The sequence below is a fragment of the Budorcas taxicolor genome, chromosome 8 (assembly GCF_023091745.1).
Source record: "Budorcas taxicolor isolate Tak-1 chromosome 8, Takin1.1, whole genome shotgun sequence".
NCBI lineage: Eukaryota > Metazoa > Chordata > Mammalia > Artiodactyla > Bovidae > Budorcas > Budorcas taxicolor.
The window spans coordinates 98,845,839-98,990,017 of record NC_068917.1 but is presented as its reverse complement, the minus strand read 5'-3'; the positions used below and the strand labels follow the sequence as shown (position 1 = coordinate 98,990,017).

General features: G+C 40.0%; 1 protein-coding gene, 1 non-coding gene and 2 pseudogenes across 2 annotated transcripts; 2 read left to right on the top strand and 2 right to left on the bottom strand.

Moving 5' to 3' along the window:
• The first annotated feature begins 41,352 nt into the window (after positions 1–41,352).
• LOC128052883 (U6 spliceosomal RNA) lies at positions 41,353–41,457 on the top strand. Its single transcript, XR_008199848.1, has one exon. It is a non-coding gene; the product is annotated as a U6 spliceosomal RNA (small nuclear RNA).
• A 15,593-nt stretch (positions 41,458–57,050) lies between these two features.
• On the bottom strand, positions 57,051–122,387 carry TMEM38B (transmembrane protein 38B). The gene is made up of 6 exons (XM_052644574.1): positions 122,218–122,387; positions 100,375–100,531; positions 82,134–82,318; positions 81,031–81,118; positions 75,829–75,946; positions 57,051–57,549 (listed from the first exon to the last, which is right to left on the bottom strand). The coding sequence occupies exons 1-6, from the start codon at positions 122,327–122,329 to the stop codon at positions 57,334–57,336; spliced, it is 876 nt and encodes a 291-aa protein (XP_052500534.1). The 5' UTR covers positions 122,330–122,387; the 3' UTR covers positions 57,051–57,333.
• LOC128052135 (calmodulin-1-like) lies at positions 88,297–88,979 on the bottom strand (annotated as a pseudogene).
• LOC128052134 (60S ribosomal protein L10-like) lies at positions 104,819–105,463 on the top strand (annotated as a pseudogene).
• Positions 122,388–144,179: the final 21,792 nt, after the last annotated feature.

Here is a 144,179-nt window from a genome sequence, read left to right as displayed (position 1 = left end):
AGTAACAGGCTAATGTCTATGAAGGATGAAGGCCTCTCAGAGGAGGTAAGTTTTGAGTGAAATCTGAAATGAAATAAGTCATGCAGAAGTCTGGAAAAGAATGTTCCAACCTGAGAGAATAGTCAGTGCAAAGGTCCAAAGCTGGATATGCTTGGCATGTTCAGAGCTATCTTAGTGGCAGAATGTTGGGACATTCAGAACCCTCAGACAGGATATCTGACCTAGGTCTTACAGGATGAATTTTTGTTGTTGTTGTTTAGTCACTAAGTCGTGTCTGCCTCTTTTGTGACCCCATGGACTGTAGCCCCACCAGGCTCCTCTGTCCATGGCATTTCCCAGGCAAGAATACTGGAGTGGGTTGCCATTTCCTTCTCCAGGGGATCTTCCTGATCCAGGGATCAAACCTGCACGTCCTGCATTGGCAGGCAGATTCTTTCCCACTGAGCCACCTGGGAACCTGAATAGGAGTCTGCCAGACCTAAAAGGGGCAGTGTGTTTCAAACAGAAGGCACAGCAAGGGCAATGCCAGTGTGGGGACAAGATTAAACTGCACAGTGCTTTATACAGTATAAAGGGCTCCAGTCACACCAGTTGCATACAAGAAGGCATACAGAAGAGGAAGCAGTGGTACTAGAACAAATGGTAAAGAAAGCTGAAGACTCTGGGATATAACCTTGTCAGGGAAAATAAACTCATGAGATTAAAAGAAATCAGTGACAAACACTGGCATTAGTAATACAGATGTAGCCTTCATCTGACAAGTCCTCTTGGTGCTCTAGAAGCACTGGAGAAAGTTGCAGAAACTGTACATACTTGATCAAAATCACTCTTGCTGGTTCTGCTGCCACTGCTCCTACTGCTACTTAGAAAAGTTACAGGAAAACTCAGGGGAAATCATAATAGGAGATGAAGCATCACATTAGAAATTAGCCTGATTAGATGTGTATTAGTCCAGGCTCTCCAGAGACACAGGACCAACAGGAGAGAGAAAGAGACGGAGAGACAGATAATGAGGAATTAGCTCTTGTGATTATGGAGGCTGAGAAGCCCCATGACCTGCCACCTGCAAGCTAAAGACCAACCTAGGAAAACCAATGGTGTAAGTTTCAATCCAATTCCTAAGGTCTGAAAACCAAAAGCACTGATGGCACAAGTCCCAGCCTGTGGGCAAACCACTGATGTCCCAGCTCAAGTAGCCAGGCAGAGAGAGAGAAATCCCCCCTTGCTCTGCCTCTTTGTTCTGTTCAGGTCCTCAATGGATTTGGATGATGTCCATCCAAATTTGGGAGGGCAATCTGCTTGAGTCCCCTGATGCAAATGCTCACCAGATCCAAAAATGCTCTCAGATACACTCAGAAATTAATGTCTGAGTATCCCATGGTCTAGTTCAACTGACACATGAGATTAGTCATCACAAGATGCCAGTTCCCAAAGAAAGACATGAACGAGTCAACCCATTCTTCAGAACCAAAATTGACAGTCCTGGGCTCAAGAAAACCAGAGGACTGGTGTTGACCGCCCCCCTCCCCTCCGCATGGACCTATCTCTCCAGACTAGGAAAAATTCACAAGTGATTATCTTTCTGGAAGCAACAGAACATGGTAGTAAAGAATATAAGGCGGGGAACCTTCCTGGTGGTCCAGTGGGTTGGACACCACACTCCCAGTACCGGGGATCTGGGCTCAATCCCTGGTCAGGGAACTAGGTCCCACATGCTGCAGTGAAGACCCATCACAGCCCAATAAATAAATACAAATATTGTTTAAAAAATATATAAGGTGGATCTAGTCTCATCTCATATCTGCCATTACTACGTGTGTGTCCTTGGACAATCACTTCCCTCTCTTAGCCTGCTTCCTCATCTGTAAATTGAAAATGATAAGTATAATACTATCTTTCTCAAAAAGCTGTGGTGAGAATTCAAAGATAACACACGTAAAACACTCCATAAATGTTAGTTATTATGGACACATTTAAATATTATTCTTAAGAATCCTATTACAGTTAGAAAAGGGTTGGTAGAAAGCTTGAGAAGAAAATGTATAATGAGGGTTAAACTGCAGATATTCAAATTGTGACCAGAAGGAGGAAGGAAGAAAGAATTCAACTTTATTAAGCACTAACTGTGTGACAGACACTCTTAGACCCTTTAAATCGGAGTCTCATTCACTTCTCACAACCATCTCTGAAGAGTGAATTAGCCACTTACTGTCTTCATTTTTCACAGACCAAATTTCAGGAAAGTTCAGTAACTTGTTCAAGGTCATAAAACTCCTAAATGCCATTTTTTTCTGACTGTTCAAATCTGTTCTCTTTCTATTACAGCAAATACGTTTCTGCATGTTACCAACATCCATGCTGTTATTCTAAATTCTAAGGTTAATCATTAATCTCTCAAAAAAGCACATCCAAATTCAACTCTTCTGGCTCAAGAGCAATTCATTTCAAGATAACTGTGATTTTTGATGATGAGGTTTTCAAGAAAGTCACAGCTCTTACTAGCAGTGTAACTTGGGGGTGAATTTGCTAAATTCTCAGAGCCTTTATTTGCTCACCTGAAAAATGGTGATCATATATTTGAAAAGTTGCTATGTAAATTAAATGAGATTATATATGAGAAAGCACTCAGCGCAGTGCCCATGTCTTTAATCTGAGTCTTCAAATTAGTCCTACTGAAATAGTTGGAAAATCCTTTTCAGTCAGAAACCACTAAAATGATCACCTCACTGCTAACAGCCTTGATTACTTTTGTAGCTATAAAAAATTATTTCCTTGAACAAATTCTTTTGGGGAATTAAGAAAGCAAGGGATACAGTCTATTATGCAGAGTGAAGTAAGTCAGAAAAAGAAAAACAAATATCATATATTAATGCATACATATGGAATCTAGAAAGATAGTACTGATGAACCTATTAGCAGGGCAGCAATGGAGACATAGAGATAGAAAAAAAACTTATGGATATGGGTGGCAGGGAGGAGGAAAGAGAGGGTGGGCCGAATGGAGAAAGTAGCATGGAAACATATATTACCATATGTAAAATAGACAGCCATTAGGAACTTGCTATAGGACTCAAGGAACTCAAATTGGAGCTCTGTAACAACCTAGAGGGGCTGAGGGGAGAGGTGGGAGGAAGGTTCAAGAGGGAGGGGACCTAGGTATACCTGTGGCTGAATCATGTTAATGTATGGAAGAGACCAACAGAATATTGTAAAGCAATTATCCTTCAATTAAAATTAAATAATTTTTTTAAAATAACAACAACAACAAAAGCAAGGGAGTTCACCTTTCCATTCCCAAGTTAGATTCTTTACCACTAGTGCCACCTGGGAAGCCCAAAACAGAAAGACAATAGAAACTAAACTAACTTCATAACTCAATATTATAAAGCTTTTATTTTTATAAACCGGGGAGTGTGTTTCACTTTTGCTGTATATGAGTATGTAGGGGATATGCAAAAAAAAAAAAAACACATACTGGATTTGTTAAAATAATATATATGTTGAGTTTGTTAGCTTTTAAAACTAAGATTTAGGAATAAGGCAGGAATACTAAGACAAGTATAAAAAATATCTCCCAGATGTACAAAATCAGTGCTTTCCAGAGTTGCCTGATGCTAAGAATTAGCTGATTCATGCCCTCAATGTTGGGGGGGGGGCAGGAAATGTGTGCTTTCGAGAGCACCCCAGGTTATTCCTGAAACCCAGCGAATTGGGAAAATACTATTCAAACCCAACTTGCAAATTTCAAGATGTTTCACCTCCCCATGAGTCCACTAATTTTGGCCTCAAGTATTTTTGGCAATGCAACTACCAAATCATTAAATAATTCCCTAATGTGACTGACAATTAACTTTTAATAAAGAAAAGTACTGCTATAATTAATTTCAGAAAAGAAAGTACAATATGAAAACTGTCTGTCTCCCTGAGCAGTAAAGAAAGTCTTCTGACCACGCTGGAAGGAAGAAGCCCACTTCCAGCAGAGAAAGTGATCCAGTGCATCTCTCTGACCAGGTGATTTCAATCAGGTCCTACCCGCCACCCCAGGCAGGTGGTTTACATGTTAGTAACGCCTGTCATCCAGCCAGAAAGAAGGTATCACAAGAACAAGGCAGAAGAAGATGACTGAATGGGAAGAAATTATGAACAACTGAACTAAACAAAGTTAACCAACATTTACATAATGTCCTAGGATTTACAGAACCTTTTTATACAAACACCTTTTCATGTAACCTTTAGAACAATTCTGCAAGGTAAATGATCCTGACTCTACAGTCAAGGAGATCAAGGCTCAAGCTAATTATCAAATGGTCCCTGGGCACAGGTTTTTCAGATTCTAGATTCCAGGTTTTTCTACACTTGGAGCTGCTTTGACGGACAATACTGGGTTAGAGGGAAAGGGTTTCTTCGAAGCAATGCAATAAAGAGGGAAACTGTCATGACTCAGGCAGAATAAAATAAAGAGAAGAAAAGGATAAGGACTCTTAAGCAGCAAACAAGAGAGAAGGCATTAGAGAATTCAGAACAGGGAAGAGACCAGTGACTGCAATCAACCTCATAAATCTTGAAAGCTGTGCGAGGGGTAAAGCTTGTCAAGGCAGACCCAACACTGAAAGGTCCTTACCACGATGGAGAATAGTCCATTATTCCTCACCAGGTGCCAGCCCCAAGAGCACAGGAGTGCAGCAGACTTACAGGGTCAGCAAAGGTTCACCACACTGAACGTGGTGCCCTGGGCCTGAAGGCCATAAATCAGAAACAGACGTGCAGGGCTGTCGGGCTGGAGGGTGGGTGTGAGGTCGGATGTCCCCTCCAGGGTCTCCCCTCCAGCCCTCTAGCCTCTGTCCTGATCCAGACCTCCTCATCTCTGCCCTGATCTCTTATGCAGTCACCCTGCCTCCAGCCTCACGAACTGTCTGCAAAGCACTATTTCAAATTGCAGCCTGAGGACCCAACCTGATTCCTCTAGTAAAAGATATCCAGTAACTCACACGATGCCTGAGATATGTCTCAGGGTCACATTAATAACTCCAGCACTAGGGACTTCCCTGGTGGTCCACTGGCTAAGGTACTGTGCTGCAGGTGGGCCCAGGTTCAACCCCTAGTCAGGAAAATAGATTCCACATGTTGTAACTCGAGTTCGCATGCCGCAACTAAAAGATTCCATGTACACAACTAAGACCTGGTGCAGCCAAATAAATAAATAAAATATTAACGATAATAACTCTAGCACTGCAGTCAGGCTGCCTAGGTTCAAATCTCAGGTCCGCTCCCACTGGCTGCAGATCCTTAAGGGTTTACTTATCCTCTCTGAGCTTCCTCTGTGAAAAGGGGGTAATGGTGATGCCAGTAGTACCTGCCTCCCAGCCGGCAACGAAGCACTCTGCACAATGCCTGGCCAGTGGCGTCTGCTCAGGTAGTGGTGGCTGTGATTACTGCCTGTGAAAATAGCACTCCCGGGAAGGTACAACTGGATCGTTCGTCCAGCGCATCCTTTGCTAGGAACTGTCCCAGTTTAGGATGAACTCCTGGCCATCACAAAATGATTCTGGGCCTCCATCTACTAGTAGCTCATTCATTCAGCAGTCTTTAAGGGTCTACTAGGAGCCTGAAACTATTGTCAGTGCTGGTAAACCTATTTTTTACATTTTATCATTCTATGCAAATTGTATATATTTAAAGTCTGCAACATGATGTTTTGATATACACGTTATGAAATGACTAGTACTACAGTCAGGCTAATTAACACATCTATTACTTCACAGTTACCTTTTTTTAATGTAGTAAGAACATCTAAGATCTGTAACATTAATATCATAATACAGTGTTATAACCATAATCCCACCATGCTGCACCTTAGACCTCTATAACTTACTCATCCTGCAAAACTGAGATTCTGTACACTTTGACTAGCATTTCCTCTTCCCCCGACGCTTCCCCTGCTCTGGTTCTATGAGTTTGATTCCACATAAAAGTGAGACCATGTGGCATTTCTCTTTCAGTGCTTATTTCATTTAGCATAATGTCTTGTAGGCTCATCAGTGTTGCTGGAAATAGCAAGATTCCTTCTTTTTTAAGGTTGAATAGTATTCCGTTGTGTGTGTGGGTTGTATTTATCACAATTTCATTATCCATTCATCTATCAGCAGACAATTATGTTGCTTCCACAGCTTGATGACTGGGAATGACACTGCAGAGAAGTCAAGATGGTGGTTATCCCCTCAAGATTCTGATTTTTTTCTTCATGCTCTCGGTGCCCTGGCCTTTCTCCCACAGGAGCAACTGCTGAAGAACATGGCTGTTAATCTTCAGTATGAGAGCAACAGGAAGAAGAGCAGCCTGGTTCCTCAGTGCAAAGACTCGGATTCACAACCAGGACAAACACCAATAACTATAATGCCCAACGCTTAAAAAACAAGGCTTCACTTCTAATAAAATGGCAACCCACTCCAGTATTCTTGCCTGGAGAATCCCATGGACAGAGCAGCCTGGTAGGCTACAGTCCATGGGGTCGCAAAGAGTTGGACACAACTGAGCGACTTCACTTCTAATAAATTATTGGCTGCATCTCTTATCACATACCCTCAACCTACATGTCTCACTCTGACCTCCTCTACTGGATTCCCAGCACCTGAGTTTTTTATAACATCACACAGCCCGATTTCCCAAACCAGACTGCTGCCCGAATTATCTGGAATGCTTGCTAAAAGCAAGATCACCGGGCCTGTCCCCTGGAAATTCTAATTCTAGGAAGCAGCCTAGCAATCTGTATTTCTAAGCAGAGTTTCAGGTAACTCTTAGTTTGAGAAACACTGAAGAACTCTGATATAACACGTAAGGCCATGACAAGTAATTTCGGAAATTTTCTTAGCTAGAAAACAATCCTATGCAATTAACACCATTGCCTTAGGGCAGCGGTCCCCAACCTTTTTGCGCCAGGGACCGGTTTCGCTGAAGACAAGTTTTCCCCAGACAGGACTGGAGAATGACTCAAAGGGTAATGCGATGTATGGGGAAAGACGCGGAGCGGCAGAGGAAGCTTCTCGCTCACCCCTGCTGGCATCCTCCCCTACAGCCTGGCCCCTAACAGGCCTCGGGGCGGGACCGGCCCACGACCCGGTTGGGGATCCCTGCCTTGTAGTTCTTGTTGTTAAACGGCTGATATTTGTGCATTACGCAGCAGCGACTTCGATGGACTCTTAAACAATCACTAGGGGGGTGAAGTGGAAATTGGAAACAAAGAAGGTAAGTGACTTACTTGTCCAGGAGAAAATGATGAAGTTAGGCTTTCAGACGCCAGAGTCAGCCACACTCTTGCTGCTGCTGCCAAGTCGCTTCAGTCGTGTCCGACTCTGTGTGACCCCATAGACGGCAGCCCACCAGGCTCCCCTGTCCCTGCCTGTTCTTTATTCTGCACTCCTTCGTTCAGTGGTGTGCTGGTGGAGACTATGACTACAGAGGCCGCGAAGGTTCTCCTCTCCGCGGACACACAGTCCACCTGGGCGCGGGCGGGGCTGGGCGGGAGGAGGGGGCAGCCGGAGGCGAAGATGCGGCTCGGAAGGCAAATCGGTTCACTCACTGTAACGGACTGTAACACTGCGGGCTAAGCTGGAGGGGCTCCAACTACACTGGGTGGCTTGGAAATTATTAAAGGTCAAAGAACGCAAGCAACCAGCCAGCCAAGGTGCTGGTGACCTCTGACCCGAACCTTGGCCTCTGTCCAGTCTACTCTCCTGCTGGGTGGGAGTCTGTGTCCTTCCTGCTGCTGCTCCCACCTCCTGAAGGCCCCCTTCCCCAGTCACCACGTCCCTGATTGTTAACACCCCCCGGCTGGATACCTGCACCTCCAGGAAGCCCTTACTTGCATTTCCCTTGGAGTCTCTTACTTTGAACCCGTCATACTAATCCTCTCCTCCACTTGTACGAGGTGTCGCATGAGGGTGGCCAGGAGGCCAGGATACAACCCTGTAGCTCAGGCCTGCGGGGTCACGGAACCGGCAGCACGTGCTCCGCTACACCCTGGGCGAGGCGCCCAGAGCTGTGGCTTTCTTGCTCCAGGTTGCATTCTCCTTCTCTCTCGCTCACTCTCACTTGCCATCCCTTTTCCTACCTCCTCCTCTCTCCTCACCCTGTCCCCTCCCCTCCTGACTCAAAATTTCTTCCAGTGGGCTTTCGCTTAAGCGCACTAAATCTCAACATGCACTCTCTCCATCTCTCCTCTTCCCTCCCCAAGCTCACCACCATCACGGGCTTAGGCAGGCGCTGAGGCCAGTCCTCCGATGTCTGGTCTTCGGAAGGCACATGCGCAGCCAGTCGCCACGACCGGCTTTTGTCCAGGGCCGGTTTCCTCTTTATTGCATGTTTGTGGCCCACAGCAGGTAGCAGGCATCACTTTAATCCACTTCACAATTCAATTCCGGCTCGCCAACTGGGTTCTCTCCAGATCCTGTGCCTCAAAATGTGCCGACAGAGTCTCAGGATGGCGGCAGGAAGTCCCCAAGACAGCAACAGCCGTGGTTCCAGAAGTCTCCTGCGGAGTGACGGGGCTCTCAGTTCATGAATCCAATGGGTTCAAGATCAGATTCCCTCCAGGCCTGGCCTGTTCCTGTCTGGTACATTTTCTCAAATTAAACAGTCCACACCATATCTCTTGTGAGATGGGAATATCGCTAGTATCTCAGAATTTTCTTTGAAGCTCGAAGGTCACAAGTGGCCACAAATGGGTCACGGGGCCCTCTGTTCATCACCCACCTTCAGCCTAGACATGCTTAGGAGAGTCAGAGGAAGGGTTTTGTGGACAAGTGTTGCCCATCCGGCAGGAAGTATGTGACATCCCCGTCCCCTCTCCATGAAGGAAGGAAATGACAAGGGTTCCGGTGTTCAGCCCACCTCAAGCCCCAGAGAACTGCCTGTGACTGCAGAGTAGAGATAGAACCCCCTACCCAGAAGGTGAAGCATGGGGGTAGGTTTACCACGGGTTAGGTGGACTCCACTGAGAGTACTGGGCTGGAGCCAGACAGGAGGATGGCCCGCAGGCTGAAGACATGCGAGCAGGAAGAGCCCGGATCGGTTCCCTCTGAGTCAGAACTGAGGGGAGGCTGTTAGCCCACCAGAGGCTGCATCACCCATGCCAGAAATACGCTGCACCCGACCCCGCGCCTGGGGGGACGGGGCTTCAGGGACTCACAGAATCTCTCCTTGAGCATTTGGGCATCGGCCACACTGAGAACATCAAGACCCAATTATGCCAGCAAGTGTCAAACAAGAATTACTACTTCCCTCTAATTCCTTCTCCCCAGAAGCAGGTGAATGGAGAGGAGAGGGCAGGAGTTGGAAGGCAGGGTAAAAAAACAGACCTCCCTTCCAAGGCAGGAGGCTGAGTCTGAGTCTGCCCTGAGCTGGGGACTGGAGGACAAAAAGAATTGGGTAAGAGAGTGAAATTTTAATTTAAATCAAACAGAACTTGTTAGTACTCTAAAAATGAGTCTATTCTGATACAAGAAATTGCCAGAAAAGCTCATATATCTGAGATTTTAACCCACAAATAGGAATTGGGTATTGATTTAAAGAGTCTTGGTTGGGAAAAAAAATTATTTTCAGATTTTACTCTACAACATTCAGCCCTTTCAACATATATATAAATTATACTTGCAGTTCGGTTGTGCTCAGATGTAAGGTATGCTGGAACCTTGCAGGAGACAGGGGTTAAATGTGGACTCTGAGCTGGGAGGAGAATCCAGAATATGAGACCAAAGAGAAGGGGTCTGGGGGAGCTAACCTGGCTCAGGACAGGCTGGTGTGGACCAGTATGTGACCCCCCCACCCAGCTCCTAAAGTCTGGTTCTCCACATTCCTGTCTGGTCCAGTCTGACTACACATGAAGATGCTGTAGCGATGGGAGTCCAAGGCTCAGGTATCAGAGGGGAAGGGGGTACCGGTGGGAATTAAGTATGGAACTTGGGCTCTAGTCAAATTCACTTCTAGTCAAGATCTTCCAACCAAAGGTGGGACTGAAGAATTAGAAAGAGCAACCAGTAAAGTATGAGGCAGAGAACTAAGGCAGAAACAAGTCCCATGGACAGAGGCTGTGTGCATGGACAGAGGCTAAGTGCTGGCTGTGTGCAAACCCAGTTCCATGAATTTGCTTCCAACAAAATGTCTGCACAATTGCCCTCTCTGTGCTCTCTGTTCAGCCCTTGACTGGGTTGAGAATCTCTTTTTCATAGCATTCTGGGCTTCACTCTAACTTAGCCTTTATATTACTATTGTGTAATTGTCCCCTTGCTTTTCTGTCTCCTTCGCAAGGCCTGGGGGAAAGTCTGTTTAAGAGGAGGGATCCAGCAAATCTTTCTTGAGTGGTTGAGTGAATGAAGGAAGGAAGGAAGGAAGAACTGCATAGGTACCTTGAACCAGCTCCTGGTGGTTCATAGGTCCAAAATTTGGTTACCACCAAACAGACTTTAGTAAATGGTTTAGGGGATGGGTCAAAGAAGAAACCAAGAGTGGTGGCTAGCTGCTGGAGCCTGGATCTAGGGTACAGGTGAATTCCTTGTGAGGACCATAGTGTTAAGGGAAAGGAGTACAGGAGCTTTCTTAATCATGATGAGCTCAGGACTTGAGGAAGGGAAATCCTATAGGTGGACGATGTCAGGGAACCCAGTGGGAAATTGTTGAGGAAGGCAGAGTTCAGGGAAGCAAGATGGCAGCTATAATACTGTGATCTTTCTAGTGTTTCACGAATGACCCTAAATTGTTTACAGCATAGGGGCCGTAACAACATTGTTGTTTAGTCGCTCAGTCATGTCTGACTCTTTGCGACCCTATGAACCACAGCACGCCAGGCTTCCTTGTCCTTCGCCATCTCCCGGAGTTTGCTCAAACTCATGTCCATTGAGTTGGTGATGCCATCCAACTATCTCATCCTCTGTCATCCCCTTCTCCTCCTGCTCTCAATCTTTCCCATCATCAGGGCCTTTTCCAATGAGTCAGCCCTTCACATCAGGTGGCCAAAGTATTGGAGTACATCTTCTGTATTAAATATTAGTAACACAAGGACAAGCATTCATCTGTGATGCCTAACACTGTGGCACTACGTCTTATAAGTGGAGGAATCACATCCAAGGGGCAATGATCCAGCTCCTACTGAATCTAGTTCCCACTGAATTACAGCTACAGAAGAATAATGTCATTTGGGAACATATGCTAAGAACACCTTCCCAATAAAATGCTTTAAATTAAAAGGCAGTGTTTAAATCAGAGTGAGCATATCAATATCAATGAGAGGCAACTGGTTCCAGCTGCCAGAGGGACACATCAAAATCCACATCACCATGCATATCCATTTCACCACGGAAAGGAAAGCCGGACAGACAAGGAGAGGATGGTCAGACATCACACCCAACATAATTTCAGATCTCTGAGCCCCATGCCAAGATTCTGCCAAACCTTATGGCATTCAAGAGAAGGGAGTTAGATAGAAAAGGCATATGGCTAGGGTGGGAGGGGGCTGGGGATAAACTGCACAAGGGACAGACTTGCTTTTCCAGAGGAGGTCTGCTTCAGCATCATACTGTTGAGACAAAAATATGCTGTTTGAAACCCCCTCCCAAATGTCCTCGGCATTGTTTTTTAACACCAGGAATTGTGTCCTGGGGTGGGGGAGCTGCATCCAGCCCACACCTTACATACGCACAAAGTGCAGACATGTGGACGGGAACACACGGGAATGCAATTCCCAGAAATCTAGACCTTCTTGGGTGCTGTCAGAGGCATCTGGCAGAAGTAACTTGATTACTTGATTCAAGACCCACACTGTATGTTTTGCAAGTATAATTTTTTTTTATTATTTCTTAAGGGGGTAAAAAAAAAAAAAGTACACACATAAAATTAAGGTTTGGCATATTTTTAGTGTTTTTGCCAACTGTTACATGGGGGAGGGGTGTTAGCTTCAGTTCTTTAAATTATGTATAAAAAAAAAAAAAAAACCCAAGTGGTCATAAGTAATTTGAAAAGAAACAAAAGAAAAGTAAGCTATCACAGAAAGCCAAAAGGCTACTGAGTGAGGAAAAGCTGCCATTGGAATTTCAGAAATGGATGAAAATGGTGCTCAGAGAGAACCGGGTCAAGCATAGAACACCCAAGCAACAGCCAGTCCTTCTGTATTTAACATGAGTCCAGGCCATAAATCTAACAATACTTAGACACGGTGCCCAAGGGCATTCCTTCGTTCAATCAGATATGTGACACTGAGCAAGTCACCCTCTCTCAAAATTAATTACGAGTTTGGAGGACCTATAACATGTCTGCTACTATGCTAAATTTCATCATCATGCACTTTTTAAAATCCTCATTACAACTGGAATGTACAATTGTTATTCCCAGCTTCCAAGTGAGGACACTGAAGGAAACACAGGTTTCATAACATTCCCAATGTCACACAGCGCCCTAACACATCAGGACTGGCTAGGGGATGGAATGTCAAGAGTTAGCAGGCAGTACCAAACCAGGAAACCAGCCAAGCGAGGAGAGGAACCAGGGAAGAACAGTAGCAAGGACATGTGATGTCCTGCCCAATCTGACCCCATTTTCTCTCATCCACCGAAGCTTCGGACCCTCAGAAGACCTGAAGGAGGACTCAGAAAACCTGAAGGAGGATTCAGAAAACCTGAAGGAGGATTCAAACACAAGTTGTGATGATGATGATGAAGACTGATGAGGATGGGGATAATGGTAGAGATCCATGATGAACAGTACAACAGTGATGATAAATAAAGTGGTACCATGTATCAAGCCCTTTCTATGTGCTAGGCATTGTTAGGGATTTTAAGTCCTTTATCTCCTCTTATTGTCCCTTACTATCACCTTGTAAGGGAGAAATGGTCATTGTCCTCCATGTTACAGATGAAGAGACTGAGGCTCAGAGGGAGATGAATTCCCTAAGGCATCACAGCTAGTAGGTAGTAAAGCTGAAACCTAGACACTCCGAAGGCCATGCTCTTAACCAGCACACTTACTTGATGGCCTTCCCATAGCTCAAGTTAGTCAGAAATCCACTATGGGTCTGCTAGCCTACACTGCACCCAGAGAGGAAGATGACCAAAGAATTGAGTTGGCCAGAAAGTTCGTTTGGGTTTTTCCACAACATAGTACAAAAAACCCGAATGAAGTTGTTGGCCAACCCAATAATTCCTAAGGCTCCATGTAGATATTAAATACTAGGATCATGACTTTGTCATTATCATTACCATTCAAAGTAGGTTTACCTTTTAAATTTTGGTTATTTTTGTTGATGGACAGAAGTTTTTATTTTATAGACTCAAACTTGAAACTCTTTAAATGATTATTTTTCTGTGACTTCAGTGCTTGGTAAGGTATTCTGCTGCAGAGGAAAAGATAACAACTCTATTTCACTTTTGTTCATTTTCTTACTATACATTCTTTAAACTCTTGAATCCATCTGGAATTCATTTTGAATATGGGAGGAATCAAATCTGAGATCCACTTGTCTAGCTAACCAGTGTTTCTGATAAAAGCCTTCTTGTTGCCTCTTCCCACAATTACTATCACAAGATAAGGCATTCTTCTCTCAAAGCTGAAGTTTTCCAAGTGCTTTTCCAATTATGTGAATTCCTACCAATACATCTGTGACTCTCAATCTTCCTAAATTATGTCAAGGTAATTCAATATCAAACCTTTTAACAGATTTAAAAAAAGGGACTGGAAGATAGAGCTGATATCTGATATCTTACAGCAGACATTTGATATCCCCACTCACAAATTTCAGTGTAAATGGCAAACAAACTTTAGTTAACACTCCATTAGCTGTTTATAGACTGATCCCAGGGAAGACAACTAAGACTGGCATTACCCCAGGGCATGTACGACATTTAGGAAACAGCTAATTAGTGTTCATTGTGGAAGGCCAGGCAGTGCTGTCTTGGAGATGGGATGCCCCATGTGGAGAAACAGTAAAGTCACATCTACAAAATAAATAATACTGAAGGTCAGAGGGAGAGAATATCTTTTTTTAAAAGTCCTCTTATGAAAGAGATTTACTCCAAATAGCAGGAGAAATGTTTGAAGTATTTATGTATACTCCCAGCAAGATTCAAGGATACATTGCATCTATGAAACTAAAACAAAGTGGCATGAAGAAGTAATGATCTGACACCAAGATAGACTGGATAGAGATAAAAATGAAACTGGAATTAAAGCCGTAATGGAAGCAAATAGATACTGCAGAAAATCAGATTACTGAAGTAGAAGAGCAAAGTAGAAAAATAAACATTTTTTAAATGTAAGAAGACATACAGGATATACTGAAATTCAAACTGCGATTGACCCTAATGTCTGCAGTATTCTAACCTTCATAACAGCTTTGTGCACAATCGTCAGATTCTTCGTGACCCCATGGACAATAGCCTGCCAGGCTCCTCTGTCCATGGAATTCTCCAGGCAAGAATCCTGGAGTAGGTAGCCATTCTCTTCTCCAGGGGATCTTCCCGATCCAGGGACCAAACCTGGGTCTGCTGTCCATTGCAGAGAAATTCTTTACTGTCTGAGCCACCAAGGAAGCCCCTTTATTGAGATATAATATACATACCATATAATTTACCAAATAAAGTGCACAACTCAATGCTTTTTAGTATATGTACAGAGATATGCAACCATAATCACAAAATATTTTAAAATATTTTCATCAACCCCAAAAGAAACCCCATACCTTCAGCTGAGTTCAGTTCAGTTGCTCAATCATGTCCAACTCTTTGCAACCCCATGAATCACAGCACGCCAGGCCTCTCTGTCCATCACCAACTCCTGGAATTCACTCAGACTCGCATCCATCAAGTCAGTGATGCCATCCAGCCATCTCATCCTGGGTCATCCCCTTCTTCTCCTGCCCCCAATCCCTCCCAGCATCAAAGTCTTTTCCAATGAGTCAACTCTTCACATGAGGTGGCCAAAGTACTGGAGTTTCAGCTTTAGCATCATTCCTTCCAAAGAAATCCCAGGGTTGATCTCCTTCAAAATGGACTGGTTGGATCTCCTTGCAGTCCAAGGGACTCTCAAGAGTCTTCTCTAACACCACAGTTCAAAAGCATCAATTCTTCGGTGCTCAGCCTTCTTCACAGTCCAACTTTCACATCCATACATGACTACTGGGAAAACCATAGCCTTGACTAGGTGGACCTTAGTGGGCAAAGTAATGTCTCTGCTTTTCAATATGCTATCTAGGTTGCTCATAACTTTCCTTCCAAGGAGTAAGCATCTTTTAATTTCATGGCTGCAGTCACCATCTGCAGTGATTTTGGAGCCCAAACAAATAAAGTCTGACACTGTTTCCACTGTTTCCCCATCTATTTCCCATGAAGTGATGGGACCAGATGCCATGATCTTCCTTTTCTGAATGTTGAGCTTTAAGCCAACTTTTTCACTCTCCTCTTTCACTTTCAGCAAGAGGCTTTTTAGCTCCTCTTCACTTTCTGCCATAAGGGTGGCGTCATCTGCATATCTGAGGTTATTGATATTTCTCCCGGCCATCTCCAGCTTGTGTTTCTTCCAGTCCAGCATTTCTCATGATGTTCTTTGCATATAAGTTAAATAAGCAGGGTGACAATATACAGCCTTGACGTACTCCTTTTCCTATTTGGAACCAGTCTGTTGTTCCATGTCCAGTTCTAACTGTTGCTTCCTGACCTGCATACAGATTTCTCAAGAGGCAGGTTAGGTGGTCTGGTATTCCCATCTCTTTCAGTATTTTCCACAGTTTATTGTGATCCACACAGTCAAAGGCTTTGCATAGTCAGTAAAGCAGAAATAGATGTTTTTCTGGAACGCTCTTGCTTTTTCCATGATCCAGCGGATGGTGGCAATTTGATCTCTGGTTCCTCTGCCTTTTGTAAAACCAGCTTGAACATCAGGAGGTTCACGGTTCACGTATTGCTGAAGAACCAGACATCTTGGAATGTGAAGTCAAGTGGGCCTTAGAAAGCATCACTACGAACAAAGCTAGTGGAGGTGATGGAATTCCAGCTGAGCTATTTCAAATCCTGAAAGATGATGCTGTGAAAGTGCTGCACTCAATATGCCAGCAAATTTGGAAAACTCAGCAGTGGCCACAGGACTGGAAAAGGTCAGTTTTCATTCCATCCCAAAGAAAGGCAATGCCAAAGAATGCTCAAACTACCGCACAATTGCACTCATCTCACACGCTAGTAAAGTAATGCTCAAAATTCTTCAAGCTAAGCTTCAGCAATCCCTAAACTCCTTATCCTCCATCAACCACTAGCATCAGTTCAGTTCAGTTCAGTTCAGTCGCTCAGTTGTGTCCAACTTTTTGCGACCCCATGAATCGCAGCACACCAGGCCTCCCTGTCCATCACCAACTCTCAGAGTTCACTCAGACTCACGTCCATCGAGTCAGTGATGCCATCCACCCATCTCATCCTCTGTCGTCCCCTTCTCCTCCTGACCCCAATCCCTCCCAGCATCAGAGTCTTTTCCAATGAGTCAACTCTTCGCATGAGGTGGCCAAAGTACTGGAGTTTCAGCTTTAGCATCATTCCTTCCAAAGAAATCCCAGGGTCGATCTCCTTCAAAATGGACTGGTTGGATCTCCTTGCAGTCCAAGGGACTCTCAAGAGTCTTCTCCAACACCACAGTTCAAAAGCATCAATTCTTCAGTGCTCAGCCTTGACAGTCCAACTCTCACATCCATACATGACTACTGGAAAAACCATAGCCTTCACTAGGCAGACCTTAGTTGGCAAAGTAATGTCTCTGCTTTTGAATATGCTATCTAGGCTGCTCATAACTTTGCTTCCAGGGAGTAAGCGTCTTTTAATTTCATGGCTGCAGTCACCATCTGCAGTGATTTTGGAGTCCAAAGAAATAAAGTCTGACACTGTTTCTACTGTTTCCCCATCTATTTGCCATGAAGTGATGGGACCGGATGCCATGATCTTCATTTTCTGAATGTCGAGCTTTAGGCCAACTTTTTCACTCTCCTCTTTCACTTTCATCAAGAGGCTCTTTAGTTTCTCTTCACTTTCTGCCATAAGGGTGGTGTCATCTGCATATCTGAGGTTATTGATATTTCTCCCGGCCATCTTGATTCCAGCTTGTGTTTCTTCCAGTCCAGCATTTCTCATGATGTTCTCTGCATATAAGTTAAATAAGCAGGGTGACAATAGACACCCTTGATGTACTCCTTTTCCTATTTGGAACCAGTCTGTTGTTCCATGTCCAGTTCTAACTGTTGCTTCCTGACCTGCAAACAGATTTCTCAAGAGGCACGTCAGGTGCTCTGGTATTCCCATCTCTCTCAGAATTTTCCAGTTTCTTGTGATCCACACAGTCAAAGGCTTTGGCATAGTCAGTAAAGCAGAAATAGATGTTTTTCTGGAACTCTCTTGCTTTTTCCATGATCCAGCAGATGTTGGCAATATGATCTCTGGTTCCTCTGCCTTTTGTAAAACCAGCTTGAACATCAGGAAGTTCACGGTTCACGTATTGCTGAAGTCTGGCTTGGAGAATTTTGAGCATTACTTTACTAGCGTGTGAGATGAGTGCCACTGTGCGGTAGTCTGAGCATTTCTTGGCATTGCCTTTCTTAGGGATTGGAATGAAAACTGACCTTTTCCAGTCCTGTGGCCACTGCTGAGTTTTCCAAATTTGCTGGCATATTGAGTGCAGCACTTTCACAGCATCATCTTTCAGGATTTGAAATAGCTCAGCTGGAATTCCATCACCTCCACTAGCTTTGTTTGTAGTGATGCTTCCTAAGGCCCACTTGACTTCACATTCCAGGATGTCTGGCTCTAGATGAGTGATCACACCATCGTGATTATCTTGGTCGTGAAGATCTTTTTTGTACAGTTCTTCCGTGTATTCTTGCCACCTCTTCTTAATATTTTCTGCTTCTGTTAGGTCCATACAATTTCTGTCCTTTATCGAGCCCATTTTTGCATGAAATGTTCCCTTGGTGTCTCTAATTTTCTTGAAGAGATCTCTAGTCTTTCCCATTCTGTTCCTTTCCTCTATTTCTTTGTATTGATCGCTGAAGAAGGCTTTCTTATCTCTTCTTGCTATTCTTTGAAACTCTGCATTTAGATGCTTATATCTTTCCTTTTCTCCTTTGCTTTTCGTTTCTCTTCTTTTCACAGCTATTTGTGAGGCCTCCCCAGACAGCCATTTTGCTTTTTTGCATTTCTTTTCCATATGGATGGTCTTGATCCCTGTCTCCTGTACAATGTCACCAACCTCCATCCATAGTTCATCAGGCACTCTATCTATCAGATCTAGACCCTTAAATCTATTTCTCACTTCCACTGTATAATCATAAGGGATTTGATTTAGGTCATACCTGAATGGTCTAGCAGTTTTCCCTACTTTCTTCAATTTAAGTCTGAATTTGACAATAAGAAGTTCATGATCTGAGCCACAGTCAGCTCCTGGTCTTGTTTTTGCTGACTGTATAGAGCTTCTCTATCTTTGGCTGCAAAGAATATAATCAATCTGATTTCGGTGTTGACCATCTGGTGATGTCCATGTGTAGAGTCTTCTCTTGTATTGTTGGAAGAGGGTGTTTGCTATGACCAGTGCATTTTCTTGGCAAAACTCTATTAGTCTTTGCCCTGCTTGATTCCGCATTCCAAGGCCAAATTTGCCTGTTACTCCAGGTGTTTCTTGACTTCCTACTTTTGCATTCCAGTCCCCTATAATGAAAAGGACATCTTTTTTGGTTGTTAGTTCTACAAGGTCTTGTAGGTCTTCATAGAACCGTTCAACTTCAGCTTCTTCAGCATTACTGGTTGGGGCATATACTTGGATTACTGTGATATTGAATGGTTTGCCTTGGAAACGAACAGAGATCATTCTGTCATTTTTGAGATTGCATCCAAGTACTGCATTTCGGACTCCTTTGTTGACCATGATGGCTACTCCCTTTCTTCTGAGGGATCCCTGCCTGCAGTAGTAGATATAATGGTCATTTGAGTTAAATTCACCAATTCCAGTCCATTTTAGTTTGCTGATTCCTAGAATGTCGACGTTCACTCTTGCCATCTCTTGTTTGACCACTTCCAATTTGCCTTGATTCATGGACCTGACATTCCAGGTTCCTATGCAATATTGCTCTTTACAACATTGGACCTTGTTTCTATCACCAGTCACATCCACAGCTGGGTATTGTTTTTGCTTTGGTTCCATCCCTTCATTCTCTCTGAAGTTATTTCTCCACTGATCTCCAGTAGCATATTGCGCACCTACTGACCTGGGGAGTTCCTCGTTCAGTATCCTATTATTTTGCCTTTTCATACTGTTGCCACTAGCATAGGCAACCAATAATACACTTTGTTTCCATAGATTTGCCTATTTGGATATTTTGTATAAATGGAATCATAAAATATGTTGTCATCTGTGGCTGGGTCCTTTCATACACTGTATTTTTCTCCTACACTGTATTTTTCAGATTCATTCCTTTCAATACTTATCAAAATCCAGTAATGGACAATTGGTTTGTTTTCAGCTTTTGGCTTATGTACTCATAATATATAATATTATATAATAATAATATATCACATACATACAATAATACATAATGCTGTTATGAATATTCATGCACAAGTTTGTTTTTTTGTCTGTCTTCAGCAGAATTACCTGGTCATCAGTTCAGTTCAGTTCAGTTCAGTCACTCAGTCGTGTTTGACTCTTTGCGACCCCATGAATCGCAGCATGCCAGGCCTCCCTGTCCATCACCATCTCCCGGAGTTCACTCAGACTCACGTCCATCGAGTCAGTGATGCCATCCACCCATCTCATCCTCTGTAGTCCCCTTCTCCTCCTGACCCCAATCCCTCCCAGTATCAAAGTCTTTTCCAATGAGTCAACTCTTCACATGAGGTGGCCAAAGTACTGGAGCTTCAGCTTTAGCATCATTCCTTCCAAAGAAATCCCAGGGCTGATCTCCTTCAGAATGGACTGGTTGGATCTCCTTGCAGTCCAAGGGACTCTCAAGAGTCTTCTCCAACACCACAGTTCAAAAGCATCAATTCTTCTGTGCTCAGCTTTCTTCACAGTCCAACTCTCACATCCATACATGACCACAGGAAAAACCATAGCCTTGACTAGGCGGACCTTTGTCGGCAAAGTAATGTCTCTGCTTTTGAATATGCTATCTAGGCTGCTCATAACTTTTCTTCCAAGGAGTAAGCGTCTTTTAATTTCATGGCTGCAGTCGCCATCTGCAGTGATTTTGGAGCCCAAAATAATAAAGTCTGACACTGTTTCCACTGTTTCCCCATCTATTTCCCATGAAGTGATGGGACCAGATGCCATGATCTTCCTTTTCTGAATGTTGAGCTTTAAGCCAACTTTTTCACTCTCCTCTTTCACTTTCATCAAGAGGCTTTTTAGCTCCTCTTCACTTTCTGCCATAAGGGTGGTGTCATCTGCATATCTGAGGTTATTGATATTTCTCCTGGCAATCTTGATTCCAGCTTGATCCAACCCAGCACTTCTCATGATGTTCTCTGCATACAAGTTACATAAGCAGGGTGACAATATACAGCCTTGACGTACTCCTTTTCCTATTTGGAACCAGTCTACATTTTCAGGAACAGACTGGCTTTCCAAGGCAACTGCACTATTTTACATAACTACTAGCAGTATATGAGTGTTCTAATTTCTTCACACCCTTGCTAACACTTGTTATTATCTGTCTTTTGAATTATAGCCATCCTGGTAGGAATATAGCAGTGTCTCATTGTGATTTTGATTTGCATTTCCTTTAATCAGCTAATAATGTTGAGCATCTTTTCCTATGCTTATTGGCCATTGGTATGTTCTTTGGAGAAATATCTATCCAGCTCCTTTGCCCATTTTTAATTGTGTTGTCTTTTTATTATTGAACTGTAAAAATTCTTTGTTCTAGATCTAAGTCCTTTAGCAGATTTATGTTTGACAAAAATTTTCTTCCACTCTGTGGATTATTTTTCACTTTACTGATGATGTCCTTTGAAAACTTTTGAAGCAAAGGTTTTTAACTTTGATGAAGTTCAATTTGCTATTTTTTCTTTGAGGCTTATGCTTCTGTTGCCATATATAGGAAACAATTTCTACACTGAGATCATGCAGATTTGGGCCTATTTTTTTTTTAAAGAATCTTATAGTAGCAGTGCTTACATTAAGGTTATTAATCCAGTTTGAGTTAATTTCCCTATATTGAATGCAATAGGGGTTTGGCTTCATTATTGTGCATTTGGATATCACACTGTCCCAGCACCACTTCTAGTCTTTTCAGTCACTCTGTTAACAGCCAGGAGAAACAGCTCAAAACCTCAACCCACACAGCTGTAGGAAGTTCAGTGCCATCACCGCTATTTGTAAGGATTCCTCCATAGAGAAATGTGTCACACTTCATCATCACTCCTAAACCTCTCTCTTCTGGGCTTTTTTCTATCACAGATGCTAAATGGCTCAGAAAGTAGATGCCCATGAACTGCACACATTGCAAAAGAAGTCCACAGTTTGCCTTCCAATTCACTTTCCTCCTGAGAAAAGGGATCCCAAGCAGGTCTCCCCCACAAGCATGGCCTGGCTGAAGTATATATGTCACATAAACAACCTTGCCACTCCCGCCATAGCTGATGGTACCAGGGAGCAGCTGCAAAGGTATGAGGAAAGCCAGATCTTCCTGACTCAGGGATCAAACCTGGTCTTCTGTATTGCAGGCAGATTTTTTACCGTCTGACCACAAGAGAAGCCCCATGAACTCTTAAGATGGCTTGATACAGACACTGCTTTAGAGGTATACACCATATGTGTGAGAGCAAACTGAACCCATCAAATCCTCTATTTTGGGAAGTGTAAATACTCCCACTAAAGTTGTGAGATTAATGGGACCTCTTGATCACAACAACCGATTGTGATCACAACAACCGATTGTGATCACAACAACCAAAGATGATTTTGGCTTAGACATCTTTTTTCAGGGATCCCACTGTGACACTATGGATATGATGTCTTATTGTAATAAAGTCCTGAAAGTAATCGTTTCCTCCATGGAATAAGCCCTATTTGGTTTTGTTATGTCATTCTCCATTCACTTTTTTTGGTAAGACTTCAGATTCTTAAGAATGATCTCCAGGTTTCCTTTTAATCCATCTCAGTTGAGAATATCTAGATTATGCTACTTTGTGACTGGCTTTAAACTCATCATGTTCCATATTCTAAAACAGTACAAGTAGTGAAGTGAAGTGAAGTCGCTCTGTCGTGTCCGACTCTTTGCGACCCCATGGACAGTAGCCTGCACCAGGCTCCATGCGATTTTCTAGGCAAGAGTACTAAAGTGGGTTGCCATTTCCTTCTCCAGGGAATCTTCCCGACCCAGGGATCAAACCCACAAATGATATGAAAATCTCCAATTCTTATCAACTGGGGAAGAATTATCCATAATTACCTCTAGCCTAGAGTATGTTTTCTTTTTTTTTTGAGATTTAATCATTTTATTTCTATTTTTTTCCTTGATTATCACGCCATTCAGGCTTTCTATTCCTTAGAATCAATTTTGATCATTTCCTCCCTCCCCAGGAAACCATCCATTGCTAAGTTACTCTGCTCCAGCTGTTCACATGATTGATTTTTAATTTGTTAATATTCTGTATATCTAGTATTATATTACTATTCTGAGCTACATTTTTATTTACATAATTTCTCCACGTCTGTTGTGATTAAAATTTCCAGAAGTTTGTCTCTTTAAAGAACCAGTTCTGACAAATCTACAAATTCCACAGTTTTCTACTTTTAAGTATATTTTTTATAACTGTCTTATTTATACTTTCTTTAAAGTTTTCATTCTTTTTCTAGCTTCTTGGTATAAAAAATTAATATATTTTTCCAAAATTTAATTATATATTTTTCTACCTCAATCTTTATAAATGGATTATTTATAAAGGTCTATAAAGGTACATTAATTTGTGGTTAAATCAAATACTCCAAGCATCCTTGAAAGGATGTTATTTGTTATAATATTAATATAATAATATGTATTACATAATAATGTTAATATTTAGATAATTTCATCCCTTTAAAAATTACTTCTGTTTAAGAATAACAATGTGTTGAAATGTGATATTTTCTTTCTTAATATTTCCAGTGCTTTTGTTATGTATATTTTGATGTTTCCTTAGCACATGCACTTTCATTACTATTGAATCTCCGTTCCCAGTTAGTGTTTCTCAGTGACTGGCAGCATCAGCCTCACCTGGGGATTTCTTAGAAATGCAAATCCTCATGACCCAGCCCAGACTTAATAAATCAGAAAGTCTGTGGGTGGGGCCCAGGGATCTGCTTATTAACAGACCCTCCAAGTGATTCCGAAGCAGCTTAACTCAAAGAACCACAGATCTATATCAGCTGTTCTAGCAGTATAATTCTAATGACTTGGTTAACAGTTACTATAAGCACTCTACTTTCTTTCTTGTTTCTGCTTTCCTGACATATTTTTACATTTTATTTTATTATTGAATATAGCAAACCACTGAATATTATTTTGTGATCAAATTTCAGAAATTTTAACTTCTTTAAACAGTAAAGTTTAAGCTTTTTCCATTTACTCTCATACTTATTATATTTGGTCTAAAGCCACTGGAGTTTCCTTGGTGGCTCAGTGGAATCTGCCTGCCAATACTGGAGACAAGGGCTCGATCCCTGGGTTTGGAGGATCCCCTGGAGAAGGAAATGATCATCTGCTCCAGTATTCTTGCCTGGGAAATTCCATGGACAGAGGAACCTGGCAGACCCACAGGGTCGCAAAAGAGTCAGACACGATTTAGCAACTCAACAACAACAACAATGCCATTTTATGCTTTCTGGTTTTTGTTTCTTTGATATTTCCTTTCTGTTCTAGTATTCTGTAGGTTAAACTTTATTTTACTCTTCTAAAACTTTTGAAAATCTAGTAGTGAGTTCCATGTAAAACTTTCAAAAGCACTCTCAAATCTATCTTTATTTACCAAATACAAAGACTGTCATTTTTACTGTATGCTGTTAAAGACAAGACAATCAGCAGCTGTATTTTTCCCTTGCCCTCCGTTCTTTCTTTTATTTTGAATTCAGATATTGTTTTCTCCTTTAGATATATAAAATATGTATAATTTCTTAATATATAGTCCTGTGCCTTCTGTGCAAATACATTTATCACTAAATTAATATATTCAATGCTTACCGCAGTGTAAAATATGTCTTAATGATCTGGAACACCTTGTCACTACTTTGTTAAGCAATATTATGTGGTGTTATGTCTCTCCAGGTACCAAACATACCTGACAGTGTCTTCCTATACCCTTCATATGAGAGCCACAGCATTTTCCAGTAAGTTCTACACACACTACGACATTGTTTTCTAACATTTACTGTTGCCAAGAATTCTAAAATCAATCTACTTTTTGCTCATTTGCCAGAACTGGGTTTTTTCTTTCTTATCAGGACGCTTGTACGATCACCTCTTTTTCTTTGAAATTCAATTTTCTTAATTTTTAAAGTATTTTAATCCACAAACCCTTTTTTCATATTTTCCTCTATGTCCTCTACTCCATTTGTTCTGGATTCTTTTCCTAGACTGCCTATTAATTATGAAGTTAATTTCTTCTTTCTGTTGCTTAGAGGTTTCCCTGGGGGCTCAGTGGTAAAGAATCCACCTGCCAATGCAGGAGATGCAGGTTCAATCCCTGGGTGGGGAAGAGCCCCTGGAGGAGGAAATGGCAAACCACTCTATTCTTGCCTAGGAAATCCCATGGAAAGAGGAGCCTCCTGGGCTACAGTCCATGGGGTCGCAAAGAGTCGAACATGATAGAAGCAACTAAAAGGCAACTCCTTTCTCTTGCTTATAGAGGTCATTTTGTTTGATATTGCTCTAATATCTTTGCCCCTTTCTTCTGCATTCAAAGAACATCTAAAATTTGTCTTCCACCTCACTTAATTCCTTCTTTTAATAGTATATGGTCTCCACTTTCTTGGTTCCTATATGAACTTTATTTTAGTTACTTTGTTTGTTTCTCTGAATGCATCCTTTTGTTTTCTTATCCTTTCCCTTCCATAACAGCTTGGTCAGTTAAATAGAAGCAAGTACCTTGTCTATCTTGTTAGGAATTATATTTTTTAATGTATTTTTGGTTTCTCATAGGAAATTTATCTCAGAATAAAGTGAATTTGCTTAGTCACCGTACATTACCATGCTTCGCTTGTGCTGAGAATTTTTCCATAAACCTTATATTGATTTTTTTTCTGTTCTCATCTTTATGAAAGAGATAACATACTTATCCAGGATTGAAGCATTACCAAGAAAGAGCTGCTTAGAGACTAGTCAGTATTTGGGTGATGAGTAGTAAAAGAGGGTGTCCCCTCAACTCCTTCATATCCTATATTCCAATCCACAGGAGAAAAAAGTAGCAATGGGTTATAAATGCAGAGATTCAGCAACCTGGAGATTAAACAGGGCCACTTGTGAAATCAATATCTATAACATCAAAGAGAGGAAAATACCTCATGCTATGCCCTCATTGGGTACATTCCTGGTCCTATAGTTTTCAGAGCCAGAAGGAAATTAAGGCCCAGAGAAGTCAAGCCATCTCCCCAGCTGTAACAGTCTAAACCTGAATCCAGGTGTCTGACCTCCAAACTCAACTTTTCTTCTTTTCCCTGAATTATCTCTGTCTTCTCTGAGATCAATTCTGTTATTGCATTATGATTTTTTGCTTCTTTTCTTCATGCGTCTGGTGATCAGTGGTTGTATTCATATTGCTGAATAAAGGACTAGGTTGATTAATGGTTGATGATGAGTGTGTGTTTGCTCTACCATTACCAGCATTCCCCTCCCTACCCCTTAGAGAGAGGCATGAACGTGGGCTCTTCCTCTGCAGGTGGAGTGTGTTCACTGGGAAGCATCTCTTTAAGGTGTGAGGGTGGGGAACAGGCAGCAACATCTCCAGCGCCCACTGGCCCCAATGTCTAGATAAAGAAAACTGATAAGATCTGTGGGGCCTGGCCACTTGCATGCAGATTTCCTGATTTCTTCAGAAAATATGCTTCTCTCTTCAGCCTTAGATGGAAAGGACACCCACTCTGCAGGTAGATTTAATGGGGGAAAGGAGGGAAGTTTAAAAAGTTAAACAAGCCAGCCATCCTACAGACTAGTTTTTTTTTAATCTCTGTTGTGGCCACTCCTCCAACTCCCAGGCTGTGTTCCTCCATACTGTTGACTTTGGCAAGTGGGCAGGCTCCCCTTCCCAAAGAAACCTGCCATCCCTCTGTTCCGCTGCTGTCTTTAGGGCAAGACTGAGCCCTGGCCCTCTCCATTCTGGCTAGCCCATGAATTTAAACTCAATCTGCTTTCTATTTTCTAGAAACCCTTCAAAATATTTGATGTTCTAACATGCCACACTACTTTCTCATTTTAGTGAATCATGTTGATGTTTTAAGGGTGAAAGGGGTTGAACGCCCGTGCTCAGTCTGCCTTCAGGAACTGAAACCTAGGCAGAGAATTTCCAACAATTAACCTAACAGAGAGCTGCAGAGAATATTAAGAACACACTATTTTGCTGTAAATTGGTGCAGCCACTATGGAAAACAGTATGGAAGGTCCTCAAAAAACCAAAAATGGATTTGTCATATAATCCAGCAATCCCACTCCTGGGCATATATCCAGAGAAAACCACAATTAAGAAAGATGCATGCACCTCTACGTTCATTGCAGCACTATTTACAATAGCCAAGACATGAAAGCAACCCACATGTCCACTGACAGATGAATGGATAAAGATGTGGTGTATAAAACAATGGAATACTACTCAGCCATAAAAAAGAATGGAATAATGCCATCTGCTGCAACATGGATTGACGTAGAGATTCTTATACTAAGTGAAATAAGTCAGAAAGAAAGGCAAATGCCATATGATATCAATTATGTGGAGTCTAAAATGACACAAATGAACTCATCTACAAAACAAACAGACTCACACAGAGATGAGACATGCTTGCCAAAGCAGTAGAGAGGTGGGGAAGGGACTGATCGAAAGTTTGGGACTAGCAGGTGCAAGCCATTACATATAGAATGAATAAACAACAAGGTATGACTGTATGGCACAGAGAAGCATATTCAATATCCTGTAGTAAACCATAATGGAAAAGAATATGAGAAAGAATGTATGCTGCTAAATCGCTTCAGTCATCTCTGACTCTGTGCAACCCCACAGACAGCAGCCCACCAGGCTCCGCTGTCCCTGGGATTCTCCAGGCAAGAACACTGGAATGGGTTGCCATTTCCTTTTCCAATGCATGAAAGTGAAAAGTGAAAGTGAAGTCGCTCAGTCGATACACATATATATATACATATGATTGAATCACTTTGCTGTACAGCTGAAATAAACATTGTAAATCAACTATGCTTTGATAAAAAATTTTTTATACACCCGTGGTGGATTCATGTCAATGTATGGCAAAACCAATACAGTATTGTATAGTAAAATAAAGTAAAAATAAAATTAAAAAAAAAAGAATATTATTTAAGGCACTTTAAGTGCCTTAAAATAATATATTTTTATTCTAAAATTTAAAATTTTATAATTATGTGTCATAATCCTGGATAGTCTATAAAATTTCTGTTTGTTCTATGAATTCTATAAATTTTATAATTTATATTTATGTTATATATTGATAATTTATATTTTATATAAACTATTTAAAATTCTGTATTTTTTAAACTACCCTATATTTTTTCATAATGATAAAAGAATGTTTTAAGAGTGTGTTGAGAAAATATCAGAATAGTGGCTTAAAACTCTGTCCCAAAATTCTATAACTATGTTGGTGACATGTTCATTAGATTTATTGTAGTGATCATTTCAAAATATACACAAATACTGAATCATTATGTTGTATACTTGAAACTACTATAATGTATGTCAATTACACCTCAATAAAAAAATAAATCTAAGTCAGAAGAAGACAAATACTATATATCACTTACATGTGGAATCTAAAATAATACAACAAACTACCAAATACAACAAAATAGAAGCAGACTCAAAGATGTAGAGAACAAATGAGTGCTCACCAGTGGGCAGAGGGGAAGGGGAAGGGGCAATAAAGGGGTGGGGGGACAGGGATGTTCAGTTCAGTTCAGTTCAGTAGCTCAGTCGTGTCCGACTCTCTGTGACCCCATGAATTGCAGCACACCAGGCCTCCCTGTCCATCACCAACTCTCGGAGTTCACTCAAACTCACGTCCATCGAGTCAGTGATGCCATCCAGCCATCTCATCCTGGGTCATCCCCTTTTCCTCCTGCCCCCAATCCCTCCCAGCATCAGAGTCTTTTCCAATGAGTCAACTCTTTGCATGAGGTGGCCAAAGTACTGGAGTTTCAGCTTTAGCATCATTCCTTCCAAAGAACACCCAGGGCTGATCTCCTTCAGAATGGACTGGTTGGATCTCCTTACAGTCCAAGGGACTCTCAAGAGTCTTCTCCAACACCACAGTTCAAAAGCATCAATTCTTTGGTGCTCAGCCTTCTTCACAGTCCAACTCTGACATCCATACATGACCACTGGAAAACCCATAGCCTTGACTAGACGGACCTTTGTTGGCAAAGTAATGTCTCTGCTTTTCAATACACTATCTAGGTTGGTCATAACTTTTCTTCCAAGGAGTAAGCGTCTTTTAATTTCATGGCTGCAGTCACCATCGGCCGTGATTTTGGAGCCCAAAATAATAAAGTCTGACACTGTTTCCACTGTTTCCCCATCCATTTCCCATGAAGTGATGGGACCAGATGCCATGATCTTCGTTTTCTGAATGTTGAGCTTTAAGTCAACTTTTTCACTCTCCTCTTTCACTTTCATCAAGAGGCTTTTTAGTTCCTCTTCACTTTCTGCCATAAGGGTGGTGTCATCTGCACATCTGAGGTTATTGATATTTCTCCCGGCCATCTTGATTCCAGCTTGTGCTTCTTCCAGCCGAGCGTTTCTCATGATGTTCTCTGTATATAAGTTAAATAAGCAGGGTGACAATAGACAGCCTTGACATACTCCTTTTCCTATTTGGAACCAGTCTGTTGTTCCATGTCCAGTTCTAACTGTTGCTTCCTGACCTGCATACAGATTTCTCAAGAGGCAGGTCAGGTGCTCTGGTATTCCCATCTCTTTCAGAATTTTCCACAGTTTCTTGTGATCCACACAGTCAAAGGCTTTGGCATAGTCAATAAAACAGAAATAGATGTTTTTCTGGAACTCTCTTGCTTTTTCCATGATCCAGCAGATGTTGGTAATTTGATCTCTGGTTCCTCTGCCTTTTCTAAAACCAGCTTGAACATCTGGAAGTTCACGGTTCACGTACTGCTGAAGCCTGGCTTGGAGAACTTTGAGCATTACTTTACTAGCGTGTGAGATGAGTGCAATTGTGTGGTAGTTTGAGCATTCTTTGGCATTGCCTTTCTTTGGGATTGGAATGAAAGCTGACCTTTTCCAGTCCTGCGGCCACTGCTGAGTTTTCCAAATTTGCTGGCATATTGAGTGCAGCACTTTCACAGCATCATCTTTCAGGATTTGAAATAGCTCAACTGGAATTCCATCACCTCCACTAGTTTTGTTCATAGTGCTGCTTTCTAAGGCCCACTGACTTCACATTCCAGGATGTCTGGATCTAGGTGAGTGATCATACCATCATGATCATCCGGGTTGTGAAGATCTTTTTTGTACAGTTCTGTGTATTCTTGCCACCTCTTCTTAATATCTTCTATGAAGACCTACAAGACCTTTTAGAACTAACGCCCAAAAAGGATGTCCTGTTCATTATAGGGGACTGGAATGCAAAAGTAGAAAGCCAAAAAACACCTGGAGTAACATGCAAATTTGGCCTTGGAGTACAGAATGAAGCAGGGCAAAGGCTAAGAGAGTTTTGCCAAGAGAACACACTGGTCATAGCAAACACCCTCTTCCAACAACACAAGAGAAGACTCTACACATGGACATCACCAGATGGTCAACACCAAAATCAGATTGATTGTATTCTTTGCAACCAAAGATGATGAAGCTCTATAAAGTCAACAAAAACAAGACCAGGAGCTGACTGTGGCTCAGATCATGAACTTCTTATTGCCAAATTCAGACTTAAATCAAAGCAAGTATGGAAAACCACTAGACCATTCAGGTATGACCTAAATCAAACCCCGTATGATTATATAGTGGAAGTGAGAAATAGATTTAAGGGTCTAGATCTGATAGATAGAGTGCCTGATGAACTTTGGACAGAGGTTCTTGACCTTGTACAGGAGACAGGGATCAAGACTATCCATATGGAAAAGAAATGCAAAAAAGCAACATGGCTGTCTGGGGAGGCCTTACAAATAGCTGTGAAAAGAAGAGAAGCGAAAAGCAAAGGAGAAAAGGAAAGATATAAGGATCTGAATGCAGAGTTTCAAAGAATAGCAAGAAGAGATAAGAAAGCCTTCCTCAGAGATCAATGCAAAGAAATGCAAAGAAATAGAGAAAAACAACAGAATGGGAAAGATCTCTTCAAGAAAATTAGAGATACCAAGGGAACATTTCATGCAAAGGGTCATTAGAGAATACAGTTAATAGATATAACCTATAATTTATGCAATAGCCTAAGATATTGACAGTTCAAGTTAGAAATGAAGCTATTTTCTCATAAAGAACCATTTGGTAAAAGTAAAATAAAAATAAAAATTTAATAATAATAATTTAAAAATGAAACTCTGTCCCATGAAGCCCTGAGGTTCAGCAAAGGTGGCTCAAGGATGAAAGAGGAGGTTGAGATAACAGACCCCCAGTGTCCCTGCCCTACTTCAGAAACAGTACCACTCTTCCTGCCACTTTCATCTATTTCATCTATATGAGATTTTGCATATGATTTTATCTGAAAAATGGTCATGATTGCCTAAAAAACTGTTTCAAACACATTGTACTAGAAGCTTTATATTTTTTATTTGGGGACACTGATTTGTAAATAGGCTTTTTTGTTTATTTAATAATCACTAAATTGGCTTCTTTTAACAAGCACAATTTATCTAATTCTAGCTTTTGGAATGTGTGTTCTCCTTGATTGCATCACAGGTTTCTCCTGCCACCTGGTGGCAACAGATGTCTATTGCAGGGGCAATGTCTAAATTTAGCGGGTATCTGCTGAAGTTGCAAATACAACCCACAAAGCTATTCTTAGAGATTTTTTAAAACATCCAATTACAAGTTACAAGACAATTCTACATCCATTGTATCATTTTTTCCTCCCACCAGATTTCACAGTGGGTATTCGTATTCTTTCCTATTTTCAGCAGAGAAAGAAGCAGCTCGAGGGCTAAGGAACTGACCTTAGATGATAGCCAGACAATAATGGGATTAGAACTCAGCCCCAAACTTGCAACAGCCATGAGAGTGATAGCTTCCTGACAATCTTTAAGGTCTTAAATCTAGGAAGATATTTGGGCTGGAGGTACAATATTGGTGGCCATCAGAATAGAAGAAATATTTGAAGGTTGATCAAAACTTGAAACCAAGAAAAATGACACAATGGGGTTCCAATAAACAAACCAAGATGGCCTGGCTTAGGGACAGCAGGTTAAAGAAAAGGAAGCTCATACTGCTGGCAGTCTGAAGTCACAATCTGAAGAATGGACATCTTTGTCTATTATGTGAAAATGCATAGTAAGAAGGAGGAGGAGGAAAGAGAGGAAGGGGCACAGGAGACTTAACAGCTCTACCCTCCACTCTACTCTCCACGGTCTGCTGCTGCTGAGTCGCTTCAGTCGTGTCCGACTCTGTGCGACCCCATAGACGGCAGCCCACCAGGCTCCCCCGTCCCTGGGATTCTCCAGGCAAGAACACTGGAGTGGGTTGCCATTTCCTTCTCCAATGCATGACAGTGAAAAGTGAAAGTGAGGTCGCTCAGTCGTGTCTGACTCTTCACGACCCCACGGACTGGAGCCTACCAGGCTCCTCCAGCCATGGGATTTTCCAGGCAAGAGTACTGGAGTGGGGTGCCATCGCCTTCTCCGACTCTCCACGGTCTAGGTCAAATTAAAAACTCTAGCCCGTATGTGTTATGAGAAACGCAGATGTGACAAAAAGTAACAATGAAGTATGACTGTTCACAGCCTCTTTCCCTCCTTACCTCTCTTTCCCTAAACAATTATTTCTTGCCAATTATTCAATCAGTGCCTGGACATTTTTATAAATAGTGGGATAATCAACAAGAGAGGGAATATAAGAGGGAGAGGATACCTCTTAAAAGGAAAAGGAGAATTAAAAGCAGAAAAGGAATGAAGAACAAATGGAAAGAATGTATCCAGACATGGGAGACCTTACAAGCTGGGTTTAGAGTTTGGGGTGGGAGAGAAGTGAAGCTTTGATAGTGTGTGTTGTATGAGAGATTAGTAAAGAGAGAATCTAGCTGGGCATAGCCTTAGACGGGTCACCAGGTAGGAGCAGTCACACAAGCAAGACAGCAAGTCACGAATCCAGGCAGATGGCCAGAGGTGCACAAAGGGCCACAGGTCAAAATTCCTGAGGAAGAGCCCAAGGCCAGTTGTGACTTTGAGGCGAAGTCTACGACAGAAACCAGCTCATCAGCAGAGATGGATCCTGAGCAATAGATGCCAAAGAGAAAGGGTCATATTCCACTGAACAAAGGAGAGAAGGAGATTGAAGAAACCTTCTGACATATTCAAGTGCAATAGGAGAGAACTCTGTCCAGGCTTAAGAGCACAGCTCTGCCATTTTCTAACTGGTGAACTTGGAGACTTCCTCCCCTCTCTGAGCTTCCACGCATCCTCTGGATAGTGAGATGTGGCTGGTGACCTCTGAGGGCTCTTTCGGCCCTGACCCTCAGCCTCAGCACCCCACTGGGCTGCAGGCACTCTAGCTGTCTCCTTCCCCCGGGACAGGTGAGACTGAGAGAAGCTGGTCCCCTTTGACTGCTGTTGCCAAGGGGAGGCCCACCACCAACCCCAGCCTAGCGGCTTTCTCATCACCACAGCCTTCTCCGTTGTCTCCCACCTGCCTTTGGTGCATGACCACCACAAGGCTCCAACACTGCCTCCCTCAGCATTCCCCATGCTCTGGGCCTCTGCCTTTGCTCTGTCCTCTCTCTACCCAAAACAGGAATGTCACCTGCCAAACACTGTTTCATGCCTCTAAATATTGTCTATGACAGGAAGGAGCATTGCTCTCTTCTCTGATTCCTAGACTCCTAGAACTCTGGAGTTGAATGAGTTTATGATCATTATTTGTCTTCCAGTTCAGGTGTAATCTGTCGGTATTCAATAAATATTTACTGATTCATTTATCAAGTGAGGTATTAAGTTAATAAACAAGTAGATGTGCAATGCTAACAAATGCACACACTTTTCACTATATTCACTGCCAACATCTCTATCATCTGAATTTTTCTAGTAATTCTTAACTGTTCTGCTTATATCTGCCTCCTTGTCCATCTTTCCTCCTTTTAAAACTTTAGACCTAATATTTATCAGAGCTCTCTGCTCTACTCAGAGCTCTCCTGAGAGAGTTAAAGGCATTTGCAAACTCCTGTATGATCAAGGAAATCCCTTGTACCACGCTTTGCCTCCATCACTCCACTCCAGCCACACTGACTTCCTTGGTGTCCTGCAAACATGCCCTAACTCTAACTCTTCCGGGACTCTGCCCCCAAATACCTGCCTGGATCACCCCCTCACAGCCTTCAACTCTTTGTTCTCATGACATTTTCTCATGGAGGGTTTCCCTGTCTACCATATAATTTTCAACATGGAATTCCCTACAGCTTCTCCAGCTTTACAATAGATGACATAATTTACATACTGTATTTACTGTCTATCTCTTCCAGTAATTTCCATGAGGAGGGGCTTGGGGTCTGTTTCATCCACTGCTATATCCACAGTAGCTTGGCACTCAACATTTGAAATCCCTGGTTCTCAAGTTGTTCGACTACAGCATGGTATCTCATTAAAGTAAGCTACTCCAGCAGCCAAAATAGTTTGAACCTTTCGTTGTGGTCTTTAAAAACTCTGGAGAAGATGGCAATCGTAATCCAAGTAAGATGTCTTAAAATTTTCCCTTCTACCCTAATTCTTAGATTCCAGAGCTGCTTCCTCCAACATCTTCACGTCTCTCTCTGAACCCTCCCCAGGTACCCTGTCCATCTGAGGTCTTTATTCTCCTTCCTCGTGGAACCATTCCACCTACATCCCCAGCAGGACTTCTGCTCCTCCCGCCTCAGAGCCACACTAGGATGGCTCCCTACTGAGGGAAGGGTCAAGTCCTCTAAGGAGCAAGGTTCTCTTTGTGCGCTCTTCCCAAGGTAACTGTAATAAAGAAATTTGGGGGTAATAAATTTGTCCATTTCTTAAAAATGCAACCTCAGAGAGCAAACAGGCCAGGGACTCCAAAATGACAATGTGAGGCACTTGTCATTAACTTACCTATGAGCAGTGGGGTAGAAGTTAGAGACTTCCCTCCCCTCTAGTCTGTTTTTTTCTGTAGAGTTTGGAGCCTGGGGGACTGGAGCAACTAGCTAGAAGAGAAACTGAGTCAAGCCCTGGCAGTCCTGTCATACTCAGGTGCTCAGCTCTCTGTTTGGGAAGTCTGGCTACCTAGAGAAGCATTTTCCAGGAAACAGCCAGGCCACAAAGTTCTCAGTTCCAGAGACCTGGTTATCTCAGTTGGTGGACAAGACTCTTGAGTTAAGAGAATAGGCACTTATTTGGAGAAAAACCCGAGAGTGATAGGACCCCAGAGCTTCTGTCCTTGAATCAGAGGAACTAAAGAACAGGGACCAGAATTACCACCTGAGCCATCACCAGAAGGGAGAGGGAAGAGCTGGGACCAAAGGTGAGCCAAGCACTCAGGAATTCCCTTGAGAGCAAATGTCGTGCAGGAAAGGAGACCGGGAGAGTTGTGATGGGATCACTTGGTCCCAATCAGGCCTGAAGGCCTTCACTCTAAGCATGTGAGCAAAGCTGCCCTTGGTCAAAATGGACACAAGGTCTGAAGCAAATGAAGCTACAGGTGGAGCTGTCAGAGGACATAGGGTGGTCAGAAAATTCATCTATTTATTCATCCCACAAATATTTATTGAGTGCCTACTATTGCCAGGTACTCTAGGGGCTGACATCCTAGTCAAGTGACAAATCTCTATTTGGGGGACTTCCCTGGGAGACACGGGTCCGATCCCTGGTCCAGGAAAATCCCAAGTGCCAAGGGGCAACTAACTTCATGCGTCACAACTACTGAAGCCCAGGCACCTAGAGCCCATGCTCCACAACACAAGAAGCTACCGCAGTGAGCAGCCCGCACGCCACAACTAGAGACCAGGGCCCACTCACCGCAGCTAGAGGAAGCCTGCACACAGCAACAAAGACCCAGCCAGTGCAGCAAGAAAAAAAAAAAAAACCTCTCTCTGGGACAAGTCAGAACTAGAGAACGTCCTCAGTTCCTTCTCAGTCTACGCCCTATGGTAACTCTGACAACAAACTGCAGGGAGTCCAGTCAGCTTGTGCTACATATTTATTTTAACCCCAGAAAAAGTTTAACAACCAAAATAAAATCATAGTGCCTTGAAAAATGAATGTCCATGACTGATTTTACTATTGTTATTTCCTAGAACTCTAGGCAGCCTACTCAGGATTCCAGGATTCCACAGAGCACAATTTAAAATCCTTTGTCCTCAGTCAGGCTGACCTTCCAAAAACCAGGTGGGCACACTCTTTATTCCCCCAGCAGCAGCAGCAGGGAGATATATCAAAGGAGAGTGAGCTAGGCTTCATTACGGGAGCTCTGAGGCTCGAACTGGGCCTCCCAGAGGGTCCATGTGGACTTATAAATAGATACAGTAAAAGAGTAAATAATGAATTTGTGCAATTGGAGGAAAAAGCTCTAAAGCAGTTCTGGCGATGTGGAGACAACAATTTAAAAAACAGTGCCTGTGCACGCATCTCACCCGGCAGATATAATGGCTTCATATACATTCATGAGCTTTGGTCTCCCAACTCTTCCTCTTTTTCAATCACAATCATAAAAGACAAAGAAAAAGTGAGAGGGGAGAGAAAGACAGATAAACTTTAAGGCTCCGAATTGCAAACACAACCTACAGTTTGTAAATTGCTTGGAGACCTTTGGAGGGAGGAGAATCAAGGAAATGAAAAGTAGAACATACAGGAATATTGCTGTTTAGGGGAAAGTCTCTGCTCTGGGCATAAAATCTTGTCTGGAGAATGGCTGAGAGGCACAGCCTGAACGCAAGATTGCCTTGTATAAAGGACGTGCCTTGTTCTTCACTCTGCATTCCTGTCTGCCTCCTGTGGCTGTCTCCAAGGTCATTTACTTGTGCAAGTACCAAGGCTCTATGGTTTTACTGATATGAAAAAACAAGGGCCCAGGAGGCCTGGCTCTGCTTGTCAGCTTCTGTTATCCCAACCCTCCCAAGTAAATCTTTTTTTAAAGTGAGATATAGTTGATTTAAGGATATTACATTAGTTTCAGGTGGAGCCCGGGTAGGGCAGTGGTAAGAATCCTCCTGTCAATGTAGGAGCCACAGGTTGGATCCCTGGGTCAGGAAGATCCCCTGGAAGAGGAAATGGCAACCCACTCCAGTAGTCTTGCCTGGAAAACTCCATGGACAGAGGAGCCTGGCCGGCTACAATTCATGGGGCTGCAAAGAGTTAGACTTGACTGAGCGACAGGACACACGGGCCAGGTCGCTCTTCTGAGAGGCCAACCTGCCACCAGGTCAGGGGGTCTCAGAGCTCGAACCATGGAGTCTGATTTCCCAAGTTTAAATCCTAGCTCAGCCACTTTTTGTTTAACCTGCACTTTCTTCCATAAAAGAGTTAAGGTTATCTGCAAAAAAAAAGGCTTTTCAGTTTCGTGCATTTATACCCGTCTCGCCTGGTGATTTGGGTAGGGGAATTTATTGTTTTTAGAAATAAACATGCACACACACACAGTGAGGAAGTCAGCTGCCAGTAACTTGAGGTCAAGTCATTGTTATGTGCTAGGGTCTTGTGTCCTCAAAGGCAAGTGCGCGGTCTAACTTCAGCGGGAAGGAATCGAGCAGTGCGGCCAAAAGGGATGAACGAAAGATCACAGGCCAGCTTCCGTTTCCACACCAGGCTGTGTGCTTAGACCAAAGGCAGCCGAGAGGCAAGCAGCCAGCTCAGCGGGGTCACAGGGCTCGGGTGCCCCTTCCCTGTGAGTGAGACTGACCCCAGGCCCTGGAAAGCTGTTAGGGGGCTCGGGGCTGCCAGAGGAGCAGCTCTTCAGAAGAGATGTGAGATGAAGGTCGTACCCATTTGTGTTGAGCCCTGGCCTCGCTGCAGCGCTGAGTAGCCTTGGCCCAGGGCCAGCTTGGATAATTACATTTCACCTGCCCAGACTCCCCCATGGCTTCCCCTGAGAGGCGTATTCCTCTTCCACGGCTGCCGTGATCCAAAACATAAATACTCTCTCAAAGGCAGTATTCTATGCCTGGGCAGCTGAGGTTTAGTTCCGTAAAAGGAAAATCCTCTTGTAACTACATACTTACTCTCATTCCTTCATTCCTTCGGCAAGTAGTTATTAAGCAGCTACTTAATAAGTGCTAAGCACAGTGCGGAGAGCCGGAGTGAGGAAATGAGTAAGACAATAATTTCTCTGGCCCTGAAGCAGCTCACAGCCTAGCAGGAAAACCATCAGGATGAATAGTGAATGTCTTTTAAAATGGAATCTACCTGGAGAACCAAAAAGAAAGATTCCAGATCTGCACAGAAGAGTTAAGGATGGTTTCCAGTGTCGGCGATGTGGGAACTGAGCTGTTAACTAGAACCTCAGTAAGCAGATGATGAATAAGAACATGCAGAGCAGCGGACAAGAGGATATGCAGAGCAAGAGGGTATGAAAGAGCTTGGAATTGACAGAACGAAAGACAAGAGTGACAGGAGTATACAGTAGGAGAAGGGTAAGAAGAGGAGCCGGCTGGAAACAGAGTCCCTGGTAAGAAGTGAAGAGCCTGGAAAATTACAATAAGGATGTGTTTGCAGCACTTGAAGATTTTAAGCCTTGGAGCAACCGGTCCATCCATGTTTATAAAGTCACTCTGCAGCAGTGTGGAGAGGACAGTGGGGAAACTAAAGAGCAAAGATCAGAAACATCAAAAATATGGCACTCTTCTCCTATACCCAATAAGAGGCAGTGGGAGAGAGGGGCAGGCAGATATGTGTTCAGGATGGGAAATCAACAGGTTCCTAGTGCCTGGTGGGATGAAAAGTGAGAGAGTAAAAGAACCTAGAAGAGTGGGCAGCTGGGTGGATGGTGGGACTATTAACCAAGACGCCACAGGGAGGAGGCGGGGCAGGGGGCATAAAGGGCTTGGGCGGGGCCACAGAAGGCAGCCACGAACGTAGGTCTGGGCTCATGAACTCACAAAAGTTCTCCACAAGCACCGCTGCATTTTATCAACAAATTTATCTCTGGAGGTTCTACACCTGGGTCCACAAACCTGAGCTACCAATCCCTGAGAGGGCATGTTAAAACACATATTTCTGGGGCCCATCCCAGAGTTTTAGAAGGTCTAGGGTTCCCTCCCCAATAATTATATTTCTAACAAATTCCCTGTGATGTTGATGCACCTGACCTGGATGTCATGCAAGAACCTCTACTCTAGACTTTCGTATGGGCTGTTTTACCCTGCTTGATCTGAGATTATCTCTGGGTGGGTGAAGATGATCAAAAATGTTCCTTTTTACCACCAGAATTTCAAGGATTCAGTTATAACCTTTAAGAACAAGTGTTTGTATTTAGTGGTGCTTAATCTCCCATTTTTTTCCTCAAATGACAGGGTTTTAAAACGTGTTAGCCAATAATAGGTAACATGTTTTTTTTTTTTTTGAAGGTCAGCTACATGCCAGGCATCATGCTAAACATTTTTCATACACTGTCTCATTTAGTCCCATGGAAGTGAATACCATTACAATTCCCATGTCTCAGGTGAGGAAAAGAGTAAGTGAAAGTCACTCTCTATGCAACCCCATGGACTATACAGTCGATGGAATTCTCCAGGCCAGAATACTGGAGTGGGTAGCCTTTCCCTTCTCCAGGGAATCTTTCCAACCCAGGGATTGAATCCAGGTCTCCCACATTGCAGGCGGATTCTTTACTAGCTGAGCCACCAGAGAAGCCCAAGAATACTGGAGTGGGTAGCCTATCCCTTCTCCAGAGGATCTTCCCGACCCAGGAATCGAACCAGGGTCGCCTGCATTGCAGGAGGATTCTTTACCATACTGATAGTAGTTAAAATCAACCCAAGATCAAGTTGTTATTAAATGGCAGATTTACTAGAGTCTATGCTCCAATACTATAGCTTACCGCATCCTTTAGCATCCCGTATTTTGTTCTATAAAATAGGTTAGCTATTTCACAGAACAAGACCAGAATTTTTCCACATCCTATTATGTCATTAACCTACAGTGCTTTCCTGAATCTGTTTGCAAAAATCTGCCAGCACATAGCTGGCAGACACGATGGAGTGTAACAATCATCTTTCAGCTTCTTAATAACCCTTGTGCATTGAACAATCAAGAAAATGGAAGGGTCAAGTGGAAGGCAACGCCCTGTAGGGCTATGATTGTGTTTGAGGATTTTCTGTGATGACGCCTGGGGGATATATGGGCATTCTCAGCATATTAAGAGTGTAAGAACCTCTCACAACATCTGTTCCAACAACATCTCTAGACAGTACATGCAGTATCATCCTTAAAAGACAATGTTCAGAAAGCCCTAAGCCATTGTTAAGATTTTTTTTGGCCACCTCCAAAGAGGAAAGCAAACAAAGCAAGCAATTCAAGTCCCAGCTCTCTATATGCAGCTCTATTGGTTATTTAGAATCGAGTAGTTATTTAGCCACTAGGTTACATGCCTAAACTGTGAGACAGAATGTGCCCTATGAGACTATACATCAGAAATCTGTGACCTAGGACTTCCCTGGTGATCCAGTGGTTGAGCCCACTGGCCAAGTGCAGGGGACACGGGTTTGATCCCTGCTCAGGGAAGAGTCCACATTCTATGGGGCAACCAACCCCATGCGCCACAACTACTGAACCCACATAGTCTAGAGCCCAAGCACCACAAGAGAGTAGCCCCTGCTCACCCCAACTAGAGATGGTCTGCGTACAGCAACAAAAACTCAGCCCCCACCCCCCAAAAAAATTGTGACCTGTACACCAGGGTTATTTTAATGTAAATTCCTAAAAGCTGGGGATTACGAGTATGGTTGCTTGAGGAAGCCACGTGGACCAGCCCCTCTTGTGAGGACATGAAACTCTTTAAAGGGCATATGTGAGTGCCCTTCTGGCAAAGACAGCACTAAAGAAAATTTCAGGAGGAGGACCCTCCCCAAACTGTCCCAGAACCAAGGCTGACCCACAGTCCGAGGCTCACCAGCAGGGTTCCTGGGATTCAGTTTCTTGTCACAGGCAAATTCCCAAGGTAAGCCTTCATATGTAAGCCTTCTCCCAAATCTGTCCATATTACTGGATTTCAGTCTCAGCACGAACCTGGACTTGACTCTCAGTCCCTGAGGCTCAGGTCTGGAAGTCTCACTCTACTTGATTCCAGGAGCCCTCCCACCCCGTTTACCAGGGCCTAGGCACCAGTATCCATAGCAGTCCCACCACCAAAAATAATCTCCACACCTGCTGCTGGCTAATATCTTACTTCAGACTGGGCAGAACAGCACTAACAGAATGCTGCCTCCTGTCTGAATTCCAGCAAAATCTTGGCTTTAGCTCCTGCTGCCTTGCTCCAGACACCACAACACTGCCTGTTGGACACAGCTGTGTCCAAGGCTGCTGCTGCTGCTGCTAAGTCACTTCAGTTGTGTCTGACTCTGTGCGACCCCATAGACGGCAGCCCACCAGGCTCCCCCGTCCCTGGGATTCTCCAGGCAAGAACACTGGAGTGGGTGGCCATTTCCTTCTCCAATGCATGAAAGCAAAGTCGCTCAGTCGTGTCTGACTCTTCGCGACCCCATGGACTGCAGCCGACCAGGCTCCTCCACCCATGGGATTTTCCAGGCAAAAGAACTGGAGTGAGGTGTCATTGCCTTCTCCAGTCCAAGGCTGCTAGTTCTAACCAAATTCATCTCCTCTTCTTGGGCTCATAGTCCAGTCTCTTAAGTTAGATGTGGCTGTATCACTTAGTTTTACCGAAGGGAAGTGAGTCATGGTATTTCAAGTTTAGCTCATAAAAACCTTGTATGTGCCTCTTTCCCCTTCCAGGACAACCTTGAAAGTCGTTTATTAAAAATGGCAAAGTTGTGCTCGCTTTAGCAGTACATAAACTAAAAACTGGACGGATACAGAGATGAGCATGGCCCCTGCAGAAGGATGGCACCCAAATTCGTGACGCCTTTCACTTAACCTATAATGGAATATAATCTGAGGAAAAAAAATAACTGAGTCACTTTGCTCCTAAAACACAATATTGTAAATCAACTATACTTCTTTTTTTTTTTTTTTTTTTTGACTGCAAAGCTTATCAGCCTGGCTCTCTGAATGCCTGTGCAAAGCATTGTTCTCCACCAACCTGAAATGTCTTGAACCCTTGTTGGAACTGAAAATCAACTTGAATGTATTTGAGCCATTATACATTCTGGAAACTTTGGTTACTGCAGTTGGTGTAACCAACTAATACAAGTGGATCAACTCCCAATTCACTAAATACTCTTTATAGAGAATCATCCACGAGGACCCTCCTTCTTGATGAGTTAACCTCCCTGGCCCTGCACTCAGTCTCTGCTTGCTGGCTTCTCTTACCACGCATGGCTGAGATCCCAGCTTCTTATCTGCCAATCCCATCTAAATAAGCATGGCAGTCTATGAACTCAGGGATGAAAAAGCTGGATTTAAGGCAAGGAGATGAGGATGCATACACACGCACAGCCCTGAGCCCGTTTCTCTCAATCTGCTCATCCAGGAGTGGCTTGCCTGGTACCCCTCAGTGAGGGAATGCAAGCCTGTAACTTTAGTTGTCACTCTGTGAAGAGATGACAGGATCCAACATAATTCCAGTCAACATATTACTCACTTCCTTTGCTTTTCTAGAGTAGTTTTTGTTGTTGTTGTGATAGATGTGGAAATTGCCTTCTCTAGGGTAATCAGGAACTTCTGAAACCAGATGAACTTCTGTTAACCCAGGTTATAAACACGGTTAGTGGTGTTCTGGATCCCTATCTGAAATATACTCTTCTGGCCATGCTTGAGAGGCTCAGAACTTGAACCAGCAGAGTGCAGAGACAAGACACAAGGGAGAAGCATGGGGAACACAGTTAAGACTAGTGAATTATCATGACCATGGGCCAATTGTTGCACTTTATTTGCCATGAAGGGAATCCCTTGATCAGAAGAAATGCTATGTGGAATACTATGATGTACAGAAGGCATTCTGTAAACCCAAGGATGATAGTTTTGGCAGAAGCATTGCATTCAGGGAAATCAAATCCATGTCCAAAGTGTCTGTTCCAGTAAGAGCAAAGTGCTGCCCCTTCCATGATGGAAGCAGTCCAATGCAATCAAACTGGTGCCATGATGTAGGCTTAGTACTGTTCTCTATGGCTGGCAGATTGGGCACTCAGCAGCAGCTACAGCCAGGATGGCTGTGGAGAGAAGTCTATGTTGTTGAAATCATATATAACCTCAATATAAATTGCAGATTGGCCTTTCCATTTTTTGAAAAAAAAAAAAATTATTGGAATTTTTATAGGGATTGCATTTGGGTCTGTAGAGTGCTTTGGGACATATTGTCATCTTAACATATTAAAAGTCTTCTAATGCATGAACATGGGTTATCTTTCCATTTATTTAGGTCTCCTTCCATTTCTTTCAGTGAGGTTTTGTATCTTCTTAAATTTGCTGAAATTATTTTGTGGCCTAACATATGGACTACGGTGGATAATGTTCCATATGCCTTTGAGAAGTATGTTCTGCTGCTGTTCAATGGAATATTCTGTATTTGTGTTAGGCCCATTTCGTCTATAATGTTGTCCAAACTCACTGATTTCTTATCGATTTACTATCTATACGATCTATGCATTGTTAAAAATAGAGGACTGAAGTTCCTACTATTATTATAGTATTTTTTACTCCCTCAGATCTGTATTTGCTTCATATACTTAAGTGCTCTCATGTTGGGTGCATATATGTTATACCCTCTTAATGAATTGAATATCCTCTTAATGAATTGATCCTTTTATCATTAGTTATTGACCTTGTTTCTTGTTACTGTTTTTGACTTACAGTCTATTTTGTCTGATGTAAATATAGTTAGCCCTGGTCTCTTAAGTTCTACTTACACGAAATATCTTTTTCTATGTTTCCACTTTCAGCATATGTGTATCCTTAAAGCTTAAGTGAATCTTTTACATGCAGCATATAGTTGGGTCTTATTTTCTTATCCATCTAGCCACTCTATGACTTTCCACTGAATAATTTAATCCACTTACAAGTTATTTTTTGATGACTTACTAATCAAGTGAGAACTTACTAATGACATCTTATTGTTTTCTGGATGTTTTTTAGTTCCCTTATTCCTTTCCTCTTCTCTTGCTGCTTTCCTTTGTGAACTGATAATTCTTCATTTTGATATGCTTTGATTCTCGAATCTTTACTGTTAGTTTATCTACTGTAGGTTCTGCTTTGTGGTTACTGTGACGCTTACATATGTTATAGATATACCAGTCTATTTTATACTGATAATGATTTATCTTCAATTATATACAAAACTTATGGGGTCACAAAGAGTCAGACACGACTGAGTGACTGAACTGAACTGATATACAAAACTACTCTTACTTTCCCTTTCATGTTTTCAATATCACAATTTACCTTTTTATATTATGTATTCATAAATTATTAGTTATTTTTAATACTTTTGTTCTTTAACATTTATACTAGAGTTAAGTGGTTAACACATCACTATATTACAGTATTAGGGTATTCTGATTTTGACTACATACTTACCTTTTCATGTATATTTTCACACTACTAATTAACATATTTTCACATTTTCTTCATATTTTCATGTTATTAATTAGCATCTTTTTATTTTGGCTTCAATAAGTTCTTTCAGCATCTCTTACAAGGCAGGTCACTGGTGAGCCACTCCCTTCAGCTTTTGTCTGGGAAAGTACTTATATTACGTTAGTTTTTGAGATACAACTTTGCCAGTCAGATATTATTGGCTGGCAGTTTTTTCTTTCAGTTGCACAGAGTTCCTTTCAGTGGTATGTATTTCACTTTGAATATATCATACTACTCTCACACAGTCTGCAAAGTTTCTGCTGTGAAATCTCCCAGTAGGCCTATAGGAGTTCCCTTGTAAGTACAACTTTCTTCCCTCTCGATGCTTTTAAGATTCTCTTGTTGTCTTTAATTTTTGACAGCTTTCTTATAACATAATGCGCCTTGGAGAATATCACTTTAGGTTGAGATTGTTTGGTGACCTACAAACTTCATGAATTTGAATATCCAAATTGTTCCCCAGATTTGGGACATTCTCTGCCATTATTTCTTTAAATAAACTTTCTTTCTTCCTCTACCTCTCTTCTTCTTCCAGGACTCCAGTAGTTCACAGATTGTTTCTTTTTAATTTTGGTCAATTTCTACTCTTAGCATAATAGTAGCTAGTCATTTCCCCACCCTAGCCCTCTCAGGCATTCATACATGTGTTCCAGGAACAACCTGCACACAAGTTGCAGGAGCCAGGGCTGGCAAAAAAGATTGTCTTCCAAATATCAGGAATCTATGCTTTGCTTGCTGATTGATGCTTTTGATCACAAAGGTGCAAAGTAGGCAGCCATTTTTGTTTCAGCCCTTCCCCCTGAATTAAATAACTTCTAGGGGATATGCAGGGCCAGTGCCTGTTTTCTTCTCTTCATTTTTCTCTTGCCCCCCTTTTAGGATCCAGACATTAAAGGCTAGGACATTCAAAAATAATTGCATCTATGGAAGAAATGTGAAAGTGACTGTGCATGCCCAGTAAAAGGCACAGGCTGAAAACAGACATGAGAAGACCTTATGTTTATACATCAGGCTAATTCCTAACATAAAAATAATCTGCAACAAACACAAGACAAAACAAAACAATAAACAAAAACAATTTCTTATAAACCACCAAACCCTAGGAAGGGAGAGAACCTGATTTGCATTTACAACATTATTAGATTCAAATGTCCAGCTGTCAACAAAATTCACAAAAGGCTCATTCAAAATAAGTAATCAGAAACTGTCACTGAAACAGACTCGTAAACCTGGTGGCAGATTTACGAGATAAAGACTTTTAAAAGGTCTTAAAGATGCTCAAAGAACTAAGAGAGGATGTGGAGAAGCCAAGACAACTATGTGTTAAAAAAAAAAAAAAGGAAATATCACTAGATGGAAAGCTAAAAAACAAAAAGAAATTCTGCAGCAGAAAAGTACAATTGAAATTTAATATTTACTTGAGAGAGGCAAAGATAAATTTGGATAGGCAGAAGAAATAATCAGCAAAACTGAAGATAGGACAATGAAAATTATTAGAGGAACAGAAAGAAAAAAGACTGAAAAGTGAACAGAGCCTTCCTGACTACCATCTAGCAGAACATTATCCACACTGTAGGAGTCTCACATGGAAAAGAGAGCAAGAAAGAAGAGACAGTATTTGAAGAAAAAAATGGCTGAAAACTTTCCAAATTTGATGAAAGACATAAACATTCAAGAAGCTCAATGAATTCCAAGTAAGATTAACTCAAAGAAACTCATACCAAGACACATTATAATCAAACTTTCAAAAGACAACCTTGAAAGCACCAAGAGAGAAGTGATTCATCATATATAAGGGATACTCAATAATACTGTCAGCAGATTTCTCATCAGAAATGTTGGGAGGCCAGAGGTAGACCAACATATTCTAAATGTTAAAAGAAAAAAACCTGATGACCAAAAATTTTACATCCAGCATAAATATCCTCTAAAAGTGAGTGAGAAATCAAGGCATTCTCAAATAAACAAAAATTGAGTTTGTTACCACTAAATCCTCCCTAAAAGAAATACTCAAGTGAGTTGCTATGTGAAATGAAAGGATACTCAACAGTAACTTGAGGTGATATAAAGAAATACAGAATTAATAAAGGCAAAGAGATGTACAATGATAAAACCTGATATTACTGTAATAATGGTTGACAACTCCACATTTTGTTTTCCACAATGTAAGAGACTGATATATCTTTTAAAAACAATTATTAGTTCAAAAGTAATACTGTAACTATGTAATACTAAGTAATACTGTAACTATGGTTTGTAACTCCACATTTGGTTTTCTACTTAAGAAGCTGATGCATTTATATTATTAGTTTATATTTGGGGGCACATAATGTATAAAGATGGGGCTTCCCTGGTGGCTCAGAGGTTAAACGTCTGCCTCCAATGCGGGAGACCCGGGTTCGATCCCTGGGTTGGGAAGATCCCCTGGAGAAGGAAATGGTAACCCACTCCAGTATTCTTGCCTAGAGAATCCCATGGACAGAGAAGCCTGGTAGGCTACAGTCCACGGGGTCGCAAAGAGTCAGACACGACTAAGCAACTTCACACAATGTATAAACATGTAATTTTATGACATCAACAATCAAAAGGGGTGGAAATAGAGCTATTAAAAGAGCAGAGTTTTTCTGTTGTTGAAGTTCAGATGGTATAAATTCAAATAAGAATGTGAGACCTTCAGAATGTTACATGGAATTTTCATGGCATCCAAAAGAAAATAGCTGTAAAATATATACAAAAGGAAAAGGGAAATGAACTTAAACATTTCACTACAAAAAATCAACTAAATGCTAAAGAAGACAGTAATGCAGGAAATAATGAATAAAAAGTTATATGGCATAGATGAAACAAATAGAAAGTGACAAGAGAAAGTCCTTCTGCATCACTAATTGCAGGCATATCTCATTTTATTACACTTGACACATATTGTACTTTTTTTAAATTGAAGTTTGTTGGTAACTCTGCATAGTACAAGTCTGTCAGTGTATTATATTCCCAGGAGCATATGCTCATACTTTGTGTCTCAATGTCACATTTCAGTAATTCTCACAATATTTCAAACTTTTTCATTTTTATTTGTCACGGTAATCTGTGATCAGTGATCTATGATGTTACTATTACAAAAAGATTAACTTTCCAAAAGATTCAGAAGACGGTTAGCATTGTTTAACAATAAAGTAGAAACAGATTAAACTCCCCAATCAAAAGACAGAGATTGGTAGAATGGATTTTAAAAATGATCCAACCATATGCACTCTACAATAGACTCACTTTAGACCCAAAGACAGAAAGGCTGAAAGTAAAAGGATGGCAAAAGGCATGCAATACAAATAATAACCGAAAGAGAGCATGACAAAATAACTTTAAATCAAGAAAAGTTGTAAGAGACAAAGAAGGGCATTATGTGTTAATAATTACACATTAAGGCAAGATCCAATAGAGCATGAAGATACAACAATCATTACTGTATTCACTATACTTATATAGCTAATAACAGGCCATCAAAATACATAAAGAAAAAATTGACAAAGTTGAAGGGAGAAATAGTTCTACAACAATAGCTGAAGACTGCAATACCCCATACTCATAATAATATTAACAGAACCACCAAAAAGAAGGTAAGAAAATAGAGGACTTCAACAGCACAATAAACCAACTAGATCTAACAGACATATACAGAATATTCCACCCAAGAAGAGCATATACATTCTTCTCAAGTGCACATGGGACACTTTCCAGGATAGAATATATCTTAAGTCACGAATTAAGTCACAAGAGAGGTAAATAGATAGTATGCAGTGTATCTTCTCCAATCACAATAGAATGAAATTTAAAAATCAGTAATAGGATTAAATTGGAATATCCACAAATTTGTGGAAATTAAACAGCACATTCTTAAACAATGGACCAAAGGTTAAATCACAAGAGAAATTAGAAAATACTTAGAGACAAATGAAACTAAAATACAGCATATCAGAACTTACAGAACACAGTGAAAGCCAGACAAAGGGAGAATTTTATAGCCCAAAATGCTTACATTCAAAACAAGGAAGATTTCAAATCCACAATCTAACTTTACAACCTAAAAAACTATAAATCTTAAGAACAAACTAAACCCAAGCTAGCAGAAGAAACAAAATCACAGAGTGTAGCAGCGATAGAGAACAGAAAAATAATAATAAAAAGTAATGAAAACAAATCAACAAACCTTTAGCTAGATGAACTGAGAAAAAAAAAAAAAAGAGAGAGAAGATTCAAATTACCAAAATCAGAAATGAAAAGGAATAAAGGAATTCTAAAGCAATAAAAAAGGACTGTAAGAGAGTACCATAAGCAACTGTATACCAACATACTGGATAACTTAGATGAACAAATTCCTAGAAACATAAAACCTGCAAAGACTAAATCACAAAGAAATGTAAAATCTGAGAAAATCTGTAACTAGTAAGGAGAAATTAAAAAAAAATCCCAACAAAGAAAGCCCCAGATCTAATGATTTCACTGGTGAATTCTATCAAACACATAAAAGAACTATTACTAATCCTTTCACACTTTTCCAAAAGATTAAAGATGAGGCAACACTTCCTAACTCATTGTATGAGAGGCCAGCATTATCCTGATACCAATGTTAAGCAACAACACTACAAGAAAAAACAAAACTATATACCAACATACCTTATGAACACTGATGCAAAAATCTTCAGCAAGACACTTCCAAACCAAATTCAACAACATACTAAAATGACCGTATACCATGACCAAGTGAGGTTTATTCTTGGAATGCAAGGATGGTTGAACATATGAAACTGATCAACGTAATATACTACATTAATCCCATGAAGGGAAAAAGGAAAAAAACCCCACATGATCACCTCAACAAATACAGAAAAAGCATTTGACAAAACTCAACACATTTTCATGATAAAAACACTGAATAAACTAGGAGTAGGAGGAAATTACCTCAACATAATAAAAGCTATATATGAAAAACATACAGAGAACATCATGCATGACAGTGAAAGACTAAGATTGTACACCAAAGATCAGGGGAAAAACAAAGTTGTTCACTTTTGCCACTTCTTTCAAACATAGCACTGGAAGTCCTAGCGAAAGCAATTAGGAAAGAAAAGGAAATAACAGGCATTCAAAATGGAAAGGAAGAAATAAAACTGCCTCTATCTGCTGATGGTGCTCTATGTAGAAAACTCTAAATATGGTAACAAAAAAGTTAAAAATAATGAATTCATCAAAAAGGCAGGCTAAAAAGTAAACACACAAAAATTAATAGCATTTCTAAACACTAAAAAAGGAACAATCTGAAAAGGAAATCATGAAAACAATTCCATTTACAATAGCATCAAAAAAGAAAAAAATGTTTAGGAATTAGCTTAACCAAGAAGGTGAGAGACTTACACAATAAAAACTATAATAATATTGCTGAAAGAAGTTAAAGAAGACATAAATAAATGGAAACACATCTCATGTTCATGGATTAGAAGTTTTAATAGTGTTGTCAATAATACCCATGATCTACAATAGAATTCCTGTCAATATCTTGATTTCTTTAGAAAAACTCATCCTAAAATTTATACGGAATCTCAAGCAAAACCAAATAGCCAAAACAATCTTGAAACAGAACATAGCTAGAATACTTACACATTTCAAAAACCTGCTCTTTTGTGATCCCAGGGACTGTAGTCCGACAGGCTCCTCTGTCCATGGGATTTTCCAGAAAAGAATACTGGAGTGGGTTGCCATTCCCTTCACCAGGGGATCTTCCCGACCCAGGGATTGAACCCAGGTCTCCTGCATTGGAGGCAGATTCTTTACCATCTGAGCCACCAGTTCAGCTCAGTTCAGTTGCTCAGTCACATCCGACTCCTTGCAGCCCCATGAACTGCAGCACGCCAGGCCTCCCTCTCCATCGCCAACTCCCAGAGTTCACCCAAACTCTTGTCTGAGTCAGTGATGCCATCCAGCCATCTCATCCTCTGTCGTCCCCTTCTCCTCCTGCCCCCAATCCCTCCCAGCATCAGGGTCTTTTCCAATGAGTCAACTCTTCGCATGAGGTGGCCAAAGTACTGGAGTTTCAGCTTTAGCATCATTCCTTCCAAAGAAATCCCAGGACTGATCTCCTTTAGAATGGACTGGTTGCATCTCCTTGCAGTCCAAGGGACTCTCAAGAGTCTTCTCCAACACCACACTTCAAAAGCATCAATTCTTCGGCACTCAGCTTTCTTCACAGTCCAACTTTCACATCCATACATGATCACTGGAAAAACCATAGCCTTGACTAGACGGACCTTTGTTGGTAAAGTAATGCCTCTGCTTTTGAATATGCTATCTAGGTTGGTCATAACTTTCCTTCCAAGGGAAGACCCCAAAACCTGCTACAAAGCTACAGTAATCAAGAGTGTTCATAGTAGCAGACATACAGACATATACACCCAACTAGATAGAATCGAGCCCCCAGAAATTAAACACATATATGGTCAAATTTTTGACAAGAGTGCAGAGACTGTTCAGTGGGGAAGGAACAGCCTTTCTAATAAATGGGACTGAGAGAACTGAATGAACACACACAGAAGAAAAAAGCTGGACCCTCCTAACACTGTATGCAAATATTAACTCAAAGTGGATCAAAGGCCTAAATATAACACCTAAAACTATAAAATTCTTAAAAGGAAAAATAGGATAGATCTTCATGACACTGGATTTGGCAATGATTTCTTTAATATGACACCAAAGGCAAAGGCAAAATAAAAAGTAGACAAATTGGACTTCATAAATATTTTTAAATGTGTACACCAGAATATTAAGAGTAAAAAGGTAACCCACAATATAGGATAAAATATTTGTAAGTCATATATCTGATAAAGGATTTATACAACCAATATATACAGAACTAAAACTCAGGGACAGGGGAAAAAAAAAAAGAAACGACCAAATTATAGCATGAACAAAGGGCTTGGATAAAGATTTCTTCAAAGATTTACAAATGGCCAGTAAGTTCAGGAAAAGATCCTCAAAGTCACTAATCATTTGGGAAAGGCAAATCAAAACTACAATGAGATACCACCTCACACTGATAAGGATGGCTACTATCAAAGAAAAAAAAAAAGTTTTGATTTGGGTATAAAAAACTAGAATATTTATGAACCTAAATGTCTAGAACCCCAAAGATTTGGTTCAGACAGGGGCTGCAACTTAAAGATTCTGGACAGTTTGATTTCAAGTCTTTTTTACACAGAACAACGTTAATAACACTGCTCAAGATAAGGAGTCAGGACCAAACCTGAAGCCTCTTGAACACATACCTAACTTTAGAGGGAGACAGAAGGATTTTAAAAGATTGTATTCAACTGAATTTAATTACCATAAAACTTATCATAATACCTACTTGCAATCAGAAAGAAGTATAATAATGTGAGCTTCTGAGGACTTGTATTCAACTAAGAACATGAAAGATAAGACATAAGGTGAATGCAGTAATTGGCATAGTAGTGCAGTAACAGCAATGAAAGAATTACTTAAGTGCGTGAGTCAGAAGGCCGTACAGAGCCAGTGAGCTCCTCCATAATACTATCATTATATCACCATAACATCATAACAGCAAAATAAAACACAGTAACAGTGCAATGAAGAGAAAAGACTTCTGAACAAATCTTACTGACCTGTGGTATTTAAATATTATACATAGGAAATGACTGCGGCACAGTATTCTGCACTCCAAACGGCAGAACTCTTCTTATATCCATAAATCAAATAGATGCCTCTCTGTGAAATAATGTTTTAAACACATTTTCATATACCTTATTTTCAAAACCCTCCTTTAAGGTAAGCCGACATGGCAAAGACAGTTATGTATCCTCTAACACAAACTGTTCTCTTCCTTAGTAATATAACCCCCAAAATACCAGCTGCTCAAAATGAAGACCATAACAAGCTAATGTTTCATTAATTTGTTACTCATATTTTTATAAAATAAAATCATTTTTCCTTAGGTTTAGACCTCATGCAATCTTCCCAGCTGTATACTTCAACATTTTTAAGTTGAATCATTTCCCAAGCATACTATTAGTCCTTTGAGTTTTTCCTGTCACTTACACAGGTTTTCATAATACCAAATGTCCTCTGCAAATTTAATCAAGATGTTATGTACTTCTTCTCACATCTCATTAAGATGTCAATGTAACAATGTTGCTTATCAGCCACTGTAGCCTATTCCTTTCACTTCATATTATCCTCAAGAAAGGTTTTAGTCTACAGTCTATTTTACTGAGACAGACTGAATTTTTACATCAAACTTCATATGGTTACACAAAATATTTCTAAAAATACAAATATTCATTATCAACTTTATTCTCTTTACTAATACATTCTAGAGGGATAAAAATACATCTAAAGTTACTTTATTCAGCAGGAGAGTCCCCTTTTCTCCCCCATACCAAACCACAATCCTACCATACGAATTGCTTATTTTTATCCCAATTAAATTACTAAACACAATAGTTTTCAACTTCAATTCAGTGTGCCATATAACTTTGTATTGTCATGGATTAATAGACAGCCATGTAAACAAAGCTGTACTGATTTTCAAACTAGATGCATTTGGATTGTGTATTTCAATATGGATCACTACCTTCCCAACTAATCCCATACCCAGACTGAGCTTAGAGGATTTTTATTGTCAGATTCTTATTCACCATCTCTTGTAAATACCAAAGTTGTGATAAACCAAGGACAAGCCTACACACAAACTCCCTAAAAGAGACATACCCTGGTAGCTCAGCTGGTAAAGAATCCGCCTGCAGTGCAGGAGACCTGGGTTCTATCCCTGAGCTAGGAAGATACCCTAGAGGAAGGCATGGCAACCCACTCCAGTATTCTTGCCTGGAAAATCCCCACGGACAAAGGAGCCTGACAGGCTGCAGTCCATGGGGTCGCAAAGAGTCGAACATGACTGAGCGACTAAGCACAACACAAAAAGTCTTGTGTATTCTTTAAATAAATACATTATAGGAATTTACACATTATAAATTCCTACAGAAAAAGTGACTGCATATATACCATGTACAGTGATTTTTGAGAAGCAGAACCAAAAATTAGGCCCAAATAATAGAATCATTACATAATAGCATAAAGTGTTCCTCTTTTAAGTGCTTTTCAGAACAAAAGCGAGGCACTCCTTTATTTGGCGTTCCTCAGATGGGCAAATGTATTTGACTTGTGTGCTCAGTTGCATCCAACTCTTTGAAGTCCCATGGACTGTAGCCCATGAGGCTCCTCTGCCAGGGAGTTTTCTAGACAAGAATACTGGAGTGGGGTGCCATTTCCTACTCCGGGGGATCTTCCCAACCCAAGGATGGAAACTGAATTTCTTGCATCTCCTGCATTGGCTGGCAGAATCTTTACCACTAGCGCCACCTGGGAAGCCCATATTTATAACTTAGAGGTAAGCAAAAGTTTCTTAAGACATAGAAAACAATAACTGTAAAACGGAATTCTGGGAAATTAGTTTTTTGAAATTTAAAATGTGTGCCCATTAAATGACATCATTATAAAAATGACATCATTATATAGGCAGTCCAGAGTCCCCACAAAAATATGTACAAAACACCTACTTAACAAAGAATGGATACCCAAGATACATGAAGAACAACTTAATAATAAAAAGATAAATTAAATAAAATATGGGCAAAACATCCAAAGGAACACTTTACAGAGCAAGATACACAAATGGCCAGTAAGTACACACAAAAAAGAGCTCTACATCACATTAATCATTAAGGGAATGAAAATTAAAACCCATAAAAACTATAAACCACTCATTGGAAATGAACAAAATTAAAATGCTTGACAACACTAATCCTGTGTAAGACTGTAGATCAACTGGAACGCTCATACATTGTTGTGAAGTGTAAAATGGTACAACTACTTTGGAAAAGACGTCTAGTAGTTGCCTTTTTTTTAACAAAACATAATTCTACTCCAAGGTATTTGTTCAACAAAAATAAAAATACATGTTCCCCAAAAGATTTGTACAAAAAAAAAGGTTCACAGTAGCTTATTCAGAACATCCCAAACTAGAAACAGCCTTGATGGGCATCAATAGGATAAACAAACTGTGACATAGTCATATAGCACAATGCTATAAATAATTAAAGAGGAATGTACTACTGATAAATCCAACAAGATGAATGAATTTCAAAAACATTATGCTGTTTGAAAGATGTGTTATGCCAAAGAGAATATACTGCATGATTTTATTTCTATTCAGTTGTGGGGAGGGGGCTTAACTAGAAATGAACTTCCTGAGGCACTGGTAATGACAGGAGTTTAGACTGTATCAGTTGCATGCATTTGCCAACTCTTTAAATATATGCTTTCATTGTATGTGAATTTTAACTTAAAAAGGAACAAACTGTAAAAACAAGAAAAATCCTATCAAAGAAATATGTCTGTTAAAAACAAGTGTGCAGTTGTACTAAACAAGAAAAATAAATTCAATAATTTGGGGGAAAAATACATAATCTCAGTTAACTAAGTGAAGAAACAGAATGACCCTTGCATTTAACACAGATGTCTGCCTGACTTATTCCCCCACTTCCTCTCCAGTAAAATACAACTTTAACAGAAAGGCCTTTCTAACTCCTACTTAACAAGTACCCCCAGCTCTCTCACTTTCTGTCCTTGGGTCCTGCTGAATATATATTCATAACCTTTAGTATTACCACAAGAACATATCTGTTTGCTTATTCTATGTCTCACCACCAGTAAAATATAAACAACAAGAAAGCAGAGGGGGGAGAGATGGTATTCTTGAACATGTTATTCCACTTCTGATGTATCACTCATTTGCGATCAACTTGTGATTTGTGGTAGATTTTAACAGAATGATGTACGCCTTAAAGGAATAGACAAAAAAAAAAAATACACCAAACAGGGAAAGCCTCTCCTCTTCTCTCCACATTTTGCTTTCTGCCTACAGGAAAGCTGGAATTTCCCTGAAATCCATTCACTCCACATTATCTGTGGAGTCCCTCTCCAGCCATTACACCCTCAGCAAGGAAGAGTGACTAATCTGATAAATCAAGAGTTTGATATTAATTTGGCCTTATTTTACTAGAGGGTGAGATCACTGAGTTAAGCCAGCCCATGTTCTTTCCAGTTTCTTGCCTCCTCTTATTTAAGAAAACCTACCAGATCTTAATTTTCTCAGTGCTACCTATCTGCCTGTGTGAAGCAGGTCCACAGGCTTCATTCATGCTATATGTTGGGTAAGGAATGTAACAATCTGCTTTGCAAATCCAGTCAAGTCTCTGCAGGCAGCATGAAGAGGGAGGTTTCAGGCCTAAGCCATGTCCTCCAGTAGAGCTCTTAAAAATCTTGAATTAAAGGTTATGGATACTTGCAAAGATTAATGAAGTTTGTATATCTCATGCAGAGAGTAACATCTAGATATATATCAAATCAACCAAAAGGCCACAGGAGCTATAAACTCCTATATCAAGAAAAATAGAAAAAAACATAATAATAATATACTACTCCATTGGTACTAAATAATTTATTGCAATAAGTTTATCTTTAATACAAGTGTAAAATAAGATTCCTGCCATTTCAATTACAGTTAAACCCAAACTTCAAAACTAAGCCAGTAATTAGCAACATTTTAATTCTGAAAAGTTTTTAACTATAAAACTATCAAATATAATATAGAACCCCTTAAATATTTAATGACTTTTGTCAGAATATTAAAAAATTAACTTCTGATAATTCCAAAGCTATCAAAGGTCCTCCCCCCTCAAAAAAAACCTTTCTTAGCAAGTAAAAGTATAGTACCTGCTAGTGTTTTTTTTTTTTTTAATTTTAAAAACCAAGACTTCCAAATTGAATATGATTTGAATATTTCTATGTCATCCAAAAATGCCTGATACATACTAACTCTATGCAGGCTCATGGTCTTAGCAGAAGAAATCATGTCAGTCACAGAGCTTTTAAAATTATAACTGGAATTTTAAACTATAAAATAAAGAAAGTTTAACATTATTTAATAACTTTTCTACTTATTATTATATCATTATAATTATTTTTGCCAATAAGGTACAAAATGTAACATCATCATTCTTTACTCAAGTAGACTACCACCATACAAGATTTTAGTTTGTTTCTTCTTAATTAGCCGGTTGTTGTCAAATGCCCCAGGACAATTCGCATTAGAGCTGAGTATTTACACGTAAGGGTAACTAGTTTTAATGTAAAATAAGATTAGTAATATATGAACATGTACATTAAAACATAACAAACATAGGTAAAACTAGTAAGAGACATTCAGCTAGAAAACTGAGAAGTATTCATAAGGAAGGAAACATTAGGGTAAATTTTTTCAATTTAAATAATCCTCAAGAATATACGAAATGCTCCAAAGAATTTCTCCCAGTTAAGACAAATGTGTTTTAAGGACAGAGAAAAAAATAAGCTCCTCAAAACTTACAAAGCAAAACATAGGCTTGGTAACTTATTAAAAACTATGCCCCTGATTTTCTTTTGAGAAAAAAGAAATAGTACAAGAAACACACTTAAAATTAAGACTAATAATGTTCTAGTCTCACTGAAAAATGCTAGGAGGAAACAATTAAATTTCAGATATTTCCATTTAATGTGGGAAAAAAATACAATGTTCATTTCTGAGATATAAACTAGTAATTTATTTTCATTCATAATATAAAGTGATTTAGTAAAGTTTACTCTTCCCAGTACTCAAAACTAAACAAGAACTGTTTTTCATATCTAGGAATTATAATGGTAATGTGAAATAAAAGTTTAATTTTGCTGAACTCAAGCTCAAATAGATTCAAATAAAAATTTATGAAAATATTTAAACAATAAGAATTTAATTTTTGTTATTTTGCAATGACAATAGGTTTACTTTTCCTAACATTTTTTAAAAATCCAGCCTTGTTTTATCCATATAAAACTTTTAAAAATCACAATAGAATCTTTTATATATAACTTAGAAAAACAATTTCACATGATATACTCATAACACTCAGGAAATTACAATCCAGGAAGGGACAGTCTCCCTGAAACAGAAAGTTCTTTCTTTTTGTCACCTCCAATCCTTATAATCTTTATTTACATCATTTACAAGAAATATTTATCACAATCTCACAGGTAGATAAGAAAAAGAAAATTTTTTGCTTTCTAAAGCTCATCGAGTGAATTTACTCAGTCTTCTTACTATGTTTCTTTTTAACTTTATCTGAAGCGTTAGCTACAGGTTTTGAGGTAGATGAACCAGTACCATTGAAAGATGATTTTGTTTCACTTTTCTTTTCAAATGGTGAAAACTGCTGCTGCCAGCCAAACAGCATCCGACTCAATGTATCTTCAAAACAAGCAAAAGGCATAAGAGCAGTCTCTGTAATCATCATGGTTATCTGAAAAAAAAAGTTCAATTTTGAATTTAAATACAAATGTTTTCTGTTCCCCAAAACTGAGAGGAGAAAGTGAAAAGAGGGAAAGAGTCAAAACACATTTTTTTATTGAGGGATAACTGACATATAACAATATACTAGTTTCAAGAATATAACACAGTGGTTCAATATTTATATATAAAGTGAAATCACCACCACAGCAAGTCTAGTTAACATTCCTCATCATGCAGTTACATAACAATTTTTTTATGTGATGAGAACTTTTAAGAGCTACTCTCTTAATGACTTTCAAATATTACAACAGTTACCATGCTATACATTACACACTTCATGACTTATTTGTTTATAACTGAAAGTTTGGCCCTTTTGACTCCCTTTAACCTATTTCACCAAGCCTCACCACCCCTACCCCCCACCTTTTGCCAACAACCAATGGCAATCCACTCCAGTACCATTGCCTGGAAAATCCCATGGACAGAGGAGCCTGGTAGGCTACAGTCCATGGGGGTCGCAAAGAGTCGGACACGACTGTGCAACTTCACTCACTCACTCAATCTGTTGTCTGTATCTATGAGCTTGGATTTTTTAAAATTTTAGATTCCACATGTAAATGAAATCATGGTGTATTGGTCTTTGTCTCATTTTTTCACCTGGCATAATGCCCACTTATGATGTTAGCTGTGGGCTTGCCATATGTAACCTCTATTATGCTGAGGTACATTCCCTCTATACCCAGTTTCTTATTGTAAGTGGATGTTGAATTATGTCAAATGCTTTTACTGCCTCTACTGAAATAATTATATGATTTTTATCCTTCATTTTGTTAATGTGATACATCGATTCATTTGCAGATGATGAACCATTCTTGCATCCCTGGAATTAATCCCACTTGATCACAGTGTATAATTTTTTTAATGTATTGTTCAACCTGGTCTGCTAATATTTTGTTGGTTTTTGCATCTATGCTCATCAGGGATATTGCCCTGTAATTTTCTTTTCTTGTGGCATCCTTGTCTGATTTTGGTTTCAGGGTACTGTTGACCTTGTAAAATGAGTTTGGACGCATTCCATCATTTTTTTTTTTTGGAAGAGTTTGAGAAGGATTGGTATTAATTGTTTTAAAGTCTGGTAGAATTCACCAGCAAAACTCTCTGGTCCTGGACTTTTGTGGGGAGATTTCTGATTTCTGATACAATCTCCTTACTCGTAATTGGTCTGTTCAGATTTCCTTTTTTTGTGTGATTCAGTCTCGGTAGGTCATATGTTTCTAGAAATATATCCATTTCTTCCAGCTTGTCCACTTTGTTGGCATGCAAGTGCACACAGTAGTTTTTTACAATCCCCTGTATTTTTGTGGTATCAGTTGTAATGTCCTCTTTTGTTTCTGAGTGAGTCCGTTTGAGTTCTCTCTTCTGCTTTCTTGGTGAGTCTAACTAAAAGTTTGTTCATCTTGTTTATCTTTTCAAAGAACTGTCTCTTACTCTGATCTCTTCTATTGTCCTCTTAGCTTGTATTTCATTTATTTCCACTGTATGTTACTTCCTTGCTTCCATCACCTTTGGGCTTCATCTGTTCTTCTTTTTCTACTTCCTTTAGGTATAGTTAGGTTATTTGAGATTTTTCTCATTTCTTGAGGTAGGCATTTATTACTATGAACTTTCCTCCTAAAACTGCTTTTGCTACATCCTGTAAGGTTCGTATGTTGTATTTCTACTTTTGTTTCAAGGTACTTAAAAAAAAAAATTTCTTCACTGATTTCTTCATTGACTCACTGGTTGTTCTATAGTATTATGTTTAATTCCCACATGTCTGTGATTTTTCCAGTTTTCTTCTTGTAAATGATTTCTAGTTTCATACTATTCTGGTAGAAAAAGATTATTGGTATGATTTTCATCTTTTTAAATTTATTGACTTGTTTTATGATCTAACGTATGATGAACCCTGGATAATATGCCATGTGTGCATGAGAATAAAATGTATTCTGTTGCTTTTGGATGGAATGTCCTATCTAATCTGTAGTCTATCTGAGCAATGTTAAGTCCTTTGAGGCAACATTTCCTTCTTGATTTTGACTAGTAATCTATCCATTATTGTAAGTGAAGAGACTGTAACAAGTCCCTTACTATCACTGTTTTGCTGTCTATTTCTCTTTACAAAGTGTCAGTTGCTCAGTTCTGTCCGACTGCAACCCCATGGACTGAAGCCCACCAGGCTCCTCTGTCCATGGAATTCTCCAGGCAAGAATACTGGAGTGGATAGCTATTTTTTTCTCCAGGGAATTTTCCTGACTCAGGGATCAAGCCCGGGTCTCCCATATTGCAGGCGGATTCTTTACTGTCTGAGCCACCAGGGAAGCCTCCTATTTCTCTTTAGGTCTGTTATTATTTGCTTTAAATATTTATGTAGACAGACATAAATATCTGCAACCAATGGATATGAATTTGAGTAAACCCTGGGAGATAGTGAAGGACATGGAAGTCTGGCATGCTGCAGTCCATGGGATCTCAAAAGAACTGGACAGACTTAGTGACGGAACGTCAACAAAATATTTGCAAATGTTATATATCGTGTTAGACTGACCCCTTTATCATTACTTACTACCCTTCTTTCTAATTAGTCTTTTTTTTAAAGTCTATTTTATCTGATTTAAGCAGAGCTACCCCAACCTTCTTTGGGCTTTCTTTAGCAGAAAATATATTTTTCCATCCCTTCACTTTCAGTCTGTTTCTCTCCTTACATCTGAAGTGAATCTCTTGCAGGCAGCACAGAAATGTGACCTTTTTTTTTATCCATTCAGTTATTGTATGTATTCTAAATAGAGAATTCAGTCAATTTACATTTAAAGTAATTAATAAGTATGTGAATGCTTGTGTGCTAAGGCTTCAGTTGTGTCCTACTCTTTGCAACCCTACTTATTGTCATTTAGTTAATTGTCTCTGTCTGTTTTGTAGTTCCTCTCTGGTATTTTCATTCCTTGCTCTCTTCTCTTACGGCTTGGTGACTTTCTTTAGAATGCTTACTTTCTCATCATCCTTTGTGTATTTATCATGATACTTTCATATAGCAACTTACATAAATAAGTCTACTTTAAGTTGACAACAACTTAAATGCATTTTAAAGCTTTATTTTGTTACTCTTCCCCTCAATGTTTTTTATGTTTTTGATATTATATTTTACATCTTTTTATCTTGTATGTATTCCCTCATTGTTGTAGTTATGGTTCTACTACTTTTATTTTTTAAGATTCATGCTAGCTTTACAAGTGATTAAGCTACTACCTTTCCTATATATTTATTATTTTTTACCAGTGAGATTCATATTTTCATGTTTTGTTCTTACTAATTAGCATCCTTTTCTTTCAGCTTAAAGAAGTCCCTTTAACATTTCTTGTAAGGCTAACACAGTGGTGATGTACTTCTTTAGCTTTTGCTTGTCTGGAAAAAATCTTTAACTCTCCCCTAATTTTTAATGTAACTCTGCCAGGTAGAGTCATCTAGACAGGAATTTTTTTCCCCTCAGTATATATCATGCTGCCCCCTTCTGGCCTGCAAAGTTTCTGCTGGAAAAAATCTGCTCATAGTCTTATGGGGGTTTACTTACACATAACACATTGTTTTTCTCTTGCTGCTTTTAAGAATCTCTCTTTTGCCTTAAACTGTTGACATTTTAATTATAATGTTCACTTCCCTGGTGGTCCACTGGAAGTGGTGGTCCACTGCAGAATCTGCCTGCAAATGCAGGGGACACAGTTTTCAATCCGTGGTCCAGGAAGATCCCACATGCAAGCTAAGAACAACCAAGATTGGTCCACAGGTGGTCCACAGAACAACTAAGCCCATGTGTCACAAAATACTGAAGCCAGCATGCTCTAGGGCCCGTGCTCCACAACAAGAGAAGCCATCTCAAAGAGAAGCCCACACACTGCAATCAAGAGCAGCCCACTCTCGCCACAACCAGAGAAGGCCTGCGCACAGCAATGAAGACCCAGTGCAACCATAAATCAAGTAATATTTTTAAAAAGAATCATTAATATATCTTGGTGTAGGTCTCTTTGGGGTCCTCTTGTGTGGAAATCTCTGGGCTTCCTGGTTCTGCATGTCTGTTTTCTTCCCCAAATTAGGGAAGTTTTCAGGCATTATTTCTTCAAATAATTTTTCTGCCCCTTCCTCTCTCCTATCTCCTTCTGGGAGCCCTGTTACGTGAATGTAAGTCCTTCCGAGATTGTTCCATAAACTCCCTAAGTCATCTTCACTCTTTTTGTTCTCCTTCCTTTCTGCAGCTCTCAGTGGGCGAGGCCTACTGCCTGGTCCTTAAGTTCACTGATCCTTTTTGCTTCCATCTGGTCTGCTGTTGTACCCCTGTAGTAAATGTCTTAGTTCAGTTATTATAGTCTTCAGCTCTGTAACTCTAGTACTTTCTTGAATTTCCTATTTTCTACATTGAAGTTCTGTGTTCAAAAATGCATTCTTAATTTAATCTTCAGGAGAAGCAAATTAAGCTCGATACTAGGGGGAAAAAAAATCTGTTCTCTATAACTTTACACTTAACTAACGGAAAAGAACACAACTCCTTAACAATAATAAAAGATACCACATTGTGAGTGCCAATGAGCAGCGTAAACAAACAAACAAAATACATTTAGTAACAAAAGGAAATAAGACAAAATATCATTTACAACCTACACCAAATGACCAATAATAGCTATTACTACTATGCACTTAACATGTGCTAGAGCTGTGTGATAATGTGTTTGTGTTACTTTATTCTCTTTAAATGTAATCCAAAAACTACTCTATCATTACTCTCATCATAAAGATGTAGAACTCAGGTTCTGACATGTTAAGTAACTTGTTCAAAGTCACAGAGCTAATAAGTGGTAAAGTAGTTTGGAACACTCAGATTTTGACTTCAATCACTAAATATCCTGCAGTCTACCACTATCTAAAGTATAGAATAGTGCCAGTAGGAGGGAATGTACTAAGTCTTTACTGAAGTGAAGTCACTCAGTCGTGTCCGACTCTTTGTGGTCCAGGCAAGAGTGTTGGAGTGGATTGCCATTTCCTTCTCCAGGGGAACTTCCCGACCCAGGAATTGAACCCGGGTCTCCGGCATTGCAGGCAGACGCTTTACCATCTGAGCCACCAGGGAGCCATCCAAAATTTCCCATATATAAACTGAGATAGTGGGAGGTAGAATGAAGAGAGGTACCAATATTATCTGGCAAAATATACAATGTTCAGAGATATTTAGATTTGCTCAAGAAATTATCCTGGTACCAAAATGAATCTGGGAGAACTTTACGATTCAGAAAGGTTCCCAAAAGTCTATGAATTTTCAAGAGTCAATTCCTCCAGCAGATCGCAGATAATGAATCAAACTAGGTATTTTTTTAAATACTAAAAATAAATATTTTTAAATATTCACAAGAGGTACCTACATAATCAGCTTTCTTAAGGACAATGGAATCAAGAGTAAATTTCTAGTATCTGCAATATAGTTTAGGTAGTGGGAAGCTGGAGACAAAGTAGGTGTCCATTACAAGAAGAATGTATCAGTAAAATAAACACCGTATAATTGTTAAAAGTAATAAATTATAAAGTCATATGGAAAAATTCTTGATATATTATTAGATGAAAATGCGACAAAGAACAAAAGCTCTAATGTACTATCATTGATATTAATTTAAAAATGCACACACATAGCATTGTGAATGTACTAAACGCCACTGAATTGTATAATTTTAAATAACTGAATCTGCTATGCCACTTTGACCTCAGTAAAAATAAACAAATAAAAAATGAACACTTTTACTGCATATACATAAACTACAGACCAATCATGACTAAAAAGCTTATATCAGACTAGTATCCCAACAGAATCAATATGAAAGACACAAATACATAAAACAACTGTTAAAAGGCACTGGAGTGTAACCAATACAGGTATAACCTGGTGGGATTATGATCCCTAAAAGGAAGGAAGTTCAACAAAATGAACTTCACATTTATCCTGGCATTTTCTTTAAAGGGGAGAACAACAGCTGGGAGGCCAAAGAGCTGAGCAGCCTGCTGCTTGATGCTAGGAAGACAGGCTGGAGTTCAAAATCAGGCCAGATGGAGCTCCCCAGGGGTACAACTCAGGCTTAAGCTGAGACCCCCAAAAGGATCCCATTCTAGAAAGGCAAATCTGAACTACAATAGCACTAACAAAGCCTAAAACCAACAGGCTTTGTGCATTAAACTTGGCTGCCAAAAGAATGCTGAGTGTAATCCCTGACCTCAAGGATCTTACAGACTAGTCAGACAGGTAAGCAAATCAGTAATAATACAATGGCAATGGAGTAAGTCCAATAATAGACACTTGGCCAGAAATGTTAAGAAATGAATTTGGAAGTCATTACGATACAAGTAAAAGATAAGGGCATAAATATGAATGTGATCACCTAGAGAGAATATAGAATGAGAAGAGTCCAAATACAATGTTAATATCTGAGTTTACGTCACTACTGGTTAAGATCCAAGAAGAATTTCTTTAGATAAAATTATTCTTTAGAATAAACAGTTACAATGACATGTACTACCATAATTATTCTGGTCATAGCTTGACTTCATGGACTGTCAACAAAATACAAAAGAATTCAGATCAAACAATGGTCCACTGTCTGGAAAACAGCAATGTATTTAAAATCCAGTAAAGAAGAGTGTCAGGAACTAAAGTAATTCCTGAGAATGTGAACTATAGTTAAGTATTTTTCAAAGTCAAGTTTTAATAGAATTTCCACTCCCAGTAGACTCATCACTCAGCTGAGGAATACTGTTGACATCAGAAATTACTGCTGAGATAGACTTATGAGGTTCATGGACAGATTTCTGTGAATTCAGCCTCTTCTTAGGGCTTGATTCAGCAAGGTGACACAAATATAATGGTGACAAATGAAATGAACCCTTATTCTTCTACAAATAAAACATAAAACTCTCCCTACTCAGCAAGTTATTAAAAGAAAAAGCATATTACCTAAATTAAATAGCATTTGACTTCACAGTCTCTAACTTTAAAAGGGAAGGAAATGAAAGAGTCTAAAAACTTTAAAGATACTCTGATATTTAAACACATTCTAAAACATAACTTAATTCCAAAGAAACTGTGTGAAGCTTTTCCACATTCTTTATATCTCATATTGTATCATTTCAAAATATGCCCAGAAAAATGTGATCTAAAATATAAGTTCCTCAAAGGCACAAATAGGACTCATATACTTTTATATCCTCTATAGTGCATAGCAATAAGAATAGAATACAATGAATAAACACAATTTCTACATCACATGAATAATTCAAGGTGAAGGTGAAAGTGAAGTCGCTCAGTAGTGTCCAACTCTTTGCGACCCCGTGGACTGTAACCTACTAGGCTTCTCCATCCATAGGATTCTCCAGGCAAGAATACTGGAGTGGATTGCCATTTCCTTCTCCAGGGGATCTTCCCAACCCAGGGATTGAACCCAGGTCTCCTGTATTGGAGGCAGACGCTTTAACCTCTGAGCCACCAGGGAAGCCAAGACTATTATAATACATCTGTATAAGCAAAATTAATCTTTCTCTCCACCCAGAACATACTTCTTCCTGTCTCCATCTGCCCAAATTCAAACATCTTTTGCAGTATAACTGCAAGGTGTCTATTCCATTAAACGTTCTCCAACACCCTCTAATGAAAATCACGTTGCCCTATAATAAGCTTCTAGAATATGGTACATTCAACCAGGTTTTCTGGTCACTCTATACTTCTTCTTTGGTGGTATCATTCACTCAGACACTAATAATTATTAACCTGAACGACTGTCAAATCTTCAGATCCTCATTTTTATAAATCTCTTCAGTAAGCTGGGCAAGCAAATTGTTCATATGGTAGTATTAGCCCTAGATAAATAAGTGACTATGCCAAAGTCTCTGACTGTGTGGGTCACAATAAACTGTGGAAAATTCTAAAAGAGATGGGAATATCAGACCACCTGATCTGCCTCTTGAGAAACCTATATGCAGGTCAGGAAGCAACAGTTAGAACTGGACATGGAACAACAGATTGGTTCCAAATAGGAAAAGGAGTATGTCAATGCTGTATACTGTCACCCTGCTTATTTAACTTATATGCAGAGTACATCATGAGAAATGCTGGGCTGAAAGAAGCACAAGCTGGAATCAAGACTGCCGGGAGAAATATCAATAACCTCTGATATCCAGATGACACCACCCTTATCGCAGAAAGTGAAGAGGAACTAAAAAGCCTCTTGATGAAAGTGAAAGAGGAGAGTGAAAAAGTTGGCTTAAAGCTCAACATTCAGAAAACTAAGATCAGGGCACCTGGTCCCATCACTTCATGAGAAATAGATGGGGAAATAGTGGAAACAGTGTCAGACTTTATTTTTGGGGGCTCCAAAATCACTGCAGATGGTGACTGCAGCTATGAAATTAAAAGATGCTTACTCCTTGGAAGGAAAGTTATGACCAACCTAGACAGCATATTAAAAAACAGAGACATTACTTTGCCAACAAAGGCCCATCTAGTCAAGGCTACGGTTTTTCCAATTGTCATGTATGGATATGAGAGTTGGACTGTGAAGAAAGCTGAGCACCGAAGAATTGATGCTTTTGAACTGTGGTGTTGGAGAAGACTCTTGAGAGTCCCTTGGTCTGCAAAGAGATCAGTCCTGGGTGTTCATTGGAAGGACTGATGTTGAAGCTGAAACTCCAATACTTCAGCTACCTCATGCAAAGAGTTGACTCATTGGAAAAGACCCTAATGCTGGGAGGGACTGGGGGCAGGAGGAGAAGGAGACCACAGAGGATGAGATGGCTCATGGCATCACCAACTCGATGGACATGAGTTTGGGTAAACTCCATCAGTTGGTGACGGACAGGGAGACCTGGTGTGCTGTGATTCATGGGGTCGCAGAGAGTCGGACACGACTGAGTGACTGAACTGAATTAAATAGAGAGAGACCACCTATGAAAGAACATTTTGGCCATTTATCAGTCAGTCAACAAATATATATTAAAAATCTACTATAGGCACCAGACACAATGCTAGGGATACAGTTATGAATAAAACAAACTTGGTCCCTATTCTCATGAAGTTTAAAAGCACAGTGCTTTGTATTTCTTTTTAGACAATAACATCTTGAAGAAAGAGTCTTTGTCTTAGTCAAAGTTTATGTGTCCATTTGTATCCCCCAAAGAGCTTAATACTATTGTCCCTCATTCATGTATTCAACAATACTATACTATCTCAATATTAAGTAATTAAGTGTTAGTCACACAGCCATGTCCAATTCTTTGTGACCCCATGGACTATAGCCCACCAGTCTTCTCTGTCCATGGAATTCTTCAGGCAAGAATACTGGAATGGGTTGCCATTTCCTTCACCAGGGGGTGTGACTGACCTGAAGAAACCTCTCAAAAGCATTGAGCATAACTGACCATCCCTTTAATACCATCTCCTGGTTTTCAGCAGCTTCTTTCCAATTTCTCACTCTGGATCTTCTTTCTCTAAATATTAGAAAATCTCATGACTCTGTCCTTTCTCCTGTCTCTAGCCTTTGTCCATATGTAATGTAATTGCCTTCCTAAGATAATTTATAAACCAAATATAATCTTAGTAAAAACACCGACAAATTCCATTACGGTATTAGACAAACTACCATTAAAAGTTCATATCAATATGCCAAAAAAGCTGGGGAAAAAAAAACTGAAAATAAACAAACATGCCAGAATATCCAGAAAAGATTGAAAAAGTGCCCGGTTCTCTTTGTAAATAGGATACGTAGAAATGATATCACCCTTATGGCAGAAAACAAAGAAGAACTAAAGAGCCTCTTGATGAAAGTGAAAGAGGAGAGTGAAAAAGTAGGCTTAAAGGTCAACATTCAGAAAACTAAGATCATGGCATTTGGCCCCATCACTTCATGGGAAATAAATGGGGGAACAGCAGAAACAGTGACAGACTTCATTTTTGGGGGCTCCAAGATCCCTGCAGATGGTGACTGCAGCCATGAAATTAAAAGACACTTACTCCTTGGAAGGAAAGTTATGACCAACCTAGATAGCATATTAAAAAGCAGAGACACTACTTTGCCAACAAAGGTCCATCTAGTCAAGTCTATGGTTTTTCCAGTAGTCATGTATGGATGTGAGAGTTGGACTATAAAGAAAGCTGAGCACAGAAGAATTGATGCTTTTGAACTATGGTGTTTGAGAAGACTCTTTGAGAGTCCCTTGGACTGCAAGGAGATCAAACCAGTCCATTCTAAAGGAGATCAGTCCTGGGTGTTCATTGGAAGGACTGCTGTTGAAGCTGAAACTCCAATACTTCGGCCACCTGATGCGAAGAGCTGACTCATTTGAAAAGACCCTGATTCTGGGAAAGATTGAGGGCAGGAGGAGAAGGGGACGACAGAAGATGAGATGGTTGGATGGCATCACTGACTCAATGGACATCAGTTTGGGTAGACTCCAGCAGTTGGTGATGGACAGGGAGGCCTGGTGGGCTGCGGTTCATAGGGTCGCAGAGAGTCAAACACGACTGAGCGACTGAACTGAACTGAATAATCTATAAGGGAAAAGAATCTGAAAAAGAATAATATATGTGTATGTGTATATATATATATAAATCACTCTGCTGTACATCTAAAAAATGAAGACAACACTGTAAGTCAATTATACGTCAATAAAACTTTAAAAAGCAAAAAACAAGAAAGCAAAGGCCAGATTTTTCAAACATACTGATGAAACTAATAACCTCTAGTTAGACCAATTTGAAACGAGAGATAAAGATACAAATGATCAATACCAGAAATCAAACTGGAGACATCACTATAGACATGAAAAGGATAACAAAGAACTACTATTAACAATTTCACATTAACAAAATCAAAAGTTTAAATGGCACTTCCTGTTAATGTATGGCAAAACCAATACAGTATTGTAAAGTAAAAAAAAAAAATTCTTTCTCAACAATTAATATTCTTAATACAAACATCCAATAAACACAATAAATATTTTCAAAATGTAAAAAAAAAGAAAAAAATGAGTGAAAAGTACAACTTACCAAAATGAACACAAATAAAATAGATAATGTAAACTGTCCTATATCAAATGCCTAAAATAATGCCAAATCTACCTAAACTCTTTCAGAGAGTAAAGAATTGAACATTTCTCAACCTATTTAATAAGCTTAGTCTTATGATGATACAAAACCATACAGATTACAAAGAAAATATATTTCATGAACACAATGGAAAAAAAAATACTTAAAAAATATTAACAAATTAAATCTGGCAATGCACAAAAAAGATACATCATGACAAAGTGGGGTTTATGACAGAAATGAAAGGTTTATACAACATTTAAAAAAATAAATCAGTATAATCCACTCTATTAACAGAACCAAACAGAAATTCTGGAGCTGAAGAACACACTAAACGAGACAGAAGAATGCATTAGAAAGCACTGGAAATAGAGCAAATCATGAGGAAGAGAGAATTAGCGAGCGTGAAGATAAAAACCTAGAAATGACAGAAGTAGAAGACGAAAGAGACTCATGGTATTTTAAAAGTAGGAAAATTCTATGAGAGAGATCTGACTCTTAGGAAGGGCAACATTAGGGTAATTGGTAATCCAGAAAGAAAAGAGAGGAAGAAGGGAGCAACTTATCTTTTTAAAAAAAATTAATAGTTGAGAACTTCCAAAAGTTGGACAAAGAGGTGAATATTTAAATCCATGAAAAAAAATCCAACTACCTCAATGCTAAAACACCTTCTCAAAGACATGTTATATTAAAATTGTCAAAAGTCAGTCAAAGAAAGAATTTTTTAAAAAGAATAGTAACCTACAAAGGAACCCTCATTAGGCTATCAGTAGATTTCTCAGCAGAAACTATAGTCCAGGAGGAAGTAAACTGACATTCTCAAAATACTGAAAAGTAAAAACTGTCAGCCAAGAATACTCTGTCTAGCAAAGTTATTTGGTTTTGTTTGTTCCCAGGGAAAAACTTGGGAGAGTTGAACACTAGAGCTGCTTTACAAGAAATTTAAGAAATAAAAAGGTAAAAGCACACAATATTTTCAGTAAGGTAAGAAACAGAATCAGAAAATTGCAACTCAATACCAAAATACTTTTTTTTAATTTAATATAGCATTGAGGTTAAAGGGCAGAGGGAGAAGAAAAATAACTACAGCTATTACAATATGGTAACAAATTCACAACATAAAATGGAAATCTGAGATGACAAAAACACAATAGGAGAAGAAAAAAGAATAGAACTTACGTAAGTAAATGAAGATAAAATGCTATCCATGGAAAAGGATTATTTTACCTATGACGTGGTATTATCTATGATTTCATGTTAACCACAAAACATAAATCTAGAGCAAGACATGAAACAGAGAAAAAGAATAAACTGAGAAGAACATCACAGAAAACCACCAAACAAAATGGCAGACAGAAACACAGGGAAAAGAAACAATGGAGATATAGAGCAATCAGAAAACAAAAGATACAACAGCAGCACTAAGTCCTCATCCATCCACAATCACCCGAAACATAAGTGAATTGAATTTACCAACCAAAAGACAAAGCAGCCGGATGAATCAAATAAGACCCAACTATATGTGCTCCAGAAGACTTAGCTCAACTCTAAAGACAAATGTAGGCTTCAGGTGAAGGAATGAAAGATGATACTTCAGAAACAGCAGCCAAAAGAAAAACAAGTGTAGCCATACTCATATCAGACAAAACAGACTTCAAGTCAAAAAATTTAACGAGACAAAGATGGACAGTATTTGATGATAAAGATGACAATGCATCAAGAAGACATTAGCAGTTATTAATATTATATATGCACCTAACATAGGAACACCAAAATATATAAAGCAATTAACAGACCTAAAGGGAGAAACTGATAGCAACACAATAATAGTAGGGGACTCTAATACACCACTTACATCACTGGATAGATCCTCTAGACAGAAAGTCAATAAGGAAACAGCAGCCTTAAATGAAACATTAAATCAGATAGATTTGATAGATTTGCATAAAGCAGTGCATCCAAACACAGCAGAATTCATATTCTTCTCAACTGCATGCCGAATTTTCTCAGGGATAGACCATATGTTGGGACACAAGTCTCAGTAAATTTAAGAAGGCTGAAATCAGATCAAGAATCTTTTTCAATCATAATGGTATAAAACTAGAAATCAGCTACCAGAAGAAAATGGACTGAGTCACAAATATGTGGAGACTAAACAACAAGTTATTTAACAACTATGGGTCAATGAAGAAATCAAAGGAGAAATCAAAAACTACCTGAAGATAAATGAACATAAATATGCAATACACCAAAATCTATGGGATGATACAGAAGTGGTACTAAGAATGAGGTTTATAGCACTAAAGGCCTACTTCAATGAACAAGAAAAATCTCAAATATACAATCTAATCTTACACCAAAAGAAACTTGAAAAAGAACATGAAGTAGAAAGAAGGAAATAATAAAGATCAGAATGGAAACAAAACAGACACTCAAAAGACAATAGAAAAGATCAAACTAAGAGCTGTTTCTTTGAAAAGATAGGCAAAGCTGACAAAGTAGGAAGGAAAAATGAGTAAAGGAGATCAACTGTATGGTGACAGATGCAAAATATATTTTTTTAATTAAAAAAAATTTTTTTGGCTATCCTGCACAGCTGGTAAGCTCTTAGTTCCCCCACCAGGGATTGAACTCAGGCCCCAGCAGTGGAAGCACAGAGTCCTAACCACTGAACCACCAGGAATTCCCTAAAGTAAACTTCTGATGGTGAGCATACAGCTGTAGAATCACAATGTGCACATGAAACTTGTGTGTTATAAACCAAAATTACTTCAATTAAAGATAAATTTTTTAAAAAGTTAAACATAAGCTTTCCATATGACCTAATAATTCTACTATCTACCCGAGAGAAATGAAAAAATATCTCCACACAAAGTAAACATGTTCATAGCAGCTTTATTCATAACTTAGTCAAATAATCAAAAGTTGGAAATAATCCAAGATCCATTAACAGGTAATTCAGTTCAGTTCAGTCACACAGTCGTGTCTGACTCTTTGCGAACCCATGGACTGCAGCATGCCAGGCATCCCTGTCCATCACCAACTCCTGGAGTTTACTCAAACTCAGGTCCATTGAGTCAATGATGCCATCCAACCATTTCACCCTCTATCATCCCCTTCTCCTCCCACCTTCCATCTTTCCCAGCATCAGGGTCTTTCCAAATGAGTCAGCTCTTCACATCAGGTGGCCAGGAGTTTCAGCTTCAGCATCAGTCCTTTCAATGAACATTCAAGACTGATTTCCTTTAGGATGGACCACTGATCTCCTTGCTGTCCAAGGACTCTCAAGAGTCTTCTCCAACACCACAGTTCAAAAGCATCAATTCTTCTGCGCTCAGCTTTCTTCACAGTCCAACTCTCACATTCATACATGACTACTGGAAAAATCATAGCCTTGACTAGATGGACCTTTGTTGGCAAAGTAATGTCTCTGCTTTTTAATTTGCTGTCTAGGTTGGTCATAGAGTAAGTGTCTTTTAATTTCATGGCTGCAGTCACCATCTGCAGTGATTTTGCAGCCCCAAAAAATAGTCTGTCATTGTTTCCACTGTTTCCCCATCTATTTGCCATGAAGTATGGGACCAGATGCCCTGATCTTAGTTTTCTGAATGTTGAGTTTTAAGCCAATTTTTTTACTCTCCTTAGATGAACAACTTGTGGAATATAATGCTACTTTGCAATAAAAAGGAATATGCAACAACATGGGTAAATCTCAAAAACCTTCTGCTGAGCAAAAGAAGCCAGACACCAAAGATGCATACTGTATGATTTCATCATCAGTGGTGGTTGGGATTTACTTGAGTAGGGCACAAGCAACTATTCAAGTAATGGAAACATTCCATATCTTGGTTGTGGTGGTGGTTACAAAGGTATACAAATTTACTGAAATTCTAGAATGAGTGTATTTTATTATGCAAATTATACTACAGTAAAGTTGATTTTTTTTTTATTTTTAAAGGAGCTCATTCCTAAGTTTTTTGTAAATTATTCTTTGCTAAAACATTTTTTAAGAGATCCTGATAAAGCTGGGCTCTGTACTGTATACCTTGCAAGACTCATATAGGTTACAACCAGAAATGGAGTAAACTAGTAAATTACTAATTTACAAGGTACATAAATCTCCAACTTCATCAGATATTGCCAAACTGTTCTCCCAAGTTGTTTTTGTTTCGACTCTAAATCCCTTTAAAGTAGTTCATACTCTTCGTCTTTACTTCCTCTTATTCACCTAGTCTAGTAAAAATATTTTTCTATTCTCTAACGGTCCATTCAAACTACTTTTACCAAGGTTACCAAATACCTCTTATTTTCAAAATTCAACAGCCTCTTTTCAGTTTTAATCATTCTTGACCACTCCAGTCTCCTTTTGCTTTATTTCACAATTACACTATTTCACATGATGTCTTACACAGAGAAACCAAAAGATATTTCATGCTTCTGAAACTTTTCTCAAGTTGTCTCTGGTGGGAGAAAGTAAACTTGGCCAAAATAACCAAGTGAAGTGAAAGTTGCTCAGTTGTCTCCAACTCTTTGCAACCCCACAAATATACAGTCCATGGAATTCTCCAGACCAGAATACTGGAGTAGGTAGCCTTTCCCTTCTCCAGGGGATCTTCCCAACCCACGGATCAAACCCAGGTCTCCTGCATTGCAGGCGGATTATTTACCAGCTGAGCCACAATGGAAGCCCAAGAATACTGGAGTGGGTAGCCTACCCCTTCTCCAGCAGATCGTCCCAATCCAGGAATTGAACCAGGGTCTCCTGCATTGAAGAGGATTCTTTACCAACTGAGCTATCAGGGAATCCCAATAGCCAAATATATCCCAATATACAAATATCCCAATAGCCAAAAAAACAATCAAAGACAAGCCAAATATGTCATTTTTTATCTTAAAAATGTATGTGAATTTTGAATTCTGTAATATATTCATATTCAACTTTAAAACACTTAAATTAACATTGAGACTAATCAATGATACATATTTATAGTATGACTGTACATAATGTCAAAATATATCCCCTGGGTTATGTATAATTCTAGTCTGAGAAACATAAATGACTTACTCAAAATTGTGAAGCCTAGATTTTAACATATGTCTGTCTAGTTCCAAAGCCCATGTGCCTTCCCCATACCAAGAGTCTCAGTTGGCACAAGTTTCTTTCCTCTGAGACTTGAGTTTTAACAATCACAAAGGACTTTTGAAAGTGGGAAAAGTAGAACTAAGTTCTCCTTGAAAGAAACTGGGACCCCCCCCCCCCACCAACGAGGAAAGAACATTCAAAGAATGTTCAGCTTGTTTGAGCTAGGGAAGAAAGGAAAGGAGGATTAAAAGGAGGGAGGGAAAGAACTGAAGAAAAAAAAAAACAAGAGGAGAAGAAAGGATAAATTAAACATACTTCTCTCTGAAAGGAAAAAAATTAATAGATGGGACAGGGAAAATGTAACTACGTACCTGAAACATAACGAACAAGTATATATGTCAATAAAAGTAGACTCCCTATGCCTTCACAATAAAGAATATATTTACTTTTCACACATACAAATAATTACAAAATCTCATCAATAACAGAATAAAAATGAAGTCTCAACAAATATCAAACAATAACACACAGTTATATAATAACCACATATACTGTCCACAATGCAGTTCTAAGAGAAATCATTCTCTAAAAAGGTTTTTTTGGGGAGAACTTCCCCACTGGTCCAACACTTAAGACTTCACTTACATGAAATATTAGAATAGACAAATTTATAGGCATAAAGTAGATCACTGGTTGCCTACAGTTGAGTGGAATGAGGAAAAACATGAAGGGAATGCTAATGGGTATGAGGTTTATTTTGGGTGATAAAAACATTCTAATATCGATTGTGGTAACAGCAGCACATCTCTGTGCTAAAAACCACTGAACTGAACACTTTAAATGTATGAATTGTATAGTGTGTAAAATATACTTCAGTAAAGCTATTACCAAAAAAAACCAGCTCAAAATTTAATGACCAGAAGAAAAGGACACATATGAAGAGATTTTGCCTTAGACATCCGAAGTACAACCACCACAGATCACCTCTACTGCAGAGAATACTGGGGAAAAAAATTCTCTCTACAGTGATTTGGTTCTTTCTAAGGTATAAATTTATATTAGATATTCTGTTTTCCTTCTAAGCATCTCATAGGTATGTTTTTAGCCAAAAATATCTAGGCTGACAGAGTTATCTGTAAGATTTCTCTAGGCCTAAATAATACTTTAAAAATCAACTGTATACCACTGAACAATATATAATAACTTTAAGAATAATAATTAGAATTAGTCTCATCATAAAGCTGCAAGTAAAATGCATAAGATGTGTCAGACATAGTCATAGAATAAGACATGTCATCTCCAATCCTGTCAACAATCGGTACAGTGAAGATGAGGAAATCAGGGTTCAGAGATATTAAGTAACTTGCCTATTCAGTGATTAAACAAAGCTAGGATTTGAATTTAAGACTGCCTGTCTCTAAAACCTATGATATCATACTATTTCCTATCTTAAAGAAGGGATAAAACATCCAATCAGGCAATAGTAATTAGAGAGATTAACCACAAATATGTACTAATATAAAAATATTAAAAGTTTAAAAGAACTTTAGAGAACATCTACGCTAAGTACCTCATTTTACAAATAACACAATACTTTGCAGTCTCTGATTAGCCTTGGCTATTTCCGCTACTCTCTATCCTCCAACGTATTACAAAGTCAAAGGGTTAGTCAGTCATGTCTGACTCCTTGTGACCCCATGGACTGTAGCCTGCCAGGCTCCGCTATCCATGGAGTTCTCAAGGCAAGAATACTGGAGTGGGTTGCCATTCCCTTCTCCAGGGGGTCTTTCTGACCCAGTGATCAAACCTGGGTCTCCTGCATTGCAGGCAGATGTATTAAAAGACTATCTGCAAATCCTTCATGATAGCATCAGCATAAATAAATCAAATGAGGAATCATAGAAGAGCTATGTTTCACTAAGTCATGGATGTGCTGAATAAACTCCCCAAAACTGATATTTTTAGACTATCATACAAAGTAATTATTTCTGTTACTTGCCTTATGCAGAATTCTGGTTACACAAAATCTATAATACTGATTTGTTGCTACTTTTAACACCTACCTTCGTGGCCACAAGAAACACAGTAAAGAGGAACATAAGATTATGCTTTGTAATTGCCAAATGCTTGGTTTGCTGGAATGTGAAGATAACTGATCCCAGCAGGGTTACCTTGGCAGGGCTGAAAATAAAACACATTTTAACTCAGTAAGTATTAAGCATGATTTATCTCTATATTTCTCAGAGTATTCTCAAATTATTAATTAAATGAGTTATTAATAGATGTAACACAAAAATGAATTCTATAAACTTTTGGAAATGCTGAGTTATATGAAGTTAAACACCCTTCTTCTCAGCATAAAGTATCAGATTTTAGAATGTTCATACATACTGTGACTTTCTGATAAAGACAGTGCTTTTCTATATGCAATATTTCTGAATTGGCCATATAACATTGTTTCAAAAGGATTCGAAAGTCCCACGTTCTATAGCATGATTTGAGAAAAGCATATTAATTCTGAAAAATCTTACAGTGCTAACCAAGCTCCTTGGGTGGGATGGGGAAAGGAAAAGAAAGTCTTGATTTGTAGCAGTTCCTCATTTTCCATGGTGTAAATACCTTGTGGTATTCGCAGGCAATTTGATCCAGGACCCCCCACAAATACCTAACTCACTGATGCTCAAGTCCCTTATATAAACTGATATAGTTGCATATAATCTATGCACATCCTCCCACAAACTGTAAATAATCTCCAGAATATTTATAATACCAACATAATGTAAACACCATGTAAACAGCTGTAAATACAATATAAATACTATGTAAACAGCTCTCAGCATATGAAAAATTCAGTTTGCTTTCAGAAACTTTCTGGAATTTTTAAAAAAATATTTTTGGTCCACAGCTGGTTAATACACAAAGGCAGAAACCTTGGATATACAGGGCCAACTGTACTCCCACAGCCCACTTCAGGCTGCTGTGCATAATCACTCTCATAAAACAGCATGAGCCAGCACCAGCACATTACTTAGCTAACTCCGGTACAAAACATTAGCATTAGCCAATATCTTTAAAATTTAAAGTCTATAATAAGATATTAATCTACAAATAAGAAGTACTATTTTCATGTCATATATTTGCCACACACTTAAAGTATATCTCAGTAACATCATTTTCTAGCTATTTATGCTTACAACTAGAAAAAGACAAATAATAAACTCTCAGAAAGCCATACTGCAAAATATGACAAATGTAAAAGTCCCTATAAGTAACTCTGTGAAAAATAAGTTCCTTCTTTAATTAGTACAAACTAAGGATTGAGTTCAAAACAGAATTAGGCTGGGGTAACAGGATTTGGGTCTTGCTTACCAATAACAGGGCAGCGTTCCTGTTTTAGGACAGTGGTCCACAAGCTTTTTGACTGTGCGTCTCTAATGGTAAAAGTGTTTAAGACACTTCTTAATATATATCAATTATTTTTTAATTATGTACATATACAATTATATCATAAAATGTACACCAAACTGACTTTTTTAAAAGGATGAGATTTAAAAATTGTCTTAATGTCATTTTGCTACTCTGTTTCTAATAGTTCAGTTTCTGTAACAGAGTGTCTCATCAAAGGCATCTCAGCATACACACACTATATTTTGGATTGTGTTCTCTTAAAGCATAAATTCACAAGCAATGAATCGGTGGAGCAAGGATTGTGTAAACAATAAATTGGAGCAGGTGGTTGAAGCAGCGTTAGGATTTAAAAGACAGTGAGATTGGTTAGGAAGATCAGAATGCATTCAGAAAATTCTCACGCTTATTAATTTCCTGTGAATCTAGTAAATAGCTATCTGCTTCCAAAATACAACAGTGGAACAGGCAAAGGATAACAGCTATACACACTGCCATTCCAGAAGGGGGAAAATGTAAAGAAGAAAGTGATCACAGACCTATGCAATTTCAAAATTCAGCAGGTCAAATTCCATTAAATTTCAAGGCTCAGGACTAACTCTCTGTGGCTTAAAGGAGTCCATCCTCTGAGTCTGCAGCTCTAATCTCTGCACTCATGACTCTGGCTTATTCACCTCTGACTCCAGCCTATGGGTCTAGCCTCGGTTTCTAAGACCACGATTCCCACCTTAAAGCCATACTTCCTTTTCCCTGAATGGCAGCATATGTCTACAGCTAAGAAGTTTTATCATTCTGTTAACCACAGAATTTTTAGAGTCTGAATTCTTTTATTTCATCTTATCTCTGTCCTTTTCAGTCCAACCTGAAGTGATTCTATCGATATAACATCTTCAAAAATCTTTAGGGCTTCCTATGTGTGACACATGGAGAAGGCAATGGCAAGCCACTCCAGTGTTCTTGCCTGGAGAATCTCAGGGACAGGGGAGCATGGTGGGCTGCCGTCTATGAGTCCGCAGAGAGTCAGACATGACTGAAGCAACTTAGCAGCAGCAGCAGCAGCAGCATGTGTGACACGTGGGCTTCCCAGGTGGTAAAGTTGGTAAAGAATCTGCCTGCCATTGCAGGAGACACAAGAGACACAGGTTCAATCCGTGTCAGGAAGATCCCCTGGAGTAGGAAATGGCAACCCACTCCAGTATTCTTGCTGGGGAAATCCCATGGACAGAAGAGTCTGGCAGGCTACAATCCATGGAGTCACAAAGAGTCAGACACAACTTAGTGACTAAACAACACACATATATATATATATTCATATATTTATGACCAAATACTTTTGCATAGTGGAGAGAGCCTTTATGGTCTTAGAGAATATGTATGTTAGAATAAACAGAATGTTGGTAGAAACAAGAACATTAGAGGCACCAGTGAGGTCTCAGAAGGAAATGAGGAACATGATACTGGAAACTGAAAGAAAGGTAGTTATATGTGCTACAGTTTTGTGGTAAGCAGTGAACTTGGATATTTAGTTGAGATTTGGAAGCAAACTGCTGATGGTCTGAGTTGGTTTCTTCTTGCTTCTTACAATGAAGTGTGAGAGGAAAGCTTTGAATTGAGGAAATAACTGCTAAACAAAAAAACCAAGACTTGATGATTTGGGAAATTATCAGCCTATCCAGTCTGTAAAAAATTACAAAATTAGGAGAGTTATTCTTAGGAAGAGCTAGCTGTGGAGAGAAAGTTAAGGACGTGGCTGGGCAACTTTTGCTAGTGTTAAGAGATTAGGTGTATAATTCATGGATCCATTCAGCTCTCACAGCAGAAGCCAGGAATAAAAATGAGATTATCCAGGAAAGGTCTGTGGAGGATCATCTTGACTAACGGCATGGATCCCCTGTGTCATATTTGTGTGCATGCGTACACAGTTGCTCAGTCATGTCCAACTCTTTGTGATCCCATGGACTGTATACATAAATACACACATGGCCTTCCCTGGTGGCTCAGTGGTAAAAGAATCCACCTGCCAATGCAGGAGACACGGGTTCGATCCCTCATTAGGAAGATCCCCTGGAGAAGGGAATGGCAACCCAGTCCAGTATTCTTGCCTGGGGAATTCCATGGGCAGAGAAGCCTGGCAGGCTACTGTCTATGGGAGTAGCAAGAGTCGGACACGACTGACCAGCTAACACTTCCACTTTCTCACACACACACACACACACACACACACACACACACACACACAGAACTACTATTTCCCAAGTTTCACACATACACATACATGCATACACAAAATATCATAATGGACCCCATGATTTCACTTGACAAACTATTAATCACTCAATCATTCACATAGTATTTAATGACTATCTACTATGTGGTAGGTGCTCCAGATATAAAAGCAATCAAAAGAGAGAAAATCCCTGTACTTGGCCACTGGTATTCTTTGAAGCATGAGGGGAAGCCAAGGGGAGAGAAAAACAAACATAATGGATAAATAAATTATAAAATATGATAAATGTTGGGTGGGGGGAAATAGAGGGAAGTGTTTCAATTTTAAGTAAGGTAGTCCTCATTGAGAAGTTAAGCTCTGAAAAACTACTTTGAGCAAATTAGATAAGGGAGCTAGCCACCTAAGGAAAAAGATTCTAGACAGAGAGAGAAGTTAGTTTTAAAACAGACAACACCTGGCTTGTTCAAGGATACAGTGCAGTGAGCAAAGGAGAGAACAGTGAGAGCTGAAGTCAAAGCAAATTGGGTGTGGTGGAGACACGTATCTTAGGGAGTCTCAGAAGCCATTTGGGCGGACACTACAAGGTTTTAAACACAGGAGAATCACAACTTGATTTCAGTTTTACAGCCCTGAGAAATGTTTCACGGAAGAAATTTCAAGGTATATACTCAAAATGAGAAAAATGTCCCCTTTCATTAATGTCTTCTTATTTATAACATTTACGTATTTATCAAGCAAAGCTTCCTTTGTTCCATTTCTAAACTACCTCGTTCAAGCTTTAAGGGATACATTCTAAGTTAAACATCTGACATCTACTGGTTCATTCAAACACATATTTCATCATTCATACTACTTCTCAACCCTCATTTTTAATCCATTCTAATGAGTTTATTTTACATTAAGTCTTCCTCACCTTGCTTATTATGGCCACTAAAGCCTAAGTCTTTCCTTACTGAATTGTGCAAATGGTAACTATATTTTTTTATTTCATTTTCAGTTGCATCAGGAATACATTTGTGACTTATTTGATTGGGTCAATGTCTGTAGAGAAATCTAACAATTAGATTCTCCTAAATGGGTGCAAAAGGTAGTTTGAATTGTACAAGCACAGAATGGGTTATTTCCTCTTTTTCTTATTTTTTGTATGTAGTTACTCAACTCTCATTTTTAAACTAACAGAGCTTTATGATAATGTATTGACTATTCACATAAGTTTGACATTTTACCACCAGAACTATGAATAATTTGGAATCTGGGTGATGATGTAGCCATTAATGAAAATGCCAAAAGCCTGCCACTGATTCCAGAGAAGTCTGCTCCTGTTCTCAGTTCATAAATACACTCTCTTCCCACAATTCTATAACAATCCAAGAGCTTTTGCTTGGTTTTATTTTCTAAGAGGAAGAACCCACAGAAAAAGTAATCAATATTTATTTTTAAAGCTACATTTAAGACAGCAGACTTTCTGAAAAAAAAAAAAAAAAAGGTTTCCTGGTTTTCTCCCCATTATCATTTTATTTGTCTTTCTGTTTGTTTGTTTCATTCATGTTTAGAGTCTAAAATGTTTTAAAAATAAATTTGGTAAAATCTAAAGATAAAAGACCACGTCTCAGTATAGTCTATGCAAACTCACTAGGACATCTTCAGCCATTCCTCAGCTTCTGGTTTCCAACATCCTTTTACCAGCTGCTCAAAATTCGTGATAATGCTACCACCTGCACCTAAAAAGACCAAAATAAGATAGGAATGTGTTAGTTGTTTAGTCATGGCAAATTCTTTGCAAGCCCATGGACTACAGCCCACTGGTTTCCTCTGTCAGTGGACTTCTCCAGGAAAGGATACTAGAGTGGGTATCCATTCCCTTTTCCAGGGGATCTTCCCGAGCCAGGAATCCAACCCAGGTCTCCTGCACTGCAGACTGATACTTTACCGTCTGAACCACCGAAACAAGAATACTTAACCAAATATTCCTGAGAAAATATATGAAATGAAGCCATAATTCTCTCCTGACTTAAAATTCCAAGCTATAATTCTTAGGAGGAAGAAGAATGTTGCTTTCTACATTTATGGTACCGAGACAACTGCAGTTCTTTCATGGCAGCTGTTTATTGTACTACAATTAAGTTTAAAACTAGGGTCTCAGACAGAGATGTAACTTGAGGTTTGTTTCTGACCTGAAAAAATAAACTCCTCTGCTTTATCATTTCCTTCCCTGATTTTAGTTTTAGGTGCATAACTGTAACAACAGATTGAAAATTTAATTTCAACTTACAAAAGAACAATAAAGGTAGGTAATATAGAGTGAACATAAACCCATAATCTATCACATTTACTATTTCAGAGTATGCAAGATGGAAAAAAAATCCAGAAAAAACAAAGAGCAAAATTTCTTTAATTAGGTAAACAACATAATTTCTTATGTAAACTTGTTTTATTTATGATGACAACTACACCTTAATTAACTATGAATCTCTCTGGTTACAGCTATTAATCAAACCAATAATAAATATTGTATATTTTAAGACAATCAGCTGTAAAATAATGGCTGATGACTAGTACTAGTTAAGAGTGCCAGTTTTGGATTAAATTAACCAGTCAACAGAAACAATGCTTTCATATTCCAAAGAAGTCTCTGTTATTAAAGTATGTGGTCCCCACTAATGTAACTAAAGAACTATTCAGTATTTGTAGTATACCAATAACAGAATATTTATGAACACATGTTGTTAATATTACCTCGGGCCCATCCAATAGCTATCATGACTATCCAGCCATTTTTGTAATAGCTATTAGCATGTGTGACTCCACCTACTATTTTCCAAGTTCTGGTCACTTCCTTCATTCCCGCAGCCAACAGTTGAACAGGTAGGAATGAGTATCCCTGGGAAATTAGGTCATATGGGCAAAAAAATGCAATATACCTGAAATTAAAATTTAAATATTTTAATATGACTGTATCAGAACAAAAAAAATCTAGCGTTTATCAGCAATAACAATCTGATAAAACACAACAAATGAAATTATCCAAATAAACATGGAATTTGACTGCAAGAAGACCACAGATAATCTGAATCAAGTCAGTTTTTTTTTTTTTTTGGCTGCTCCATGAGGCATGTGGGATCTTAGTTCCCCAACCAGGGAACAATCCATGCTCCCTGCAGGAAAGCACAAATTGTTAACCACTGGACTGCCAGAGAAGTTCCAAAGTGTATTTTTTAAATCACATGAAGCACATAAAAGAAAATATGTCAAAAAGTCATAATGAAAGAGGAATATAAATTTTGTACTCCTGAGTACTCTATATATGCAGTAAGTTCCTAACCTGTGTCTGTACTACTCTAGAAGCTAAGTACTGAATGCACCAACAATATAAACCAAGTGTATAATCACCCTTACGGCAGAAAGCGAAGAAAAACTAAAGAGCCTCTTGATGAAAGTGAAAGAGGAGACTGAAAAAGTTGGCTTAAAGCTCAACATTCAGAAAACTAAGATCATGACATCTGGTCCCATCACTTCATGGGAAATAGATGGGGAAACAGTGGAAACAGTGAGAGGCTTTATTTTTATGGGCTCCAAAATCACGGCAGATGGTGACTGCAGCCATGAAATTAAAAGATGCTTACTCCTTGGAAGAAAAGTTATGACCAACCTAGACAGCATATTAAAAAGCAGAGACATTACTTTGTCAACAAAGGTCCGTCTAGTCAAGGCTATGGTTTTTCCAGTAGTCATGTATGGATGTGAGAGTTGGACTGTGAAGAAAGCTGAGCACCAAAGAATTGATGCTTTTGAACTGTGGTGCTGGAGAAGACTCTTGAGAGTCCCTTGGACTGCAAGGAGATCCAACCAGTCCATTCTGAAGGAGATCAGCCCTGGGTGTTCTTTGGAAGGAATGATGCTAAAGCTGAAACTCCAGTACTTTGGGCACCTCATGAGAAGAGTTGACTCACTGGAAAAGACTCTGATGCTGGGAGGGATTGGGGGCAGGAGGAGAAAGGGATGACAGAGGATGAGATGGTTTGATGGCATCACTGACTCAATGGACATGAGTCTGAGTAGACTCCGGGAGTTGGTGATGGACAGGGAGGCCTGGCATGGGGCAGTCCATGGGGTCACAAAGAGTTAGACATGACTGAGCAACTGAACTTGAACTTGATAATCACTTCTGCTTTCGGGTTTCTCTAGATAGAAAGTGAAAGGCGCTCAGTTGTGTCTGACTCTTTGTGACTCCATGGACTATACAGTCCATGGAATCCTTCAGGCCAGAATACTGGAGTGGGCAGCCTATCCCTTCTCCAGGGGATCTTCCCAACCCAGGGATTGAATCCAGGTCTCCCACATTGCAGGCGGATTCTTTACTAGCTGAGCCACAAGGGAAGCCCTCTCTAGGTACAGTGTCTTTCAAATTAGAAATGAGCCTTTGGTAACTGAGCAAGGAGCAGCATTTCAACCCCACTTACATCTTTAACTGTGCCCCTTTGTGTATAAACTGCAACCTATTCAGAGAAAGGTCATAGCTCTCAACGAGACAGATTCATTCATGTTAAGGGAAAACACATTTTCATACAGTTAAAAGAATATGAAGCTTGTTCTTCAACTCAGTTGAGTAAGTTTAAATTTCAACCAATTAAATTGTGATATTAGTTTAACAATAATTCACTCCTCAGGTGAATTATTTTCTGTAGCTTCATTTGTTCTAAGCATCTGTTCAACAATTCAACAGTAGTACTGATAGGAAGACATAGCACTCCCCCACCCCCATATTCCTAACACTCTCTGGCAGACAATTTTGTGCTTAAAGCAGAATATTTATCTTGAAGCAATGAGGAATATACTGCTTAAAAGAGGTACTCTATCTTTTCTAAAAGACGCTGTTAATCTTACTGTAATTCATGGTTCATAAATCCAAATTCCCAATAGTATTCATGGAATATGAAACCTGTTCACCAAAACATTACTTCAGAGACCAAATATAAGATGCAATGATTTGTCAGGCCTGAAGCACCCTCTCTTCTTCAACTCCACTTACCAATTCTTCCTTTTCTTCAAGATTTCACTCAAATACTACCATATACATTGACTTTGGGAGTTTCATTTAATAGTCTCAGTTCAGACTAAATTCTGATGGTTCCTATATTCAACATAGCTCTTCTATACCTTTTCTTTATGATAAATTATAACAGTCCTTAATGGCAGGAATCATTCATTGTGTTACCCCCTCACCTAAAACTCAGCATAATAAAAAGTACCCCTGAATTAAATCATTTATTAACAGCTAATAAATTAGTAGGAGGCAAAACACAAAACATATCAAAGAACCATCTGATAATTAAAGAGCTTTAAAGAAAAAACTAAATTACCTAAGAATAGTTAAAAGCTTTTTGAAAATGACTGGTATGATATAAAAACTTTACATGTTTATATAATATTTTGAAAGCCTCTCTTTAAATTCTCTCTTTAAAAGTAGAACAAATTTCCAGGAAGTAGGTTAGGTGCCAGGAAAAGAAAAGAGTTACACTTAAGCAATTTTTTAAAGTATTATTTTAAGTAAAATAAAAATAATGTATGCTCAAAATACTCAAAACAAAAACACAACAAATAAAAATAATACAAATGACCCCATTTTCATTCTCCACACAGAAATTATCTTCAACATGAGTTGAAAGCCTAAACTACAAGAGCAATCTTGGCATTTTTCCCCCCCTAACTAGGGATCAAACCCATGCCCCCTGCAGTGAAAGCACTGAATCTTAACCACTGGATCACCAAGGAAGTCTCAATCTTGGAGTTTTTATATCCAGCTATGTGACACTTTCCAGTTTATCGTGATCCACACAGTCAAAGCCTTTGGCATAGTCAATAAAGCAGAAATTGATGTTTTTCTGGAACTCTCTTGCTTTTTCCATGATCCAGCGGATGTTGACAATTTGATCCCTGGTTCCTCTGCCTTTTCTAAAACTAGCTTGAATATCTGGAAGTTCACGGTTCACGTGTTGATGAAGTTTGGCTTGGAGACCACCTGACCTGCCTCTTCAGAAACCTGTATGTCAGGAAGCAACAGTTAGAACTGGACATGGAACAACAGACTGGTTCCAAATAGGAAAAGGAGTACGTCAAGGCTGTTTATTGTCACCCTGCTTATTTAACTTCTATGCAGAGAACATCATGAGAAACGCTGGGCTGGAAGAAGCATAAGCTGGAATCAAGATTGCTGGGAGAAATATCAATAACTTCAGATATGCAGATGACACCACCCTTATGGCAGAAAGTGAAGAGGAACTAAAAAGCCTCTTGATGAAAGTGAAAGAGGAGAGTGAAAAAGTTGGCTTAAAGCTCAACATTCAGAAAACTAAGATCATGACATCTGGTCCCATCACTTCATGGGAAATAGATGGGGAAACAGTGGAAACAGTGTCAGACTTTATTTTTTCAGGCTCCAAAATCACTGCAGATGGTGAGACTGCAGCTATGAAATTAAAAGACGCTTACTCCTTAGAAGAAAAGTTATGACCAACCTAGATAGCATATTAAAAAGCAGAGACATTACTTTGTCAACAAAGGTCCGTCTAGTCAAGGCTATGGTTTTTCCAGTAGTCATGTATGGATGTGAGAGTTGGACTGTGAAGAAAGCTGAGTGCCGAAGAATTGATGCTTTTGAACTGTGGTGCTGGAGAAGACTCTTGAGAGTCCCTTGGACTGCAAGGAGATCCAACCAGTCCATTCTGAAGGAGATCAGCCCTGGGTGTTCTTTGGAAGGAATGATGCTAAAGCTGAAACTCCAGTACTTTGGGCACCTCATGTGAAGAGTTGACTCATTGGAAAAGACTGATGCTGGGAGGGATTGGGGGCAGGAGGAGAAGGGGACGACAGAGGATGAGATAGCTGGATGGCACCACTGACTTCATGGACGTGAGTCTGGGTGAACTCCGGGAGTTGGTGATGGACAGGGAGGCCTGGCGTGCTGCGATTCATGGGGTCACAGAGAGTTGGACACGACTGAGCGACTGAACTGAACTGAACTGACAGCTGACTTATTGGAAAAGACCCTGATGATGCTGGGAGGGATTAGGGGCAGGAGAAGGGGACGACAGAGGATGAGATGGCTGGATGGCATCACCGACTTGATGCACATGAGTTTGGGTAGACTCTGGGAGCTGGTGATGGACAGGGAGGCCTGGCGTGCTGTAATTCATGTGGTCGCAAAGAGTCGGACACGACTGAGGGACTGAATTGAACTGATGTGACATTTTGGCATATGGTCTAAAAATCTGTAATTACTGCTATTTCTAATAAATAGGTCTTTATTGCATTTCAAATATTTCTAAAGTATACCTATAACACACTAATATTTGACAAAAATAGTTCTCATTTCAAGTGTTAAATAGCCACAGGGCAAAAGAACTGTTTATTGTGCTCCACAGACTTACAAGTAAGCAAATCAGACCAGCGGCTCCCTAAACAGCCATTCCCGCTCTATAACACGTTAGCTTTTTAAAATTCCGTTGATGACTCACTCAACCAACACTCATTAAGGAATCATGTTCTTCCTTCTGTAAAGATTATAATTTCACCTTTAATTAAAATTGTCGCATCTAAGGAACTTTTAACTTTAAAGCGCTTAAAGAAAACATATCAGAAAAGAAGGACTGCAACATAACAGGAAATGGAACAAGAAGGCAATTTATTTCTCATATATTTTTAAGTCACTTATATTAACAGAGAGAAAAAAAAGACAAGGAATAGTGCTAAATAACAAAAGTTAGTCTAAAATAGGATACAAACAGGATGCAAGGCCACTGACAAATAAAAGTTGAAACAGTTAAAATAGGAAGATGAAATGAGAATTTAGGTTAATACGAAGAGTTGAGCTTCCACGGTTAATCACTGAGAACTCTGCCTTCATTCCCCCTTAATTCCCCTCCTCTGACTACCAAAAACAGGATAACTTAACCAAGCCAAAAGAGCAATAAACTAAACGCAGTTCATATTAGTCCAATAAGATAGCTTTTCTCTTGCTCTCAATCTCTAACAAATTAATAACTTTACATATATTCTCTGAAAAAGACTATTACAGATGACAGACTTATATAACTATACTTTTTTTTTAAGTTAATGGTCTTTTTATTGGGGAAAAAAAAAAGACTAGCATTTACAACTTGGAATGGATGTAAATTGTAAATTTCTTGAACAGCAATGTTGATGGTTGTGCTGAAGTCCATAGCCACAGCCTACTCTGCCGGCTTCAAGTCATGGTTTGGAAGGTTTTAGAAACAGAGAGTGCAAAGATGCTCCCTTGATCAAAGTTTCTTTTTAAAAATTTGTATGAATGGTGATAGCCTGACACCCATTCCACTCAGCACAACGCGGACAACGCTGCAGACAGACAGACACGCCGCCAGTGTGCGTCAGGGTCGCCAGGGGCGTTAGAGAGGCCCGCCCTGCAGCAGGGGAGCTCTGCTTGGACAGTTACCCACACAGCATCCTGAGGCGAACCAATTTTAAATGCCTCTTCTCAGTAAACCAGCTATGACAATTTACACTAACAATTTGAACTAGAACCCCTCTGAGCAGGTTTTGAATTTGTTTTTTTCACTTTTTCATTTTTAATACAAACGCCTGACTGTGCTCAATTGTCAAGCTGCATGCATGAAAAACTGGCCAGCCCAAACAGTGTTATTAATCATGAGCAGATGGACCTGCCAGGAGTCCACGAAGTGCTTCCTTATTGTTAAGGTAGGACAAGTATTTATATCGGAAAACTGATGTGTAGCTTGATCTTTAGGGGACAGGACCACCAACCAATACATGCAGATTTTTTGTGTGTGGACAGAAGGTACTTTTGACATTCAGTTTTGCTATATAGAAACAGAACGAGTAAATGAACTTTTTTTTTTTGCAAGAGGTAAGTAAAAGATTCAATTTGATTCTTCTGGGGAGGGGGAAAGGAGTTGAAAGTAGGTCTTCATTTTGCAGTCATCATCTGTACGAATTCTTCGTAGTTGACTTGTCCGTCTCCATCGATGTCAGCTTCTCTGATCGTCTCCTCTATTTCCTCATCTGTCAGTTTCTCTCCCAGGTTTGTCATGACGGGGCAGAGCTCTGCGGCGCTGATGTAACCGTTGCCATCCTTATCAAAGACTCGGAATGCCTCGCGGATTTCTTCTTCACTGTCGGTGTCTTTCTTTTTTCTCGCCATCGTAGTCAAAAATTCTGGGAAGTCAATGGTGCCATTACCATCGGCGTCCACCTCGTTGATCATGTCCTGCAATTAGGCTTCTGTTGGGTTCTGGCCCAACGACCTCATGACGGTTCCAAGTTCCTTGGTTGTGATGGTGCCATCACCATCTTTGTCAAATACGGAGAAAGCTTCCTTGAATTCAGCAATCTGCTCTTCGGTCAGCTGATCAGCCATGGTGCAAGCGAGGCAGGGAGGCCGAGAGAGCGAGGGTGGCCGCGCCGGGGCCGGGACCGCAGGGCACCTCCGCTACAGCTGCTGCGGGGGCCCTGTGTGCGCTGAGCGCTGTGCCGTCACCGACCGCCGCCGCCGCCAACTGCGCTAACGGTTCCGCGCCTGCCAGGCTCCCAGCATCGCCGCCCATAACTATACTTTTTGTTGTATTTCTCCTCATAAAAATGCAGTATCAGTTATGTAAATGTGCAATGTATAATAACTGATACTTAGAAGTTAAAGGAAAATAAACTGGGGCATAAAAATCAATACATAGACGAATTATAAAATATTTACTTCCTCCCAGAAACAGTTTTCAAAAGGAAAAATCCTATGAAAGGCTATACTGTCTTCCAAACGACACTGAACCTACCATGACACACCAAGTTACTGTTTCCCTTTGCCAGCAGATGGTGCTAATTTCCAGACGTGAGCACTAAGAGCTATTATACTAAAGATGACTTTCCCAATAATTGTATTCACATACTCCCTTAGTTTAACTTGCTAGAGTTAAAAGTATACCACAAACATTTCAATCTCTCAAATTAAAATCAAATGAAGCTAAGATTAGAAACTTGTTCTCAACATTAAAACCTGAAAAAAGAAAACATTAAAATACAATGTGTCTTTAAGCAAGCACCATTTTTTTGTATTTAAGGGTCTGTGAACACAAAGACAATGTATTTCCCAAATCCAAAACAAAAAGCTGTGAAAGGGCAGACTAAAGGACTAGGTAGCTTAGGTTTGAATCCTGGCTCCAGCTACTAGACACCTGTGATTCCTTGGGCAAGTTATTTAAGCCTTCTTGTCTCAGATCCCTTATCTACCAAATGAAAATAAAACGGAACTTGCCTCACTGGTTTCCTGTGAGGTTAAATGAGAGGACAAATATAGAGCACTTAGAAAAGTGCCTGAAACAGTAAGTACTGCATCAGTGGGTGCTATTGTTGTTGTTTCGTAGTACCCAACAAAACAACTAGAACCAATAAAAAAGGTCATCAGAAGAAGAATGAATATCGATATTAATATAATAGATTATACCACAATGAGGAGGAATGTATCACAGCTACAAACAAAACACAGATGAATCTAAGTAACATAATGCTGAGTGAAAAAAGCCGTAGAGAACTATATAATACTCCACTTTAAAACAGGGCAAAAAACAAATAAAACTAAAAAGATATGCTGTTTAGATATTCATGTGTAAGATATACACCTTTTTCTAAAAAGTAAGATAAACACAAACAAGGCAGAAATTATCTGTACAAAAAGTGCAGGGAGATGGGATGAGAGAAAATTAGCATAATCATTTGAGAAATGATTTGTTATTATCTAGTAGAGCTTAAAAATCACTTTCCCTATAACTCAAAAAATATATTCTTAAATTATACCAAAAGAAAAATCTCTTGGCATATCATGTGTATCATGTTCTTAGCAACATTATAATAGAAAAAAAAAACTGGATACAATTCTATGTCAACAAAGAAATGGATGAAATATGACCACAATTCATTCTGATAAGCTATACAGGAGAGAAAATTAGTAAATTATAACCATACGCCATAAGGCTGAATCTCAGGAACAAAGGCTGGACAAAAAAAGCAAGTCAATGAAAAATACATATATATGATTTCATTTATAAAACTGTCATGAAATATACTGTTTAGAAATATATATGCCAGAACTACACAGAAAAGTAAAGAAATGATAGGTACAACATTTAAACTGTGGTGTTGGAGAAGACTCTTGAGAGTCCCTTGGACTGCAAGGAGATCCAACCAGTCCATTCTGAAGGAGATCAGTCCTGGGTGTTCACTGGAAAGACTGATGCTAAAGCTGAAACTCCAATACTTTGGCCACCTCATAGAAATAGTTTACTCATTGGAAAAGACTCTGATGCTGGGAGGGATTGGGGGCAGGAGGAGAAGGGGACGACAGAGGATGAGATGGCTGGATGGCATCACCGACTCGATGGATGTGAGTCTGAGTGAACTCCGGGAGTTGGTGATGGACAGGGAGGCCTGGCGTGCTGGGATTCATGGGGTCGCAGAGTCAGACATGACTGAGCGACTGAACTGAAGGAAGAAAGGAGATGGGATTGGGCTGAGCATGGAAGGTCACACAAGGGACATCAAAACTAATGACAAGTAATCTGAGAAGGTGGTGGCAGCAGTAGTTGCACAGATTTAGATCTCTTCCAATCCCCACATAAAAACAGACATGGCAACTAGAGAGCAAAGCCAAAATCCCATCCACAGCACTTACAACAGAACTATGTGACAAGGTATCCCTTCAAATCCCAAAGTGTAAATAGAGAGGCAAATCACCAGCACCCACAGACCTAAACTGCTTGACAGGAAGAAGAAAGTAAGCGGCAGCTAACAGACCTAAGAACAAAACAGCTTCAAAATAACTATCGGGTATTCACTAGAAAACACAGCAGGCCAACTTGGAAAACAACAGCTGAAACTGGAAGGATTCTGACATTTCCAATACTAGGTAAGACAAAGTGTCCATGATAAGAAGGTCCATAGGGGTTTGACCAACATAGTCCCCATGAACTCTGAAAACTGATCCACCTAGAACAAGTCCCATAATGAGAATCAAAACTGAGCATGGACTTCCCTGGTGGCCCAGTGGTTAAGACTCTGAGCTTCCACTGCAGAGGCCTCAGGTTTGACACCTGGTCAAGGAAGTTAAACATGTCACGGGGTGTGGTGAAAAAAAAAAAAAAAAACTGAGCAGGACAGAACAACAAAAGCAGGGAAAAGTACAGACCAAACCGGGGAAGAGGAAAAGACTGGTGAAATCTCAGAAAGCAAGTCATCATCTTTTGAATACTATATAACAACCGATGCAGGAACTCTATGAAGTCAGAGAATCTTTCATGAGTTTTACTTTATCTTAAAAGTTCAACAAACTTGACTCCACATAAAAATGACCAACAGAAAATTATCAGGTCAAACCCTATATAAATTTATTATTATAAGAGAAAAAAATTCCCTATAATGAAAGTACTCAGGTAAATGTGTTCACAAAACAGATCAAAACTGCAACCTATTTCAAAACAAGGTAAAGACATTAAGAAAGTGATACAACACATAAAACAATGCACATCAAAAACAGAAAAACAGAGAACCAGAGATAAAATGCTCACAAAGAGTAAGAAAAAAGATTTAAAAAATTATTTCAGTAATGAAGACCAAACTAGAAGTAAAACAAAGAGAAATAAAATAATAGGGCCTTCTAAAAAAAGACTAGGTAAAAAAGAAAAATTTTTAAAAAGTTTAAAGACATAAAAAGGTTCACTGAAGAAAGGCAAAAAAGAGCCAATAGGAGTTCCTGGAGAAAATCAAAGCAAGAGAAGAGTACATATTATAAAAGTTTTCTCAATTTAAAACACACACACACATAGCTACTAAAAAGGACAGACCACATACCTAAAAATGAGCCCCAAATGACTAACACCTAGTAATATTTAATTTAAATTATTAGACTTTCATGCCAGAAAAAAAAAGCTTTGGAGCATTTAGAAAAGAAAAACATGTGACTTATAAGAGAAAGAAAATTAAATGATCAGTTTTTCACAGAATGCTTCATAAACAAGAAAACTGAGTAACATATTTAAAATACTCTGAGCTGGAAAGTATGATCCCATGATCCTGTATCCAATAAAACTGACTTTCAAGTCCAAAAAACACAAACTTACCAACACATGAGAATTTAGGGACTACTATTCCAGATGAATGAATTAGAGAAAAAACCTTCAGAAAACCAAAATTACAACAGACACAGACATAAGGACTGATAAAAAAACATTAAATATACAGTTAGCTATAAAACAAACACTGAAAAGGAATGTAGAAGGAAGAATATAGTACACAATAACTATTACTATGACAGTGTAGAATAGTTCATCTATTTTAAAAATAGGAAGACAATGAAAACAGTATATGCAAGAAAATATTTTCAGTAATCATATCAGTGGTGGTATTCATATGATTACTCCAAAACTATTATGTATTGTGTGAATGATACAAAATAAATGGGCAGTGTTGAAATATCCTAATTCTATCATATCTTGTGCCCTTAAGAATCAAAATTTTTCATTTCAGTTCAGTTCAGTGGCTCAGTGGTGTCTGACTCTTTGCGACCCCACGAAGTGCAGCACGCCAGGCCTCCCTGTCCATCACCAACTCCTGGAGTTTACTCAAATTCAGGTCCATTGAGTCAGTGATGCCATCCAACCATTTCATCCTCTGTTGTCCCCTTTTCCTCCCACCTTCCATCTTTCCCAGCATCAGGATCTTTTCAAATGAGTCAATTCTTCGCATCAGGTGGCCAAAGTATTTGAGTTTCACCTTTAGCATCAGTCCTTCCAATGAATTTTCAGGACTGATCTCCTTTGGAATGGACTGGTTGGATCTCCTTGCTGTCCAAGGGACTATTAAGAGTCTTCTCCAACACCACAGTTCAAATGCATCAATTCTTTGGCACTCAGTTATCTTCACAGTCCAACTCTCACATCCATACATGACTACTGGAAAAACCATAGCTTTGACGAGACAGACATTTGTTGACAAAGTAATATCTCTGCTTTTTAATATGCTGTCTAGGTTGATCATAGCTTTTCTTCCAAGGAGCAAGTGTCTTTTAATTTCATGGCTGCAGTCACCATCTGCAGTGATTTTGGAGCCCCAAAAAATAAAGTCTGACACTGTTTCCACTATTTCCCCATCTATTTGCCATTAAGTAATGGGACCAGATGCCATGATCTTAGTTTCTGAATGTTGAGCTTTAAGCCAACTTTTTCACTCTCCTCTTTCATTTTCATCAAGAGGCTCTTTAGTTCTTCTTCACTTTCTGCCATAAGGGTGGTGTCGTCTGCATATCTGAGGTTATTGATATTTCTTCTGAAAATCTTGATTCCAGCTTGCGTTTCCTCCGGCCCAGTGTTTCTCATGATGGACTCTGCATGTAAGTTAATAAGCAGGGTGACAATATACAGCCTTGACGTACTCCTTTCCCTCGTTGGAACCAGTCTGTTGTTCCATGTCCAGTTCTAACTGTTGCTTCCTGACCTGCACACAGACTTCTCAAGAGGCAGGTCAGGTGATCTGGTATTCCCATCTCTTTCAAGAATTTTCCACAATTTGTGGTGACAGAAACAGTCAAAGGCTTTGGCACAGTCAATTAAGCAGAAATAGATGTTTTTCTGGAACTCTCTTGCTTTTTCCATGATCCAGCAAATGCTGGCAATTTGATCTCTGGTTTCTCTGCCTTTTCTAAAACCAGCTTGAACATCTGGAAGTTCACAGTTCAAGTACTGTTGAAGCTTGCCTTGGAGAATTTTGAGCATTGCTTTACTAGCGTGTGAGATGAGTGCAATTGTGCGGTAGTTTGAGCATTCTTTGGCATTGCCTTTCTTAGGGATTGGAATGAAAACTGACCTTTTCCAGTCCCGTGGCCACTGCTGAGTTTTCCAAATTTGCTGGCATATTGAGTGCAGCACTTTCACAGCATCATCTTTCAGGATTTGGAACAGCTCAACTGGAATTCCATCACCTCCACTAGCTTTGTTCATAGTGATGCTTCCAAAGGCCCGCTTGACTTCACATTCCAGGATGTCTGGATCTAGGTGAATGATCATACCATCGTGATTATCTGGGTCATGAAGATCTTTTTGTATAGTTCTTCTGTGTATTCTTGCCACCTCTTCTTAATATCTTCTGCTTCTCTTAGGTCCATACCATTTCTGTCCTTTATTGAGCCCATCTTTGCATGAAATGTTCCCTTGGTATCTCTAATTTCCTTAAAGAAATCTCCAGTCTTTCCCATTCTGTTGTTTTCCTCTATTTCTTTGCACTGATCACTGATGAAGGCTTTCTTACCTCTCCTTGGTATTCTTTGGAACTCTGCATTCAGATGCTTATATCTTTCCTTTTCTCCTTTTTCGCTTCTCTTCGCTTCACAGCTATTTGTAAGGCCTCCTCAGACAGCCATTCTGCCTTTTTGCATTTCTTTTCTTGGGGATGGTCTTGATCCCTGTCTCCTGTACAATGTCACCAACCTCTGTCCATAGTTCGTTCATCAGGCACTCTATCAGATCTAATCTCTTGAATCTATTTGTCACTTTCATTGTATAATCGTTAAGGGGTTTGATTTAGGTCATACCTGAATGGTCTAGTGGTTTTCCCTACCTTCTTCAATTTAAGTCTGAATTTGGCAATAAGGAGTTCAGGACCTGAGCCTCAGTCAGCTCCCAGTCTTGTGTTTGCTGACTGTACAGAGCTTCTCCATCTTTGACTGCAAAGAATATAATCAGTCTGATTCGGTGTTGACTATCTGGTGATGTCCATGTGTAGAGTCTTCTCTTCTGCTGTTGGAAGAGGGTATTTGCTATGACCAGTGCATTCTCTTGGCAAAACTCTATTAGCCTTTGCCCTGCTTCATTCTGTACTCTAAGGCCAAATCTGCCTGTTACTCCAGGTGTTTCTTGACCTCCTACTTCTGCATTCCACTCCCCTGTAATGAATGAACAGGACATCTTTTTTGTGTGTTAGTTCTAGAAGGTCTTATAGATCTTCATAGAATTGTTCCACTTCAGCTTCTTCAGCATTACTGGTCAGGGCACAGACTTGTATTACCATGATACTGAATTCTTAATTCAAAATTCTTAGTGTGGAAGAAAGAAGATACATATGTAACAGAGAAAAGTTACATAAATTCTACGATTCTGAATTTCAGTTAGAAATATCAATGAACTCATGAGTTATTTTATCTTTATTTTTCCTAGCTCTGTCCACTGAAAAGACCTAGAATACATAAGTAGTTAAGAATAATGAACATGTCTAGTGTTCAGACTGTGACCCTGAAATACCTTTTCTCCTATAAGGAACCAGAGTTTACTACAGAAATCAGTAATTCCAGAAGAAAGTACAAGATGAATCTTGTATTGATTAAGTAGCAAGGAAGCTAATCAAAATCTTACAAGCCAATCTGAAGAAATCCCATTGGTCAACAAAGGGTCAATTTGAGCTTTAATAATAGGAAAATTCCAATTTATTGAAACCAATAAAATACTCTTAATCCATGAGCTCATACTTACTTAAAATTATTTTTTTTAATTACAACAGCAACAACAAAAAAATACTGGTCACTTCTGAAGAACAGCAGGGGACCAATTCATAATCCTGAAAACTGTAAATAAAAAGCAAGAATCAAGTATTTATCCTCCTTTCCTTTATGAAACTATATAACTTGGGTAACCAAATAATGGATGATTTGTGGGAAGTATTTATTCATAATACTACTTCAATTAATATACAGAAGAAAAGACGGACTATTGCCATTTTGAAATTCTCAATTAGTTATCAGATGAAAGCCATTGAAAGAGTACTAACATCAATCAAAAAAAAGCTAATCACACATTCTGGTCTCTTATGGTCTTACTAATCAAAGGGATCTAGGAGGAGAAGGGGACGACAGAGGATGAGATGGTGGGATGGCATCACCAACACAATGGACGTGGGTTTGGGTGGACTCCAGGAGTTGGTGGAGTTGGACAGGGAGGCCTGGCATGCTGCAGTTGATGGGGTCTCAAAGAGTCGGACACAACTGAGCGACTGAACTGAACTGAATATGAATCTGCTCTGGATTCTGGATCAATCTGCCAATTATCAGGAAACAGAGAATAGAGGAATATAATGATCTGCACCATAAGTATGCAATCAGCAAACTCACAAGTAAAGAAAAGTCTACATGTCAAATAGCTCTGGTTCTTCATGAGGTAACTATAAGGAAAAACAGAATGGAAGGGAAACTGATAAAATCAAAGAGACTTAAGAGACATTAAAATTTTTAATGGGTGTAACTAAATTATAGTGTCTTGGAATGAACATCTGGATGATAAAATTTTGTATGCAAAGAAGTCATGAACATAAAAGTCAGGATAATGGTGTGCTATCATCTATCATTTGGCTTCCTAGTTCATCCAGGAAAGGAAGGATCTATACTTGATTCTTGCTCTTTGTTTACAGTTTTCAGGATATGAACTGGTCCCCTGCTGTTCTCCAAAAGTTTCCAGTTCTTTTTGTTCCTGTTATTTAAAAAAAAAAATTTTAAGTAAGTATGAGCTCATGGATTAAGCATATTTTATGGGTTTCAATAAATTGGAATTTTATTATTAAAGCTCAAATTGTCCCTTCATTGACCAGGGGGAATTTCTTCAGATTGGCTCTTGATACTGATTAGCTTCCTTGCTAGTTACTATAAGATTCATCTTGTACTTTCTTCTGGAAGAAAGAATCCAAATCAAATTCAGGTTAGATCCTTTTATTTAGCAAGACCATAAGAGACCCAAAATGTCTGATAAGCTTTTTTTTTTGCTGATGTTAATACTCTTAATGACTTTTGTCTGATAACTAATTGAGAATTTCAAAATGGCAATACTCAGTCTTTTCTTCTTTTATTATTTAAGGTGGAAAGGGAGTTGTGATTGGAATGTGACACCCGGAAGGAACTTCTGGGACAGATGACAAAGCTTTATTTCTTGACTTGGGTCATGGTTTCAAGGATATACCTAGCAATAATTCATTGGGCGATGTACTTGGTTTTCTGAATTTTTACTTTATAATAAAATATTTTTGGAAGACGACAGAGCATGAGATGACTGGATGGCATCACCGACTCAATGGACATGAGTTTGAGTAAACTCTAGACGGTCAGGGAGGCCTGGCACACTGCAGTCCATGCGGTCACAAAGAGTCGGACATGACTGAGCAACTGAACTGAACTGAATTTTTTTTTAATGTAAATGATGGATATAAAAGTTTTTATTGTGTCATAATTCTTTGTCTTCTGCATATATTATAAATATTCCTTTGCACCTACTCAATATTAATTGAAAGTTTAAAATTAAAAAACATATATTGTTTATAATGAAAGTTCATCTTGGTTAAGATCATGCTAATTTGAAATTGAGACCCTGTCATTTACCAATATATCAATCATCAATTTCCTCTTATATTAAATGGGAATAATAAAAGATTTCAAGTTAACAACTAAATACTATATTATTAGTTAACTACATAAAAATGCATTTATTTTCCATTTCTAACATATCTTAGTTTCAGCCAAGAAAGTATATATTTATAGACAAGCAATTTTATTTCATTTAATGAACCACTAATCAAGATCTGTAATTTCTTGCCACTCAATTACAGAACTCCCATGTAACACAAGCAGTCCATTCCTTTAGCAATGTACTTACTCAGCCTAGAACAGTAGTACTTGGCACACAATCAACAAAACGAAGTCCCTGCTCTGATAGGCTGCTATTCTAGTGGAGTGAGACAAACCATCATAAAAAGAAATAAACAGACAACACACCAGATAGTAATAACCCTAGGAAGAAAAAAAAAGAAGTATGATGAGATAGTCATGGGAGAGAAGGTATGTTTTTTAGAGACCTCTCCAAAGAAAGAAACTACGAGCCTCCTGGGAAAAGAACGTCACAGAGAAAAGAGAGCAAGCACAAGGGCACTGAGATAGAACAATATCTTTGTGTTCAAAAAAATGGCAAAACCAAGGTGATTAAAGCAGACTGAGCAGGAATAGACTAGAAAGACATTACAACACAGAGTGGAAAGGAAGATTTTACAGTCTTACAGGGTACACTAAGAGTTCTGAATTTTCCTCTTAATAAGATAAGAATATACTGATCATAGAAGTAATATGTTCTAACAACTTATTTTTAAATAATCACTTTTTATCTACTATGTTGAAAAGAGTTGGATATGACAGCAACTAAACAGCAGCAAAAATAAAGACAAGACTCAGGGGGGATAATGAAAGAAGCAGCTAGACCACTTAGGAAGCTACTGAAACTGTCCAGGCAATAGTGGTAGTATACAGGAGTAGAAGTGAAAGTGATGAAAAGTATCAGAGTCTGGATGTCCTATTTTCATATAGTTTCAGCATCTAGACACATTAAAAAAAAAATTCTCCAAAGTGTTAACATCCTTTTAAAATATTGCTAAAGAAATAAAGTCCTTGAGAAAGTGTTTTAAAACACATAGTAACTGGAAGGTAATAGTTTAATAGTTAAGCAAATAAATGAGAGACAGTGGTTATTAAGCTCTACAGTCAAGCTTCCTGGTTTTGATCCTAGCTCAATCACTTACTAAATATGAAAGTAACCACGAAGTTTCTCTATGCCTCAGTTTTCTCATTTTTCAAATGGAAATAATAGGAGGTACTTCATTAGACCCTTGTGATATGACAATGAATATAAAGAATTTTAGCTGACACATGGTAACAGCTCAATACGTATTTGCTATCAAACTTATTGTTCTACTCCGAACGGTTTCTATGGCTACAGGTTCCCACTATTTTTCCCATTGCTACCACTATTTATAATATCCCCTTTTATAACTGGTTACATATTTAAATGGAGAAGGAAATGGCAATCCACTCCGGTATGCTTGCCTAGGAAATCCCATGGACAAAGTCTGAGCCTAGTGGGCTACAGTCCATGGGGTCACAAAGAGTCAGGCACGACTTAGCAACTGAGCACATATTTAAAATTATCACAGTAGGGACTTCCCTGGTGGTCCAGTGGTTAAAAATCTGCCTTGCAATACAGGTGAGGTAGTTCTAGCCCTGGTCAGGGAACGAAGATCCCACAAGCTGTGGAGTAACTGAAGCCCCTGTGTCAAAACTACAGAAGACCGACCGCCACAACTAGGGGATCCATGTGCCACAACGAGAAGCTCCCACAGGATGCAACGAAGATCTCTCATGCTGCAACTAAGACCCGACTCAGCCAAATAAATAGAGCTTTTAAAAATTAAAAAAAAAGTATCGCAATAAAAATTAACTTCTAATGTTCCTAATGTTACATATTTCATTGATTTTTTTTATTTTTTTTTATTTAATTTTAATCAAAAGTTTCCACTTTAGGTTTAACAAAGCTCTCCAACTGGTATAATACTTTTTTTTAACTTGGAGGATCACTCCTCTTAAAGATAACTGAAGCTGAATTTCCAAGAATCCAAAGCAATTCCTATTAACAATTTTTTCTTCACTTCAAAACAAAAATAATGTTAAATTTCATAAGGCTCTGAAAAATCAAGCAGAGTATGACATGAACAATTATCCGAAATATCATAATCACTTGGACTTTTTGTATAGTTGGTCACACTCTTGATTATTAAGTTGTATAACTATGAGCATAGGTTAGGTTCACAAGATCAACTGTTGGGGGTCAAATATTTGATGTCCTTTCATATTTGAAATGCCTCCACTAAAGACACATAAGAAAATGGTATTCCTACCTCTGAGAGAGAATAGGGGAGAAGGGTGAGAAAGAGACATACTTAGCATTTAAAACCTTTGGCATTATTTGGGTGCCTTCCTTTGCAAATGCATTAACTTCTAAGAACATAAAATATTTTTAAAGAAAAAAATACCATTTACTAACAATTTACAGAACAATTTTTTAAATAGTTCACCACAATGGCAGCTTACCAGATTGAAGATGCCAGTAATATATTAGTGTTGTTTGCAAGAAACCTAAGTGGAGGCTCTGCAAGCAGTACACAGGATAAAATTCCTCCACCAAAGCAGTGGAGCATAGCAGTAAACCAGCTTGACAGAGGATTCTTCCATGCCAGCGCTGCTGCTCCTGAAATGATAAAGTAAATGTTTGCGATACTGTACACTAAACAAGTCCGGAGGTACCAGTGGCACTAAAGAAACACACGTCTTAATTTCATAATTTTCTGGAACTTACTATTACTCATAACAATCATGATCATCATAAACTGTATCTCCTGTTCTTTAAATCAACACTGGAAACATTTTGTTAAGACATGGCTGACTTGGGGCATCTTTAAAATACCCTCTTTAGGATCTTACTGGACTTCCATGGTGGCTCAGACAGTAAAGTGACTGTTTACAATGAGGGAGACCCGGTTCAATTCCTGGGTTGGGAAGATCTCCAGGAAAAGGAAATGGCAACCCACTCCAGTATTCTTGCCTGGAAAATCCCATGGACAGAGAAACCTGGTGGTCTACAGTCCATGGGGTCGCAAAGAATCGGACACGACTGAGCGACTTCACTTCACTTCAGGATCTTATTGCCAGTTGCCCAATAGTACGTTATTATATAGACAATCTCCCCATCGCCTGTCTCCTTTCATTTCCAACCTACTCTAAGTACATCAGTTAATATGTCCAAGTGATATATTAAGAAAAATTTATAATCTTAAGTACTTTAGAAAATAAAGCTGAAAAACTAAAGTTTCACTATGACAGACTTGAAACAGAATGACAAAATAAACTCAGAGGTGAAAGGCTGATGAGAAATAGGTATTTACATCATCTCAAATGTCTCCTAACAGATTATTTATTACAGAGAGAAACAGTAACTTTAGATTGGGCAAACCTTGCAGACATCACTATAAACAAACAATATCAGGTGATCTCTGATACTATGCACTAAGGACACATCATTGCTACTGTAGTATTTCTACTATGCCAAAAATGTATAACCTCAACTAGTTTAATTACACAAACTCAAACTGAGGGTTTTTCTAAAAAAAAAAACCTAACAACAAACACTTGGCCTATATTTTAAGAACATAAAGGTCAAAGAACACACACAAAAAAAGGCTGATGAAATGTTTCAGATTAAATGACATTAAAGAGACAACCAAATGCAATGCATTTCCCTAGATCATATTTCAGAATGAGAAAGAACATTTATAAAAGAACTTTACAGACAAAAAATTGATAAAATTTAAACATACGTTGTGTCTTTAATAATAGTATTGTATCACTGTTAAACTTCCTGATTTTGATAACTGTAATATGACTCTTAAAATCAACACACTTAAGTAGTCAGAAGTAACTGGGCAAAATGTCTCCAATTTACACTCAAGTGGTTCTGCAAAAATACTCTACAGAGATAAAAACATTCAGAGAAATGGTAAGGTACAAACTTTTAGTCATACATGGATAAGTTCTTGGGATCTAATGTACAGCATAATGACTATAGTTAAATATACTATATAATACTATATTATATCCTTGAAATTTGCTAAAAGAGTAGATTTTAAGTGTCACCACACACACACACACACACACACTCAAAAGGTAACTATGTGAGATGATAAACATGTTAATCACTTCATTGTGGTAATCACTTCACAATGTACTATGTATATCAAATCATCACACTGTACACTTTAAATATATATAATTTTGTCAATTATAGGTCAATAAAGCTGGGGAAAAAATTAAATAAATGGGGCAAAATGTCAGTTGGTGATTCTGGGTAAAGTACATAGGACTTCCTTGACCTAGTCCAGCAACTTTCTATAAGCAAAATTATTACAGGATACAGTACAAAAAAAATTTTTTAACCTGGCCAGAAAAATAGAAGCAAATTATAAAAATGAAAGTAGAAATCAAACAGATGATACAGGTAATCAATAAAGCCAACCCAAAGGTTTTCTTGGAAAAGACCAATAAAACAGAATATTGTTCAGTAAGTCTGAAAAATGGGTGTGGAAAGGGCAGGAATGAAAATAATGTATAATATTATAAGCAAAAAATGGAAATAATTTGAGATTTTTTATAAGAAAACATCTATCATTATCAGAGAAATGCAAATCAAGACCACAATGAGGTACCATTTCACACCAGTCAGAATGGCTGCAATCCAAAAGTCTACAAGCAATAAATGCTGGAGAGGGTGTGGAGAAAAGGGAACCCTCTTGCACTGTTGGTGGGAATGCAAACTAGTACAGCCACTATGGAGAAGAGTGTGGAGGTTCCTTAAAAAACTGGAAATAGAACTGCCTTATGACCCAGCAATCCCACTGCTGGGCATACACACCAAGGAAACCAGAATTGAAAGAGACACATGTACCTCAATGTTCATCACAGCACTGTTTATAATAGCCAGGACATGGAAGCAACCTAGATGTCCATCAGCAGGTGAATGGATAAGAAAGCTGTGGTACATGTACACAATAGAGTATTACTCAGCCATTAAAAAGAATACATTTGAATCAGTTCTAATGAGGTGGATGAAACTGGAGCCGATTATACGGAGGGAAGTAAGCCAGAAAGAAAAACACCAATACAGTATATTAACACATATATATGAAATTTAGAAAGATGGTAATGACAACCCTGTATGCAAGACAGCAAAAGAGATACAGATGTATAGAACAGACTTTTGGACTCTGAGGGAGAGGGAGAGGGTGGGATGATTTGGGAGAATGGCACTGAAACATGTATACTATCATGTAAGAAACGAATCGCCAGTCTAGGTTCGATGCAGGATACAGGATGTTTGGGGCTGGTGCACGGGGATGACCCAGAGGGATGGTATGGGGAGGGAGGGGGGAGGGGGGTTCAGGATGGGGAACTCATGTACACCCGTGGCGGATTCATGTTGATATATGGCAAAACCAATCCAGTATTGTAAAGTAAAATAAAGTAAAATTAAAAAAAAAAGAAAACATTTAATCTAATAAAGGTGAACATATAGTTGAAATGGAAATTGAAATGGACAATTTTCCTAAAAAAACTATATATTGCAAAATTCCCTTAAGGATAGGTAGAAACTTGAACACACAAATAACTATGAAAAAAAATTACAGGGTAGTCCCAAGATCTATCCTAAAAAAGGTGTTACACCCAGACAGACTAGTGGACAAATACTAAATAATTTCTTATTACTCATTTTTATATTATATAACCATTACAGAGTTTAGAAAAACTTATTCTGTGAAACAACTCCAACAGAAAAAACCGTAAAGAAAAATAAAGAAGAGAGACAGAATGAGAGAGGAAGGAGGATGGGAGTCAGGAAAAAGGGAGGAGGGAAAAGCAGGAGGGAAGGAAAAAAAGAGGGAGAAAACACTGCAAGTCACACTATAATTTTAACTTATACAGTACACAAACACATCCATAACAAATTGAAATCAGTAGTTTTTCAAAAGGATCACAAAATCATAACCAGGTAGATTTTTGTCCAAAGAATTTAAGGAAGGTTCAACACAAATTCATTAAAATCATTCACTATACTAACAAGTTAACATGATCACTCCTTTAGACATTAAAAAAATCACTTGATAAAATAGACATTAAAAAAATCACTTGATAAAAATTTTAACATTCTTTTTTTTTTTAATCTATTAATCTAAGAATGGGGTGGGAGGAAGCCATGAAGAAAAGGATTTGTAAGTTTGACACCATCAAAATTTAAAACTTCTGAACTTCCCTGGTGGTTCAGTGGTTAAGACTCCACCTGCCAATGCATGGGACATGGGTTCAATCCCTGGCCCACAAAGATTCCACATGTCACGGGGCAACTAAGCCCGTGTGCCACAACTACTGAGCCGATGAGACCTAGAGCCCATGCTCTGCAAAAAGCAAAGCCACCTCAATGAGAAGCTCGTGCATCACACCTAGAGAATAGCCCCCACTCACTGCAACGACAGAAAACCCACACCCATCAAGGAAGACCCAGCAGAGTCATAAATAAATAAAGACAAGTTGTTAAAAAATTTTTTAACCTCTATATAACAAAAGACTAGGATAAAATATTTTTTAACCAATCTTTGCCTTTTCCCAATAAGGCAAATTCCAGAGTCCCCACAGAGACTGAGACAGAACTGTGAGTGTCTCCTGTGGAGGTACAGGTCAGCAGTGGACTGCCCAGGGGCAGGGGCTCTGAGTGCAGTAGACCTGGGTATGCCATAAGCCCTCTTGGAGGAGGTCGCCATTAACGCCACCACAGAGCCACCAGAACTTACACAGGACTGGGAAACAAACTCTTGGTGGGCACAAACAGAACCTCATGTGCACCAGGACCCAGGAGAAAGGATCAGTGGCCCCACAAGAGACTGACCCAGCTCTTTCCCTTTGGCACGCCACTGAAGATCCTGGTGTCACCATGGGCTGCCGCCCCGCCCGGCGTTACTGGTATTTTAAGAACAAGCCATACCCAAAGTCCCGCTTCTGCCGAGGTGTCCCTGATGCTAACATTCGCATCTTTGACTTGGGGTGTAAGAAGGCCAAAGTGGATGAGTTCCCACTCTGTGGCCACATGGTATCAGATGAGTATGAGCAGCTCTCCTCTGAAACCCTGGAGGCTGCCCATATTTGTGCCAACGAGTACATGGTGAAAGCTGTGGCAAAGATGGTTTTCACATCCTAGTGCAGCTCCACCTCTTCCGTGTCATCTGCATCAACAAGATGTTGTCTTGCACTGGAGCTGCTAGACTCCAGACAGGTATGCCTGGTGCCTTTAGAAAGCCCCAGGGCACAGTGGCCAGGGCCCACACTGCCCAGGTCATAATGTGCATCTGCACCAAGCTGCAGACCAAGGAACATGTGATTGAAAGCCCTCTACCAGGCCAAGTTCAAGTTCCCTGGCCACCAGAAGATCCACATCTCTAAGAACTGGGGATTTACCAACTTCAATGCAGATGGATTTGAGAACATGGTGGCAGAAAACCAACTCATCCCAGACCGCTATGGGGTCAAATACATCCCTAATCGTGGTCCCCTGGACAAATGGCGGGCCCTGCACTCATGAGCATCAGCAATGTCCCCTCCTTAATCATGCTCACCAATAAACGCTATTTCCTGTTAAAAAAAAAAAAAAAAAACAGAGAGAGAGAGAGAGATTGACCCAGACTTGCCTGTAAGTGTCCAGGAGTCCCCAGCAGAGGCGTGGGTTGATGGTGGCCTGCTGCAGGGCTGAGGGCACTGAGTGCAGCAGTGCATGCACGGGATCTTTTGAAAGAGGTCACCATTATCTTCATTATCTCCACCAGTTTCAGTTCAGTTCAGTCGCTCAGTCGTGTCCGACTCTTTGTGACGCCATGAATCACAGGACGCCAGGCCTCCCTGTCCATCACCAACTCCTGGAGTTTACTCAAACTCACGTCCATCGAGTCGGTGATGCCATCCTGCCATCTCATCCTCTGTTGTCCCCTTCTCCTCCTGCCCCCATTCCCTCCCAGCATCAGGGTCTTTTCCAATGAGTCAACTCTTCGCATGAGGTGGCTAAAGTACTGGAGTTTCAGCTCTAGCATCAGTCCTTCCAATGAACACCCAGGACTGATCTCCTTTAGGATGGACTGGTTGGATCTCCTTGCAGTCCAAGGGACTCTCAAGAGTCTTCTCCAACACCACAGTTCAAAAGCATCAATTCTTCGGCGCTCAGCTTTCTTCACAGTCCAACTCTCACAACCATACAGGACCACTGGAAAAACCATAGCCTTGACTAGGATGGACCTTTGTTGGCAAAGTAATATCTCTGCTTTTCAATATGCTATCTAGGTTCGTCATAACTTTCCTTCCAAGGAGCAAGCGTCTTTTAATTTCATGGCTGCAATCCCTATCTGCACTGATTTTGGAGCCAAAAAAAACAAAGTCTGACACTGTTTCCACTGTTTCCCCATCTATTTCTCATGAAATGATGGGACCAGACGCCATGATCTTAGTTTTCTGAATGTTGAGCTTTAAGCCAACTTTTTCACTCTCCTCTTTCACTTTCATCAAGAAGCTCTTTAGTTCCTCTTCACTTTCTGCCGTAAGGGTGGTGTCGTCTGCATTATCTGAGGTTATTCAGATTTCTCCCGGCCATCTTGATTCCAGCTTGTGCTTCCTCCAGCCCAGCGTTTCTCATGACGTGCTCGGCATATAAGTTTAATAAGCAGGGTGACAATATACAACCTTGACATATTCCTTTTCCTATTTGGAACCAGTCTGTTATTCCATGTTCAGTTCTAACTGATGCTTCCTGACCTGCATATAGGTTTCTCAAGGGGCAGGTCAGGTGCTCTGGTACTCCCATCTCTTTCAGAATTTTCCACAGTTTATTGTGATCCACACAGTCAAAGGCTTTGGCATAGTCAATAAAGCAGAAATAGATGTTTTTCTGGAACTTTCTTGCTTTTTCCATGATCCAGCAGATGTTGGCAATTTGATCTCTGGTTCCTCTGCCTTTTCTAAAACCAGCTTGAACATCTGCAAGTTCACAGCTGGAGAATTTTGAGCATTACTTTACTAGCATGTGAGATGAGTGCAATCGTGTGTTCTCTGGCATTGCCTTTCTTTGGGATTGGAATGAAAACTGACCTTTTCCAGTCCTGCGGCCACTGCTGAGTTTTCCAAATTTGCTGGCATATTGAGTGCAGCACTTTCACAGCATCATCTTTCAGGATTTGAAATAGCTCAACTGGAATTCCATCACCTCCACTAGCTTTGTTCATAGTGATGCTTTCCAAGGCCCACTTGACTTCACATTCCAGGATGTCTGGCTCTAGATGAGTGATCACACCATCGTGATTATCTGGGTCATGAAGATCTTTTTTGTATAGTTCTTCTGTGTATTCTTGCCACCTCTTCTTAATATCTTCTGCTTCTCTTAGGTCCATACCATTTCTGTCCTTTATCGAGCCCATCTTTGCATGAAATGTTCCCTTGGTATCTCTAATTTTCTTGAAGAGATCTCTAGTCTTTCCCATTCTGTTGTTTTCCTCTATTTCTTCACATTGATCACTGAGGAAGGCTTTCTTATGTCTCCTTGCTATTCTTTGGAACTCTGCATTCAGATGCTTATATCTTTCCTTTTCTCCTCTGCTTTTCACTTCTCTTCGTTTCACAGCTATTTGTAAGGCCTTCTCAGACAGCCATTTTGCTTTTTCACATTTCTTTTCTTGGGGATGGTCTTGATCCGTCTCCTGTACAATGTCACCAACCTCCGTCCATAGTTCATCAGGCACTCTGTCTATCAGATCTAGTCCCTTAAATCTATTTCTCGCTTCCACTGTATAATCATAAGGGATTTGATCTAGGTCATACCTGAATGGTCTAGTGGTTTTCCCTACATTCTTCAATTTCAGTCTGAATTTGGCAATAAGTTCAGGATCTGAGCCACAGTCAGCTCCTGGTCTTGTTTTTGCTGACTCTATAGAGCTTCTCCATCTTTAGTTGCAAAGAATGTAATCAATCTGATTTCGGTGTTGACCATCTGGTGATGTCCATGTGTAGAGTCTTCTCTTGTGTTGTTGGAAGAGGGTGTTTGCTATGACCAGTGCATTCTCTTGGCAAAACTCTATTAGCCTTTGCCCTGCTTCATTCCATACTCCAAGGCCAAATTTGCCTGTTACTCCAGGTGTTCTTGACTTCCCACTTTTGCATTCCAGTCCCCTATAATGAAAAGGACATCTTTTTTGGGTGTTAGTCTAAAAGGTCTTGGATGTCTTCATAAAACCATTAAACTTCAGCTTCTTCAGCATTACTGGTTGGGGCATAGGCTTGGCCCCACCATAGTTTGGCCCCAGGTAAATACCAGGGAGGGAACACAGCCCCACCCATCAACAGAAAATTGGATTCAAGATTTACTGAACATGGCCCCACCCATCAGAACAAGACCCAATTTCCCCCTCAGTCAGTCTCTCCCATCAGGAAGCTTCCATAAGCCTCTTATCCTTCTTCATCAGAGGGCAGACAGACTTAAAACCACAATCACAGGAAACTGTCCAATCTCATCACATGGACCACAGCCTTTTCTAATTCAATGAAACTATGAGCTGTGCCATGTAGGGCCACCCAAGACGGACGGGTCATGATGGAGAGTTCTGACAAAATGTGGTCCGCTGGAGAAGGGAATGGCAAACCACTTCAGTATTCTTGACTTGAGAACCCCATGAATGGTATGAAAAGGCAAAAAGATACGACACTGAAAGATAAAACTCTCCAGGTAAGTAGATGCCCAATTGCTACTGGAAATCAGTGGAGAAATAACTCCAGAAAGAATGAAGAGATGGAGCCAAAGCTGAACTCTCGCATCTTACTGTCTATAGCTTTTAGTTTTCACTAGTTATTTTTCAGTCGCTAAGTCGTGTCCAACTCTTTGCGACCCCATGGACTGCAGCACACCAGTCCTCCCTGTCCATCACCAACTCCTGGAGTTTACTCAAACTCAGGTCCATTGAGTCGATGATGCCATCCAACCATCTCATCTGTCATGGCCTTCTCCTCCTGCCCTAAATCTTTCCCAGCATCAGGGTCTCTTCTAATGAGTCGATTCTTCACATCATGTGGCCAAACTATTGGAGCTTCAGCTTCAACATCAGTCCTTCCAATGAACACTCAGGACTGATTTCCTTTAGGATGGACTGGCTGGATCTCCTTGCAGTCCAAGGGACTCTCCAGTCTTCTCCAACACCACAGATCCAAAGCATCAATTCTTTGGCGCTCAGCTTTCTTTATAGTCCAACTCTCACATCCATACATGACTACTGGAAAACCCATAGCTTTGACTAGACGGACCTTTGTTAGCAAAGTAATGTCTCTGGCTTTTAATATGCTGTCTAGTTTGGTCACAACTTTTCTTCCAAGGAGTAAGCATCTTTTAATTTCATGGCGGCAGTCACCATCTGCAGTGATTTTCAGTTCAGTTCAGTTCAGTTCAGTTCAGTCACTCAGTCGTGTCCGACTCTTTGCAACCCCATGAATCGCAGCACGCCAGGACCCCCTGTCCATCACCAACTCCCGGAGCTCACCCAGACTCACATCCATCGAATCCGTGATGCCATCCAGCCATCTCATCCTCTGTCATCTCCTTCTCCTCCTGCCCTCAATCCCTCCCAGCATCAGAGTCTTTTCCAACGAGTTAACTCTTCACATGAGGTGGCCAAAGTACTGGAGTTTCAGCTTTAGCATCATTCCTTCCAAAGAAATCCCAGGGCTGATCTCCTTCAGAATGGACTGGTTGGATCTCCTTGCAATCCAAGGGACTCTCAAGAGTCTTCTCCAACACCACAGTTCACAGTGATTTTGGAGCCCCTCAAAATAAAGTCTCTCACTGTTTCCACTATTTCCCCATCTACTGACTATGAGTGAATACATTTAAAAACTTAGAATGGGGACCTAGCAGATAGTAAGCAACAAGTATAGCTATCACTATCATAGAAGTATGTGTGCTAAGTCTCTTCAGTCATGTCTGACTCTTTCTGACTCCATGGACCACAGCCTGCCAGACTCCTCTGTCCATGGGATTCTCCAGACAAGGAGATTGGATCGGGATGCCATTTCCTACTGCAGGGGTTCCTCCCAACCCAGGGATTGAACCCAAGTCTCTTACAACTCCTGCATTGGCAGGCAGGTTCTTTACTACTAGCAGCACTTCGGTAGAGATATTATGGAAGTAAACAGAAATAAAATTACCCTTTCCTCTGTACTTCTACCCTTTAATCACACTCATTTTCTATAGAGTGACAACTTCGAGTCTTTTTTCCTATGCTTATTTACACATATACACTCCTTCTCCCCCTCAAGACCTTCTCCTCCCTCAATCTTGCCTTGTGCATGTCTTCCTCTCTGATATACCCAGATTAGCTCTGCAGACACATTCTGGAAATGGGAGCTCTTAACTGAATGAGAGCTATTAATACAAAGGGTCCATCACTGCACAGTACTATGAAGGCACACTCCAAAATAATTGGTTACTTTTGGTAAATATACTATTAGGGAATATGTCTCTATCCCCATTACTATCATCCATTTGACACTAACAATTTGGCTTAGACCAGAGGTCTCCAACCTTCAGGATCTAATTAATGTCTGAGATCTGAGGTGGAGTTAAATAAGAAGTAATAGAAAAAAGTGCACAGTAAATGCAATTTGCTTGAATCATCTGGAAATCATCCCCCTGCACCCCAATCCAAGGAAAAATTGTCTTCCGTGAAACCAGTCCCTGGTGCCAAAATGTTTTCCTTTGACTATTAAAACAATCCAAATCAAGTTAACTAAATTTGATGCTTTCACATAAATTATTCACTCATGTAATATGCATTTCCAGTATAGTCTGTCAAAATAACTTTCCTTTTCCCTCAACTTACCAGTATTTTATCCTTTCCTCCTGAGACATATCATTTTCTAGATTTGTTCACAAGTGTTAGTTCCACTATAAGACTGTCATTCCTTGAGACACTTATGAAACTTTGTATAAAGTAGATGCTCTATAAATATGCAATATATCAAAAATATAAGTATGACAATTTTACTACCATTAGTGTCCCTTAGTTTTATCATAAGTCACCAAGAGAGACAGCTGTCATTACATCCCAATTCTGTGACTCTTTGTAGGACCTTTAACCTGTCTTTGCTTAAACTTCAAGTTTCATAAAGTGAAAATAATACATAACTTATAAGAATTTAAAATGAGAGAATATACATAAAAACACATATATACTACCCAGTACATGTCAGACACCGTGTTGACTTAAGTGCTGAATGGGTTGATTACTGACAACAGAGAAAAGAGGTTAGGAAAATGCAACTCTTGGGCTGCTTCTGGAAATTCTCTGAGCCCAAGATATAATTGTTTTGAGTTCCTACTGCAAGGCTGGGATGAGAGTGACACATTAGGGCACTGAAAAGGTACCTGTAACCCCAACAGTCTTAAATTAATGAAACTAAGGTTTTATTAGACCAAAAAGAAAAGAAAAAAGAGCTGAAGGGAGGGTCTTTCTCATACCAGTCTTTTATGCCTAATTTTCAAAATTATGTCAGCCAGAAAAATTTCTCTAACTCAAACAGGTTTTTCTTTAAATCTTTCTTCAGTACACACATTGTGGTAATACATTTTTCACCATGAGACAATCTTACAATAAAGTATCTGGGTATTATGTTCCTTTGTATATATCCTACCAGCACCAGAGTTAGTTTAATGTGGTCCAGTGGCTAACACTGTGCTTCCACTGCAGGGGGTGCAGGTTTGATCAATGGTCAGGGGATCCTGCAAGCCACATGACATGGCCAAAATAAAAATATAATGCTTTCAAAATTTAGCTCAAAGAAAAGAAAAAGAAAATACAGGAAAAAAAAAAAAGCTGTATATCTTTAAGGCATATAATTTTCAGAAGAAAAAATGTTAATATAGAGCTAATTTTTCCTCAGTTTTAAACAAAGGTGTATCCCTTTAGCTAAGAAATAAGCTATGTTAATTTAGACACATTATTTTTAACATACTGGCTTTAAAAGAGAAAAAAAAATTATCTGTCCTACCTTAAGATGTTTGTGATACATTATCAGTAGAATTATTTCCCCGAACTCTTAGCAAAATTTGTCACGCTGAAACCTGAATCTAATTCAAAGTTCAGTTCAGTTCAGTTCAGTCACTCAGTCGTGTCCGACTCTTTGAGACTCCATGAATCGCAGCACACCAGGCCTCCCTGTCCATCACCATCTTCCGGAGTTCACTCAGACTCACGTCCATCGTGTCCGTGATGCCATCCAGCCATCTCATCCTTGGTCGTCCCCTTCTCCTCCTGCCCCCAATCCCTCCCACCATCAAAGTCTTTTCCAATGAGTCAACTCTTCGCATGAGGTGGCCAAAGTACTGGAGCTTCAGCTTTAGCATCATTCCTTCCAAAGAAATCCCAGGGTTGATCTCCCTCAGAATGGACTGGTTGGATCTCCTTGCAGTCCAAGGGACTCTCAAGAGTCTTCTCCAACACCACAGCTCAAAAGCATCAATTCTTCAGAGCTCAGCCTTCTTCACAGTCCAACTCTCACATCCATACATGACCACAGGAAAAACCATAGCCTTGACTAGACAGACCTTAGTCGGCAAAGTAATGTCTCTGCTTTTGAATATACTGTCTTGGTTGGTCATAACTTTTCTTCCAAGGAGTAAGCGTCTCTTAATTTCATGGCTGCAGTCACCATCTGCAGTGATTTTGGAGCCCAAAAAAATAAAGTCTGACACTATTTCCACTGTTTCCCCATCTATTTCCCATGAAGTGATGGGACCGGATGCCATGAAGTGATGGGACCAGATGCCATGATCTTCATTTTCTGAATGTTGAGCTTTAAGCCAACTTTTTCACTCTCCTCTTTCACTTTCATCAAGAGGCTTTTAGCTCCTCTTCACTTTCTGCCATAAGGGTGGTGTCATCTGCATATTGAGATTTCTCCCGGCCATCTTGATTCCAGCTTGTGTTTCTTCCAGTCCAGCGTTTCTCATGATGTACTCTGCATAGAAGTTAAATAAGCAGGGTGACAATATACAGCCTTGACGTATTCCTTTTCCTATTTGGAACCAGTCTGTTGTTCCATGTCCAGTTCTAACTGTTGCTTCCTGACCTGCATACAGATTTCTCAAGAGGCAGGTCAGGTGCTCTGGTATTCCCATCTCTTTCAGAATTTTCCACAGTTTATTGTGATCCACACAGTCAAAGCCTTTGGCATAGTCAATGAAGCAGAAATAGATGTTTTTCTGGAACTCTCTTGCTTTTTCCATGATCCAGCGGATGTTGGCAATTTGATCTCTGGCATAAGACTTTTAAACATACAACCACCAGGGGACTTTAACATCAAAATAGTTTCATTATGAAATGAAAGCTGAGAAATAAAGTCACATTTTATTCTGTTTAATTCACTTAAAATCACACCCACAAAATAATCCCATTCTCTGGCCAAATGAATTATTAGACTATGTTTAAAATAGTTTTATTAACTTAGTTAAAACAAAGCTTAGAAGGGCATTTTTTAATGTACTGCACACATGACTTCTTTATTTTGATATTCTCAGTCTAATTTTACTCCAGTAAAATACTCAGTCTAAAGCATCTCTATTTTTAAGAATTACTTGCACTGTGGCTATTTTCAAACAGCATTAGGCTTGCTGGTGGTTGATGTGACTTCCAGAAAGAAGCAGGGGAATGTTCTAGCCATCTTAAAGCCTTATTGCCAGATATTATGTATTTTTAAATTGCATATTAAACTATCCTAGTCTTTCCCATTTATAGATTTATCACTTTTAAAAAAAGAAAAAGTAACATATCTTATATGCCTCAAGTACATTTTTTCATCAAAATTATTTAAAAATAATCATGTAGACAACAGAGGTTTACAGATTATCTGTGACACAATTTAAGGAGTTTCAGATCAAATCACAGTGGGCCAAGTAAATCCACAGATTCACCCTGTCCCCCAGTTCCCCACTGTGTAACCAGAACAGACATACTTAGCAACTGGCACACTTACCATATTGATTCTCTGATCCATAGAGTAAGAATCATTATGGGAGGAATGATCAAGCAGAGGGCTTCACTGGTGGCTCAGTGGTAAAGGATCCACTACCCTGATAGCTCAGTTGGTAAAGAATCCACCTACAATGCAGGAGACCCCAGTTCGATTCCTGGGTGAGAAAGATCCCCTGAAGAAGGGAAAGGTTACCCACTCCAGTATTCTTGGGCTTCCCTTGTGGCTCATCTGATAAAGAATCTGCCTGCAATGTGGGAGACCTGAGTTCGATCCCAGGGTTGGGAAGATCCCCTGGAGAAAGGAAAGGTTACCCACTCTAGCATTCTGGCCTGGAGAATTCCATGGACTGTATAGTCCATGGGGTCCCAAAGAGTTGGACATGACTAAGTGACTTTCAAGTATATGTAAGTATACATCAATGCAGGAGACATAAGCTCAACCCCAGGGGAAGATCCCTTGCAGGAGGAAATTACAACCCACTCCAGTACTGTTGCCTGGAAAATTCCATGGACAGAGAGGAGTCTGGCGGGCTAGAGTCCACAGAGTTGCAAAGACTAGGATGCAACTGAGCACACACACACAATCAAGTAGAAGCCACTAGAGTTTCTTCTCCTTCTCACCAAGATATTTTTAAAATGAAGTATTAAAGATGAGTGCCATGATCAAAAAACATGAACGAGGATGATATCTATCACATCCCACTAACAACTTGCCTGTTTAGACTATGTGTAAAGCAGATGGGTGTTGAAAAATAACTGAATTATAAATAAATGCAGACAAGTAGCAACTCCAACTGCAGCTGGTATTCAAAATACAGTATTTTTACTGGAACAAATTAGTATTAATCCCTGTAACCTGGTAAAGAAATGCTTTTTTCTCCATATTAATTTGCAAAGAATCCCAAAAGCACTTTGCTTTTACCTGGCAAGTTTAACAGTACACTATCACACTCTTTCCTCAGATCTGTCAACGCTCCTGCTCTCCAAAAGAGTCCACAGAGACTTTGATCTTATTGGAGTACACAGAACGTCACAACTGCCTGCTACACTGAAGGCATTATGCTGACTGGATCTACAAACAAGTAGTAGCCAGCACTTTAGCTATTTTAACACAACATAATGAAAACCAGCAAGCACGAAGTTAAACCTTACCCTTAAGTTTCTGCACCAGTCAGAGTCCAGTCAGGAAACAGAAAATATAAAGTTTGCTTAACAAAGAGAACTTAATATAAAAAAGTGGGCATAAAATCATAAGATCTGAAAAAGTAAAAAGTAAATACTGTGGTGTCATAGAGGTATAAATACAGAAAGTTCTTACCACTCCTGGGGGAACAAAGGATAGGCTCAAATTATTAAAACTTAGAAGCCGGGACAAAGTGCTCCTTAGAGTCAAAACTGAGATTCCTGAGGAGGACACACTGCTCAGCTGGTGTTCTGGTCCAGCTCATTCACTGCATAAGCAATTGAGTTTTAAGTTCTCATTCCAAGCTACCTTGATAGTGGTAGAGTTTGAACTAAACACTGGTCTTCTGACTTCTGACTTTATGAACTCTTTCTACTACAGAACACTTCTTGATTAATATTTGGTCAGGTCACTCAAATACTCTAACTTTTCTTTAGATTAAAAAATATTAAAGATATTTAAGTAAGATTCTCTGAACTCAAAGAAGTAAATTACGGACTATCACTTCTGAGACACCCTTTTCTACCCCACACCGAGCAGAATCTGCTCTGGCTTTATAAAGCATGGTATCACAAAGGGGGCATGGATGTTTTATTGAGGATATCATAGATGTTCTATTTTCTCTGGATATTGCTTAACTTAGTTGTGCGTATTCTGAAAATTCACTAAGCTGTACTTTCACTATTATTTTTGCACTTTTCTGTATGTTTTTACATGGGAATTCATAAAGATAGCAAAATTATGCTGCCACCTTCCCAGAATCCTAAAAACTGATAAATTTATATCTTATTTGTCTTTTCATCTCTCACAGATTATAGGAAGGAACGACACACTTTATTTCTGGATTTAATTCCCAAAAGCAAATGAGAAACTGATTGGTGATGTAAAAACGACCAAAACCATGGGAAAAAATAACCATGTCAAATGACAGCTTACTGAGAAATTGTTAAATGTTGAGAAACCAGAATCTGCAAAGAGAGAGCTAGAGAAAAGTTCAGAACTTTGAAATTAGCCCAAGAAATAGCTCTATAATTAACTAAACTATGTAACTTATGTATTTTATTCCTATAAAAGTATTCCTCATCTGTAAAATAAGTTCAATACTACCTACCTAAAGAGATATATGAGGATTAGAATTAACATACTGAAATGTTTTCCATGTTATCTGAAATGAATATCGTTACTGTGTAAGAAAGGCAGTTGTAGGGGCTTCCCTGGGAGTCCAGCGGTTAAGAATCCACCTGCCAATGCAAAGGACATGGGTTCAACCCCTGGTTTGGGAAGATCTCACATGCTGTGGGGCAACTAACCCTTTGCACCACAATGTAGCCCGTGTGCTGCAATTACTGAAGTCCACAGGCCTAGAGCCTGTGCTCTAAAACAAGAGAAGCCATTGCAAGGAGAAGCCTGCACACTGCTACTAGACAGTAGCCCCCACTCTCTGCAACTAGAGAAAGTCAGCGCACAGTAACAGAGATCCAGTGCAGCCAAAAATAAAATAAATATTAAAAAAAAAAGAAAGGTAGTACAATCTTATGTGACACTGTAAGGAAAGAGTAGGAAAGGGAGGATGAGCAGGGGAAGGGGAAAAGATGACAATGACAACAGCACAATCAAGTTCTTCTAGGGATATAAGAATATCTTTCATTCTAGTATCCTTAACATCTAATATAGTACCTAATAAACTGAATAGCTACTTAATGAACTACATATGATCTGAGGGAAGTTAGCAAAATAGTGGTCAGAGAATTAAAAAAAAAAATAATAGATTTTGTGTGAAAAATCAAGTAAAAATCATGGTAGATTAAATTTTCAGGATGTCTAACAGAAAATAGCAATCTGAGTAATTTCAGATTGATATCAGTGCAGGACTGAAGAAATGTGCTTATTTTAATGAAAATTTAAATAAGAAAAAAAAGAGGACAGATTAAAAGCATAAGAAATTAAAATTAGTGACAAAAATATTCTGCAAAAATGGTTTCTAACCAACAGCTCCTAAAACAGCATTTTCCAACTTCCTAATAAAATACAAGACTCCTTGCAACCCCATGGACTATACATTCCATGTAATTCTCCAGGCAAGAACACTGGAGTGGGTTCAGTTCAGTTGCTCAGTCATGTCCAGCTCTTTGCAACCCATGAACTGCACCACCCCCGGCATCCCTGTTCATCACCAACTCCCGGAGTGCATGTAAACCCATGTCCATTGTGTCAGTGATGCCATCGAACCATCTCATCCTCTGTCGTCCCCTTCTCCTCCTGCCCTCAATCTTTCCCAGAATCAGGGTCTTTTCAAATGAGTCAGCTCTCCGCATCAGGTGGCCAAAGTATTGGAGCTTCAGCTTCAACAGCAGTCCTTCCAATGAACACCCAGGACTGATCTCCTTTAGGATGGACTGGTTGGATCTCCTTGCAGTCCAAGGGACTCTCAAGAGTCTTCTCCAACACCACAGTTCAAAAGCATCAATTCTTCGGCGCTCAGCTTTCTTCACAGTCCAACTCTCACAACCATACATGACCACTGGAAAAACCATAGCCTTGACTAGGACGGACCTTTGTTGGCAAAGTAATATCTCTGCTTTTCAATATGCTATCTAGGTTCGTCATAACTTTCCTTCCAAGGAGCAAGCGTCTTTTAATTTCATGGCTGCAATCCCTATCTACGCTGATTTTGGAGCCAAAAAAACACAAAGTCTGACACTGTTTCCACTGTTTCCCCATCTATTTCTCATGAAATGATGGGACCAGATGCCATGATCTCAGTTTTCTGAATGTTGAGCTTTAAGCCAACTTTTTCACTCTCCTCTTTCACTTTCATCAAGAGGCTCTTTTAGTTCTTCTTCACTTTCTGCCGTAAGGGTGGTGTCATCTGCATATCTGAGGTTATTGATATTTCTCCCGGCAATCTTGATTCCAGCTTGTGCTTCCTCCAGCCCAGCGTTTCTCATGATGTGCTCTGCATATAAGTTTAATAAGCAGGGTGACAATATACAGCCTTGACGTATTCTTTTTCCTATTTGGAACCAGTCTGTTATTCCATGTTCAGTTCTAACTGATGCTTCCTGACCTGCATATAGGTTTCTCAAGAGGCCGGTCAGGTGGTCTGGTATTCCCATCTCTTTAAGAGTTTTCCACAGTTTCTTGTGATCCACACAGTCAAAGGCTTTGGCATAGTCAATAAAGCAGAAATAGATGTTTTTCTGGAACTCTCTTGCTTTTTCCATGATCCAGCGGATGTTGGCAATTTGATCTCTGGTTCCTCCGTCTTTTCTAAAACCAGCTTGAACATCTGGAAGTTCACGGTTCACTTATTGCTGAAGCCTGGCTTAGAGAATTTTGAGCATTACTTTACTAGCATGTGAGATGACTGCAATTGTGCGATAGTTTGAGCATTCTTTGGCATTACCTTTCTTTGGGATTGGAATGAAAATTGACCTTTTCTATTCCTGTGGCCACTGCTGAGTTTTCCAGATTTGCTGACATACTGAGTGCAGCACTTTCACAGCATCATCGTTTTCCAGGGGATCTTCCCAACCCAGGGAGTGAACCCAGGTCTCCCTCATTGCAGGCAGATTCTTTACCAGCTGAGTCACCAGGGAAGCCCAATAAGATATCCAGAAAAATAGAAAAAATAAATGAAAAAAAACCCTGTACTATTAGTCAAAACTAAAGGAGTAATCGATGGACTTGAGTCTGAGTGAACTCCGGGAGGTGGTGACAGGGAGGCCTGGCGTGCTGCGATTCATGGGGTCGCAAAGAGTCGGACATGACTGAGCGATTGAACTGAACTGAACTGAACTGAACTGAAAGGGGTTATACCGACCTTCTCCAAAACGACTTATGGCAGCATGCTGCACCTCCCAGGACTGCTGCTGCCAATGCCTCTGACTTCACAACAGGCCGCTATCAACCCAAGCCTCTGCCAGACACTCCCAAATACTCACAGCAGAAGATGAGTGCATGTCCTTCTACATCGCCCTCATGCTAACCAAAATGATCGCATGGATCACAGTTTTGTGTAACCCAGTGAAACTATGACAAGGGAATATTTCATGTAAAGATGGACACACTGAAGGACAGAAACAGTATGGACCTAACAGAAGCAAAAGATATTAGGAAGAGGTGGCAAGAATACACAGAAGAAACTGTACAGAAAAGGTCTTAATGACCCAGATAACCACAATGGTGTGATCACTCACCTAGAGCCAGACATCGTGGAGTGTGAAGTCAAGTGGGCCTCAGGAAGCATTACTGAAACAAAGCTAGCGGAGGTGATGGAATTCCAGGTGAGCTATTCCTAATCCTAAAAGATAATGTTAAAGTGCTGCACTCAATTTGTCAGCAAATTTGGAAAATTCAGCAGAGGCCACAGGACTGGAAAAGGTCAGTTTTTATTCCAATCCCAAAGAAAGACAATGCCAAAGAATGTTCAAACTACGACACAATTGCACTCATCTCACACGCCAGTGTGAATTCTATACTTTTTATATGTTCACAAGTACTAGTCCTGGAATATAACATTTTTAAACCAGGTGGAATACTGTATCAGTGTCCAGTTAGTCCAGTGGTCCTCAAAGATTTTGGTTTCAGGACTCCTCTGCTGCTGCTAAGTTGCTTCAGTCGTGTCCAACCCTGTGCAACCCCATAGACGGCAGCCCACCAGGCTCCCCTGTCCCTGGGATTCTCCAGGCAGGAACACTGGAGTGGACTGCCATTTCCTTCTCCAATGCATGAAAGTGAAAAGCGACAGTGAAGTGGCTCAGTCGTGTCTGATTCTTAGCGACCCTATGGACTGCAGCCCACCAGGCTCCTCCGTCCATGGGATTTTCCAGGCAAGAGGGGGCAAGATTTTCTGCCAAATATTGGCGAGTTTTGTGGCCCCCAAAAGGGTAGGAAGGAATCTGGGATGGATGATGAAACTGTTCTATATCTTGACTGTGGTGGTACGTACATGACTGTATGTTTGTCCAAAATAACAGAATTTTACATTTAAAGGAGTGAATACATGTAAATTAAACTTTCCAAAAGTCTGACTCAAAAAAAAAAAATTCTTGAAGATCCTAAAGAGCTTCTGTTTATTCACGCTATCAATATCTAGCATATTATAAATTATAAATGAGAAAAATCAGGGATTCCCTGGTTGCTCAGTGGTGAAGAATTGCTTGCCAATCCAGGAAACACAGGTTGATCCCTGACTGGGGAAGATCCCACATGCTGCAGAGCATCTAAGCCCATCTGTCACAACTACTGAAACTGTGCTCTAGAGCCTGGGAGCCACAGCTACTGGAGCCCTTGTGCGCTACAGCCTGTGCTCGGCAACAAGAGCAGTAACTGCAGAGAAACCCACACCGCAACTGGACAGTAGCCCGGGTCGCTGCAACTGGAGAAAGCTCGTGCAGCAACAAGACCAAGCATACCCAAAAATAAATAAAACTATCAAAAAAAATTTTAATGAGAAAATCTTTAAAATAATAAATGCTCTGAATGTTAATAATGTATTCTTCATGAAAAATAACTATTTTCCAAAGCAAAAAATATTTAGTGAGAAAAGTCACATTTTTTGAGTCAATCTCTTTAATGTCTGCCTTCAAATAGGGAACAGCTGGATTCTCATATCTGCTTCTGCTTTCAACCTGTTACAGTATGACAGGTCATTTGGCCTCTGGAAAATTCCACTGTACACTTGTAAGAAAATGAGCGTGAAAAAGACAACACCTGCATATTATTACAAAAATAATTTTGAGCTGGAAATGTCAGGAACCCCAGGGCTCCTGGACCATACTTGGAGAATCTTTGATCTAACCTATACAAGAAAATATCAAGTATTAAAGACGGTAAAGTAATAAAATATACTTATTTTCAAATCAGGGAAAGTGTCTCTTATGATTATCCATTCAATTTAATACACTACTATTCCCTCTATCCAGGTCAAAACTTCTATCAAACAATGATTTAGACTGAGCTACCAATCTCAATTTAAATTAAAAACATTTCAGAGGTCCATGAGTTAAAAAAAAAAAACAAACCACCAGAGACTTCCCTAGTGGTCCAATGGTTAGGACTCCAGGCTTTAAAATGCAAGGGGTGTGGGTTCCATCCCTGGTTGGGGGACTAAGATCCCACATGCCATGCTGGTTCAGCCAAAAAATTAAAAATTAGTTTTAAAATGTTTTAAAAAGAAAAATCAGACAGTAAGAGGCACAGCACCATCGTCGAGCCTTCACTCACGGACTGTAGGACAAGGCGTATCAAAGGCAGCAAGAACATGGAGAAAGTAAGGCAAAGAAAATACCTGACCTCAGGAAAAAAGAGCACAAAATGAAAAAGCAGGCAGAACTGCAAAAGTCAAGCAATACAGGAGCAAACATCTCCTGAATGAAAAATACGAGAAAAAACAAACATTGCTCCCTGTATGCACACTTAAAGGAACTCAAACTCTGTTTTAAGACCGCATCCCCTCTACTGGCAATGAAACTACACCAAACGGCTCTTCGTGTGCAATAGCATTCATACGACCCCCAGGGGGAATCCACTCTCCTCTCAGCAATCACTGTGTCTAACATGCTAAGCAAGGTGGGAGACCTGTGCGTTACGGGGAATGTAGGGGGTGCCTACTTGAGGCTTTTTATTTCAGTGTTTACACAGCTTTCACAGCCGGAGAGCAGTCCAGAACCAGTTACTAGTCCAAGCGAGGAAGTCAGACCTGCTCTGCGGGAGCTCGGTTCCCAGGTCTTTTAAAAATATTTCCCAAGGAAGAGGGGGCACGGCCGGGAGACGGCGCCACCGAGGGCGAACGAGGGCAGTCCTGGACTGCCCAAAGTGGCTGCGGCCGCCCGGTCACCTGTCCCGGCAGTCCCGCCCGCGGCAGTGGGACCGCCCCGCACTCCCCCCCGTGACTCCTTTGGCGGGGTCCGGGGCCACCTTCCTCCTCGGCCTCAGTTTCCCCTTCTATACGGCGGTAGGACGGGCCCCCTCTCCCCTGCCCCCTCTAGCTTGACAACAGGACTGCCGGCGCGAGGCAGCTCGGCCGCTCACCCAGCTCAGGCCGTCCCCGCGGTGAGTGGTCCCTGAGGGGGACGATCCTCGGCGCCCAACACTCACCCGGCTGATGCTTCAACGCCATCACCGACACCAGGTAGTGGGCGATATCAAAAAAGGGGAACATGGAAGTGCGAGAAAAGGCAAGGGTCAGCTCATTCCACGGAGAGTCCATCGCGACTACCGACCGCCGCAGCCGAAGCAGCCGCGGAGACGGGTTCCCGGCGTGCGCGGCGAGGGGTGGGGGGAGGGGACGGCCGCGGCCGCGCGCTCCTCGACGCGGCCTCCGGGAGCCCTGCGCGTGCGCCCTGGCTCCAGAGGCTGGCGCGCGGAGGGGCGGGGCCGCGCGTCCCGGGAGCTTCGGGCGCGCGAGCGGTTGGCGGGTGAGCGGGATGAGCCGGCTGCCCCGCCACAGCCGAACCTCGTTCTCCTAATAAGGGTCCAGCATCTTCTCGGTGCAGGGGGTTGTGCCAGATCTGGAGAATGGGCAAATGAATGCAATATACGTAATGAATAAAAAGTGCTTTATTTCAGTTAACATTTAGTTCATTTCTTATTTTTAAAACGAATAAAGAACTATTTTAAATGTTTCTTGCTGCTACTGCTGCTGCTAAGTCGCTTCAGTCGCGTCCGACTCTATGCGACCTCATAGACGGCAGCCCACCAGGCTCCCCCGTCCCTGGGATTCTCCAGGCAAGAACACTGGAGTGGGTGGCCATTTCCTTAAATGTTTCTTAGTTATTTCTAATATGCTAAGTATTGATAAATGAAACCCACATAAAGTCTCAGGACTCCGGGATCCTTTACAATTTTTTTTAAGGCAACTTTTTTTAAAGGTTTAATTTACGTACATTTTATTCACCCTTTTTAGTATAAAGTTCTATAATTTTGGATAAACGCAGTTCACAAGAGGAGACGCTCAGAGTTGTGCGTGCTAAGTCACTTCAGTCGTGTCCGACTCTATGTGACTCCATTAACCGGAGCCCTCCAAGCTTCTCTGGCCATGGGATTCTCCAGGCAAGAATACAGGCGTAGGGCACCAGCCCTCCTCCAGGGGATCTTCCCCACCCAGGGATCAAACCCGCTCTCTTATGTCTCCTGCATTGGCAGACTGGTGCTTTACTACTAATCCTACCAAGTGACCTTGCACCAAACTAAGGAAAAAAGCAACTCGTGATTATTTATATCTTGATGTTTCAGTGTGTTCTTTCCACAATTTTTATACATTTCGTTATCTTTGGCATTTTAGTATTGTGAATTTAGGGGCAGAACTTGGATGTTATTTCCCCAAATTTTAGTTTTAATGTCTTAAACTCCACAAAGTATGTGTTTTGTCCTTGGACTTAAAATACTATAATATCTCTAAATCATATGTCTATGCCAACATCACTCTGAGGCATAATTAAATTCATTACTAACACCAATAGGGCAAGAGTGAAAAGCACTAGAGTTTGTTTGATTGTTTTTTAAGATATATCAAACATTTTGCTTCAGTTCAGTTCAGTCGCTCAGTCGTGTCCGACTCTTTGCAACTCCATGAATCGCAGCACGCCAGGCCTCCCTGTCCATCACCAACTCCCGGAGTTCACTCAGACTCACGTCCATCGAGTCAGTGATGCCATCCAGCCATCTCATCCTGGGTCGTCCCCTTCTCCTCCTGCCCCCAATCCCTCCCACCATCAGGGTCTTTTCCAATGAGTCAACCCTTCGCATGAGGTATCCAAAGTACTGGAGCTTCAGCTTTAGCATCATTCCTTCCAAAGAAATCCCAGGGTTGATCTCCTTCAGAATGGACTGGTTGGATCTCCTTGCAGTCCAAGGGACTCTCAAGAGTCTTCTCCAACACCACAGTTCAAAAGCATCAATTCTTCGGTGCTCAGCCTTCTTCTCAGTCCAACTCTCACATCCATACATGACTATTGGAAACACCATAGCCTTGACTAGACGGACCTTAGTCGGCAAAGTAATGTCTCTGCTTTTGAATATACTGTCTAGGTTGGTCATAACTTTTCTTCCAAGGAGTAAGCGTCTCTTAATTTCATGGCTGCAGTCACCATCTGCAGTGATTTTGGAGCCCAAAAAAATAAAGTCTGACACTATTTCTACTGTTTCCCATCTATTTCCCATGAAGTGATGGGACCAGATGCCATGATCTTCGTTTTCTGAATGTTGAGCTTTAAGCCAACTTTTTCGCTCTCCTCTTTCACTTTCATCAAGAAGCTTTTTAGCTCCTCTTCACTTTCTGCCATAAGGGTGGTGTCATCTGCATATTGAGATTTCTCCCGGCAACCTTGATTCTAGCTTGTGTTTCTTCCAGTCCAGCGTTTCTCATGATGTACTCTGCAGATAAGTTAAATAAGCAGGGTGACAACATATAGCCTTGACGTACTCCTTTTCCTATTTGGAACCAGTCTGTTGTTCCATGCTCAGTTCTAACTGTTGCTTCCTGACCTGCATACAGATTTCTCAAGAGGCAGGTCAGGTGGTCTGGTATTCCCATCTCTTTCAGAATTTTCCACAGTTTATTGTGATCCACACAGTCAAAGGCTTTGGCATAGTCAATAAAACAGAAATAAATGTTTTTCTGGAACTCTCTTGCTTTTTCCATGATCCAGTGGATGTTGGCAATTTGATCTCTGGTTCCTCTGCCTTTTCTAAAACCAGCTTGAACATCAGGGAGTTCACGGTTCACGTATTGCTGAAGTCTGGCTTGGAGAATTTTGAGCATTACTTTACTAGCATGTGAGATGAGTGCAATTGTGCGGTAGTTTGAGCATTCTTTGGCATTGCCTTTCTTTGGAATTGGAATGAAAACTGACCTTTTCCAGTCCTGTGGCCACTGCTGAGTTTTCCAAATTTGCTGGCATATTGAGTGCAGCACTTCCACAGCATCATCTTTCAGGATTTGAAACAGCTCAACTGGAATTCCATCACCTCCACTAGCTTTGTTCGTAGTGATGCTTTCTAAGGCCCACTTGACTTCACATTCCAAGATGTCTGGCTCTAGATTAGTGATCACATCATCATGAATATCTGGGTCGTGAAGATCTTTTTTGTACTTACCCTAAACATATTAATTCCAACAGAAAAGAACGGATCATTTCAGACTCTACAAGTAATCTGAAACTTGTTTCATTTCAAAACTAAAAATATGTCAGATCCCCCCACATCTGCCTAGAGCCTAAAGAATTTTTTTTTATCTAAGAGAAACGAAATCATAACCTCACAAAAAGACACCTTCTACATTTTAACTGTGCTCACCGTATTTGCTTTTGGTCAGTGCTTCAGCTGTTCTAATGAAATGGGCAGAACAGAATGAAGCAGGCAATGAAAGGAGGGGAGACTTTAAATTGGTAACAGGGAAAGGCAAGATTTGGGGAAATTATTCATGAAAATTAAAACCTGCCCTGACTTTTGGAAGCAGTTTACAAAGTTACATAATTATTGCAGATAAAAGAAATCCAAATTATAAAAGTATTGCTTATATAATAGAATGCAAAACTGGCCTAACCATATGAAATCTGGAAAAGAGTTTTGACTAAACATATTCAAAGCATTTTTAGTAGAAAAACATGTGAAACTAATTGTCATACTCCAAGTCTTTGAACAGCAATGCTCTTGATATTTTGGACTGAATAATTTGTAGTCTTGTGGGATGTCTTATGGAATGTTTAACAGCATCCCTGTCCTCTACCCACTATTAATAAATGCCAGTAGCACACACATACACATATACACTCACACACACACACACACTGTGACAACCAAAAATGTCTCTAGAATTGCCAAATGTCCCTGAGGCAGGGGGTGGGGGGAGAGCAAAAAATCCCTAGTTCAGAATTACTTTATAAAAAAATAAATTTTGGACAGCATGTTCCATAATGCATATACAAACATTATCGATATGCATCTAATATTAATCATCAAGTTAATTCTGCATAACTTGATCATTTATCCCCTGGATCAAGTTGAAAACATCTCAAAACCCAGCACCACAAAGGTGTATGTGTGTGTATCTGTGTGTGTGTGTGTGTGTCACTCGCTCAGTTGTATCCAACTCTTTGGGACCCTATGGACTGCAACCCCCAGGCTCTCTAGCCCATGGAATTTTCCAGGCAAGAATACTGGAGTGGGTACTGTTTCCGACTCCACAGGATCTTCCTGACCTGGAGAGCAAAACTGCGTCTCTCATGTCTCCTGCACTGGCAGGGGGATTTTTTATCTCTAGCGCCACATGGGAAGCCCACCACAAAGGTAATCCTAGCTATTAATCTGAAATACTGCTTTCTATCCACTGAGTGGCATGCCTTTCACTTTGGGAAGTCAATAACAATAACTTTTTAAAAACCATGAAGAGTCCATGATGAGGAAGTTTCACATTAAAGGAGCCAATTTCACTTCTAATCTTTAGTATCTGGTTAGGCATTTTCATTCTAAAGTTGTTTTTATAGGGATTTGATAACTATGCATTTTCAAATTATAGTGTAAAAATGTATGACATTTAAGACAAAGTATGTTTAAGTTTAATTCTATTTTTCAATGTTCTGCATTCTCAAGGAGGATTAACTAAAAGAGCACCAATTGCCCTGAATTCAATCAGTACAATGAAATGCTGGCAAATGAGATTTAAGTGATAAATCAATTCAATTATATACTCAACTCTTTAGATTCAGTGTGTATCTAATAATACACATTAATGTGATGACTTGAAAATAATAACTTGGCTTACATTTCTTACGCTTGAAACTAAAATCTTTTTCTGTAAACATCATTTACACCTGTAATATAAAAATTATACTAAAAATACTCTCCATGTGTAACAAGTACAAATTTACCTACTTAACAATCTGATGTTATTAAAAGGGATATCTCTAGTGTTCATCAGTATAAGTGAAAGTGAAGTCGCTCAGTCGTGTCTGCCTCTTTGCGATCCCATGGACTATAGCCTACCAGGCTCCTCCATCCATGGGATTTTCTAGGCAAGAGTACTGGAGTGGGTTGCCATTTCCTCCTCCAGGAGATCTTCCCGACCCAGGGACTGAACCCGGGTCTCCCGCATTGTAGGCAGACGCTTTACTGTCTGAGCCCCCAGGGCCAAAACTGCAGTCAGCCACTGGTGCCATGGCTGCCAGGTGTCTATGGTTACCAGTCCTCCAAGTTATTATTCATCTCTGTTCAAGAGTAACAGGTACCATTAAATCAAAGGATAATAGAATTGTGCAAGTTGAATGGACTCTTTAAAAAAAAGTAACTTTGGATGTGAGTCAAATAAAACAGTTCTGAGCAGCTTAAACAAAGTGAGGGATTTACTGAAAGGCTACCAGGGAATCAGCCATCAATCCCCCAAAAGAGCAAAAAGCTGGGCATTTCTGATGCCGGCAGCAGCAGGTGGGTGTGGGCTGCCCTTAGTTACTAATGATAGTCAATGTCAACATTGTCTAGTTCTGTGTCCCCAATTCAATACTGCCAGGAAAGAAAGCCTGCTCTCTCCTGGGACAGATGCCCTCTCCTGGTTAATCACCTCAGAGGGATGCTGGGTCACTTCCCTAGGTATCGGAGGCAGTGTCCTGAAAATGGATGAAGTCACACAGCCTTCACAAGAGGTATCTATTACAATCATTTTTAGGCCATTTATTTCAGAGAAGGCAACTCAGAGGTAGAGAGAGAGATCACAAACGCAGGCAGTGACAGACCAGGATTTGTTATTATCCTATTATAATCAATCTCCCTACTGGGCTTTCTCTGGTTCCATGCAACCCAAATGGTTCTCCTAAAGTTGCCTTTTACTGACAGATATAGCATCCCCACAGCAATGAAAAGGCTACCAGATGAGAGCGAGAAAGACCTACTAGGAGTCAGGGCTGTGGGTCAACAGCCAGGATTAAAGGAGTTTGTAGTTTCCAGCATAACCAACGTGTTGAAGAGGGTGAACTCAGTGAGGCCGCCAGGAAGTGGATTTATTATCCTCCAGACAAAGCCCCCAACCTTTATCTTTATGTCAGCAGATTCCATTACTTCCTCATCATTTAAAATACTAAAAAGTTAAAAGTCCAATCCAGTTAAAATGTCAATGTTGCATCTAATTCAGAGCTTTTCCCCAGTCCCTCAGCTCAGGTCTGCCTGGCCCAGAGCCCTGCAGTGGGGGAAAGGGTCATGGGGTGGTCTTTCAGCCTTTCCTGATCTCTCCCTTACACCTTCTGTGTCCTCCAGGGTTAAGGTGTCAAATAAGGAAATTACAGAAAGGGAACAAAAGGCTTTCTAATTCACAAGTGTTTGTTATAGTTTTTGTTTTTCTTTTTGCTACTGATACTCTCTACAGCAGGCTCCAGTGCTGACTCATGCATAGGGTACATTTGTGAATTTCACAAAGAGGCTATGGACCTCTGGATAGCAACACCTGAAATTATGGCAAATACCATCAGATGGCTAACCCAACAGGCACATCTAACTTTGTATGTTGAGTTAAAACATTAATGTGTTTTTTCCAGTCTCTCAGCAAGGGGTGGCAATGTGTTAGAATATTGGCAAATGAAAATGAAGCGAATCTGTTTAACATGCTTCCAAAGACAAAGTGAAGAAGAATGAAGTTGAAGGACTGACACTACACAATCTTAAGGCTTACTATACATCTATAATAATCAAGACAGTGTGGCATTGGGAAGAGACAAACAAGTGGATGAAAGCAATGTGGCTTCTGTAATTAAAGTGACTATGCCCTTGAGATAGGCCCTTCTCTTTTTTTTCCTGCCTTGAGCTGGGGCAAGCCCTGTGACCATGGAAGAAGGGTCAAGAAAAGAGTAGATAGCTGACAGTATCAGTTCTCTCTCTCAGACTTGCTGCTACGCAAGAAAAAAATTACCCTTCATCTGTTTAAATAGAGTCTCAATTGGCTTGGGGAAGGGAAGCACCTCCTTCCTCATAGAGAGAGGAGTAGAAGAGCACAGCACTCTTAACCTTTTGAATTCCCTTCTGTGAATTTTCTCTCAGATTTTTGATCTCTTGGGCTGTTGGGAGTGGAGTTCTCTGGGCCAGTTTTTATCTTTAATTAAGTCATACTTGCACAGCCCAGCTCCTCTCTTTAGAATGTGAAGGTAACATCCTTTGTCTTTAGAGCTCTACCTGGAATTCCAATATAACAAACCCCAATTAAGGGCTACCCTGGTGGTCTAGTGGTTAAAAGTCTGCCTTGCAACGCAGATGACACTGGTTCAATCCCTGGTCGAGGAAGATCACGCTTCATTAACAACTAAGCCAGTGAGGCACAACTACTGAGTCTGCGTTCTGGAGACTGCAAGCCCCACTACTGAGTCCACGTGCAGGAACTACTGAAACCCACATGCCCTAGCTCCTGTGCTCCACAACAAGAGAAGCCACGGCAATGAGAAGCCCGCCTACTGCAACTAGAGAGTAGCCCCAACTCTCCACAGCTAGAGAAAGCCCAGGTGCAGCAATGACGACCCAGCACAACCAAAAATAAGTGAATAAATAAATATTTTTAAAATCCCAACTAACATCTTGTTATACCAAAGACAGGCAAATAGAAGAAATTTTTAAAGAGACGTGAGTGAAGTTTAAAAGAAAATGCATGTAGCTAAAGCTAGGAGCTCACAAAATGTCAGTAATCTGTGTAGATGAGTTGATTAAACCAAAACATTAGTAAAGAGAACACAATGTGCACCTGATGTTTGGGCAAACAAAAGGAATCTCACCTACCTAAAGAGTCATAAATATGTCCAAATAACAGGGAGTTCCATAAGTACAAACAGAGCCAATGCAGTCACAGGTGGACCCATATGGTGGTCAGAACCAATTATGATTCTGACCCATAATTATGGAAAGAAGTCATTTTAATGTAAAGCTGTCCATATATGACAATTGACAAATAAACACATTGCTTGAGCCCCAAGCTGCCCAGATTTTATACAAAAATAATAATAATAATAATACTTTGGGGCTTCCCCAGTGGTTCAGCAGTAAAGAATTCAACTACAGCACAAGAGAACTGCAAGAGATGCAGGTTTGATCCCTGGATTGGGACGATCACATGGAATAGGAAATAGCAACCCAGTCCAGTATTCTTGCCCGGGATATCCCATGGACAGAGGAGCCTGGCAGGTTGCAGTCTATTGGTTGCAAAGAGTTAGACACAACTGAACAATGAAACAGCAATATCTACATTACATATCTCCTGAGTTTATTTTTTAATTCAATGTTCAATTAGTGAAACTGTATGTATATCCTTAGATATAACATATATTCCAGAGACTGCGTCAATCACTGAATGTTCCTTCAATGTCTGTAAATCTGTATAAGTCATGGAAGATGTAAACTCTCTAAAATGTAAAAATCTCTTAGCATTTATTATCTATGAAGCCAAGTATTCTTGCTTTTGCATACAAAAATATAAATATTTCCTTAGTTTAAAAAAGCTAAAGAGAATATTTCTAATATTATCACAAGTTCTTATAGGCATTAAACTTATCTTCCTGCTGCTGCTGCTAAGTACCGCTTCAATCATGTCTGACTCTGTGCGACCCCATAAACGGCAGCCCACCAGGCTCCCCCGTCCCTGGGATTCTCCAGGCAAGAACACTGGAGTGGGTTGCCATTTCCTTCCTCCAATGCATGAAAGTGAAAAGTGAACATGAAGTCGCTCGGTTGTGTCCAACTCGTAGCGACCCCATGGACTGCAGCCTACCAGGCTCCTCTGCTTATGGGATTTTCCAGGCAAGAGTACTGGAGTGGGGTGCCATTGATAATTTCTCAAAATGTTTAGCCATGGAAATCTATTTTTTCCCCTCCAAACAGTTCACAAAACTGGAAATCCAGCTTGAGAACCCTGTATAAAGTTTTTCCTGTCTCCACTATAGTCAGTTGTACTATCGGGTTATATACAATGTTCATTTACTCAATACCTATATATCTTATCTTTCAGATTAGCCCCATCAGATCACAATGTTAAAGTCTTTCCCTCCATCTCTTCAGCTGCCTTTCTGTTAGGTTTAACCAGCCATAAGTAACATACAAAATTATATTCTTGACTTTATACCAAGGAGTTCATTTGCAAAACTCTCATCTTCGGAGATGGTGTACAAGGGTGGTAACACAGAATCCACAGGCTCCAGAGTTAGACATTCTACTTACCGTGTAACCTTATAGAAAGCAGTTGCTAGATCTCTGTAAACTTCTGTCTTCATCTTTAACCTAGAAATAACAGTAGTTAGTTAACAGTGTTGTTTTCAAAACTGAGAGCATATCACAGATACAGAAAATAAACTAGTGGTTACCAGTGGGGGGAGGAGCAATATTTGGGTGAAGACGTGGAAGGTACAAACAATTGGGTGTAAGATAGACTGCAAGGATATATTGTACAACACAGGAAATATAGCCAATATTTTGAAGTCACTATAAAGGGAGTGTAACCTTTAAAAACTATGTAAGAAATTTAAAGGGAAACAAACAGGAAAAACCAAACCGACCTGACAGATAAACAGGACCTGTGTTGGAGAAGACTCTTGAGAGTCCCTTGGACTGCAAGGAGATCCAACCAGTCTATTCTGAAGGAGATCAATCCTGGGATTTCTTTGGAAGGAATGATGCTAAAGCTGAAACTCCAGTACTTTGGCCACCTCATGCGAAGAGTTGACTCATTGGAAAAGACTTTGATGCTGGGAGGGGTTGGGGGCAGGAGAAGAAGGGGACAACAGAGGATGAGATGGCTGGATGGCATCACTGACTCGATGGACGCGAGTCTGAGTGAGCTCCGGCAGTTGGTGATGGACAGGGAGGCCTGGTGTGATGTGATTCATGGGGTCGCAAAGAGCTGGACACAACTGAGCGACTGAACTGAACTGAACTGAAGGAAAAATTAGGTGAGTTGGACTGTGAAGAAAGCTGAGTGCCGAAGAATTGATGCTTTTGAATTGTGGTGTTGGAGAAGACTCTTGAGAGTCCCTTGGACTGCAAGGAAATCCAACCAGTCCATTCTAAAGATCAGTCCTGGGTGTTTATTGGAAGGACTGATGCTAAAGCTGAAACTCCAATACTTTGGCCACCTCATGCAAAGAGTTGACTCATTGGAAAAGACTCTGATGCTGGGAGGGATTGGGGACAGGAAGAGAAGGGGACAACAGAGGATGAGATGGCTGGATGGCATCACCGATTCGATGGACATGAATTTGAGTGAACTCCGGGAGTTGGTGATGGACAGGGAGGCCTGGCGTGCTGCGATTCATGGGGTCACAAAGAGTCAGACACGACTGAGCAACTGAACTGAACTGATCTGAACTGAAGGAAAAATTAAAAGCGCATACACGTGAATTCCTTAGCCAAGTACCTGACACATGGTACCTGCTCAATTAATTTTAGTTATGACTCTTCTATGATATTTAGATCTCTTAAGAGGAACTTGGAAGTCCCTTTTCTACTGCTTTTCTAACTTCTAAAGTTTATACATTACACTAACTTTAGAGACATAGTGCTTAAGGGTGCAGTTGCTAAACCAGATGTCCTGAGTCAAATCCTGATTCTGGCTCTTGCTCACCAAATTACCTCACACAAGTTTCTCTACACCTCAGTTTTCTCATTTCTAAAATGGTGAAAATAACTCATGCAGTTTTCTGAGGATTAAATATATTAAGACATGTAAAGAATAGTGCCTAGAAAATAGAAATCCCATAAATGTTAGTTATTATTATTCAAAATTTACTTACCCAACATCATAAATAGTTTAGTTTTCTCTTATCATGAATACAATTCAATTTGGACCTAATTTCATAGAAAATGTCTACATATGAAAGCATTCAAATTTGTGTTCTGGCAATGGCACCCCACTCCAGTACTCTTGCCTGGAAAATCCCATAAGCGGAGGAGCCTGGTGGGCTGCAGTCCATGGGGTCGCTACGAGTTGGACACGACCGAGCAACTTCACTTTCACTTTTCACTTTCATGCATTGGAGAAAGGAAATGGCAACCCACTCCAGTGTTCTTGCCTGGAGAATCCCAGGGATGGGGGAGCCTGGTGGGCTGCTGTCTATGGGGTTGCACAGAGTTGGACACGACTGAAGCAACATAGCAGCAGCATATTGACCTGAGCATGCACACACACTGCAACAAGATTACAATAGAACTGTCTCCTACTATCATATTATCACTTTAATAGTAAAATACACCAGAAGAATCATGTTAATAAATGTAAAATGCATAGAAATACGGCTCCCCTGTATTAGTTCTTTGTTATACTTAAATGTTATATGTGTGATATTAGATTATGTTTCAGCAGTTGTTTTTTTTTTTTTAACTTTCCTTTGAGATTAACACACTAATATTAAACATATGAGGGCTTCCCTGGTGGCTCAGATGGTAAAGAATTCGCCTGTAATGCAGGAGATGTGGGTTTGATCCCTGGGTCAGGAAGATCCCTTGTATGAGGGCATGGCAACCCACTCCAGGATTCTTGCCTGGAGAATCCCCATGGACAGAGAAGCATGGTGGGCTACAGTCCATGGGGTTGCGTCGAACATGACTGAGTGACTAAGCACACAGCACATATTGACCTAAAGAATGATCAGAATGATCAGTGTGCAATAAAAAAAGGATGCAGACTTCCTAAAGTTCAGTAAAGCATCCTTAGCATTCCAAGATGCCTGCCAATGCAGGCGATGCAGGTTCGATCCCTGGGTCAGGAGGATTCCCTGGAGAAGGAAATGGTAACCCACTCCAGTATTCTTGCCTAGAATATTCCATGGGCAGACAAGCCTAGTGGGATACAGTCCGTGGGGTCGCAAAGACTCAGACACAACTGAGCAAACATACACACATTACAAGAACAAGTACAGGCATTTCTCCTTTCCTTGTCTCCTTTTGGATTTTGTGTTGTGTTTTCTTATTTCCTTCTCTTTAGCACTATACCTCATAATAGTAATGTGCACCCGAATAAAAATAACAATAATGCTTCCCTGAATACATGAAGAAAGCGCTATTGCTTTAGCCAAAGGCATGTTTTTGAGGTTTTCTAGTTCTCTTATCACATTCTCTCATACTTCCCTGGTGGCCCAGATGGTAAAAGCATCTGCCTACAATGTGGGAGACATGGGTTCAATCCTTGGGTCAGGAAGATCTCCTGGAGAAGGAAATGGCAACCCACTCCAGTATTCTTGCCTGGAAAATCCCATGGATGGAGGAGCCTGGTGGGCTACAGTCTACGGGGTTGCAAAGAGTTAGACACGACTGAGCGACTTCACTTTATTCTCTCAGTCATAAGTCATATACACTGAAATCTACTAGTTCAGTTCAGAAAAAGCCATTAGCAGGACCTCCAATCCTCTAAATTCACCTAACTTTTATATGCCAATGTAAAAAAAAAAGAAGAGTTATCCAGGGCATATTCCAAAGAAAAGCTGGGAACATTCACTCCCAGACAGAGGTTAATACTGGGCCAACAGTTGTTGCAAATTCATAACCGAGAGAGACTGAGGATAAAATTAGACGTAGGGATATTGAGACTGGCTCATTAGAGTGAGCAACTGGCAAGTTTTCTCAGTGAGATTGTAAATGAGACTAAGAAATCCAACCTGAGGACCAGATAAGGTTTAGTCAGCAGGCATAAGCAGGAACAAAGTCAAACATTACCAGAGCAAAAATGTCAGGTGAAAAAAGTTAAGCCAATAAAGCAAGAAACACATGGGTGACAAGGTATGAATGACTAGCCATAGTAAAACTCCTGATGTTCACACCTGGCAGGAGCCAAACAAAAATTTCTCCCTGATGAGTGAAAAGTTATACCAAAAAAACCCTGCTATTCAAAAGACGTCTTCGCAGAAAAAGCTCTAACTCTAAAAGAAAAAATTGATAAATAGGATTACACTAAGATTAAGAACTTCCAATTACCAAAGGCACTATAAAGAGAATAAAAAGACAAGCGCAAAGTAGAAGATTCTTGCTTCATCTGTTTATCTCCAATACAGGAGTCTTACCCAGAAAACACAAAGAACCCATATAAATTAATAAGTAGAAGAGAACAAGCATTCTTAAAGTTCAGTACAAAACTGAGCAAGAAATTGAGCAAGTAATTTACAAAAAGAAAGAAGAAAGTGTCAGTCACTCAGTCATGACTGACTCTTTGTGACTGCATGGACTGTAGCCTGCCAGGTTCCTCTGTTCATGGAATTCTCCAGGCAAGAATACTGGAGTGGGTCACCATTTCCTTCTTGAGGAGATCTTCCCAATCCAGGGATTGAACCTGGGTCTCCTGCATTGCAGGTGGATTCTTTACCTTCTGAGCCATGAGGGGGCTAATTTACAAAAGAGGATATACAAATAACAAATAAACATATGCAGACACGCTCAACTTTAATAGTCATCATAGAAAGGCAAATTAAGCCAATTATACAGAGTGAAGTAAGCCAGAAAGAAAAACACCAATACAGTATACTAACACATATAAATGGAATTTAGAAAGATGGTAATGTAACCCTGTATGCGAGACAGCAAGAGAGACACAGATGTATAGAACAGACTTTTGGACTCTGAGGGAGAGGGAGAGGGTGGGATGATTTGGGAGAATGGCACTGAAACATGTATACTATCATGTAAGAAACGACTCACCAGTCTTTGTTCGATACAGGATACAGGATGCTTGGGGCTGGTGCACGGGGATGATCCAGAGAGATGATATGGGGTGGGAGGTGGGAGGGGGGTTCATGTTTGGGAACTCATGTACACCCGTGGCGGATTCATGTCAATGTATGGCAAAACCAGTATTGTAAAGTAAAATAAGTAAAAATAAAAATTAAAAAATAAATAAAAAATAAAAATCTAAAAAAAAAAAAAGACTACAAGACACTACTATATGCACATCAAAATGGCTAAAATGAAAGAGATAAATTAACCAGTGATGCTGAAGACGTTAAGCAAACTTGAACTCTCTTATACTGCTGATAAGAGTATAATTTGATACAACCACTTTGGAAAACTGGTGGTATGTGCTAAAAGTGAACACGGATATCCTTAGACCCAGCAATTCCATTCCTATATTCATATATTTACCAAAAGATATGCATACAAATGTTCATAGGGCCCAAATGAAAATAACCCAGTTCGGTTCAGTTCAGTTGCTCAGTCGTGTCCAACTCTTTGTGACCCCCATGAACCACAGAACGCCAGGCCTCCCAGTCCATCACCAACTCCCGGAGTCCACCCAAACCCATGTCCATCGAGTCAGTGATGCCATCCAACCATCTCATCCTCGGTCGTCCCCTTCTCCTCCTGCCCTCAATCTTTCCCAGCATCAGGGTCTTTTCAAATGAATCAGCTCTTCACATCAGGTGGCCAAAGTATTGGAGTTTCAGCTTCAACATCAGTCCTTCCAATAAACACTCAGGACTGATCTCCTTTAGGACGGACTTAGTTGGATCTCCTTGCAGTCCAAGGGACTCTCAAGAGTCTTCTCCAACACCACAGTTCAAAAGCATCAATTCTTCAGCGCTCAGCTTTCTTTATAGTCCAACTCTCACATCCATACGTGACTACTGGAAAAACCATAGCCTTGACTAGACAGACCAATGTTCATCAAAAGTAATACGAATGAATAAAATGAATAAACTCTGTTATATGCTTGTAATATATGTGTGTGTGCTAAGACACTTCAGTTGTGTATGGCTGTTTGTGATCCCATGGACTGCAGTCCACCAGGCTCCTCTGTCTGTGGGATTCTCCAGGCAAGACTACTGGGGTAGGTTGCCATGCCCTCCGCCAGGGCATCTCCTCAACCCAGGGATTGAGCCCACGTCTCTTAGGGCTCCTGCATTGGCAGGTGTGTTCTTTACCATTAGCAGCACCTGGTAATGAAAATCATGAAATACTGCTACTGTACCAATATCAATGCATCTCAAACATAATGCTGAAAGAAAGAACCAGAGATTTAAAAAATAATACATTCTGCATGATTCCATTTATACAGAGTTTAAAAACAGGCAAAACTAATGTATGGAGATAGAAGACAGAGTAATGTAGTAGATATTCTTCAAGGCAGGAGTTTTGGTTTTGTTTTATGATATTGGTGCATTCACTGTGAAAATACATAGAGTTGCACTTTTATGATTTGTGCATGTTTTATACATATATTATACTTCAAAGTTTTTCATTTAAAGAAGAAGAAAGACATCTTCTAACAAACTTACCAGGGCTTGGTAGGTAGTCTGGACGTGACTAGGTTTTCTGTCTCCCCAGAAGAAACCCAGTGTCTGTGGGAGTAGTGTGGTGAGCTAAGGTACAAAAGCCTATCCCGATTCATGTTAAGTTTTTGCAGTCCATTTAAAGGCATTGTTATGTCATCAGCTTCGTCAGAGGTTGCTGCTGCTGCTAAGTCACTTCAGTCGTGTCCGACTCTGTGCAACCCCATAGACGGCAGCCCACCAGGCTTCCCCATCCCTGGGATTCTCCAGGCAAGAACACTGGAGTGGGTTGCCATTTCCTTCTCCATCATCAGAGGTTACACAATACCTAAGCTGTCTGCAGTTCCCTTAGTTCCATACTCTCTTGTTTCTAAAAACTTCCTTCCATGGGACTTCTCTGGTAGTCCAGAGATTCAGAATCCCCCTTGCAATGCTGGGGACACAGGTTCAATCCCTGGTCAGGGAACTAAGATCCCACATGCCACAAATCAACAAAGCTCGTGTGCCACAACTACTGAGACACAACTAGAGAGTCCGTGGTCCTCAATGAAATATCCTGCATGATGCAACAAAGATCTCATGTACTTTTACAACTAAGGCCCAATGCAGTGAAACAAATAAATATTGAACTAAAAGAATTCCTTCCAGAGCAGATGAAGTCAATAACAATCATCCTGGAGTTAGTCATTGCTGCTGCTGCTGCTAAGTCGCTTCAGTCGTGTCTGACTCTGTGCGACCCTACAGACTACAGCCCACCAGGCTCCTCCGTCCATGGGATTTTCCAGGCAAGAGTACTGGAGTGGGATGCCATCGCTTTCTCCAGGAGTTAGTCATTAGGTGCCAGTAATTTCAGGTCTTAATGCTTGGCTCCTTGAATCATTTTCCTTTTAAAAAATTTTTACACTAAGGACAGAGCTGCTTAAAAAGTGGGACTGGAGGTGAGAGGTGGGGATGGTCACCAGATACCAAGTCCACTCTCAGTTTAGTTCAGTTTCAGTTCAGTCACTCAGTCGTGTCCAGCTCTTTGCGACCCCATGAACTGCAGCACGCCAGGCCTCCTTGGCCATCACCAACTCCCAGAGTTCACTCAAACTCATGTCCATCGGGTCGGTGATGCCATCCAGCCATCTCATCCTCGGTCGTCCCCTTCTCCTCCTGCCCCCAATCCCTCCCAGCATCAGAGTCTTTTCCAATGAGTCAACTCTTCACATGAGGTGGCCAAAGTACTGGAGTTTCAGCTTTAGCATCATTCCTTCCAAAGAACACCCAGGGCTGATCTTCTTCAGAATGGACTGGTTGGATCTCCTTGCAGTCCAAGGGACCCTCAAGAGTCTTCTCCAACACCACAGTTCAAAAGCATCAATTCTTCAGAACTCAGCTTTCTTCACAGTCCAACTCTCACATCCATACATGACTCCTGGAAAAACCATAGCCTTGACTAGACGGACCTTTGTTGGCAACGTAATGTCTCTGCTTTTTTAATATGCTATCTAGGTTGGTCATAACTTTCCTTCCAAGGAGTAAGTGTCTTTTAATTTCATGGCTGCAATCACCATCTGCAGTGATTTTGGAACCCAAAAAAATAAAGTCTGACACTGTATCCACTGTTTCCCATGAAGTGATGGGACCAGATGCCATGATCTTCGTTTTCTGAATGTTGAGCTTTCCATTCTGGGGGCCCTCAATTATGTGCCTCTGCATATTATAAGGGATCTCTTCTCCTTCCTGAAAGGGAAGTAAAATTAGCTAACTAGGGTTAAGAGTCTTGTGCTGTTGTGTGAGAAAACGTCATCTCGGCTCCAACTATGCAAATTTTGTTGTATACCTTGAATTCAGAGCTCCATGGCAAGGGAACCTAGAGTCAGGCTCAGAATTCACTAAACAGTTATTCTCCACCAGGCTGCTAGATCATGAGAGGTAGTGGAGGGGCAGGGGGAGCGGGGGCAGTGAGAACATAACAACTCACCCAAAGATTGCCATTCAGATGGGGATGGTGAATGGTTCAACCATTATATGAAAAATGACCACCATCACCACCATCTACATTGGGCTCTTGTGAAGAAACTCTAACAGGTTGATTCATGCATCTTTATGTATAGGTGAACTACTTTCTCTGTAGACAAAAAACACCTCCAGGCTCTCAGGAGCTTTTCTCTAATGGCATACAGACCAATGAACAAAGGTTATATGGCTTGGTAAGTACTATATCCTTACCATATACTTACTATATACTTACCAACAGCAGAAAGCACAAGGCACTATGAGAGCTCTTAGAGGATAAGCCCTTAGCCTAGACCCAGAAGGTTGAGAAAGTCTGGAAAATAGCTGTTTACTTAGCAAATACGCTAGAGTCATAACCCCATATTGTACACCACAGTGTTTTGCCTGCCATCCCTGGCTATGAAATAGAGGATTTCTTTCAGGAGGCTCCTAACCAATCACATGGCAGCAAATCAGGTCTCTGAATAGTAGATATTTATCTCCAGATATTAATTCATAGAGTGTCTAGCTTCCAACTAAATAAACAAGACTTGGGACTTGATCAGGACTTTGGTCTACAAGTCTAAAATTTGTCACAGCTGTCTCCTAGAAGTCCAAGTCCATGAACTGATGCAACAATTTCTGTTTAAATTAGGTGGAGGAACAGTTGTCTTGTTCCTTGCTCCACTTTGCAGAGCACTCTGCTTCTCAGATCATGAACATAATTGTAGATCAGATCATGAGCTCCTTATTGAATATTCAGACTTAAATTGGAGAAAGTAGAGGAAACTATTAGGCCATTCAGATATGACCTAAATCAAATCCCTTATTATTATACAGTGGAAGTGACAAATAGATTTAAAGAATTAAATATGATAGACAGAGTGCCTGAAGAACTATGGATGGAGGTTTGTAACATACAGGAAGTGTTAGGGGAAGCACACTGATTGAAATTGCCCACCCTGGCCAGGCACCATAGTAACCATTTGGATGAGCTGTTTTATGAAAGGAGGTCCTGGTAACGAACACGGAACTAATAAGCCACCACCAACCAGAAGAGTTCAGAAAAGGTCAAAAGGAGACAGCACATGTCTGACCACTTCCCAGAATCCTTCTCACTGGCATCCATCTTGGCTGAACAAGGTGTGCACCACCAGAAAGGACTCTAAGTCAAGGTGATTGGCTAAAGACAACCAGGAAAATAATCCCATCACCATAAAACCGAAGACTGTAAGTCACATGGTAGAGCAGTTCTCCTGAGTTCCCTTACCCAACTGCTGTCTGCCCAGGTGCCCTTTCCCAGTAAAATCTCTTGCTTTGTCAGCACATGTGTCTCCTTGGACAGTTCATTTCCGAGTGTTAGACAATAAATGAACTGAGAACTTCCAGATGTATAAGCTGGATTTAGAAATGACAGAGGAACCAGAGATCAAATTGCCAGCATCTGCTGGATCATAGAAAAAGGAAGGGAATTTCAGAAAAACATCTGACTATGCTAAAGTTTTTGATTGTAAAGATCACAAAAATCTGTGGAAAACTCTTAAAAAGATGGGAATATCAGACCACCTTACCTGCCTCCTGAGAAACCTGTATGCAGGTCAAGAAGCAACAGTTATAGCTGGACGTGGAACAATGGACTGGTTCAAAACTGGGAAAGGAGTACATCAAGGCTGTATGTTGTCACCTTGCTTATTTAACTTACATGCAGGGTACATCATGCGAAATGCTTGGCTGGATGAAGCACAAGCTGAAATCATGATTGCTGGATGAAATATCAGTAACCTCAGATATGCAGATGACACTACCTTAATGGCAGAAAGTGAAGAAGAACTAAAGAGCCTCTTGATGAAGGTGAAAGAGGACAGTGAAAAAGCTGGCTTAAAACTCAACATTCAAAAAACGAAGCTCATGGCATCTGGTCCCATCATTTTATGGCAAATAGATGGGGAAACAATAGAAACAGTGACAGACTTTATTTTCTTGGGCTCCAAAATCACTGCGGATGGTGACTGCAGCCATGAAATTAAAAGACACTTGCTCCTTGGAAGAAAAGGTATGACTAACCTAGACAGCATATTAAAAAGCAGAGATATCACTTTGCCAACAAAAATCTATACAGTGAAAGATCTGGCTTTTCCAGTAATCATTGACAGATGTGAGAGTTGGACCATGAAGAAACCTGAGCTCAGAAGAATTGATGTTTTTGAACTGTGGTGTTGGAGAAGACTCTTGAGAGTCCCTTGGACTGCAAGAAATCAAACCAGCCAGTCCTAAAGGAAATCAATCCTGAATATTCATTTGAATGACTGATGCTGAAGCTGAAGCTCCAAAGACTCTGATGCTGGGCACGATTGAGGGCAGGAGGAGAGAAGGGGGTGACAGGATAAGATGGTTGGATGGTATCACTGACTCAGTGGACATGAGTTTGAGCAAACTCTGGGAGGTAGCGAAGGACAGGGAAGCCTGGCCTGCTGCAGTCCGTGGGGTGGCAAAGAGTCGGACACAACTGAGTGACTGAACAACAAGTACTTCTCATGCTCCTTTTACACACCCATGAGCCAAGCACTCCATACATGCTCCCCCTGCTGGCCCCCAACATCATACTAAGGGCCCTGTAAGGCCCACTACTATGTCTGTAGGTACCACATGTGGCCCCTGTTCCATCACATATTCATCTACCAAAGACCAGGCTTAGAAAGCAGATAATCTTTAATAATCCTTCAGAATAGTGAAAAGTTCAAAGACTCCCACTAGCATCAGAGCAATTGCAACGTTTAGTGGATGAGAATTGGGAATTGGGAAAATGGCCAAAGAGTGAAACGGAAAATTTGCTGCCAATTTCTATAATACCTCAAACATATGGGATTCTTCCATTATCACCTTCCTACAGTTCCAAAGCCTAGCCACTACTTAGGCAGAGAACTGGCATAGAGCTGCAGGAAAGAACACCATGGTGGGAAGCCAGTGTCACATACCAGTTCAGAGAGCTAGGTCTTATGAACAATGAAAGACAACCACAGGGCTGGGACGTCATATCTTTATAAGAAGCCCAAATACACCCAACTGCCACATAGATCTGATAACTATTCGGTCTTTCCTATGTCAAAAAAAAATATGAGGTGTGATTGACATACAAATTGCTATGCATATTTAATAAACAATTTGATGAGCTTGAAAGTAAGTATACACCCATGAAACCATCACTACAATCCATGTATAAATACATCCATTATCTTCAAAAGTCTCCTCTCATCCTATTCATTATTTGTGTAAGATAAGAACCCTTAACATAATATTTACACTGTTAGCAATATAATAAGTATTATTAAACTATAAGCTCTAAATTTTGCAGTAGATCTCTAGGAGTTATTCATTTTATATAAGTGAAAATTTGAGAAGTCATGCTCAGTTGCAACACCAAAGGCGTGTAGCCCGCCAGGTTCCTCTGTTCATGGGATTTTTCTCACAAGAATACTAGAGTGGGTTGCCATTTCCTCCTTCAGGGGATGTTCTTGACCCAGGGATTGAGCCTACATCTCCTGTGTCTCCTGAATTGATAGGTAGATTCTTTACCACTGAGTCACCTGGGAAGCTGAAATTTTGTACCCTAGGACTAGTAACATCCCTGTTCAGCCCCCTGCCCCATCAACCACCATTCTATTCTCTGCTTCTATGAGTGATTATTTTAGACTCCTTGTGTGTCTGTGTTAGTCACTCAGTCATCTCTGACTCTGTAACACCATGGATGTAGCCCTTCAGGCTTCTCTGTCCATGGAATTCTCCAGGCAAGAATATTAGAGTGGGTAGCCAGTCCTTTCTCCAGGAGATCTTCCTGACCCAGGGATCGAACATGGGTCTCCTGCATTGCAGGCAGATTCTTTATTGTTGGAACCCCCAGGGAAGCCCTTAGCCTCCTTCAGTTCAGTTCAGTCGCTCAGTTGTGTCCGACTCTTTGTGACCCCATGAATCGCAGCACGCCAGGCCTCCCTGTCCATCACCAACTCCCGGAGTTCACTCAGACTCACGTCCATTGAGTCAGTGATGCCATCCAGCCATCTCACCCTCTGTCATCCCCTTCTTCTCCTGCCCCCAGTCCCTCCCAGCATCAGAGTCTTTTCCAATGAGTCAACTCTTCATATGAGGTGGCCAAAGTACTGGAGTTTCAGCTTCCGCATCATTCCCTCCAAAGAAATCCCATATGTTACCAATATTGTTTAGTGCTTGTCCTCTACGTCTGGCTTATTTTACATAACATGATGCCCTCAAAGTTCATCCATGATGTTGCAGGAAACAGTAGGGTTTCTTTCTTTTTTGAAGCTGAATAATATTCCATCATACCCCCTTTTTTTAATCCATTCATCAGTGGATTCTCTGACATTATTCTTTAAATGAGTTTTCTTTTCTTTCTCTCTTTTTTTTTTTTCCTTCTGAGACTTGTACCACAAATACATTTGTTTTCTTTGAAGATATGCCATAAGCCCTATAGGCTTTCTTCACTATTTTCTATTCGTTTTTCTTTTTGTTCCTCAAACTGGATAATTTCAAATGATATGTCTTTGAGCTTTTTTATTCTTCCTGCTGCTTGATTTGGTCTACTGTTGAATATTTCTATTGAAATTTTCAGTTCAACCATTGTATTCTCTTTTTTTTTTTTTTTTTCATTTTATTGCAGTATAATTGCTTTACAGTCACTGCATTCTTTAGCTCTAGAATTCTGTTTGGCTCTTTTTTATGATTTCCCTTACTATAACTTTTTGTTGTGTTCATGTATTGATTTTCAGATTTTGTTTAGTTGTCTATCTGTGTTCTCTTGTGCTAACTGAGCTTCTTTAAGATGATTGTTTTGAATTCTCTGTCAGGCAGTTCATAGGT

Bases quoted from the DNA above. Each gene is read 5' to 3' on its own strand.
- TMEM38B (XM_052644574.1), bottom strand. From the start codon at position 122,329: ATGGACTCTCCGTGGAATGAGCTGACCCTTGCCTTTTCTCGCACTTCC. The intron at 75,947-81,030 runs GTGAGTTTGCAT...TTTTATTTTCAG, and splicing joins GAATGGCTGAAGATGTCCTA to CCCTGCCAAGGTAACCCTGC. The intron at 57,550-75,828 runs GTAGGTGTTAAA...TTTTTTTTTCAG, and splicing joins TGTTTCTTGTGGCCACGAAG to ATAACCATGATGATTACAGA.